Below are 141,812 nucleotides of genomic sequence, written 5' to 3'. Positions count from 1 at the left end.
ACACGGAGGTAGGCATGGCGCCAATGCCAAAGAGAGTGGCACTCTGGCGTTACAAGCCATGGCCCCAGCTAGGATGCGTGGAGAGGCCCGTGGGTTCGAAGGATACTTTGGCACATTCCAATCCTTTGATCATCAAGACTCAAAATCCGTCTCATGAGAATCTTCCGGGTTATGGTTATCGTTGGGGGACGCCTCAACGTCAAAACCTATTCCTGAGAATATAGAGCTCTATGAAACTTACACTAGTGTACATGAGACGTGGGATAGAAACTCCATCAGAATTGATGATGTAGTTGCGTATTTTGTTGCGCATGAGTTTTTGAGTTAGATGATATCGAATCATGCTCTGTTGATGAATGAATGCCAACATAGAGAGTTTTTGGCCTAAATGGAAAGATGCGATCCAGGTTAAGATGGATTCTGTAACGAAGAGGAAGGTTTTCGAGCTAGAGATGCCAACACCTCCTAACATAGAACCTGTTGACTAATGGGTCTTCGTTAGAAAGCGTAGTGAGAAAAAGAGATGGTAATCTAGCCTTATGGCGCAAGGCTTCTCACAAAACGCCCTGGAATCGACTACGATGAGACATATTCTCTCGTAATGGATGTCATTGCACTCCACTACCCTGTCAGTTTGGTAGTTTCCGAATAACTGAACATGCAGCTTACAAATATGGTCACTACGTATCTCTATAGGGATCTAGATACGGAATATACATGAAGGTTCATGGCGAACTTCATTTATCCAAGTCAAGTGGCTCTAGACCATGGAGCGCGTTTACAAAGAGGTTGAAACGCTCACTAAAGTGACTACGTACTTGATTGGGAAGGGATATGCCCACGCGTTTCTATGACAAGTTTCAGATTCTATCGTGGTTCATGTTGGACATGATCTTCATTAGAAGCCCTTAAAGAGTTAAGGGAAACCGCTGAACAGTTGAAATCCGAGTTTGAGATGAAGGATTTTGGGAGAACACGATTATGTCTATGTTTGGAACTTGAGCATCGTGTCGATAGATGCTTAGGCATTTTTGACAAGGTCAAGCCTTCAAGCACCCCCATGATCGTCCGTAGTCTTGATCCTGAAAAGGATCCTCTTCGTCAAAAGGATGATGACGAAGATGTGCTAGAGGCAAAAGTGCCTTACTTAGTACAATAGGCGCATTATTGTACTTATCTCAATGCACAAGACCGGACATCTCATATGTTGTGAACTTGTTAGCTAGATATAGCTCTGCGCCAACGCGACGCCATTGGATTGGTGTAAAAGATATCTTTCGATACTTGAGATGTATGTATGATATGGGCTTGTTCTATCCCTATAGAGAGATGATGGATTCGGACCCATCACACACCAGAAACGCCGCCAACGCTGGCCTGCGTTCTCTATCCCCATCCCAAAATGACATGTATTTTGGAAGGTTTTGCTGATGTTGGGTATCTCTCTGACCCACACAATGGTCATTCCCAATCCGGTTAAGTGTTCACCATGGGAAAAGACCGTGACACCTTGGAGGTCTACATAATAGACCCTAGTCGCTATATCTTCGAACAATGCAGAGATCATTGCTCTTCACGAAGTGGTTCATGAATGTATATGGATTGGATCCATAATTACGCATGTTCGAACAATTGTGGTTTGAAGTCTACCACAGATGAGCCTACGAGCATTTAGGATAATGCTACTTGTTTTGAACAAATGAGGCAAGGCTACATCAAAAGCGACAACACCAAGCATAATCAGCAACAACAGAATCTCCTCAGGATCAATTTGAACTAGATTCAATCTGAGGACAGTATGGCAGACTTGCTCACTAAGTCATTGCCTAGATTCCACTTTCGAGAAACGTGTTGGTAGCATCATTTACGGAAGTTATCCGATCTCCCATGACCGTTGTCATCAGGGGGAGATGCAGACATCAGGGGGAGATGTCTACACGTATGGTCTCGAATCGTGAAGGGTGTGTTGTGCTCTTTTTCCCCTTCGACCAAGGTTATTTTTGTCCCACTGGGTTTTTGTTACTCGGCAAGGTTTTTAACGAGGCAACGAGAGAAGCACCGCGTTTGGGCAACACAAGGGGGAGTGTTCAAGGAAAACCTAATTTGTGTTTAGCCCAAACTCTAGGTTACTTGACCTAGTGGTAATAGGATTTAATTAGAAGGATCTAGAATCCTATTCAATGTAGAATTACTTTCCTTGTATGATTGAGATTCTATGCATTGTAATCCTCTACATAAAGAGGCCCCTATTATCAATGAGAATACACAGCAAATTCCTCTCAATTTCTGATTCCCTAAAACACATTTATATTTATATGTCTCCTGTTTAAGTAAATGCAGAATATGTGTCTGGCCCAAACTCGAGGTTACTTGCTCTAGTTGAAATAGGGTTTATATTAGAGATATTCTTGGAGAATCTTAGGAGATATCCAATCAATGTACGATTATGTTTCCATGTACAACTCTATCCCTAAACACGTTATCAACACGAAGCACTAACCCTGAAACCCTAAAATCGTAGCATTCAAATCCTAGCAACGACCGCTGCATATATTGAAGCCCTCAATACCAGGAGTCCAAAACCGGCGGTGCCACCCCAAGAACCGGCCGGAAACCTATTGAACCGGCCACTGGAAGTTCCCAACCACCCACAGCAAATAATCCACCGGTTCACCACCTTCCAGACCTCCAATTACTACCAAATTTTTCGAGAAGCAGCGTCTCAATCCCATAATCCGGGAACCGGAAAAACTTTTCCCGGAATCGGCGATTTAATCTCCGAACCAGTCAAAAGTTCATGCTGCACTTTGAACCGGCAGAAAAGAAGAAAAGAAGAAGAAAGAGAGAAGAAAGGAAGGCCCAACACAGAAGAAGAAAGGAACAAGGCCAGAAGCCCAAAGTCAACTCGACCCACCGCCGCTGCCACGTCAGCAACGCCACGTCAGCACAGGGACCCACTGCCACTTCAACAGCGGACCCCAGCGCCACGTCAGCACCGGTCACTTTCAAGTGACTTTTTCCGGTCAAATTTTCCGACGACCTATTTCGAGGTATTTTTTTTCTAAAAGTTCCCTTTTTTTTAGAGTTTTTTAATTCAATTTCTCTTCTTTTTCTCGGGGATTTGCAAACTCCCTTCTTCTACCCCCATTTCTTCATCATAGGAGAGACCTAATTAAGCCGAAATGTGGGGGTTCGTGCTCATTCCAAGCTTGGAGCTTGTTGAGATCTCCGAACTTAGAATTTGTAGAGAATTTATGGATCGACCACTTACGTCATTGTTTCGATCTAATCCAATACCTCTTGGAATTGAATTTCTTGGAAGCAATTACGTTCAGAAATTCCTAATTTCTTGGAAGCGATTATGCTCAGAAATTCCTAAAAACTCTTATTCTCCTTTTGTTTTATATTCGTCATCTTATCTTTCTTCTTTTTATCTTCTTCTTTCTTCATCTTATCTTGTTCATCTTTTCGTAATGGTTTGTTTAGTGTTTTGTGTGTCTTGCGTGAATTGTTTAGAGTACCTTCAATCCCCGGCCTTTAACGATACCCTACTTACTCTATTCTATAATCTTCTGCATGGTTATAAGTTTTACGCTCAATGTCGGCGTATCATAAACCCTAGTTACAATCCAACCATCTCTCTAAGCCAATTAACGTCGTCAGCAAAATCACTACCTCCGTCATTAACCCTAGAAGCATAAACCAAGAGTGCCACCAGCAGAGACATCGCACTGTGAAGACCAGCTATACCCAAATCACCATATGGAAAGCTGATGTGCTCATATTATCCTATATTTCTATGCCTCTTAATCTTGATTTTTATGTTTAGTTCTCCTTATTTATGATTCATTTACATCTTTTAGTGTTTTTGTAGGTTTGTTCCATAGAAAGAAGAAAAGAAGCCAAAATGAGCTAAGTAGGATTGAAATGTAATGTACAATCTGAGACTGGGAATCTGTCTGTGCAGAACATCCAACTTCGCCGAATTACAGGGTGTTACCTAGATCAAATTAGACAATAAGCCTTATATTCATGGAAAGCTACAGATGTCTACTTTCTGTAGAACTTTGCGGATCTTGATTTCGATTCAATGACGACTCATCTATCTTTTCCTTCTTTTGCCTTCCATTCTTTCCTATGTTTTATTTAAATATATTTTGCTAAACTTTTTTCTAGGGTTAGGATGATGCTATATCATGATTGCTTATGTATTTTGATGATTTATTGATGGATTTATAGTTTCTTTATGATGAATTCTTAGTCACTGTTTGAATTCATGCTTTATGTTTAAGTTCTTTGATTGATCACCTTAGGGCTTTGCATCTAGTAATTAGAAGATGAATTTGAGGCGTACCTGCAATATAATTCAAATTAGCTTCTTGTGATTAAGAGTTGTGAATTACATTATTGTCGTACCTGAAGTAATGGTTTGCATGATTCTCTTGTTTTCTAGAACGTAATGAGTCCTATGTGTTAAATTTATGCCGTACCTGGATAGACTGCATGTTAGGATGTACGACATCTGCCGTATCTGGAGAGAATCATACACTTAAGGAAAACTATGGTCTAAGTGACGTACCTAGACTTAGATACGAGAATTGTCATCAAAAGGAACAAAAGAATCTATTAATTGCATTGAAACATAAATAGGATTGTTAGTGGTTGATTTTGAAACCTTAGGTTCCATCATCTTTGCTTTTTAACTTTTATTTTGTTTGTTTGTTTCTTTTTTTCTTTAATTTTCACATTATTTCTTTATTCAAAAATAATAATAAAAAATATCTTCTTTATCTTGATTGTTTATGTGGTGTTTGGATTAATTGAGTTAGGATTTAAATTGATTATCAATCCTTAGTTGGAACGACCTCGTACTTGCACACTATACTAACGATGATTCGTGCACTTGCGAGTTTTAATTAAAATTTCACAACAAAAGCCGTCATTAAACACATCAAAATATAAGCCATGATAGCTTCCGCCACCAACCATCAAATCTAGAGTTCGAAGCTGAAAGTCATTGTTAGCCCAAACAGCAAGAACCTCAAGCAGGGGCAGATCCATGTCCCTACCACCAGCATCTTGCTCCAGATAGAGGGCAGACCCCAACTCACAATGGAATTCCACCCAACAATGGGTACTCCCGCAAGAGCAGTTCTCTAGAGCGAGGCTGGAGAGAACCTATCGGAGTCGACATCATTGGCTAGAGAACCAACTATGAGAGGAGCATGGTGATTAGGCCAACAACGAGAGAAATATCGATTGTCTAAATGAGAGCAGCAAAGGCCGTTGTCTCCATGCTCGATGGCTACTCAAGAAGACAGCGCCGCTAAGGTTCCCAAAAAGAGAGAGTTGGAAGCGAGAGCCATTTTTAGACATGCAAGATTAACTTGATTTAAATAAGTTTAATACATTGGATCTTAATGGTAATTATAATTCAATTTGCTCTTAATTGGTACTATATAAATGTATTTTTGAGTTTTACTTGGTCACTTGATGTGATAAAACCGAATTTATCGAACCTTGATAAGTGAATATATAATATGTGTTAGTATTAAGAAAACTAAAATATATCTATGTAAATTAATAGAATTTAAGTGGTCTTCAAAGATGTCATACTGTATTTGTAATTTTCGCCTCTAATAAAATAAAATTGTGCTAAAAAAATAATTCAAGTTTTGAATTTTCTGTTCTCTACCCTCTCCTTCTTTTAAATTCTTTTCTGTTTTGAACCTCTATTTTTGACTTGTTTTGAACCTCATAATTTTATTACTTGCTTTTTCTAAGAAATGAAGGGAAAACTTGTAGAGGTGCTTGGAAACGAAAGAGTTTACCAAACTAAGGCGAAAGGCAAGGAAAGGAGTAGGGGGGGCCTAAGTGCCTAACAGTCAGTCCCACTTCGATATAACCAAAGCTTTGAAGGCCCAACAAATCCCAACAAACACCGAGAAACAACAAACCATCTCCATTTTATATAAACCCTCTTTAAACACACTCTTTTTCTCCCGTGGAAGCTCTCACTCTCTCCCCAACTCACACACTCTCTTCGTGTTCTCCGTCCCCTCTCTCTCTCTCTCTCTCTCAGATCCAATGGCTTCTCTTTCTCAATCTTCTACTGCCTTCTCAGCTTCCTTCAAACCCACCCTGGTAATTCATGCTCTCTCTCTCTCTCAATCTTCTCTTTAGATTCAATCTTTTGTTCCATTTATTTTTACTTGTTTTTACGATTTGAGGATAGATTTGGGTGTTGAATTGGTGTTGTTTGTGAGTGAATCAGGGTAAAGTTTTGATCTTTTTCAGGTTCTTGTTTGTGGGTTACTGTCAATTTTGCAGATTTTTGTGATCCATTGGAATTGATTTGGATTGAGTTTGGGTTTTGAGTAAAGACTTTATCTTTTTTTATTGGGTGATCTGATATTGTCAAGTTTGGTAGCTGAACAACATTCCATGTTATGGTTGTGGACTCTACACTCTGCATTGACCAGAGATTTGATGTGGACCCTTTTAGGATTTGTTGCTTGGAGTCTGCTTGATTTGATGGGGTGGGAAGTTGACCTATATAATTTGGGCTCCAATTGTTAAATCATTTTGGGGTTTTGTTCATGCGTGCCACTTAAATAAATGATGCATCAGATTGTAAATTGAAGTATTCTTCTGGATTTTATAGGGCTACTTCTACTACTGATATCTAAGTTAACTAAAGTCAGCAGTAGACTAAAATAATAGAGCTCAGAATAACTAAATAAACTGCGTGACTACTCTTTATGAGCTTAAAGTCTGGCTTGACTCCTATAAAAGGAGGCTGGGGCTTTCCTGCCATATAAAATGTAAAAGTTGTCCTGTTATTGATGTTGGAAATTTAGTTTCATTCGGTACATTTTTTTTCACTTCTTTTGTTGTACTTGACATTCATTTCTTGTGGTTCAATGTTGACAGGCATGCAGCAGCAGGGTCTCTAGTTTGAAATCAGTTTCTTTTTCCATTACTGGGAAGCGCTTCCCATCTCTGACTTCAAGACCTGGACGCTTTCAAGTTTCCTGTTCGGTAAGTTATTTCTTTGTAATACTACTGTGACTCTTCTTCTTTGGTTGTTTGCCTCAATGATCTCATAGATAAGTCTTGGATTTTAAGCAATATGCACTTATTTGATAAACCTTCACAATGAAGCTCAACAGTGTCCAGTTTAATTGTTGTGGCATTGGATGAGAAACTTTCTGTGTTAGTTTCTTTTAAGTGCAAACTTTGATTAGAGACTTGGAACATCAATTTTGTGCAGCCTTATGTTTACTGTTTATTCCTCTTTTCAGAGAGGTTTTGTAGTGAAATAAAGTATCCTTTGTATACCAGAACCATATGATAGGTTTCTTTTTTATTTAGGCAAAGGTCCCAGCTCTATTGGATGTAGACTAGGTACATTAGTTTAACGGTTCATGATGATTGAAACCCCTATCTTAGCATTGTTGTATGTGGAACTTTGCATTCTTTTAAGGTACCAGTTCTATTGAATTTAGGTATATAACATTACATTATCTTGCATTATACATGAATAAGTCCTCTGATGAAGTAATTAATCCCAACATGCTGTTAATACTTCTGTGCAGGCCAAACCAGAGACTCTTAACAAGGTCTGCGATATAGTGAAGAAGCAGCTGGCTTTGCCTGATGACACAGCTGTGACCGCAGGCTCCAAGTTCACTGAACTTGGAGCTGATTCTCTTGACACAGTAAGTCCTACCTATCTTCTGTTACTCTTATTTTCTACGACTCCCTATTATTGTGACAGCTTTCTTAGATGATTTTTTTTGGGTAGTAAGTTATTGGAGTTTTAAAATGTATGCATTCCATGTTTTCCATGAAATCATGACTGTTTCAGCTTTCTTTTTCTTCCTCAAGTGAGAAGAAAATGTGGAGAAACATTTTCGATAAGAGAAAACAATAGGCATTTCCCATTGAGTGTACAGCTAACTGTTTTTAGGGGCCCCACTTTGTTTAACGTTTGAAACTTCTCTCTAGCTTGCCCACTTTGTTTTAACAGTTCAAACTTCTTTGAGCTTTGCCTTTCCTTTACATATTTGATATTTCAGAGTGCACATTGATTGCAACTTGTTTTGTAATATTTTGCTTGATCATCTTCATTTGATTAGATATGCTCTTTTCATAATACAGGTTGAGATTGTGATGGGACTTGAGGAGGAGTTTGGTATCAGCGTGGAAGAAGAAAGTGCTCAGACCATCGCCACTGTTCAAGATGCCGCAGATCTGATTGAGAAGCTCGTCGAGAAGAAAGCTTAATAGTAGTCTAGAGAGAGAACCAACACAGACCTTTGGACCTTTTTTCTTTCTTCCTTCCCTTCTGTTGGCTTTTCTGTCGTTTTTTTTCTTTCTTTTTTTCTTTTTGTGAGTTATGTTAGCATTTTGGTACTTAAATTGCCCCTATCTATGGATATTGTAGCGTTCCTAATCTGAAGATCCCTCATTGTGTTAATGTTCTCTATTTGGTTGGTTCTGAAGATAATTACATGTTTTGACATCAACTTTGAGAATGGTTGCAATGCTGTTGCTGGGGTTCATTCAGTTTGGAATAAAGCTATCTCTAATTAAAGCTCTAGTGTATCAGATTTTTATACCAAAACTAGTGTCAAAAGTTAGAAGTTTTTCCTAAAGGCCCTTATCAAATGTTTTGAAACTGTTCTTCCCCATTGGTACTGTCCTAATTTAGATGTGCCAAACAATGCTATTAGGTTGAAAAATGCATTGATCTCAGTCTCTCTGGCTTAGAACCCTAGCCATGGTGCCTGCTCTTTGGGCCACCGGGCATGCTGACAGCCTTGGCTGCTGCTTTTGTAAGGATGGGATCATGGGAAATATCGTCTGCTCATCAGGTGAGATCTTCTCACAACACTCCTTGCTTGTTTGATTCTCTTACTTGCTGTGAGAGGATTAAAATCCAAGAGGGAAGAAAACAATCTTTTTGTTTCTTAAGGGATGAGCCGTGTGGCTTTGGTGTTTTGGTCTGGTCTTGTCCCAAGGGATGAGCCGTGTGGCTTCGGTGTTTTTGGTCTGGTCTTGTTCTTATGACCAGGTTGCTGCTATTATAGCTGATGGCGGCAAGCTGGCATATGATGACGGCAGTTGCGTTTCTGATATCTCTTTGTTTGTTGCAATTTGGAACCCTCACACCGGCCTCTGACAAACTGCATGGAGTGCATTCATATTTAAGTCCAGCCCTCACTATGGATCTGGGAATCTTATATGATACTGCCGGACTAGTATTAAAAGATTACAGAGCAGAAAGAGACAAAGTCAGAACAGCCAGCTCTTTCTCTCTTTTAGTTTGATTGGAAAACTTGTGACAGGCTGCAGTGCTGGGTGTGTCACATGCAACTTCAAACAGAACCCACCTTCAATGATATCCAGAAAAAACAATTGAAAATAATAACTTGTTGCTCCGATGATTCCCAGTATTTATCTCGATGTTCAAAATTTCAAGTTCGAGTCTTCTCTTCTTCTGTATCGCTAGCTATCTACGTAATGTACTTGGAAGAAAAATTTTGCAGTTGATGTTCTACCAAAAAGTTGGTCATCAACTACCTAATATGCAAATCTGGCTGATGAACTATCATAATTCTAAATGAATGACAAGTTTTTGTTTGGCAACTTAGAATTGGGTGTTTGAGAATTTCCCAAATTACAGTAGAAATGAAAACCATGTGCCTCTTCATGAATTACTGCTTGGTGTTGTTTTATTCTCATGTGACATGGAACTAGAATCAAATTATTCAATGAGTTTCTAGCTAAGAAGTACAAGAACCATGTGCACCAAATAAAAGTAGCAAATATACTCCAGATCAATTACAAATTCTACAATCTATAATAGTAGTACTATACATATATTGGGAAAGTTATTCACTCCAATCGATTATAGAGGCACTAACTAACTACAAACAATGATTAGAATGGTAATGTGAATCTTGTAGCTCACAAAAGACTTACACCCTAAGAAGCTGCAGAGACCAATATATAAGCTGCCGCACCTGCAAAAGCTGCCAAGTTTAAAGTCCAAAATAAGTCTGTAGATGTGGCTGAGGACGCCGGCAAAGGCGAAAATGCAGAAGAAGGTCCGAGTGAAGCCGATTCATCCGGATTCGGAGGGCTTGGATTGGAAGGAATGGTAGGTATGGAGTTATCAGCTGGAGTATTAGGCACCATAGGACCAGGAGATGGCAAAAGTGGAGCTATATCTGGAGGCAAACCTTGGACAGAAGATGGATGAGAAATAGTGAACAATGCAGGTGAGGCTGTGATAGTAGATGCTTTTGAAGTAAAGGAAAGCAGAGGTGAGACCATGAAGACCATAATGAGCACTATATGGAACCAAAAAGAGGCCATTCTAATGATGAACATAATCAATCCCACACACTGAGTGGAGAGTGCTCTATATACTTGTGTAATCAGAGTGTTTAGTAAAAGAGAAGAGTGAGTAAGCTTTTGGTACAAGCTATGATTTGGGTGTTAAAAAAGGATGACTAGAAGCTCTAAGTGGGGTTCAATGCCACATGGGTTAGTGAATAATTGGATGGAGATTGAGAAAAATACAGGTTGGCATGTTTGGGGTTAGAGACAAAGAGACAAAGATCAAAGCGGGCTAAGCATATTTTAAATTGGGATGAAACCTTTTAGTCCGTGACCTTAGCTTATAATCCGGAACCCTAAGTCCTAATCTACTTGATTACTCCACTAGTTCACTGTGATAATCATTAATCCCCTTGTAGTATATGGTCATCAAAATAATCAATCCTTTACTTTGATCGACTAAGTTGTGATTTTTGTGCAATGACGACTCTGAATCGTTGATTGATGTCGGTCCTCAAAATAATTTTTAAAATTTCTTTCAACAAATTACTAATCATTAATCCCCTTGTAGTATATGCACATCAAAATAATCAATCCGTTACTTTGATTGACTAGGTTGTGATTTTTGTGCAATGACGACTCTGAATCGTTGATTGATGTCGGTCCTCCAAATAATTCTTAAAATTTCTTTCAAAAAATTACTAATCATGAGCATCCTAAGAAAGTAGTAGGAAAAGCTTGTATGAAAAATTGGTTGATATTATAATATAAGAAATGAATTGAATCTCTCACCACATTCAATTTCCCATATAAACCACCAACTCAATTTTTAATTTTCTCACATTGCTAAAAACCCTTTACATTAGGTCAACAAACAAGTTTTAACAATAACAAAAAATGAATAGATGTGATGCAAATTCGGACATTATTGACCCATCATGCAAAGATTTGCAGTCATATGATGGATTGTCGCCTAACATGAGCTTCACATTAGAATAAAGAAACTAAGAGGTCAAGAACAACACACCCACCCCCCCAGAATCACGTATCCGATAGAAGAAATCTAACAGTAGGAGACAAGGTAGATGTCCTAAGCAAAGCCCAACTTTTCAAGCTGTAACTATCACTGTTGAACTTATGTTCTTTCTGTTTTGTTTTCTGGGCAGGTAGAGGGAATCAAAGTCTTTGCTGTCGATCCAAATCTGTGATTTTACATGCTAGTATCTAACTAGGGTAAAATAGTTCATAGAGAGTGCCGATAATATGGCACAGTATTACCAGTTTTACTGGATCGTCAACGGATTGATTAAAATTTTACCGGTTTTACTGTCACCACCTGGCCTTATTGCGCATTGCGCAGCCTAATAAGCTCAGGCAAATGTATATGCTGAAAGTGAAGTTCATATTGAACTAGCATTGGCACTGTTATGGTAAATGTAAATTGATATTGCTACTTCAGTAAGAGAACTTATCCTAAATCACAATAAGTTGGTGCCTGTTGGTCATCTGGTCATCCCTTTTTGTTTTGAATAGGTTTTAGTTTGAGCATCCAAAATCTTAAACCAATCCATTAAGGCATTTATGAAACTACAAACATTAACATAGCCTTTGTCAATCAGCAGGTTCTTCATGAAGTTTCTTAGAATGATTATGAGTTGCATTACCTCCTCTAGCTATGAAGTGATTGTCAATGGGGAGTTGTCTGAGTTATCTAGTAATTTTCCTATATATTTATTTGTTTTGTGTATGGAAAAACTTTCCCATTTCATCAGTTCTTCTGTTGAAGTTAAGCAATGGAAACGTATTCCATCTTCGCAATCTGGTCCTTGCTTGCCACACCTATTTTTTGCTAATGATTTGATCCTCTTTGCTGAAGCAAGCACTGCTCAAGCTAGCTAGAGTGTTGAAAAAATGCATTGATATGTTCTGTGGGCTATCTGTAAATTTTGGTAAGTCTCTGGTGTATTGCTCGCCAAATATATTTAGATACTGAGTTGGCCTCTGAGATCAGCAATGTTTGTGGCTCTCCTATAACCAAGGATCTTAATTGGAAACGTTTGAGCAAGAGTACCGAGATTGTTGATAAAGTTCAAGCAATGTTAGCAAAGAGCAAAACCCTAAACATGGCAGGGAGATTAACTTTAATTCAAGAGTTTACTCGTTTATACCTATCTATTCTATGCAAACTGTTAAACTTCCTTTACAGATTTGCAATAGTCTAAAATAGGATTAACAGGGACTTGCTTTGAGGAGACAGTGAGCAGAAGAAAAAAGTTCATTCAACCTTTTGGAGAATGTTTGTAGACCCAAAAGCAAGGGTGACTTAGGTATCAAGAAACCAGAAGACATGAACAAGGCCATGTTAGCTAAAATTAGCTGGAGGCTTACTCGAAATATATGATCACAGCTTGTGGAGTAACTTTGTATATAAGGCCAAATAAATGGTTCCCTTTTGCAAAAGGATTATCAAAAACTTGCAAATTGTTCTATTACTCATTCACTCGGAACAGTGTTGTGTATGGTGCTAAGTTACTGTGATAGCTTCTGACTCACATTGCATAAACTCTAATGATGTTGTTAGGACTTTTGGCAAGGAAGAAATTGGCCGGAGCTTTCCAAAACTCTAGTCCTGTCTTCCTACCGACTTGGTGAAGATTATTATTAATATCCCTATGTCAATTATTCCTATCAGAACTTCGTGTGGATTAGGATCTTCCTGGTTATAGATGGAAAGAGATCCAGTCCTTGCCTATGCCTCCCAAGCTTAAGATTTTTACTTGGTTGCTTGTGCAGGGAAGACTTCCTACTAATAAACAGAGATTTAAAAAGAAGCTCACTACTACACCAACTTGTCATTTTTGTCCTGACCAGGTAGAAACCGTGATTCATCCGCTTCGTGACTGTTCAAGAGCTCAGCAGGCTTGGCAAAACACTGATATCCCTGCTAGAATGGTCAACTGTTTATTTCTAAATGGCGAATAACAAGCAGAAGATTGAAAGTTAAAACATATGCAGTGGAATTTGATCTTCATCCTGTGTTGCTGGTTCATTTGGAAATGGAGATGCAAAGGCATTTTTGATTGAAATTTCTGCTTTCTTTTTAATGTCTCCAAACGTATTATCAGCTATGCTTTCGAGGGTTTACTGCCACTAGCAAATCTGCTACTGAAAAGAGTTGAAGTTGAAAGTTTGGCCTGGTGTAAACCTCGTTTCGGTCATTTTAAGTTGAATGTTGATAGGTCGAGGTCTGCAAGTGTTGTAATTGGTACTGGGGCCTGGGGGAGTAATGAGGGAAGATACTGGACAGTGGATTGGTGGTTTCATGATGAACACCGGTGGTGGGGAGGTTCTTCAAGCTGAAGCCCGGGGCTTGTATCAGGGTTTGTTCTTGGCTGCTTAATTGAAGATTATCGAACTTGAAGTACAATGAATCTGATTTTGAGGTGTTGGTGAACCTCATTAATACTGAGAACTCCAGCCCCTTGGAACTCTGATGGAAAATTGTGTTCTAATGGGCATTTTAGCAAGCTGCATTTGAGGCATATTCATAGAGAAGGGAATGTGGTTGCAGTCTGCGATATCCTTGCAAAGGATATCACTGAATGAGCAAGGTGCGTGCCCCTTCAGAAACCCACTGTGTTTGTTGAGTTTGGTGGTATCGCCGGGCCAAGCCAATTTGTCTTCCCTGTATTTTTTGTTTTTTCTGGGGTTTTAGCTCCCATTGTACCGGGAAAAAAAATAATCATATAACCTCTGTCAATTATGATGCCATTTCTTGTCACCTATAAACACAAACAATTGAAGAATTATTACACCTTCAAATCCTATGTAAATTTGAATGTATCGCTTCAGCTTTCATGGAACTAAACAATTTCATAATGCATATACTCAGCATTTCAAGATGACTGGTGCACATGATTGTGCTAAAATTGCAGTCAAGCTGATTCCAGAAGAAAAAGAACAAGTGTAATGGAAGAGAAAACTCCATGGAAAAATCCAACAGAGAAGAGTACATGGATTATACAAAGATATGTCAATCAGAGTTGGATTGACACAAGTACAATGCAGAAAGATTGCCCTCGCCTGCATAAGTTGTTGATCCCTTATCACGAACAGCCCGAGAACGTCTTCATCTGATACCCATCTAAAACCCAGTTGATTTGCTTATTACCACTGCATGCCAAAAGAACACTTCCAGTAAAATTGAGGGACTAAATGTTATGACACAAAACAATAGGGAAAAGAAATCAGCATACAACCTCTGGGGCTTCACATGCAGCGAGGAAGCCGCTGCAACTCCACAGCCACATGAAAAGCAGCAGTGGCTAAAGCAGGTACACCTGAACTTTTAAGCTCAGAAACTATGCCCTCAATTCTTGGAATTTCAGGTATCGATATGGACATTATCATTGCATGTAACAAATACTGCCTACAAGCATAACCAAGTGCATGTAGCACTCGCTGCACCAACAAATGAGATGTGCCTCTACGCCAAGACTCAAGCATTGCAGTAACTTTTGGAAGATTAGTTAGTAGACCAGCAGTACCTTCCCTTGGAGCTGCCTTGAGCAACAAAACAACACATTCTGAAGCTATATCTGCCACATTTCCTACATGAGACCTACTTAACTCTAGCAATACACCAACATTGCTGGCAAAGTCCATGATATCTCTTATACCTTGCTGCTGATCACCACTTGGCTCAGAAGACACATCACCCAAAAGAGCAGGTTCTGTTGAATAGGTGAAGCCTTTTCTACCACTCACTGAACGTAAAAGGAAAGCTCTACACAGACCAAGAGTTGGTTCCAAAAAATCTTCCATATCTTTTGCATAGACAAGCTCTAGAAGATTTCCTATTTTCCTAACTACCCTCAGCTGAGAAAGTAACTTGGTTTCCATTTCAGGAGCAGATGTCAGAGCCAGGCATAGCATAACATTGTTCACATTTGCACTTGAGAGATCGCCCAGCAAAAACTCAAAGCATTGCGAGACTATCTTCAGATGTAGAATGTCTGCAATTTTGATGTAATTATAATCAATCAGCATCACAAGCAGCTTTTGTGCGTACAAGGGGATTGGATCTTCGTCTTCAATCAAGGAAGGGTAGAGAGGAAGAAAGTTTGTGTTGGATATGGATTGCAATTCTTTGGACCTTTGCTCATCTTCAGATTGTTCATTAAGAAAAATTACCATCACATCAAACAAGATTTTCAAACACAGAAACCTGGCGTCACCATCTTTGTTGCCCTTATACAGAACAGCCAAACTGGGGAGAACCTCACGGGTAAAAATATCAGGGCTTTTGAGAATTACAAGGGACTCCTCGGCAACAGATTCAAGAATTCGAAGAAGAGTGATTTGAAAGTCATCCCTGCCCTGGAAATCAATAGTAAGTAATCAGTATCAATGTCAGCATAAAGCATTATCTCTTCAATAATCCTGTCACGAATTTTCACTAAACCAATTCATCACTCCACACAAGTTGGAAATTTACCGTAAGGCCAAAATAATAGTAAAGCTGTAATTAAACTAGTATAAGGTGCCCACTCAAAGAAAACTCAGTTATATGGTTTAGTAGTGATTCATTTCAAAGAAAACTCAGTTATATGGTTTAGTAGTGATTCTTTTAGCAAATATCTACAGTATAATGGGCAAGTATCAAGTTGTCACTTGCTCAGGCATTTTACGATTTTTACCAACCTATCACAACTGGGATCGCTTGCCAAGACACAGTAACGTGTGCATCAGACAAGCTACATATCATCCCAAGCTTCCAATTAATGACAGTTAGCTAATAAAATCAACTAAAGATTTGGACATTATTAATTTTCAGTCTAATTAATGGTGAAGCTTGGATTAACCAGATAAGTATCTTGATTTCACCCAAAAAACTAGAATTGGCTAAACTACAGAGAATGGTTCAACTGCAGTCACCTACCTGAAATGGTGTTTCCACGATTTTTATTAAATTTGCCAACTGCTGCAGGACCTGATCACTCACCACCTTATGCTTAAAAGACGAGCTTCGAAGAAGATGGAGAACTACAGGGAGCATATGAATGTTGGTCTTAGGAGTAGCTCTACTGTTCAGGGGAGATAGATGTACATGGCGCCTTCCCATTGATTGCTGAATGTCACCAGTTATAGTATCCAGTAAACCAGGTATAACAGATGCCACAACACACACAAATGCATCTAAACACTGCCTCACATACTGATCTTTCTCTTTTGCCAGCCTGTCCACCATAGACAGTAACCTGGCATTGCAAAAAAAATGTGGCAGCCACCTCCTACTGCTCTTGGAACTGCTGTTTTTACAAAGAAGAGCAACAAAAACAAGCGCTTTCCCTTTCAAAACTTCACTTCCCTGCTCAATAAGAGACACAAGACTTGGAACAATATTCTTATCCTCCATCAGTGGCAGGAGGTGCCTGCCAAAGTTTGTGAACATGTGACTTCCAAGCATGGCCATGTTCAAGAGGTTTAAGCTGATTTGCTGCTCCCTCAGACTGCCCTTGATAATTGCAGATGCTATTTCCTTTAAAGAAAGAATATCAATTACTTGCTGAATGCTAGGTGGATTGAAACGAACAAGACGGACCAAACATGATCCTGCTGTAAGTCTCATGCTCTCCTGTTTCCCAGCAGCCCTATATATGTAGCACAGGTTATTAATCATGCCCTGGCTGTTCAAACGAGCTGCCCAGTGCCCTGCTTGGCTACAGACATTTTCAATCGTCCTCAATGCATAAAGCTGAGTTAAATCATCCTCTCCTTTTCGTAAAATTGATGCCACTTTGGAAAGCAATAAATTGGAGACCTGCACCACATAGACTAAATTTTCAATAACAAAAATCCAAGTTCAAAAGCAGGTCAGAACACTTACTAAAGGGCATCCAGAAAGTGGCATTTATCTTGATGCATTTACACAACATATTTGAGACTTCAATTTATGAGGCCAAAATGGAGAAACATTCTAATAAAGAATGCAACCATATATGTATTGGATATACAGATACTTTCACTCAATTAAAGAACAAAAATTCATGAAAATATATGGCATAACAGTGGGTCCTTTTGCAATCAATTGCAGAAGCAACAAGTTTACTGCAATAAGATAGGATCCTAACCTGCCAACCAGACGTGGACCGGCTTTCCTTGGATGGAGACTCAGTAGGATTGTTATCTCCAGATTGCTCACTTTGAGTTGAAATATAGAATAGCAGCTCACCTAAAGCAGCCATAGAAAATCTCCTCACTTTTTCCTGCCTGTCTCCAAGGCCATCACTCAGTGAACCCAAAATTCCAGAATTTGCCAAATCATCATGAATAAAAGTAGAATGTCGAATCAACAAACCAATCAGTGAAGCAACTTGGACACGCAAGGCCAAAGCCTTGGTCTGTCGAAGCATTTTAACAAGGATAAGCATGATGGGTCCATTGGTCAAGATATTAGCAGCATCCGCATTGTTGGTTAACATCTCAAGGTATCTAAGTGCATTCTGCTTCTCCCCAATGCTAATGTTCCCATTAAAAATGGCTATAATCTTATTGGTAAGTGCATCCAATTGCTCTTTAGACATTTTCACAAAATCAGAAGCTTGCAGTGCCTCAAAGGGAAGTGAAGGAATTACCTCCGAAGTTTTATCAGCTTTTCTGTTAGGCATTACAGGTCTGACTGAAAGATCAGACAGATGCCAAAGAACCTCTGAAAGGTTATTTGAAGATTTTGCAGAATCATAGTCAACTGCATATCCAGAACCTTCCTTAAATCTCTGATTTTTTATCTGAGGACTGGCACTGCATGGAATTGCAGCCACTTCAATATTCTGTGGTGATTCCTGATCACATGCTGTTGATTCATTTGATGCAGAAGCATTTACCACAGGCGAGGTATCTGATTGGTTTATGTTATTTTCCATCTCTTCCACTTTAACCTGCTCCTGATTTTGACTTGAAGATTTGTCATCCAGTGAAGCTTGGTTATCTGGCCCATCAGATTCATCCTGTGCATCATCTTCAGTGTTTTCATTAAAATCAAGTTCCATATCAGTGTTCTCAATTTTGACTTCTGAATCATTCTCAGAATTAGTAGGCACTAGCCTCCGGTAATTCTCTTTCTCATTTTCCCTCTGCAAGTTCTTCTTTGCTATTCTTGAGAGTCTCAAAAGGTTCACACCCCTGGTAGTACCAGAAGGATCCTTTTGCTTTTCATCAACTGCTCTGCCAGATACCTTTGCTTGAGTTCTCCGACTTCCAGGTGTGCCCTTGACTGGAGTTCCATGGCCTTTTGATCCCACTACAGAATTCTCATCCTGCTTTGAAGCTCCTTTAACCTCGTTTTGGCGAGATTTAGGAGTCCTGTTCTCACCATTACGTATTGACAATGGCTTAGCATAGTGCTCTAGCATATTTGCAAAAGCAGGCTGAGGAGGTAGAGGCACTAGATTTAACTTGGTTCTCCAGAAAGCATGACCACAAAGTTCAGTCCACTGTATTCGTTCAGCTGGATCCTTGATGAGTAAAGAATTTATTAGATTGACAAAAGGACGACTAGGAGTGCCAGGTAGAGGAGGTATTGGATCTGAGAGGATGGACTTCACTAGCTGAGTAAATTCTCTCCCCACAAAGGGAGGCTTCCCAGCATAGCACTCATATAGTACACAACCAAGGGCCCAGAAATCAGATGCATATGAATGGACACCCCCGTCTTCAAAAAGCTCAGGAGCCATATAACAAGGTGTTCCACGTTTTGCTTGTGGCAACTAGACATGTGCAACAAGGTAAAGCTGGGTTAGTCTTTTTGTATATGCTAGCATAAGATTAAAAATAAGGAAGTTCCTGATCAAATTGATTTGAATTTTTCCGACAATGTCTAACGTTGGGGCAGATGAGATAACATACCGAGGAAGAAGAGGTTTGTGATATTTCGCTCAGCTTTCTAGCCAATCCAAAATCACAGAGCTGAATTGCACAAAGAAACCATTCCATATGAGGAGCAAAAATATTAAATGACCTAGAAGATAAACATACATACAAAGAATGTAGTATACCTTTGTACGGCCATTTTCATCCAACAGGATATTCGATGGTTTCAAATCACAGTATATGATTCCCTTCGAATGTAAAAACCTAAAAGGAATTGACCATTTCCAGAACATAAATCAAACTCAAGTAAACATGCTTAGACTAACAAAGAGGCAGATACGAAGCAAGTGTGTATTTCTTACAGCAAAGCTCTAACAAGGTCCCACCCAAGGTCATGAATCGACTCTTCAGGTAGCTGACGATCCTGCAATCATTCCATACCTTATTAGTAACACAATTCTAGTAACACCTCAGACATCAACAACAGCATTTCAAACATACAAATTCTACAATATATCATAACAAATGGAATCATCTTTCACAAAAACCTTATACAGAAGCTCATACACATTAAGGTAATACAAAGTGCACATTCAATGATCCATACCTGGTCTAACAATGTCATCAAATTCCCACCAACGCAATACTCCAGAACTAACCACAAGTGAGCAGAAGTTTCGTACCTAAGCGGTGCCAAAACAAAGAGGAAATCCGTGTTTACACAGTTAAGAGTTTTAGATTTAAATCACATAAACACAAGTAATTGAATTCCACAAGCAATTATCTGATTAAAACCACTCACCACCAATAAAACTTGAGAATATTCTGATGATCTAGGGTATGAAGAATCTTAACCTGCATTTAATGCAAAAAAAAAAAAAAAAAATGTTACATGACCTAATAATTGAAGTTAAATTTTCCAAAATCAACAAAACATGCAAGCATTGAGAATCTCGGAATCGCGAATTGAAGTAGCGAACTTATATACTCACTTCCTGAAGAAGCTTGCTCTTCTGAGATTTCTCGACGCTCTTAATGGCGAAGTACTCAATCGTCTTCTTCTTCCTCCCTTTGTACACAGTCTGCAAATCAAACACGAATCGGATCAATCAAGTAACTAAATCGAAGTAAAATCCGAAGAATTTCAAATCACGAAAAGCGAAAAAGAGGTGGAGAAAATGTTTACCGAGCACTTTCCACGGCCGATGGCCTCGTATATGTGGTACTGGTTCATCTCGGAGCTTCTTCTAGGGTTTCGGATTTGAAATCGGAGAAGGATGAGAGTGAGGGAAGCAGAGAGAGAAAGGAGGGAAAGAGATGATGATTGGAAATGAGGGTTTTGGAAGAAATGAAGAGAGATTGGGGGCGAGGGAGCGGGAATATGAAAACTCAAAACAACGAAAATAGACAAAAAGCGCAATCGGGTCCTTCTTTTGGGTTCGAGCTGTGTCCAATAAGTAAACCGATCCGTTACGATTTTAAATTTTGAAATGTGCGATGCCACCTGCTTTGGCTGCCACGTGGCGCTGTAAACCCTATTCCTCTTTTTTTTTCCTTTTTTTTTTGAGAAATTGTAAAACCCTATTCCTGAATTTTGTCGTGAATAAAAAAACTATATCTATTCAAAATTTGAAATAATTAAATTTATAAACTTCCGATTATGCGCATAGTTTATTAATATGTAAAAGAAAAAACATTTTATCAAGAAAGTGTGAAACTTAAGAACAATCATTGGGGAGAGTAGATAAAAGAGTTCATTTAAGCTGTTGGGAGAATGTTTGTAGATCTGAAAACAAGAGTGACTTAAGTATCAAGAAAATGTTCATGTTAGCTGTTAGCATTAAAGCCACCCTCAAGTGCAAGAGGTACAAGTTATAGAATAGGGGGATTAAGTAAGGATGTCGAACCCACGAGGATTGGTAAATCTTTTCCTAGCTAGGGAAAACCTAAGGAAAAACTAGAAGAATATGCAAATATACAATCACAAACAAAGGCTCACAAGTGAACCAAAGTTCATGGTGAGTATGTGCAAGATGGTGTGTAGAGATTTGATTTTGATTTTGAGATTGGTTTCTATTCAAATTGAAACAATGAAAGCAAGTAATATAAACTAAGTTAAACAAAACAAGTTGTTATCAAATGGATGGGAGTTAGGGCATCGGGTTTCACCTTTTGCCTCCCTTGCAAGCATTAAAGCAATTGAATATGAATGATGCAAAGCTAATTGTCCAACTACCCTCTTAGCATCCGGATAGGACTACTAAGGCTTAAACCCCTTTCATTTTATTAACTCTAACCGGATAAGTGTAGAGCTAACTACCTAGAGACAAATTCAATTACCGGATAGGTCTCAATCCTTTGCCCCTAAATGCATAAAGCTTAGAGTTTAGGTAACCAAGCAAGCAAACCAATCCTATCTCTAGGTGATTTTAGCTCACTACCCTCACATGCACACATGGTGTGCTTTCATGCTCCCTTTTTGCCTAAAGGTAATCAATCTCTAGGGAAAACTTCATGTCATGGCCGGCAAACACATAACTCAAATTGATTAGGTCTAACTAATGCATTCAACTATTGACTTAGCATGTGAGAATGACAACATGAATTTGCATCAATTTATAAACAAAAGCATCAATCCAAGCAAGTTTGGCTAGGGCTTTCAACCCTAGCCCCAACTAGCTCACTACTCACACATAGCTAGATACACAAGATTCAACACTCTATTAAACATCAAATACATAAAGAGATAGGGAGTAAAGGGTGACTATTGATGATGCCGGAAGAGGTGGTGGAGATGGGTCTCCAAGAACATGATGTGGTGGTAGTCACCTCCTTCTCCTTGCTCCAAGCTCTTGATATTGGTGAGAATAGTGAAATTTGGGATCAATAAGATGAGTTGTGGTGTTGAGTGGTGAAGGAAATGGAGGATGTAGTGGTGGAAATGGAGGTTTTAGAGGTGGAGATGGTGGTCTCTTCTCTAGAGAGAAAAATGGATCTTGGATAGGATGATGATGATTCAATGGAGTCCAGAATTCTGAATAATTCACTTTGGCCTCCCCTTGATCAGCTATGTGTGTCCTCCTTGGTCCCAAAGTGTGCAAGAGATGCTCTTACACATTGTCCCCCAAATGGTCCCAAATAGGCAAGGTGACAAAAGGACAAGGTGTAGGGAGATATTTGAATTTCAAGTGATGGGATATTTTCACAACCATGGTCCTCCTTTGCTGGAGAAAAAACCCTCCATGAGTGGTGGCTCGCCGGAAAAGTTTGCCGGAAAAGTCGCCGGAAAGTTCGCCGGAAAAGTCGCCGGAAAAGTCAATTTGCAATTTTCTTCTAATCTCCGTGTCTTCTTCTCCTAGCTTCAAATCTCCGCATTTCAAGCCTCAAATGGTCATTTTATTCTCAATGCAAGGTTTCCTACAAATAAAAGGAAATGGATTAAAAAGGGTAAAATAGAGTGGAAGACAAATCAATTTTCATACTTATGGGGCACAATTGCGTAAGTAATTTGTGACTCAACATTAGCTAAAAGGCAAAAACATCACTTAACTATAAGTTATTCGACACTTTCGTCACTATATTTTCAAAAACATCATTTTGGTCGCTCAACTTGACCATCGTAATTCTTCCTCACCTATAAAAGGTCCACTCCTCTCTCCTCAATAACTACGCATTTTCTACTTACCTAACGTTATTCTGTCAATACAAATACATTGACTACCTTAGGCATCGGAGAAGAGAAGACCGCCAACCACGGTCTCCCTCTGACGCCCTGTATATTTCATTTGACAGATAGCAGTAGCGCTACAACCTCCTCAATAGTGGTCCAGGCTTGGACCAGCGTTAACAAGATTCCGCTACCGCGGAATCTCAGACATTAACAAAACCTAACTTCATTTGTTCAATACAAGCTACATTATCTTCATAAATGCATGTAGTTTCATCTATGGTAGACTTTAAACAACAAATCCTCGAATTTGTCTAATTATAGATTAAGCCATATCCATTCATGCATAGCTTCATGTAGAGCAATAATCTCTGCATGATTCAAGGAAGTAGCAACAAGAGTCTATTTTGTAGACCTCCAAGATATCACAGTGCTTCCCATGGTAAAAACATAACCTGTTTGAGAGCGACCTTTGTGAGGGTCAGATAGATACACTGCATCAACAAAACCCATCAAAATATCACCATCGTTTTGATGCAAGAGAGGTGGGTGAGGCCAACCACCCTTAGAGGCGGCAGAGCTGGTGGCGGCAATGTTGTTGGCCACGACGTCTTGGACGGTAGCACAGTGCCTAATGGGGTCCGATCCCATTCTTCTGTCATTCTTTTTCTCTCTATAGGGATAAAACAAACCCATATCAATCGTACCTTTCAAGTATCGAAAGATTGTCTTTACACCAATCCAATGGCGGCGTGTGGGCGCAGAGCTATGTCTAACTAACAAGTTCACTGTGAATGAGATGTCTGGTCTTGTGCATTGAGCTAAGTACAATAATGCGCCTATTGCACTTAGATAGGACACTTCGGCCTCTAATAATTCTTCATTCTCATCCTTTGGATGAAACGGATCTTTTTCGGGCTCAAGATTACTGCCAATCATGAGAGTACTCACAGACTTTGCTTTATCTTCATTAAAGCGCCTTAGTAATTTCTGAGTATATGCATACTGATGGATCAAAATTCCATCACTACGGTGCTTGAGTTCTAATCCGAGACAAAACCATGTTTTCCCAAGATCTTTCATCTCAAATTCAGATTCTTTTAACTCATCTAGAGTTCCAATTAGGCTCATGTCATCGACATAAACTTCTACAATTGTAAATCTGGAACTTGTTCTTTTAATGAACACAGAAGGGCATATTTCATGAAGAATCTGAATTTGAGATGAAAGATCTTGGGTTATACCACCCTTCCCAATCAAGTAGTCACTCAGACGGTTATACCACATCCGTCCGGATTGTTTTAATCCATCTAGTGAGCGTTTTAATCTTATAGAAAACGCGCTCTGTGGTTTAGAGCCACTTGATTTGAGTAATTGAAGTCCATCTGAAACGTTCATATATATATATGAATCTAGATCCCCATAGAGATATGCTGTAACCACATTCATAAGCTCCATGTCAATTCTTTCAGAAACTACCAAACTGATAAGGTAACATAACATTATTACGTCCATTACAGGAGAGTATGTCTCCTCATAGTTGATTCTAGGGTGTTGTGAGAAACCTTGCGTCATAAGGCGAGCTTTATATCTAACAACCTCATTTTTCTCATTACATTTTCTAACAAAAACCCATTTATGGCTAACAAGCTTTACACTTGGAGGTGTCTACGTTATAGGCCTAAATACTTGTCTCTTTGCTAGTGAATCTAATTCAGCCTGGACCGCATCTTTCTACGTTATAGGCCAATCCACTCTTCGTTGACATTTTTCAACTGAGCGAGGTTCGATATCATCATACAGTATAATTCCTTTTGCAACAGAATATGCGAAGGCATCATCAAGAATAATAGAATCTATATTCAATGTCTCATATACACTAGTGTAATTCATGAAGATCTCTATATTCTCTGGAATCGGTTATGAGATTGGAGCGTCCCCCAATGATGTCTCTTGGACATAACCATAATTCGTAAAATTCTCATGAGACGGATTATTTTTATCAATGATTAATAGATCATTTTGTGCCAAACTAGCTTTCTTTCTTAGGCGAGAATCCATCGAACCTTTGGCCTCCCGCACTTCCTTGTAGGGAGCCCGGCCTGAGCCAAAATGCCATCACCATTGTGGGCGGCGGCGCCATACCCAATAACCCTAGGGACGGTGCCATGTCCTCTATTTATAGGAACATCAATCCTTGCAGTCACGTTTGCAGCAGGTATGTGTGATCTCGTCACTTTAGCGATATCAGAAAACGCATCAGGTATCGAATTTACTACGTTCTGATGATCGAGAATTCTCCTCACTTCAATTTCGGACTGTGCGATTCAGAGATCAGATGAGACAAAGTGGGAACAGACCACGACAGTTCCTGTCATTCCTGTTGAACATTAGTGTTCTTATCTCCCCCTAACGACTGGAAGATTGTCTCATCAAAGTGATAATCCGCAAATCTAGAGATAAAGAGATCGCCTGTCAAGTGTTCTAAATAGCGGATAATAGTTGGAGAATTATATCCAATATAAATGTCTAATCGTCGTTGATGACCCATTTTGGTACACTGTGGCGGCGCAATTGGCACACAAACTGCACACCCAAAGACATCAGGCTCATACCCAGTAACCATCTAGGATACAGAAAATGGCTGAGTGGCAGTGGGTCTCAGACGAATAAGTACAGCTCATGTAATATTGCATAGCCTCAAGCAGAAATAGAGAGATTGGTGCGCATAATCAAAACTCTAGCAACCATTTTTGTGACGACCTAAATTTTAAATAGGATTTGGTGTTTGTTTATTTTGTGTTGTGGACTACCAATTGTAGTTTAGATTGGAGTTTTGTTTTATGTCTCAGTCGGTTATTTAATTTATTTTGTTTTAGACTTCTGTTTGGGTATAGAAAGCTTAGTCACAATCTAATTAGACAACATGTGCTATTCACTAGGTATTCCTGTGTTTTTCTTTTTCCTCAGCCATAACATCATTCCTACTTCTTCCACCGCTTCTTTTGCCTTGCCTCAAAGATAGACACCCATTCACTCACCCAAAGATCAAAAACCTGCACTTTTCCAATAGCTTCACATAGATTGCTGTGAAACCCACTGATCTCGAATTGAAATTTCTTGGTTACTTGCAGCTATCTCCAGTTACTCAATTTCTTTTCCATCTTCTAAAACCTATTCATTCTGTTTCAGCCTTTCTTTGAATTTGGGTATAATTTTTGTCGAAAACTTGGTTTAGGTGGTTGGAATTGATGTTTATAGTGGGTGTTAGCATTTGATTTTGGGTTGCCGCTTGTAGCAGTGGATTGGGGTTTTGTTAGCCGCTGAACTAAGGCTTGAGGTAGGGAAGACAAAACTTTCTTATAGCTTAGTTTCTATTTTGGTGTGTACGTAGTGAGTGTGATTTCTTTGGACTGTTTTCTTTCCGAATTGTTATGAGATTATTGTTTTTGGTATTAATTGATTTGTAAGTGGAATCTTGTTTGATAGGGAATGCTTCCCCTTCGTGCAGCTTTGATTTCTTTGTTTTGGCATGAATTATTGATGCCTTGTTTCATATGATCATCACCCCTGTTCTTTTAGTTTATCTGAAATAGGATTTGAGCAAAAAGTTCTGACAATGATATTTGGAAATATCTCTCTCTCTCTCTCTCTCTCTCTCTCTCTCTCTCTCTCTCTCTCTCTCTCTCTCCCAATTTTCTCATGTTGGGTAGTCATTGATTTGAATAAAGGAGCAGTTGTGCTTTTCTCTTTTCTTTTCTTTTTATCTATATTCTTGGCTTTTGGACGTCCACATGGAACTAACTTTTGTGCTAAAATTGCTAGAATTCTTCAAAGTTCACACAAGAACTATGTTATGGTGTTGTTTTCTTCTTAACGCTATGCAGCTAAGGATTTATACAGATAGCTGCTGCAGGTCCAAGAGTACCTATTAAAAGCTGATTGTTAACAAATGTTTGTTTTTACCAAGGTTGTGAATCAACTCCTTCTTTACTTCCAATCTGTTTAACCCAAATAGCAATTTCCCATTAGAGTTTTGTCTATACTTTATGCTTAATCACCTTCTCTTTAACTGAAAGTATTGTCTGAAAAAGGGATTTGTTCTTTTCAATTATGTTTACAGTAAGTAAGGGATTTTATTCAAAGGATTGTTGTTTTGGATTGAATTTGAATTTGTTTTGTTTGGCAAAAGCTGTTAAGTTTTGTATAGGAACTGTATTTTAACATGCTTGCTATTAAGTTTTGAGACTATTTTTCATTTATGAGATTATTTGGAAACAAGTTCCATTCTTTGACTATTCTCTCATTTTATGTGAGAGTTCAATTTTAAACCTTATCTTGGCATTGAAAAGAAAAGAGATTTGAAGTTATTATCTGAACTCCTTTGACTATTCAGTTTGGTTGGAGAGACAAAAGGTTTTTGGAAAGTTTTGGATTTTAAATCATTTTAATTGGTTAGGCCCGGGAAAAGTGAAGTAGGGATTGTGCTTCCCTAGGGTGAAAGACCCAAAACCTAATCAGGATTCACTTGTACGGGATGTGCTCGGTGGCCTTAATACGAGCAATGGGCTCTAACTGGAAAAAGGTGGATTTTCAAGGATTTCGTTGGGATTTAAGACGAGTTTTACTTGTCCCAACATATTTGAAGGTTTACCAGGACAATTTTGGTTTTATGTTTACTTCTCTTCTGGTTTAGTTGTTTATCGAACTGTTTTAAGCTAGTTTGTGTCATTGTTTTCATTCCAAAGATTTTCATCAACAACTTTTAAGGTTTAATTCCATTTGCTTCTCATTTTCTAAGTGCATTCTAAATTAGAATATTTGCTATACTAATCTTTTGTTGCACCTACTAAGCTTGTGAAGCTCATTCCCTATGTTCTTGTTGTGATTTTCAGGAAAGACGTCCATAAGTGGACATGTTAGCGAGATACCAGAACTGTCTTGAGCAGAAAATGTTGGAACTTTGTTTTGCTTGTGAAGTGTGTGCTGGACTTTGCTCTCCTTGTTTAATGATTGCTCCTTGGTGCTGGATGTTCATCATTCCAGAATTTTGTTCTTTTTGCTTTTGCACTGTACATATGTACGTTGTAACCGAAGTGTTAACCTGGAGCATTCTTTTGTAGTGGAAAACTTTGTAAGCAAGTTGCTCTTTTGAGCTTGTAAGATGTATCACTTTTCTCTCAGATTTTAGAAAAGCTTTTTGAGAAGTGTTCCTTTGGAATTTTTTTTCTTGGTAAAAAGTCTTGTTCAGTGAAGGATTAGAAACTTGCTTTTAAGCTAGAGTTGAAAACTTCCAGTTTCCTCTTGTTCTGTTGTGATCACAGATGTGTTCATACTTCAAAAAAAAAAAATGCTTACTCTGATTTTAGTTTTTAACCTCCACTTTAGTCATGACTCAAGGTTGGGTTGTGACAATTTTGAAGTCTTTTAATGGCAACTTCTGGTAGACCATTTTGGGTGTGAACATGAGGAACTGGATGTTCAACTTCAATCCTAATGGACATGCAATAATCATCAAAGGTTTTTTATGCAAACTTTCCAGCATTATTAAGACTCATTGACTTAATAGGATGATTAGGGTGATGAGCCCTTAAATTAATAATTTGTGCTAGGAGTTTAGCAAATGCAGTGTTCCTGGTGGACAACAGCATGACATGTCACCAGCGTGTTAATGCATCAACCAACACCATAAAATATCTAAATGGCCTGCAAGGTGGTTGAATAGGTCCACAAATACCACCTTGGAATTTTTGCAAGAATAGAATATATTTTCTTTAGTGTCCTTTGCATAGGATGGTCTCGATCCTAATTTTGCTAAAGAGCAGGCTTTGGAAAACGAAAGGTGGGCTTTAGAAGCAACCAATGAGGATTGTAGTTGAGCCATGAAGTCACAATTGATGTTAGAAGTAACAAGAGAGTCAAGGAGACATATGTGGCGTTAAAGCCACTTTGGGCCACAAGGGGAAGGCGACACTGGCCTTTGATGGCCAGACTTGCATAGGGTCGATGTCGTGAGGCGCAGATGCCTCTCCTTGAACCAAATTTCAATTTTTACTTCTCTTCATTTTGAAGAATGGATGTCCGTGTGAAGTCTTTAATATACGGATTATCATATCACGACATGGGTGTCCCAAACGGTCATGCCAAAGCCTATATGTATTGGAATCCCATAAGTCATCTCTCATGACATGGTTTGATTCAATGACTTGAATAGTGGTTGCATACAGCCCACTAGAACGACACATAAGTTTCTCTAAAACTCTTTTAATTCTGTAGTCATTAGAGGTAATGCAAAGAAACTCATGTCCATTCTCACAATGTGTTTCCACATGAAAACCATTGGCTCTTATATCTTTAAAACTTAATATGGTTCTTCTAGCCCTAGGAGCATATAGAGCTTCGGTGACATTTATAATTGTGCCATTTGGCAACAGAAATTGGGCTGGTCCTCTACCATAAATCAATCTTGAAGATCCAGCCATTGTAGTTATAGAAGATCGAGTAGGCGACATCCAAAGAAATAATTGCCTATTTCGAAGTATGGTGTGTGTAGTAGCACTATCCACGAGGCACTCTAGCTCTCCGGGAAACATACTGAAAAATAATAAAGTTTAAAATTAAAATATGTCCAAGACGTTCTAAAATAAATCGATACTTTATTAATGAATATAGTCAATGATTACATCAAAATTTCTTGACCGAAAATCTAATCCAAAATAAAAATCAAACCTAGACAAATTGTAGTCACTCAATCCTTTTGGTAACTCCAATTTGGTTGTGACCAAGTAAGGTAAGTCGAGATTTTCGTGGAGCTATGCTCACTTGTAAAACTGTTCTCTCAGTTCAAACATTTCCTAGACATCATAATTAATTGGATGAGCCTAGTGAAAAAGAGTTAAAACAAAATGTCATTTATTGACTAAGGCATAATTGCCATTACATAATTCTTGGAAAATAAAATGATTGTTCTAATCAAAATCTGCAGCATCTTTGTGCACTTCTTCTCCAAATTTGAAGTTCGCTATGGTGAGGTTGACGCCATTGTCATCACCAACATCTCCTTCTGTGGCAAGATAGGCTTCTTGCTCCCTCAGGTCCCTATATGCCCTGTATTGTGCAGCTAACTTGTTAATTGCATTACATTGTTTGAACTAATGTTCAAAAAATCCACATCTATGGCATGCATTGTTGTGATTGCCTCCCTTGAATTGAGGTGCACCTTGTGCACGTGGGCCTTTTTGGCGTCCATTTTGGACGGTGACCCCACCCTTATGGCCTGTAGCGTTGCCACCATGGCCGGTGGCACCATGCCCCCTTCTCCCACGTTGGCCTTTGTTTCCACGTGATCCCGCTCCAGTTTGGTGGTTACCTTCCTTTGTAGGGCGGTTATATGGACCCATACGTCCATTTTGTCCCTTAACTTTAGGGTTCTACTCCTTGCGCTAGGTGCATTATAATTCACGTCGTGAACGCTCTTAGTTCCAATGGGCCTTGAATTATAATTTTTCACGAGGATGTTATCATGATTCTCAGCGACAGACATAACAGTCATGAGCTTATGAAACCTCATGATCCGTCCAACATTATACTCACCTTTGGATTGCTTTGATACCAAAAGCGTTGAGACGAGGAAGGTGGAGAGAGTTTTCTCAATTAATTAGCTCTTGATCTGTGATGACTTGTCCACAGAACCCCAACATGGATTTGAGGCGTAGAGCTTCTGAATTATATTCAGAGAAGGACTTGAAGTTGGGGAAGCGCAGATTGTCCCATTGGACCTTCATGTCAGGGAGGAGGGAATCTTGAATGTTTCCAAAATGCTCTTCAATCGCAACCCACAAATCTATCAGGTTCTTGATAGACATGTAATCCATTCAGAGTGATTTATCCATGTGACGTCGCATCAAGATGAGAGCTTGAGCACTTTTGGTTGTAGAATGCACAAATTGTGCATCAAAACCAGCTTCTTTGATTGTGGGCAAGATCCCTTTGGCAGTGAGATTATTCTTAACATCAGTTACCCAACTATGGTAATCTGTGCCTGATGCATCCAACTCAGGAAAGTCGAGCTTGTGAGTATTGTCATCTGACATCCTAAAAAAGGAAGAAGGAGAAAATAGATTAGTTTCGGAGTCAAAGCTACCACGACAACTAATATAAGATTTCCGAGCCTTAATGCTACCAAGAAATCAATTTCCATGAATATTTGGATTAGACCGAAACAATGATGTTTGTGTGGTTAAAATTGATGCTTACGAATGCTCTTAGTCCGAAGATCATGAACGCTCTTAGTTTGTATAGCGTGAATTCCCACGATTCCGTTTTTTAAAGATTCAAACCACATTACAGAAAGGTGCATGGGATGAAGAAGAAGGGAGGTTGCAAGTCCTTGATGAAAAAGAAAAGAAATTAAAAACAGAAAACAAGAACTTGAATTAAAGACTTGTTTAATTTGGAACTTGAAACCTTGGGAATTTGGAAGCTTACATTTTGGGGTCGATGAGGGGCCTTGGATGGCTCGGTGATGCACAGCAGCTTGCATGTGGGTGCTGTCGGAAAGTGGGGGGTCGAGGTCAGCTCCTAGGTGCACAGCGAAGGGCTTAGTGAGAATAGCAAGGTGCTAGTAGGCGCGGGGCAAAATGCTAGCGAGGCTAGCTGGTGCTGTCGAGCTGGGCAAGGCTCGGGGGAGCGCTGGCAGATGCTAGTGAGGCTAGCAGGGTTGCGGAGACGCTGCAGGGGCAGCAAGGCCCTGTAGCAAGGAGCACAGGCACGCAAACGTGCAGGCGCTAGTGAGGCTAGCGGATAGGAGCGCAAGGGGGCACTCGGGGTAGGGCTGCAGCAGTGGTAGCGAGGCTAATTAGTGAAGAATTTTTTTCAGTTTTTGAGTTTTGGTTTTTAGGGCTAGAGCTCGTGCTGATAACGTGTTTAAGGATATTAGTATGCAAAGAGAGATTGATGAGAGAAATTGTTGTCTGTTCATTGATAATAGGAACCCTATATATAGGGATTACAAAGTACAATTTCTTGGAGTACAAGGATTCCTATTCTAACTTGAATTGGAATTCTCTACTATTACAACTATAGAACTAATCCTCGTTTGACAAGACACACTAAAGTCGACATTCTTCAACATTAAACTATTTTTGGTGTAGTCGATGTTTCAGAAATATCTTTGATCGATCCCCTCAAAGATGAGAACAGTTGAACTTTCCTGATGCATTAGTTTTGACTCCTCTATAATGGTCAATTATGTGATTAGAATCATGCGATATTAGCTCCTTTGTAACAGACCATTTAAGACATCAAGCGTTACCCACGATCTTAAAATAGATAGAGAGGTTAAGAGGATTTATTACAATTGGAAGCTCACCACCATTTCTCCATTTAAACTAATTGATCATAAAAGGGGGGAAAAAAGTACAAGAAGGAAGGGGTAAAACCAAACCTTTCCCAAGTAAAAAGAAAGAAGTAATGAAAATAAAAAATGAACAAGCAAGAAAGCTCCATAACAACAATAAACAGAGGTACAACCGTATGTATTGTTTATCTTATATACAGAGATTGAGATTCGTTTATATTCCCGTTTTCATCTACTGAGGTTTCATGTTTGATCCTTTATTTTAAATGATCGAGCTACATATTACGGTTAGCAATTCAGCCCTTGGAAGGCAACGGAACCCGATTGCGATATTCTGCAAGAGCCCACAGTGGGTATATATTTCTATATGCTGCATAATGTAGCATGCAGTTCTTCTTGAAGACTCCAGTGATTTCCTGCCATATTAATTCAGTGTTTAATAATTACAAAACATTGCAAGTACTACATAAAATTAACATATATGTGTACATAAAATTAACATGTATGTGTATATATATACTATATAATTTGTGTATATCGCTTCTTCACTATGATGAAAGTGTTGTTATGCAAAAAATTAAGATACCTGCTGAGGAAAATCACCATTTTCCAGTTGAGAATTGATTATAAACTTTGCTGCACGATGAAGAGGTGTTGGGTTTCTTTCTGCTTGTCCCGCATGAATGAGACCCATCATAGCCCAAGCAGTCTGTACCAGATTGGATCGGTTTCCTTCAAGAGGAATGTATGTCTGTATCACCCAAGTCAGAGAGACATTGAGTCATCTTAGTTTAAGACAGATTAAGAAACTCAAAGCTTGAATTATTTAGTTACCTTTTGTGGACAAGAAAGATAGCTTTCTCCCCAACCACCATTCTCTCTCTGCGTCATAAGTAGAAAGCTAACCCCATTGCGCATGGCTGCAGAAGTGCTAAAAGTCTTGCCAGCAGCTGCCAATCCTCCTAGTGCAAACCAGGTACCATATGTGAAGCAAACTCCCCAATCTCCATACCTGTTCAAATGTTTATAAGAGTCTACTTATTAGTCAAGTTCTCCATTTTTTTTCTGTACTAGGTGACAGTAACATATATATTTTCATAATCATAGATTGATTGCCTAGAATAAAATCATACCATGAACCATCCGGCATTTGTACATTTTCAATGTAGTGTACAGCATTGGTAATGGAATATTCAACCTCTTTCTTCCTGTGCCCAGGATGTAGCTTCTTAAACAGAACTAAAGCCTGGATTACAGATGAAGTGCACTCAACATGTTCATGCTCAATCACAATGTCCTCGAAGAATTCTGTCGGATTTAACAGCTGAGGAAATAAAACAAGTAAGAATATGTCAACTCATTGGACAGATTTCCCCAATCAACATGTTTGCATGATATCAATTTGACAAAATTCTTACTTCTAACCATTCTGCTGCCCCTGCTGGTTGCCAGGCTGATAAACCACCATTCTTGCTCTGCAATGATACGTAAAGTACAACATTTTTTTTGAGTACAGAGACATAAGATACCAATGAGCCAGAATGGAGCAGTTAAAACAGCTGAAAGTTGATTAAAATCTTCGGAGTAAAGCAGCTCTTGTAGAGTTGTAGGGTGAAAGAATCATTAATTATTAACTTTCTCCAGATTTGATTACTTCAGGCAAGTTATATGACCTGTAGGGAAAGTAGAACATTTACAGAATCGTACAAGCGCTCAGGCTCCATTTTTTCACCAATTATCTCCGATGGCATCATCGACAACAGAAGGCAACACTGTGGAGGTGACTATGGTGAGAGACATGGAATAATAACCAACAAGCCATGTTGGATAAGAAAAATTGACGTGAAGTGTTGGAGTAAAGTTTGTTACCTTTAAACCTTCTGCAGTGCAATCAGAAACTTGCCATCCATGATCTTGATCGGAGAAAGTCCACGATCCTTTAGAAATGTGGCGGTACATGCTTTTGAAGTCACCAGATGGGTTGTCCTTGACCTTCAAAATTTGAGTGCAGAGTCATTATCTAGTCGATCTGAACTATGAACAAATAACTGGACTAACATTTCTCACAAAAAATGACAAGTAACTTAATTAGAACTAGTGATAAAGTAATCTAGGGTTCACATCCAAAACCAATTGGCAATAGATGGAGTGGCCCAAACCCTTATAAACCCATAGACAAGGTCTCATTTTTCCCATATGGGATGTATATATTCTCAACAACTAGATATAGACCTGAGATTTCTTTATGAAGTCGTGTCCTCTAGCAAGCGTTGGTTCAATTTCATCCATGAGATTACTGGCAAGCAAAGCTTGAATGGCAAGACTAGTATCCCACTCCTGACTGCCAGAAGCCTGGCGCACCACAATAAATGATATATAGTAAATTTTCAATGTTGAAAAAGATGAAAAAAAATTAAAAAGAAATCATATATATTGTATCTTGTTGTGTACTAACTTGCATCTTCATCCCATCTTCAGCAACCCATAAATAATCCGGGATCCTAGCAAGATGCTTCTTGAAATAGTCTCCATTTGGATCTTCAGCCCAACAGGCAAGCATGCATAACACCTATTTATCGAGTTGTGCAAGTACCAGTAGAATAGGAAATGAGTTAGGACTAGGATAATATATGATATCCAACATAACAGTGAAAAAAATTTCTCCATACACATTACCTTTTCCACACACCCAAGGGTAATGTATCGGCTGTTCTCATCTTCGTAATGAATAAGCCTCATCGTCACTTGAAGAGCCTTTTCTCTGATCAACTTGTTCAAGGGCCAACGGGTAAGAAGAGGCTCTGTGGATATGTAGAGGCTATCCCAAAGGAGATCCTGTATCCAAGGATGAGGGTAGTATATATCCTCCTGCAATTAGATTAGTGTAATCAGGCGATACAGGTCCTGAATATAGACTAATTTATGGCTTGAAATTTGAAGTAAACCAAGTTGAAATACTCACTTTGGCACATAGATGGCGTACTTCCCTCCAATTGATTTCATTGTAAGGTTGAATAAAAAGTTCTTCCCTCAATTGAAGAATGAGAGGTGTAATTGGGCCAACAAACCTTTTGCCATATAGGTATGACATTGGCATGTAAATCATCCTACTATAGCACCACATTTTTGCTGCATTTGTATGATAAAGTGATTAAAATCCAAGTATAAAACTAAATCACCATGCTAATTAATACATATAAATGAGTACTGCTTAAAGCATTTCAAAATGGAAAATGGAATAAAATTAATGGCTTAAACGAGAGCAGGCAAGTGTGCTAATTACCTGGATGCATAGGAAGAAATGAAGGAATAATCCAAAATTCTGGGGGCATAGGGTTGCTTCCAGACCAATGAAACAAACCAAGTATCTACAAGAAATTAAATTCATACAACTAAAATCATTTTTGTGGATCTCACTACAGGCACAGCATTTGATCCTATTGCAAGTACTGTCCTCCTCAGTACAGAAACATAACTTGTAAGTTTAAGAATACTGGCAGTCACAAAATAGTCCAATCTGGTATAAATTAGCATCATTTATTTGAAACACAGTACTGATAGGTCAACATCATTTGATGAACAGATTTGGCGGCCCTAGCATTAATTACTGGTCCTTACCGAAAGCCAAGTCTTTCCCCAAGAGGGTATGTGTGTGACACCACCATGATCAAGAATCCACTTTCTTGCTCTTGGACAAGCATTGTCTTGGCCACCATCATCAGGTCCTTCTCCGAGAATACGCATACAAATGTAGCTGAGAGCTGTGCTGAACATGGTGCTATGACCTTCGACATGTAGTCCCCAACCACCATCTTTATTCTGATATACCTCAAAGTATACATGAATAATTCACATTCCTTATACAGTGGCGGATCGAAGTATGCAGAAAGACCATAAGTACCTGATGATAGTATATGTAACGCAGAATTTCTTTGCAATGTTCCTTAGAGAATACACTGTTAAGATGCCCCGTAATGTGCATAACTATGACCTGAAAATGTAGGGTAGAAAGTAATTAAACATCCAGTTAATAGTTGTAAACTTATAATATAGTACTAAAACTCTAAATAAAAGTAAAGGTAAAAAGTAATAGAAATGAAATACTTTACATTAAGCAAGATGAAACCCCTCCAATTTGTTACACACACATATAAAGAAATTAGCAAAACATCTATCAATTAATGTAAGTTTTATATAAATCGATCATCAATCATTTATGTTTTACGGTTGTAGTGATTGGTTAACAACTTAACATGATACTAATGAGAACTTTGGTTTTTGGAGATCCTTGTATTTCATTGGATTGCCAATATTCCCCAGTTTGTTCTGGGATTACAAGGTTGAGAAGATGGGTTGCATTCACATGCATACGCATACGTATATTGATGCAGAGGCATCTACCCAGAAGCCGAAGAGAAAGGCCCAAGCTGCACCTTACCTCAAAGACTTTGTGCCCAAGTAGGCAAGTCAAGGAGGAATAGATCGATCATTTGGTATTGCTGAGTTTGCTGCTATTGATGTGTGATTGATTTGCAAATTACCTTGCTGATTATGAGTTTGCCTTAATTATTTTCCTTCATTAAAGGTTCGTAGGTTGAAAGGCTATTTAAGCCTAGCTTTGTAATCTTTTCATCATCTTACTTTTGAAGAATATAATCAGAAAAGGTAGCAACTTTGCTGCAAAAGTGAGTGTTGAGTTCTTTGATTGTGTTGTTAGTGTGTTTAGACCTGTGTTCAATATGATTCCCCAATCCCCATCATATATATGTTTCTCCATATATATCCACAAAAGTTCACAATGGTACCTCTAGTATTGATCGATGACTGTAAATTATAGCTATCGAGAAGCAAAGTACTGACCAAAGGAGGAAGCAAAAACAAAGGGCCTGCATTTTCCGCAGGCCAATGGCCATCGCTTGCCTGCAACGCTGAGAAGAAGTGGACAGACCTTCTCAATGCATCTGTGGTTTTTTCATGTGTGATAACCTCGCCATCTTCAACTTTTACTGGAGGAATTGTCTGTTTGAACTTATTCTCCCTTAGGAACTGCAGTTTACAATACTTGAGAAAATCAATAATATGATTTTTAATTCAAACCAAAAATACAAAATTAAACATAATTTTAGTTAGACCTAATATATCAATGAGGATTATTAATTAACTTCCAAGCAAATGTTAGATTGAGCTTCGAAGCAAACGATGAAGCTTTTTTGATTAGGCGGGAATATTTATTAAGGAAACATTCATTAATTAATTAGTCAGAAGTGAAATGAAGACGTTTTGATATTTTTTGGGTGGTTACTGGTTACTAGCTCATGGCTCATATTTACTTATGTAGGCGGACTTCACTTGGCCTATATAGATACTCTCATGGAAATATAAGAGTTTATGATCTGCTGGTCATTCGGCGACCAAAAAATTGATATCACTAATTTAACATATTAAATCAAATAATGAGGGCAATTTTAGTGACTAGATAGCTAAAAGAACATTTCGGTGCAAGCTAGGGTGTTAAATAATTTCAGCGACTTGGTTTCTACCCAGCCATATATAGCGTAACCGATACCAATGATTCTTAATGGAGATGACATAAAGCAAGAGTAGCCATCCCATTGTATCAAGTACCTGCATTCTCCAAAGAAGGTCACCACTGGGCTTAACCTGATGGCGGTTGTTGTAGAAATGAAGACGAGTCGCTTCAACCTCAGCTCGCTCTTCAGCAGTTCCTGCGTCGGGATCAAACTCCCATGTCTGCCTTCCCACAAAGTTGTTCGTGCTGTAAATGTAAGCCGAGGAATCTTCCCCACCTTCTGCAACCTTAAGCTTCCACATTTCATGGAATGCTGCAATATATTGACGAGTACGTACGTATAGCTAGCTTAACGGCCTTCCTTTATATAGATAACCTCGCTAGATACGCTTGTAGATAAAACTCCCTTGTAGTGTGAACGAAGTATATGCGGAGTGTGGAATAACCGACCAAGTTGTGTGCGCAGTTTAATTAGCTAGCTCACAATTGTTGTAATGTTTTAATGAAGAGTAGACTTAGCTAGCTCACAATTGTTCTTAAGTTTGAATAAAGATTGATTATTGTGTGAAGACGTATGCATGCTAGCTAGCTATAGGTTTTAGAGGAGAGACTGACGTAATAGCTACTTGAAGTGTATCATTGGGATTACTTTGTTTTGTCCGGAAAATATGAAGCTAGGTTTTTAATGTTCATCCAGTTTCTTCCGTCTATTGATAATTAACCAAATTTCAAGTATCAGGATATGATCTCTGTAAGCTTTTATTTGGACTTGCATATTGTAATACCCAGTATTGAGAAGCTAACTAAAACAAATGAAATATACATTAGTTACTGGTAGTAAATCAGGAAATTGAGCACTCAGTGTGTATTCAAAGAAAGTGAAAGGAATTATATCTTTATAACTATATGTGTGTAGGTCTCTAAGCCTACACGTGGTAGTATATTTCTTGCTGCCACATGCAAATCTGGAGGAAAGGGGAAGGGTCGAGAGACTTCGAGGAGGCAAAAAGAGAAAGATAGAGAAGAAAAGAGGATAGGGCAGGAAGGACGGGGGATCGAGTTACCGACTCTCTCTCTCTCTCTCTCTCTCTCTCTCTCTCATATATTACGGGGGTGATCAAAGGGATCTTTGTCCACAGGGGGGAGAAGGAAAAAAAAGAAAAGAAAGAAACCCATCCATCTTGGTCCTGATGGCTACCCAACTCCGTACCAACCATCTATAGAGGATAGATGTAGAAAGAGAGAGACGAGGCTTTGGGGTCTATGTGTTACACATATAACACAGAATTCATCAAGCACATGCATTTAAAGTTTTGGATCATATTACAATTAGGAAAGTGAATAAATATTGTAATATGTGGAAATCTAATTAAGATGTGAAGTAATATTTACATGAGCTTGCAGATTAGAGACTAACCATATGAATTAGGATTCCTCAATGGGTAAGGATCCTTAAGCATTGTCTCCTATAAATAACATGGTCCCTACCTTCACAATACACACAAGCAATATATTATCCCCATTATAGAGAGTATTGGAGAAAGGCAGAAGATCAAGTTATCGGCTTCGACACAATGGCATCTTCTTCATCAAGTAAGTATTCCAGAATCATTGGCCTCTGTTTGATATATCTGTGTTTGTGTTCTTATGGTGATATGATATTTCTAAGGATTATTTTACAATCTCGCCCCACGGACCAACCACGCACTCTCCACCCATCCTAGCTGCCACCCGCCCAAACTACACCATTAGTGTCTCGGTACTATTCTTTCAGCTAGTTAATTGGTACTAGCATATGGTTAAAGCGTGCCATGAAAAACATGCATGATCGATCTTAGTGAACAATCAAAGACAACCATACTGGTGTAGTGACTCATGTATTATTGGTGATGGTGCATCGTCACTATTTCGGATAGGAATCCTACATCACTTTCCATACTTTCCATATATGTTCCGTGTTTTCTCTGAATTTCATCAGTTCCAGGCTCATCCATGCTACAATTATGAGAGTTTGGATAACTTTCTCAATCTGATGCTCTTCACATATTTCTCGAAGGTGGATTTAGGTAACGACTTAGTACATAAGTCTGCTACATTATCCTCTGATTGGATTTGATTCACTTCAATCTTTAGGAATGATTGTTGTTACTGATTATAAAAGAACTTAGGCGCTATATGTTTGGTGTTGTCGCCCTTGATGAAACCTAACTTCATTTGTTTCAATACAAGCTGCATTATCCTCATAAATGCATGTAGGTTCATCTGTGGTAGACTTCAAACCACAAGTTCCTCGACTATGTCTAATTACAGACCTTAGCCATATGCATTCAAGCACAACTTCATGTAGAGCAATAATCTCTGCATGATTCGAGGAAGTAGCAACAAGGGTCTGTTTTTTAGACCTCCAGGATATCACGGTGATTCCCATGGTAAAGACATAACCCGTTTGGGAGCGACCTTTGTGAGGGTCAGAGAGGTATCATGCATCAGCAAAACCCATCAAAATATCACCGTCATTTTGATGGAGGGGAAGAGGAGGATGTCGGCCACTATGGTGGCGGCGGCGGCACCGTGCTCCCAAGTCTTTAGCTGGCGGCGCACGATGTTGACAACGACCTTTGGGCCAATGGAGTCTGATTCCATTCTTTCGTCCTTTGTTTTCTCTCTATAGGGATAAAATAGGCCCATATCAATCGTACATTTCAAGTAACGAAAGATTGTCTTTACACCAATTCAATGGCATCACGTTGGCGCAGAGCTACATCTAGCCAACAAGTTCATAACAAATGAGGTGTCCGGTCTTGTATTGTGTTAAGTACAATAATGTGCCTATTGCACTTAGGTAAGGCACTTCTGTCAATTAACACGTCTTCGTCATCATCCCTGAGAAAAAACGTATCCCTCTTAGGGTCAAGACTACGGACGGCCATGGGAGTGCATTTTGACTTTATCAAAATGGCAAAACATTCATTGACACGGTATACAAGTTCTAAATCTAGACAAAACCGTGTTCTCCCTAGGTCCTTCATCTTACACTCGGATTTCAAGTGTTTAGCGGTTTTCCTTAACTCTCAAGGGTTCCAATTATGTTTATCAACATAAACCGCAACAATTGCAAATCCGGAACTTGTCATGGAAACGGGCATAGTTCCTCATATCCCTAAGTAGTTACTTTAATGAGCGTTTCAACCTCATTGGAAACACGCTCCGTGGTCTAGAGCCACTTGATTTGGGTAAATGAAGTCCACAAGAACCTTCATGTATATTCCGTATCTAGATCCCTATAAAGATACGTAGTGACCACATTTGTAAGCTACATGTTCAGTTATTCGGAAACTATCAAACTAACAAGGTAGTGGAGTGCAATGACATCCATTACGGGAGAATATGCCTTCTCGTAGTCGATTCCAGGGCGTTTTGTGAGAAGGCTTGCGCCGTAAGGCGAGATTACCATATCTTTTTCTCATCACGCTATCTAACTAAGACCTATTATTGTCAACAAATTTTATGTTAGGAGGTGTTGACATCTCAGGCCCGAAATCCTTCATTTTCGTTAGTGAATCATTGTTGTTATTATTCTATTACAAGCTGTCAACTTTAAGGACAATGTTATCCAATTACTAAAATATAATTTATTGTATAAACTAAAACATAGTTTTTACATGTATTAGATATAATTTTTTTTTTTTAAATTGCGAATAATTCATAATTTGATCAAAATACCCTCAAATTATTGTAGAAAATTTTGACAATAAAGTTGACTAAGTGACTAAGACAAAAGACGATGGTTAAGTTGAGTGACCAAACTTATATTTTTGAAAGTATAGTGATCAAAGTGTCGAATCAGTTATAGTTGAGTGACCAAAATAATATTTTTCCCTAGCTAAAATTAGCTGGAGGCTTACTCAAGCTGATCATGGCTTGTGGAGTAGTAATATTTACTACGCCGGGCCATATACTTGCGGGACGGTTCCCTTATGCAAAAGATTGTCAAAAACCTACAAACTGTTCTAGTACTCAGAACAGTGTTGTGCATGGTGCTAAGTTACTGCTACATTGCATAAACTCTACTGCTGTTGTTCAGGATTTTTGGTTAGGACGAAATTGGAACCTTTCAAAACTCCAGTCTTGTCTTCACATTGACTTGGTGAAGATTATTAGTAATATTTTCCTGTATCTCTTTTGTGGTGATAACTGATACGAAGGTACATCGAATGGCATGTTATAAGTCAAATATTCCTATCAGAACTTCTGTGTGAATTAGGATCTTCCTGGTTGTAGATGGAAAGAGATCCGGTCCTTGCCTAGGCCACCCAAGCTTAAGATTTTCACCTGGTTGCTTGTTCAGGGAAGACTTGGTGAATGCAGAGAGTTTTAAAAGGAAGCTCACTACTACACCAAGTTATCATTTTTGTCCTGACCAGGTAGAAACCATGATTCACCTGCCTCGTGACTGTTCAAGAGCTCCGCAGGTTTGGCAAAACATTGATATCCTTGCTAGAGTGGTCAACCGTTTTTTTGTAAATGGCGAATATAAGCAGAAGGATTGTAAGTTAAAAACTATGAAGTGGAATGTGATCTTCATCATGTGTTGCTGGTTCATCTGGAAATGGAGATGCAAAGGCCAAAGGCTATGCTTCTGAAGGGTTTACCGCACTAGCAAATCTGCTACTGAAAAGAGTTTTAAAGTTTAGATGTTGTCCTGGTGTAAACCTCCTTTGGGTCATTTTAAGTTGAATGTTGATTAGTCGAGGTCTGCAAGTGGTGCAATTGGTGCTGGGGGAGTAATATGGGAAGATACTGGATGGTGGATTAGATGTTTCATGATGAACACTGGTGGTGGGGAGGTTCTTCAAGCTGAAGCTGGGGCTTGTATCAGGGTTTGCTCTTGGCTACTCAATTGAAGATTATCAAGCTTCAAATACATTATATCTGATTCTGCGGTGTTGGTTAACCTCATTAATACTGAGAACTCCACCCTTGGAACTCTGTTTGAGAATTGTAGTGTTCTAATGGGATGTTTTAGCCATCTGCTTTGAAGCATATTCTTAGAAAAAGGAATACGGTTGCAGTCTCTGATATGCTTGCAAAGGATAGCACTGAAAATGTGCAAGATGTTTGCAACTTCAGAAACCCGCTGTGTTTGGTGAGTTCGGTGGTATTGCCAGAATGCCAGGCCAAGCCAATTCCAGAAGAAAAAAGATCAAAGTGTAATGGAAGAGAAAACTCAGATGGTAAAATCCAACGGAGATACAGAGTACATGGATCACACATGTACGACGCAAAAGATTTGCCCTCGCCTAAATGTTATGACACAAGACAATAGGGAAAAGAAATCAGCTTACAACCTGCGGGGATTCACATGCAGCGAGGAAGCCACTGAAACTCCACAGCCACATGAAAAGCAGCAGTGACTAAAGTAGGTACACCTGAACCTTTAAGCTCAGAAACTATGCCCTCAATTCTTGGAATCTCAGGAATCGACATCGACAATATCATTACATGTAACAAATACTGCCTACAAGCATAACCAAGCGCATGTAGCACTCGCTGCACCAACAAATGAGATATGCCTCTATGCCAAGACTCGAGCATTGCAGTAACTTTTGGAACATTAGTTAGTAGACCAGCTGTGCCTTCCCTTGGAGCTGCCTTGAGCAACAAAACAACACATTCTGAAGCTATATCTGCCACACTACCTCCGTGAGACCTACTTAACACTAGCAATACAGCAACATTGCTGTCAAAGTCCGTGATATATCTTATACCTTGCTGCTGATCACCATGGCTCAGAAAGTAACTTGCATGGTTTCCATTTCAGGAGCAGATGTCAGAGCCAAGCATAGCAGAACATGTTTACATTTGCACTTGAGAGATCGCCCAGCAAAAACTCAAAGCATTGCAAACTATCTTCAGATGTAGAATGTCTGCACTTTTGATGTAACTATAATCAATCAGCATCACAAGCAGCTTTTGCGCGTACAAGGGGATTGGATCTTCGTCTTCAATCAAGGAAGGGTAGAGAGGAAGAAAGTTTGTATTGGATATGGATTGCAATTCTTTGGACCCTGGCTCATCTTCAGATTGTTCATTAAGAAAAATTACCATCACATCAAACAAGATTTTGAAGCACAGAAACCTGGTGTCACCATCCTTGTTGCCCTTATACAGAACAGCCAAACTGGGGAGAACCTCACGGGTAAAAATATCAGGGCTTTTGAGAATTACAAGCGACTCGTCGGCGACAGATTCAAGAATTCGAAGAAGAGTGATTTGAAAGTCATCCCTGGCCTGGAAATCAATAGTAAGTTAGTAATCAGTATCAATGTCAGCATATAGCATTCTGTCTTCAATAATCCCTATCTTAACACCAGCTCAACAAATTATATAAAGATGACAATGATGAGAATTAAGTTGAGACATACCAAATCCATGTGCCTGATGCTGACTGAAAATTGCTTTATACTAGATACATCATACAAATCAAACAGTTGCTCTACAAATATATAACAGGAGGACAAGAATCATTAACAAGTTATCTTATATCAATTGTTCATCGAGATGAGATTTTTGTATGCCAACCAAGGGAAGTGCATGAACTTCATGGTTAGTACCTCCATTTGTAAACAAAGGAGTGCAGCCGCGCACTTGACTGTTGAGGTAGCCATGGCTGCTCAGTAACAAACTTGAGAGCTCCAGAAGAGATTATTATCAGAGACTCTTGCCATCTGCAATTCTTGATAGGGTAGAGCAAAACCTCTTAAAAAATGATCATGTTTCCACCATGCTATCATACCCTTTGCGAGTCATTATTGGCTTCACCTTCATTATGTGCTTATATCTCCTCTGCATACCATCTTCTATTCTTTTTCGCAGGCCATCATCAAGTAAATTGACCTCTCCAGCTGAACTCATTGCATTGCAAACTAATTTGTAAGTATATTCTCTAGGTATTGACCCTCCATCAACCAACTCAACAAGAAAACCCCAAGCCTCTGTAACCCTTCCTGCTTCACACAGGGCATGAATGATTGGAGTATACGAACTTGAAGTGGCCAATCCATGATTCATATTCTGCATCCTTCTTAACATATCCACAGCCTTGTCAATCTCATTAACAGCAGCATAGCATCTAATAAACGAATCATAAGTAACCCGGTTGGGGGTACAATCCCTCTTCTTCATATCCCCAAACAACTCCAACGCCCTCTCTATCCTGTAAGTCTTGCAACAACCATTGATCAAAGCATTGTAAGTCACAACATCAGGAACAAAACCTCTAAAGAGCATATTCCGAAACATGTGGTTTGCTTCCCACAACCTCCTCCTAGTGGCCTTCCTGCACCCAGTCTCCAACCCATATCTACAATACGAGCTTATCAAAATCGTGTAAGTGAATGTATCCGGCGGGCATCGAAAACCCGGCAGCTCCATCTGCTCCAGCAAAAACCGAGCCTTCTTGAAATCCCCAACTCTGCAAAGCGCGTAAATAATAGTGTTGTAAGCATACGCATCCGGTTTGCAATGAAACTGCTTCATCCTATAGAAAGCCGCCAATGCTTCGTTGACCAATCCCTCTTCTCCTAGGCATTTCATCAAACAGGTGATCGACTGTGTCGTTACAAGAGGGCTTTCACTACCCCCTCTCTTCGACATGTCTTTCAGAAAATCCCAGAGGGCCTTCAACCGATTCCCTTTAGCCAAAACGACAGCCATGTCTCTGCAAGTTCGCTCATTGTGGTTGAACCCGAAATGGGTTTCGACCCAGTAGTAAAAATCGAGGGCTCTGTCCACTCCCAGATTGACCTTGCTGAGGTCTCTGTGGGCAGCTGCTGGGCCAAGAATGAGCACGTCGTTGTGGAATTCATATGTTTCTCGCCTGAGATGGCGTTGCTTTAACGGAGCGCGGTGCCGGAAGCCGGCTTGGCGACCTATGGAGCGAGGGGACTGGAAGAAGAATCTGGGGATGGAGGTTAGGACTTGGGAGACTGAGTCGGAGGTCCATGGTTGAGTTGTGGTGGCTGAAACTGAGGGGTTTGGGTCAAAAGGTTGGTTTTTGAGCATGGCCGTCAGGACTTGGTTCACTAGTGGTGTGTAATTGCGGTTCAGAGGTTTTGAGTGCTTCATAGTTTTTTGCACCTGCAATCTTGTTCAAATGAGTCCGGAGCATTTAACTATGGCATAATTCCTACAAACATTGAAAGCTAAACTTGTCTAATTACCTAGGATGAACCCTATCAACACCTATATTAATCACCATTTCATCGATTTTACATAGACATCAATAATAGTAGAACTTAAATCAAATTCATACAGGTCTACAAACACAGTTATCAGAAGTAGAACTCAATGAAATTGAAACAGGTGAATGATATAAGCAACAACCATTTCATCCGACATGCGTATTTTTGATTTTCCAATGAATTTACATCTTTCATTAATGGAAATTTTTTGCGCCGGCAAATAATAGGAAGACATATAAAGTAACAAATAAATGATTAACTTCATTATTATAAACCAAGTTATTGAATATTTCAAATAAATCCCGAATACCCATTCGAAAGGCAGATAGCTCCACCTCATTGTACTGCTGCCTCTGCGAACAGTTGAATCACATAAACATGTTTAATGAAACAATCGACCAGAGATAGGATATTGCAAAATGTCACCAAAGAAAGTGGTGTAACGAACCAGACCTCCTCTATGCTACCATTAGGGGTGTGCAAAACACGGTACAAACCGGTCAAAACCGACCGGTAAATATGGTTTGGTTTAGGTTTTTTAACTTTAAAAATTGAAAGCCGGTTCAATACCGAACCAAACTATTTATGAATTGGGTTGGTTTGGTTTCTCTTTTGCTTAAACCGCGGAACCCGAACCGACCGGTATGTTTGAAATATAATAAGAAAAAGTGTTAAATATATATATATATATATATATTCATTTGTCCAGTCATTGTAAGTAAGTTCTAAATATCTAATTATAATTTTATTCTCAAATGATATACTACCATATCAAATCTAATGCCCAAAGGCCTAGAAGTCTAATAAATAATCGCCACAATTAATTTGATCCTCTCATATCACATATCTCAATCTCTCATTCTCTAACCTTTAATACCACCCTATTAAGCTAGTATTTATAGCTAAGCCATCAAATAATTCAATCACTTTGAATCTATTCTAGATTTTAGTTTTTGAATATTAGTTTTGGATTCGATTATTGTATTTTAAATTTAGATTATGCTTATTTAATATAACTTTATTATTTAGATTGAATTTTACTAGATTTTTTTTTTCATAAATAGTATGTTAATATAATATAGGTTAAAACCGCCTAACCGACCGAACCAAACCATCTTGAATTGGATTGGATTGGATCGGATTAAGCTTATTTTTTTTAATGATCGGTTGTCCAAAATGCTTAAACCGCTCACTTTAGTATAGAGACGGTTTAGAGTCAAAACCGAACCAATCCAATCCGTGTGCAGCCCTAGCTACCATCTTCTAAAAGCCCCTCCCTATTAGGGAGCATCATCACAAATAAATACAATCTAAATAAGCAAAAACAGTAAACAGGCAATTGCTGGCTCCAATTAAAAAGTATTTTTCAATGAATCTTACCCACTTCACATGAGATGAAGCAAGCACAACATTATCAAATGCATAACCAATGACCATAGGTAATACACTAAATTATTTCATGATTTGCATATAACCAAACAATCTGACTGAGAGTAACAAATACGGAATCCAAGAATCCCTTTTAGGATCAAAATTTTTAAAATCCAAACCCCAAACCCCAAGCCTTTTTTTTTATTAGTTCAAAACCTTACGTTTACAATATTATTATTTTTAAATAAAGAATAATCAATTGACACACACGGCTTCACTGCAAATTAAAACCACCAACCAGGCATAGAGGATATCTCCTCTGCATATCGTCTTCTATTCTTTTTCGTAGGCCATCATCAAGTTAATTGACCTCTCCATCAACCAACTGAACAAGAAAATTGCAAGCCTTTGCAACCCTTCTTGCTTCACACAAGGCATGAATGATTGGAGTATATGAACTTGAAGTGGCCAATCTATACTGATTGTTGGATTATTGGATTGATAATTTGGGGGCTTAACATCCGTAAATTGTGCATTTACTATTGTGGAAAAATTTGGCCTTCGATAGAACCATAACAAATTTTAAATCACACAAATCATCCATGCGTCCTTGATTAAAGTTGTTGCTGGTCTGAATTTTGCATTTCATGTGATTTATCCTCTTATTCAACTTTTTTTATATTGTATCGTTACTGTATGTAAGGCTCTTGGAAAAACTCGCATCGGGGGATAAATCCTAGCGTGACTGAAAGATGAGATATAAACCTTCTTCTTCTTTTTTGGGACAAAAAAGAACAGACATAATCAATTGTCTTATAGAAATTTGTATTTTGTGAGATTTCAATTAGCTTAATTAATAGTATAATCGAGTTTGCTTTCTCCCCATTCACGCTAGGATCAATTTATTATTAAGAAAATGACTAACCCTAATTGCTTCCTAACCATATGTAGTGACTTTTTGAATGACCTCAGTGGGATTACAAAGTTCAACCCATTTTACTTTGATCAAAGATATGAAATTGTCTACTTAGTTACAAGCAATGGAGGTTCCTCCTGCATTTTTCGAAGGATGCGAAAAGAGGCTTGAAGTCTCCTTTTTTGGGTCAGAAGTTGGGTTAGATCTGCGTGCCCTCAACTGGGGAGATACATGCTAACTATGGGTAGGAAGCAGGAACCATATGATGAGGTGTTGACAAAGATGATGGATGCGGTCAAGTGTAGCATAGTTGAGATTGCTGACAAGCTCTCCAATGACTTTCTTAATGCTTATATGCTTTTAGAATCAATCATGTTCATTTTCCCAATTAAACTCATTGTGAAGACTTGTGGGGTAACCACTCCATTGTCCTTGCTCAAGCCTTTGTTGGATGAAGCTAAAGATCTCAAGTTATTTCCAAACGATGTTGTTTACACAAGAGGAAGCTTTATCTTTCCCCACTTACAAGATAAGTAACACAACAATTTGGGAAAAATTCACCAACGGTGTCTGGACAATTTGGTGACTTTCACAACGATACCTGAACTCTGAATGTTATCAATGTGATACCTAGACTTTACTTTTCGTATTATCGTCATACCTCTGGCAAATTTCCGTCACGTCTCCGTCAACTATGAGCACGTGTGACTCACGTGAGCCCAAAAATGAGGGCAAAATTTTTGCCCTCAATTTGTTTTAGGGAAAAATTCACCAACGGTGTTTGGACACTTAGGGGACTTTCAGAATGATACCTGAACTTACAAAGTTATCAATGTGATACCTGGACTCATTTTTTCGTATCAACGTCTTACATACGACCAATTTCCGTCACGAAACTGTTAAATTTTGCACGTGAGCAACTTAATGAAGACAAAAAGAACCGATATACCCTCAAATTTTTTTTTTCTTTTTCTTTTCTTTCTTTCTTTCTTTCTTTCTTTATTCTTCTTCTTTCTTTCTTTCTTTCTTCTTCTTCTTTTTTGGTTTCTTCTTCCCCTGATTTGAATCATCAAAATTCAAATCATCTTGCTTGTCTGATTCCCACCGCCGATTGCCGATCAAACACCGCCGCTGCGTCTCAATCCACCTTCATACACCGCAGATGTTTTTGGTTCCCCCCACTTCAAATCCTACAGCAAATTGAAATTGTGCACTGAGGCTTCGCCGCTCACTCCGAATTCATCCCCGCTGCCGCCGCCAATGACTTGGCCACCACCACTCTCATTCTCTCATTCGACCCCCTTTTATACATCATTGATCAGAAACTCAGACCCCACCAGCCCTCCATTCTCAAATCACAGCTCCAATCCTACCCCGCCATCCTCTTTGTCGTTCCCGACATGCAACACCATCTCCACACCATCCTCACCTGCAACTTCATCGGTCTAACCGACAACTTCGGCCTCTAGCCCAACTTCGATAAAAGGCAATTGTAGGCAGACAAAGATTAACAACTTCGGCCTCCACACCATCCTCACCTGCAGAAAATTCGAGTTGTTCTGATTCACCAGCTCCGCCACTCCGTTGCTACCCACCATTGCGCCTTGTTGATTAGCAGACAAAGAACTCGGAGCCTCCACCATCGAGAAATGGAGGCTCGCGTTCTGCGTGTCCTGCGCGGCAGATATCGGCACTGTCGGAGAAGATATTATTTGAACAGAAATTGAGTTCGGGTTCCACGGCGACAGCTCATCGAGCTCGTCGATTGCTGCCTTGGCTTTCTTGATGAGCCAATCGACGGCCTTGCTAGGCCGGTAGTATCCGAGCTGGTCTTGCGCGTCATAGGATTGAATGGCGATGTGGGCGGCGAGCCGGACGCGATGGTCCCTGGGGCCTTTGGCGGTGCAGACCTTGCTGTGGCGGTCCTTCCTGCCGGTGGACCTTAGAATGTGGCCTCGAGCCTCCACGATTTCGCTGGCGGTGGAGGAAGAAGCAGTCCTTATCCCCAAATCCAATCGAGAAGCAGCGGAGGATGACGTCATTGTGCGGTGGTGGAGGTTGTTGTGGCTCTCCCCCATTTTTCTTCCTGCATATTCGATGGTGGTTCTCCGAAAGCGGTGGTGTTGGCAAGGAGAGAAGGAGAGAAAAAAGAAACCTAAAAAGAAGAAGAAGAAGAATAAAGAAAGAAAGAAAGAAAAGAAAAGAAAAGGAAAAAAAAAAGAATAAAGAAAGAAAGAAAGAAAAGAAAATGAAAAAAAAACTTTTGAGGGTAAATCGGTCTTTTTGTCTTCATTAAGTGACTCACGTGCATCACACATGCAAAATTTAATGACTCTGTGACTGAAATTGGTCGTAGGTACGACGTTGATATGAAAAAATGAGTCCAGGTATCACATTGATAACTTTGTAAGTTCAAGTATCATTCTGAATGTTCCCTAAGTGTCCCGACATCATTGGTGAATTTTTTCAGAGGGTAAATCGGTCTTTTTGTCTTCATTAAGTAACTCACGTGCATTGCACGTGCAAAATTTAATAGCTCCGTGACGGAAATTAGTCGTAGGTACGACGTTGATATCAAAAAATGAGTCCAGGTATCACATTGATAACATTCAGAGTTCAGGTATCATTGTGAAAGTCACCAAAGTGTCCAGACATTGTTGGTGAATTTTATAACTTTTTTTTTTACAAAATTGGTGTTGAGAGTGCTGTGCTGGGTAACCAAACTGGAAAGCAGTGGCATGTTTATTTTTCTGGTGAGAGCGACCATCAATTAACTCTTGTGTATGACGGGTTTGGATGATGAAAAAGCTGCTGTGTTTAACATAAAAAACACCAAGATTGACATCCGAGGAAATGACAGATATATCTGGCATACGTAAAATTCTTCCCGACTCTAAGGTAACTGCTATTGCCTTTGATCCATCTGGCTACAGTATGAATGCAGTGATACTAGTAAAGTATGAATGATTCATGTTACTCCACAATCTAAGTTTAGTTTTGCTTCTTATGAGTACTATGGCTATGATTTCAACACTCTGAAATTTCAAGAGCTACTAGCAAGGGTTGTCACATGTTTCAGGAACCATATGATAAGTTGTTGACAAAGATGATGGATGCGGCCAAGTGTCACATAGTTGAGACTGCTGACAAGCTCTCCAATGACTTTCTTCCTATATTTTAAAAAGAGAATCAAAGGATTTCACTCCTACTCCCATGGTGACTCGAACCCATGACCTCGATCTTAGGTAGTGGGTGCTCTAACAACTGGGCTAACACCACAAGCTCTCCAATGACTTTCTTAATGCCTGTCTGCTTTCAGAATCAAGCATGTTCATTTTTCCAAGTAAACTCATTGTGAAGACTTGCGGGGTAACCACTCCACTATCCTTGCTCAAGCTTTGTTGGATGAAGCTAAAGATCTCAAGTTATTTTCAAAGGCCGTTGTTTACACAAGAGGAAGCTTATCTTTCCCCACTTACAAGACAAGCAGCACACCAATTTTGCTGAGGAAACCAATGTTTTGAATCACTTTTTTTGACAAACTTGGTAATGACACTACTAGACACCTGGCCAAAAGATTCAAAGACGTTTTTTTCTTTGATTGTCCTTATAACTCATAAGCGATGTAGGATTTTTTAAACCTTCGTGTTTTTCTGTTTTTAGCGGCTTCTTTCTCCCACCAAAAAGAAGAAACAAATCTCCAATTGCTTTCGTGTTCTCTAACTGAGCTTTCTCTCTCTTTAGACCAAAAAATAAAAAGACTAAGCTTTCTCCAAATTGAACCTTCTCTCATCACCACAACCCCTCCATGATTCACATCACTACAAACCCATCATCCACAAGCACTCAAAATCGACCTTGGACTCACTGTGGCTTCATTGATGGCGTCTGCTCTATCATTCACCAAAGTGTCCCGAGAACAAATTCTTCCGCTTCATCACCACGCACAACCGCTAAGCGGACCTTTGCCATATGAACAACTGCAACCTAGTGAAGGGCAAGATCTCATACTCGATTCGGCAGGAGTAGGTCATACTCTCATTTTGCACAAATCTACCTCGCAGATCTATAGTATCTCTTTGATATAGGTTTTGTAATCCATGTTCTAGATCTGTTCTTTATAGTTATGTCTTGATTTGAGGATCTGAGGTTTAAAAGAACTTTACATATATGAGAATAGCTAGCACTCTGCTAGGGTTGGGAGAGCGTCGTTCTTGGCTTCTCTGTACGTTACTCCATCATCGATGGAGTACCTTTCCGGCACCATGTTCGGTGTCGAAACCTTTGCGCACGGCTTCTACCCTGCTTCTTTATCAATCGCAGCAAGCCTGCTTCCTGGTGATGACTCTTTGCTCTCGATCTGATTGTGGTTGGTGGGGAGAAGAGCGGGCTGCGCTGCCGCGTGGGATTGGAAGGGTGCAGGCTGGTCACTGACTTCAACTGAGCCGGGCACATATGAAATGGGATCTGGTGGTTAGATTTGGTCCACTGGCGGGGTTGATGGGCTGTTGCTTGACCATGTTCTCAGGTGCAGGGACGAGGCCAGATTGGCGGCCGGCGAGGATTGGCTTTGGCGTTAGGGTCCCTGCGGTTTTGACCAGAGAGGGTTGAGACTGAGTAGAATCTCTTCGGATCTACATCGGAACTGCCCCAATACTGATGGGGAAGGAGGCGACGCCTTGATTCAAGAGGACGTGTCCGGGATGGGTTTTCTCCAGCGAGGATTGGCAGAGCAGTGGCTAGGGTCGAAGGCCAAGCAGGACTGGGTGCCCAGAGTGTTTTTGGGTGTCCAATGGGCCTGGGCTTGTTTGGGTTACTCAAGACGGGTCTTTGCTTGGGCCTTGTCTTCTGTTTGGATTCGTATCTGGGATCCTGGAGATTTTTTATGGATTCTTCTTTCTGCTACATTTTGGAATTGGAATTTCGGTTACTTAGGTAGAAGATTGCTCTCTACTCAACGTATTACTTTGCGTGGAGTGGGCAAGGTCGGTCACACTACCGCCGGTTACCTTGATAGAAGGTTACCCTCTATTCGACGCATATTTTTGCGTGGGAGTATGGTTGGCCATACAATTGGTACCGTTTTACATAGCCCGGACTCTGTCTGGTGCCTCATCAAATGCTTAATTGCATCCTTCATATCCTTGCTAGGTTTTATTTTCGATGCTTTGTTGCATCTAGTACTTCTCTTGTTATTTTATATTTTGATGTAGCTTCTACATCTATAAGTTGTAATTTTTCTTATGTTTATTATTAATAAAATGGTTGACTATTACTCTAAAAAAAAATGCCTTGATTTGAGGTTTGATAAAAATTTAGGAGCTGAGATTTGAAATTCTGAGTTTGATTTAAGACTTTTCCTCAGGTTCTTTGATTTCTTTATTTTATTTTATTTTATTTTATTTATTTTATTCTTTTCCATCTACAGTTCTGCTCAGGGGCCAAAAAGGAGTGGGGAAATTTTTTTTCATGACCAACAGATTGATACTCTTGGGTCCGTGAATTAAGAATGAATGTTAGTCATCTGAGTTCTTTGTGTGATTGTCCTATGATTTTATGTTTCATTTATTAAACTTTACACAATACATGTCTAAAATCTTCACACCTATATTCAATTCATGGGCATAATTAAGTGAGTCGTTAAACAATTTGAATGTTATACCAACTGTGTAAGAATGCTTATTGTTGGTGTTATTGGCTTGGTCATCTTGGCTGCAGTGACCCTACTTGGTATTCTTGCAAGGGGCTCTTGTTTTTAACACAAGTGTTTTAGTATTGTAGATTAAATACTTCCAATGAATATGCAAACTATGTATTAGCTTTTGAATTTGGTGATTCACTTGGACAGGGACAAAGGGATAAGGTGAAGCTTTTGGATGCAAAACAGTCCACTATAAGTGTTTATTTGGACTACTACTGAGGTTGTTTGCTTTCTTAAACAGGTCAAGGAATTTCCTAGTTTGCTACAAATGATTCGTTAATTGTTTTTTGAATTGTTAGATTGTTTTTTCTCGCTCTAGTAGTGGAAACTCTTGGTATATGTGTGTATTTTTAAGTTTGACTATATTATTTTAATTTCTTTGATTGATAGCAGGTTGGGTTAAAAGAGCAATTAAGTTGATAGTGCTATCTGCTTTCAGGTACTTGTTTCTTCACTAATTTGTCTATTTTCTATTTAGTTCTTTGATAACTTTTTCAATTTTGGTTAGAATATTTTAATGTACTAAACTTCTAAATGCTACTTTAAAGAACATAGATCATCCTTGTAGGAGATGCCACTTCAGGGGGTGGTTTATGCTCTTAGTCACACTTTTATGAACAGATTCATATAAATCTACACTCTTATTTCTTAGTTTGATCAATTGTGTCATCATTAGTTAACTAACCAACTCTCTTTTTTGTTCTGATTTCATAAAGCTTAGTTAGTTGACCAATGTAATTGTAGAGCTATCAATTTAGTACCCTGAATTTTTTGAGTATTATGAACTAAAAATACATTATGGATATTTCAGGTGATAATTGGAGATCCAACTAGCTCTAATGTGGTCCAAGATTTTTAGAGAAAGTAAGGTAAGATCCTATAAACCGAAAATTACGAAAATTTCATATCTGAACTCATTGAATTCATGAGTCTATTGCTGGGACTTAGTTGTTAGCGATAATAGACATACTTATGACATTGTTGGCTTGCATCTCTCACATAGACCTTATTATATAATATTCTAGCTTTCCTGTAGTTTAGCTCACATATGCTAGTTTCCATTAATATGCTGATTTAAATCTTTGGAATACATGTACTTCAGTTCTATTTGAGAGTAAGAATATTGGTTTTGATTGAGAAGGCTTATGTTCGCATTGGTTATCATTCTTTAATATACTTTTATTGATATTGCAGTTCAAGACAAACTCATGATGCTCATGATGAATGTGATGTGGATTGAGCGAAGTTGTAGTCATATTAGATTGTAAATTTTAGTTTAGTGAACTTGGGAAAATAAATCTATGCTCATTAATATTGTACTTTGGATGTAGATATATAATTTTGGTTAGTAATCATGTGTAAATTTGCATATTTGAATATTTTTTTTATATGTCATGGAAAAGGTACAAGGACGTTTTTTCTTCGTCCTCATATATGTTTAAGGATGTTTTTATGAAATACTATGACGTTTTTCTCGTGTACTTATATATATTAGTTGACGCTCTTTTCAGTTATAAAGACGTATTTCTAGTGTCCTTGTAGACATTAGATGACGTTTATTAATAAAAACAAGGACGCTTTTTTAGTGTCCTTGTACACATTTAAGGACGTTTTTTTCAACGTCCTAAAAGATGACTTACTATGACTCCTTAATAGATGACCTTTTTTTAATGTGTCATCTAAAATTTTTTAGGACATTTTTTGAACGTCCTTAAATCTATTTTCTGTAGTAGTGTGAGAGTGTTGTGCTGGGTAATCAAACTGGACAGTAGTGGCATGTTTATTCTTCTGGTGAGAGCAACCATCAATTAACTCTTGAGGTGTGTATGACTGGTTTTGATGATGAAAAAGTTGTTGTACGTGTTTAACATAAAAAATACCAAGATCGACATATGAGGAAATGACAGATATATCTGGCATACGTAGAATTTTTCCTGACTTTAAGATAACTGCTATTGCCTTTGATCCATCTAGCTACAGTATGAATGTAGTGATACTAGTAAAGTATGAACGATTCATGTTACTCCACAATCCGAGTTTAATTTTGCTTCTTATGAGTACTATGGCTATTATTTCAACACTTTGAACTTTCAAGAGCTACTAGCAAGGGTTGTCGCATGTTTCAAGCCTAAATGGTTCACTATTGCAATCCATGGATCTACTAACATGGTGTATGAGGGAGAATTCATCAGTAAAGATTGAGCATTATAGGGAGGAGAATTGCAGCACTAGTACTCTTGGAAAAGGAGGTTCAGTGGTCTTCTATACTTTCAGTGAGGAGCTAGCTGGTAAGCTAATTGTGGACAATGGTGAGAGGGTTGAGGCTTGAGTTGCTTGGATTCTAGTTAGAGCTACCATTGCCAACTATGTTTTGTTTGGAACTTACATTTTCTTTTTTGCTATTGAACATGAGAATATGCAATTTCATTTTGGTATTTGACTGTTTAAATTTCTATAAAAAAAAAAGAAAAAAGAAAAGAATATGTAGTGACTTTTTTATTTATATAAAAGAACTATTCACTCGATCTAGAATTATTGTCTTGTATCATCCCAACCTACCATTCTTCTTTGTAAAGCATATTTGTCACATGTAGTCATGTATCATCAAGGGCACGAGTAAAACACCTTTAAGCAATTAAAAAAAAAAACTCCTTAGACCCTGATTTTGTTATCAGAATGATAGATTTTGTCAAAAAACTTTTCATTTTGAGTTTATTTAATTTTTTTTAATGTTTGTAGGTTATTTCCGTGATATTTTCATCATATGTTAATGTTTAAATAACTAATTGCATTGAATTGCAACATGTATTTCTCTACTTTGATTGTGATCTTATCAATTGCTATGGAAGTAGCCAACAACAATTGAATATGTCATTGCATCCTTGTTTTGTTGTTCATAGAGAGTGCTAACAATATGGCATAGTACTACCAGTGTTACTGTCACTAGGCCTGGGCTCGGGTCGGGCCGGGCCCGAAATTTGGTAAAACCGAGACCGAACCCGAAACAATCGGTTCGGGCCGGTTCTGGCTTTTTCAAAATTGAAAACCGACTGAAACCGATCCCAAACTGGTCGGTTCGGTCTTCGGGCTTTTCAGGCTTTTCGGGCCCAAAATCCAATTTCCCAACTCTGACAAAATATACATAAAATTCAGTAAGGAGCGAGGTTTGAACCCCTGACTTCCTACACAAAAACCTTACTCCCAACCACTGAAGCACAAGAGGCTCTCAACAATATTAGTGGAAAATATATATTTATTTCATCCTTGACAACTTTTCTTGGTGGTGGAAACAAGTCAGACAACTACTTTTTTTTTTTTTTTTTGGGAAGAGTGGAGACAAGTCACAACTTTTCTTTACTTTTCTTTTCTTCTCCTCCCTTCCACGTTCCACCCCGTCCTTTCTTTTCTTGTCTTGGTAGGTGCATCAACTTTTCTTTTCTTTAATGCTTGGGAAGTAAGGCAGCAACTGAGCAACGTGGAGAGCTGTACCAGCAGCAGCTTTTCTTTTCTTTAATCCCAGATATAAGATTATAAACTAGCACGTCTATTTGAAACGCAAAATCTGACCCCTCCACTCCTCTTCTTCTTTTTCTTCTTCTTCTTCTTCTTCTTCTTCTTCTTCTTCTTCTTGCATATGGGATTTCGATGTGGGCAAAACAGAGAGCCCTCTCCTTTTCAACTTCAATATTGCTTGTCGTGGCGGCGAGCTAGGGAGCTGCCTTAGGCCGATTTGGAACGAGGTGGTGATTTGCCGTCGACGGGTTGCTGAAGATGGGGGTCCAGTCGACGATCCGAGCTAGCTTCTTTGAGCGGGAGAAGGAGGATTAGGAGGAGGTCAGGTCCGGTCTATGGAGGTTTAGGAGGAGGAGGAGGAGAAGCTGGCTTGGGAGGAGAGTGAGAGAAGCTGAGATGGTTTCGAAAGGCCAAGACAGACACTGGGAACTGAAACTAAATACGGGTCGGTTCGGGCTTTCGGTCTCTGCATATTTGAGACCCGAGACCGAACTGATAAAATATATTCGGGTCGGGCCCTAGACCGAACCGATATTTTCAAAGTCAAAACCGAACCGAATCTGGCTTTTTGGATCTGTTCGGGTAGGGTTTTCGGGTTTTCGGGTCCTGATACCCACCCCTAACTGTCACCGCCCGGCCTTAATGCCCATTGCGAAGTCTAATAAGTTCTGGCAAATTTATATGTTCAGTGTGAAGTTCATGTTCTCAAAGTTCATATTGAACTAGCATTGGCACTGTTATGGTAGCTGTACAAAGTTCAGACCCATTCATTTCTCCCCATCTTGGCCTGTACAAAATCACTTAATAGATTACTTTTTTATCATACAAATTAGACAAGACTAAAAGGAGATAGATTTTACCTAATTCGTTGTGCTCTAAACCACTAGTTGAACACTGTATAAGCCTCTGAACAACTACTTCAACCAAGCAACTGATCTAGGGTTTTCGAAAGATTTGGGGATTTTGAAAATCAAAGGATATTTGGGTTGAAATTTATGTTGATGAGCTTTGCATCTTGCTTAGATTGTGTTTTTGGGACTGGATTTGTAAAAATCTTTGTATAATTGGGGGTGGAATCAAAAAATTGGGGCTGGATTCTGAGAGAGAGTATGGTGTCGAGAGAGAGAGAGAGAACGGCTGTTTCTTTCGGGAATGAGGTTACCTGACCCCCTTAGGTTTTCCCAACCTCCACTCAGATCCAACGATTGTGATTAATAGCTGCTAGAGATGAACGACCCATATCACCCTATTAATAAGAATTATTAAAAAAATTATAAAAACTCATCATATCCGATCGGTTCAGTAATACCGAACCTCTCTAATTTGCAGTACCACTACCGAGCCGTGAACATATTTTCGATACGGCAGTACTGCACCGTAGCTTCAATAACCAAATCTGTCTGCAACGGTTTGGCCAGTTTCGGTAGGTCTAGTATTTCAAGCCAGCCCTATTTTTGCAAATGATTTGATCCTTTTTGCTGAAGCAAGCTCTGCTCAAGCTAAAGTGTTGAAAAAATGCATGGATATCTTGTGTAGGCTTAGATGTAAATTTTGAAAAATCTCTCGTGTATTGCTTCCCAAATATATATAAATACTGAGTTGGACTCTGAGATCAGTAATATATGTGGCTCTCCTTTAAGCTTTAACCATGGATCTTGAAAAAGTTCAAGCAAGAGTACAAAGACTGTGGATAAAGTTCAAGCAAGGTTAGCAAGCTGGAAGTGCAAAACCTTTAATTGGCAGGGTGAATGACTTTAATTCAAGTTGTCAACTTTGGGGAGAACAGATAAAAGAGTTCATTTAAGCTATTGGGAGAATGTTTGTAGACCTGAAAGTAAGGGTGGTCTAAGTATCAAGAAAACAAAGACATGAACAAGGCCATGTTAGCTAAAATTAGCTGGAGGCTTACTCAAGATGATCAAGATGATCACGCCAAATACTTGTGGGAAGGTTCCCTTTTGCAAAAAGATTATCAAAAACCTATAAATTGTTCTAGTATCGGAATAGTGTTGTGCATGGTGCTAAGTTATTGATGCATTGCATAAACTCTATTGATGTTATTAAGGATTTTTGGTATGGATGAAATTGGAATCTTCCAAGACTCCAGTCTTGTCTTCCTACTGATTTGGCCTGTGAAGATTATTAGTAGTATCCCTATATCTCTTTGTATATTGAATGACATATTATAAGTCAAATATTCCTATATCTCTTTGTCGAAAGACAAGAGAAATGTTATCAAAAATAAAATAAAAAATATTTTAAAAAAAGACATAGATTATAGAGGTTGTAAGCAGCTGCTAACCAAGACATAGATTGCTAACTTCACACAGCCTATAGATTGTAGTGGCCCAATAGGCCCAATATTTATATGAACATATTGACATTTTACCCAAACGATCAATCTCACTTTTCCTTTCCTTTCAATAATCTACCACTTTTCTTCTTCATCCTTCCTCAACACTTTTCTCTTTACCTTATCCACATATCAATCTCTATCACCAGTGATTCGGAGAGTTCTAAAGGTTAGCAGTTCTGTAGTAAAGATTTAACTTGAATTTTATTTCCTTTCCTTTTAACTGATGTGTTCTCAAACCAAAAAGGCCTTAGAATCACCAAAAACGTTTAATCACCATAAGTAGAAGTTATGGTGAGGAAACGTTAGATTTGGTGAAAAAAAAAATAGAGTTGCGTAGGTAATACATAGTGCCTTAGAATTGTCCATGTGCTAGAGAGAAACCTTACCCTGTATGTAGGAACATTTAGATATAAATCAAATTGCAGTATGAAGATAAGTCTACGGTTGATGTTATTCTCTACTTGTTCAAAGAAATTTCTGGCCAAGATATAGTCATGTGGTTTGAAATTCAATTTTTACTTCAACAATTTATATAAGGTCTCATTTTCAAAAATTAGGAAGTCACATTCATCCATCTCATCCACTTAAGAGGTTATGCTAAGGAAAAGATGTAATACAGCAATGGGAGGTTGTTTGGGATGATGGTGTTAATGACGACTTCTCTGTGCAGCTGAAGAAAGAATTAGAGAGCAACACTGGGAAGTAGTCTCATAAATTTCTTTGGATTTTCAGATGTGACATGTAGTAAAAAGATTGTAGTGCACTAAAAAACCATGTTGTAGCTGATTTGCCATTTAACATTTACAACTTGCTACATTTTTTTTTGTAAAGAACTTGCTACAATTGTTGCACTCTAGTATATTAATAATTTTCTTGTATATCCTCGTGTATTATTTCTTGCATATCTATTCAGTGTGCGCATTTCTAACATTGTCAAGAAAGTTCAGTTTGCATTGTTAAGAAGTTAGAATGGATATTCATAAAAAGTTTTTTAGGTCTTGAATTGATCTAACTCTATATATTGGATAAGCTACGGCCAAATAGGGACACCTGCAAAACTAATAATCAATGGCCATGACTAATCAATAAAAACAAAGATCAAAATAAGGAAAAGGAAATAAGAGAAATAGAGCCAAGATTGTTGTCGAAAGCTCACCCTGAAGAAGAGGGTTTACGTCGTCTTTGCTCTCATCAGCCATAGAGGAGTTACATGAGAAACAGGAAAATGGTACGACGAACGTGGTCATTCCTTTAGATGAAAGAACACTTATTAGGACTTGTTCAAGATTGACTGTTGAAAGGGTTATATAGTTATAGATACGGCGACAAAGTTCAAGCTTTTTATATTTACTGTAGGAGTAGTAATATTAAGTTTTATCGGTAGAGCTAACAATGCTTGGGAGCATTTAATAAATTGGGTCAAAGGTGGGGCAACGTCTCACCATATATAGGGTAGCAGGAGCTACTCATCAGTATATGGATATGTTTGTGACTCATATATGAAAAAATTTGAAGAGTACCATAAGTCTAATCAGAGTGTTATTTTCATAATGTGTTGTGATATTGAATATGCTACTCCTCATTTGGCCTACACATTCAGGAATTATGGTAATATTCAGTGTAACCAATGCCTTTTTGAGGTTGACATGGTTAGTTTTCACATAATAGAGTTCCAAAATGTACAATCTGTTGATTCGGCAATCAAAGATTCTTAAACTGTCCAGTCAATAGAAGAGCTCTGCCACTTTCGGAGTATTGAGTTTATAGCATAAGATGGCTTTATTGGTGAGATTTTTATCAGTATGGCTTCACAGTTGATATTAGAGAAAGTTAAGGAACACTGGAATTATGCTGATAGTTTGGAGTGAACGTTGGTATGAAACCCAAACCTTCAAATATATAGTTACTAATTGATTATTCTTTTCTTCACTAGCCCGATACAATTCAAGCATTTTCAATTTAATATTCACTGTTTGTTCAAAGATCTTTACCACTTTATTGTTGAATATATATTTAATGAATTAGAGAAGTGGGTATAAATATTTGTTGTTGATTAAAAAATAAAAATAAAAATCTCTATCTGTGATGTAGAAATTCTCTTTGATGAGCGTTGCTGGAGATGGACAATATTCGTACTTTTTCCTTTAATTCTCCTCTTATTCAAATCGAGCTTCTGTTCTCCTTGAAAATCCACCTCTCAAGTATCAATTATTTTCCTTGCTATTCCCATTTATTAAGTTGTGCTTGATGTTCCTTTTTATCTTCTCGTTCCTTTTTATCTTCTTGTTCCTTTTCATTAAGTTATGCATACTTTCTTTGTTATATAAACCTTTTATTTTTTTGAAAGGATATAAACCCTTTTTATATGTTGAAATTTGATGAACAAGTAAAGATTGACATATTTGTTTGTAAAGTATGGATGATTCTGCATATGAGAAGGAGATAGACCAAATTATATGTGTATGTGGTCGCCTTATTCAAGTGTATCTATAAAAGTACATTCTAAAAACTCTATGTATGACAAGCTCTTAAACATATTAAATTTAGTTAATAGAAATGTTAGAAACATGAAATTAGGTGTCATAACGCATTTATGATGGATAAGTATGTCTTCTTCATGCTTGTGAATGCTCTGAAAAAGATAATGAAGAGTTTAATAAACATGAGTATTGTTGAAATGTTGGGTATGTTTCTTCATATTTTGGAATAAGGTGAGACAAATAGGAATACACAAGAACGTTTTTAACGTTTTGGTGAAACAGTTAGCAGGTGTTTTGATATTTTCTATAATCTGGCAAAAATGCTCATCTTCTTGCGTCCTTGAAGATCAAAAAGTGTAACCATGATCAACACAACTCTTTGTTTTCGGTTTTGTATAAGAAAACTAATTCGGGTTTCTATGAAATTTTGATTTTATTTTCTGTTTTTGGATGATGATTTGCGATTTCTATGGTGGATGAAGTGTTGATTTTAGATATATAATTTTCGAATACTATGAAGCATGTATGTTTTAGGTTTTCAAACTGAAAAATTGCAATTTCATATATGTCTTGTATGATTGTTAATTTCGAGCTTCAACCCCATCTTTTATGTGTTAGTTGATCTTTGGATGCATACATAGGTTGATGAATATGTAATTGAATCCATATTAAGGTGCTAGCGTTCTAGGCTTTGATAATTTCGGTGGAAAACCTAAAATTGCTTAGGTAAATTAACAATAAGTCTTGCATGCTTGATTAGCATTCTAACTTGTGTTATTGACTTGAATTGATTAAACTTCCATGATTCCTAATGTGTTGAGAGTGTTTTTGTTAGTAATTAGCTACCACTAGTGATTGCATGATTAATAGGGTTAACAATGGTGCGTTCATCTAGTTAATTTAATTAAGAGAAATAAAAAAAACTTTGTATGCGTTCATCTTTGTTCTTGATTGATTCTATGCTTGGATATATTTTGATTCGTGATTTGATGTTTGAAAACTTACCAACGTGTTAATAGTAGTTAATTACATCTAAATTCGATCAATTCATTTAATTCTACTTGATTATGTGTTTTGATGTGTCACATGTGTATATTTACTTAGATGTTAAATTAAATAAATCCTAAATCCCCTTTACTTGTATTTTTCGTAAATAATATGTATATATATTCCTTAATTTGTTTTGCTAACGTTTTATTTTTCAGGAATTAATTAGGCTCTAATCTCCGGTTGAGAACGATCCCTACTTATTCTTACTACATTAATTGATAGAGTTTTAAATTGATCAGCACTAATTTTGTGTAGGTCAAATATCTAATTCATTTTCACTTAAATTCAAGACAATTAAAAGTTTCCGTTGTTGTTTTTAGATGATGCACAAAGGAACAACCAATTTTGTTTTTATATATGAGGGAGGTGTAGTATTAGGAGGGGATTCCAGAATCAGCATTTATCACACAGATAACAACCACTACTAGAAATCGGGCCTATAGGCACACCCAAAAATTCGTCCCCATTGACTCTATTTGGGACGGTTAGCAGTGGGCATTGAGCAATAGAGTCAGATTTGTGTCCGTGACCATTTGTACAGACTCCATTGATAGAAAAATCTGTCCGTCCCATATTTGGACCACCTTTTCCTATTTGCTTCACGCTCTCTCTTCTCTCTCCTGACATTTTGCTTAATATTATATGATTTGTGTCCGTGGCAATTTGTGGTTTTCTGACAAAAAAAAAAACTTTTCTGTTCAGATCATGGGACCCATGTATGACAATTTCTTGTATTAAAAAATAAATACATTATTCATTTATATCACAGATGAATACATTATTTTTTATACAACAGTCAAAAGTATTCAAAATGAATACACAATTGTCTTATACCACAAACATATACATTTTCTTTTACAGCACAGCATCACCTGAACTAAGTACGAGTTTCTTCTTGATATAACCCATGCTGCTCTAAATTTCACCATCTCTTCTTTTCCCAGATAACACCTAATCAACCCAAGAAACACATTCAGATCATTGATAAACAAGTGCTATAAACAACTGACTATCATTTAACATCCTGTTGGGAGTTAACATAATAGCTCTGGTTACTAACCTCAAGCTCAAATGGTATACTCCATTCATTCTGAGGTTGAGTCAAGGCAGCAATGCTTCTGTGAAAGCTTTTTCTTTTATTCAGACTACAGAGAATCTAAATTATATACTAGCTATATCAGCACAATCAAACATTTAAAAGAAATTAGTTGTCCACAGATTTTGAGGAAGTACCTTGCTTTAATCAATCCACAATTGGCCAAAACCTAAAAGAGAATCAAGATAGAAAAATTAAGAAAAAACAACATCGAAGAAAAGTTAATAAAAAATTCATATAAAAAAGCTAAGTACAAAAAAAAAAAAAAAAAAAGAAGCTAGTCTCAACAAACCCAAATATTTACCAAGAACTAGAAGACGAAAAATTAAAGAATCGGAGAAACCAAGTTCCATCTAATCTCAGTAACCTCACTTACCTAAAATTGACGAGGTAGCCCTTGCTTCGGTTCTGAGAAGGAGGGAAGACCGTCGGACTCTCTTTTTGATTCATGGCTTCTATGTGACATCTAGATGAATCGATCGAGGGACCGAATACAGAAGCTTCGGTTACACATTGTTGGATTTTGATGAAATCAGTATATGGGCAAAGATGATAAGAGGAAGAAGAAGCTGAGAGAGCGGCCATGGGTAAAGAGGTAGAAAGAAGATCTAGAGGAAAAAACAGAGAGAGATAACTGTGTGCGGCTGGGAAAATGGGAGACGTTAGTAAGGTTTTTTATTTATTTATTTTTAATGTCTAAAGCTGATAAGGGTTTAGTTTAAAAAAAAAAAAATTAGTTTCTTGAAAAAAGAAAGAAGAAGGTTCATGAATGCTCTGGGCGACGGATAGAAGAGATATTTTAATAATTAATAGAGAGAGAAGATGGCTTTGTGCAGCTGGCAAAGGAAGAGAGTGAAAAAACAGAAAGAGGAGAGAGTCTCAGTTGGTAACTCTTTGGCGACGGACGGATTTAATTTTAATGAATAAATCTCAAATGTAACTGTCATGATGTACTTTCATTGCGACGGTCAGATTATTTCGTCACTTAGCATTTCAAATTTGTGACGGATAGCTTATTTGGTCACTGTTACTGGTCATAATTTCACTAGAGCGACAGCTTTGTTCTAACTGTGGCAAAATTGTGATCATTGGTGCTTAATTGGCCACCAACTCCCTAACTGTACCCATTGTGCTGTGCCCATAGGCCGTTTTTCTAGTAGTGAACGTTGTATACGATCATATCGGTAAGAGAATTATCATGAGTTTATGATTTGTTTGTTTGTTTAATTCGAGTGAGTTTATGATCTTATATGTTATTAATTGTATATACAAATCGAGACGACTTCAACAAAATCAGAAGGATTAGAGGTAACTTTCAAGGAATGATTTACTGCACGCTTTTCGATTTGGATGACCCATGGCTTGACTTGTACTACCACTTGAATGATATGGTAAAAAGCAAACTATATGTATATTGTGTATATATGTTGATTAAATTAGTTTCAAATATAAATCTAATTAAAATTTTGTTTAGACAACATATGTGACCTCAATTAAAGATGCGCTAGACAAAAGTTTCGCTTTTCTACACAAATACATGAGGATAAATAGAGGGAGACTAGATAACTCCCCCGCGCGATGCTGCGAGTTTATTAATGAGGTTTTGAGGTTTTTGTGGCAAGTATAAAATATGTTGTTGCTCTGAAAGTGAGTGTGGTATTAATGAAAACTATAACTTGAATTAAAGTTTTGGGATTAAATTCGACACTCTAAAAACCTTCGCCCTCCTCACATGGCAAGCCTTAGCCTTACCACCAAAATGGCTATGGCTAGCACCATCTTTCTCTTGGGGTTGGTTCTGTTGCTTCAAAGCAGGCCCATGGCCGGTCTTGCTTACGAGATTCGTTTGGCCAGGAGTTTTGGGTTTTTCGAGGGATTGCCACTTCAGTCTCCATCTGGCTCCGGGAGAGTCCTTGCTGTAGTGCCCTCGAAGATCGCCGCTCTCACGGCCGCTGCCGACGGGAAGATGAACGCAACTTTATCAGTCCCAACTTCTGGTTTCTTGGTGCCACCGCATGCCTCTATGCTACTGACAGTAAGTTTCCAATGCCCTTCTTTTGAGCTGTTCAAGTTTGCTTACTGTAATTTCAAGGGCTTTTTCTAAAAGTCGTTTCTGGATTTAAAAAAAAAAAAAACCCTCTTTCTTTCACCTTCTTCCTCTTTCGGAGAATGGATTACATTTTACATGCTCGATTTTCTTCACTTTTAGGACTTTGCTTGATTGCAAAGGGCAGGGGCAAAAAAAATGTTTTGTGAGAATTCACACCATCAATCAAGAAAACAAACGCACAAAGCTTCACCTATCTATCTGCCTTATACTACTTCAACTTATAGTGTTTTGAACACATTGAAAACCTAATAATCAAAAGCAACACATATGGATATGCGAAAGGTAATTGACTTCATCAAAATGCAGTTAGAAACACACCCACTCAGAGGGAGCTTTATGTCAAAAGATGTCATTTGCCAATATAATTTCTTCTCTGTTTCTTATTAATTGTTTGAGAATTGGAGTATCTTAATTATTATTGTTTCGTTCATCTAGTGACAAAATAGTAAACCAATATGTGTGGTATTATTTAGGGCTGGCCTCAAGTCGGTTCTGCAGTTTCTAGTACTAAACCCGAAACTGAAACCGACCGACTATTGTTTATCGGTTCGGGTTTGCTGTTTTTGGGATCAAGAACCTAGGTAGAACCAAACCGACTATGTTCGGGTCGGTTTTCGGTTCCTAGTTCGGTTCTTCAGTTCTTCGGTTCCTCGGTTCCTATGTTAACCAAATTGTTAGTTTGGCATGAAATGCTACTTTCCAGCCATTTTTAGTTTCTTGTTTCCTGTTTTCCAGACATACACTCAACAATGCACAATGCCACAATCTATTCACTCATTCATACTCAACATTATCTACATATTCAACAATTAACAATTCAACATCATAATTGCAATCAGCAATTTCCAACAATTCTCACACTATCAAAGCATGAAACTCATGAAAGCAACTAACTGTCAAACAACAGTTCAATAGAACCAAGTAACAAACTGCAAAAGTGTAGAGCAATACAAAGCTGCAAGTATGCAACAATATACAATTATACATATTCCATCAAACTGCAGCAAATAAAAATAAGCAATAGATTGTCCATAGTCCATCCTGAACAATGCAGCTGCATCAATTTGCAGTAAACTAAAATGAATTGAAAGTCTCAAACGGAAACAAATAACTTAAAATTAAAACAGTTCATCAACATTTCATCAAAGTGCACAACTTCAAACAAATTTCCAGCATGGCTTCCTCAATGCAACAAGGCTTCCATTAATATTAAATCTGCATACAGAATTTGAAGCTACAATCAATGATATTAGGACAGTTAAAAAAAAATTGAACTTCAAATGAAGCAAAAATGTTCAGACCTTTGAAGCCTTGATTGTTATGTTCACATACGCCACCAGTATCTGAGATCATGTCAAAGAAAAATGAAAAATGATAGTCTTATAAATCAAATATAATCACAACAACACACATAAAGTTCTGATTGGTGAGCTATAATGTATTTGATGTACCCTTGAAGCAGCAAAGCTTACCTTAGTCAACAACAGATCCAATCGACGGAATAACAGTGTATTATTTAACAACAATCCAAGCAGTTCTAAATGCAGAAATGGAATACTAAAGACATGCAGATTGATCGATCAACAATATTCATGGACTTTGGAGCTTACCAGTTTCAATCAAAGTGGTCACGGGAAGAAATTGCAGACTGAAGTCGCTAAACTACACTCAATTACTCACTTCAGGACAAGATTCAAGTGAAGAGGAAAAAGTGGTAAGATTTTACGGGCAAAATGAAATTGCAGAACGATGAGAGTAGAGCAAGAAAAATTAAAGCTTACAGCCTTATATTGAGCCATGGCCCATGGCCAACACAAATCGAAGACGGATCATTAGCCAAATTCCAGACAGGTCTGCATCAACCAAATCGCATATGGCCAACACAAATCGAAGACGTGATGTTTCTGGGTTCCAGACTTTGAGGGAGGTCGTCTCCCTTGTCTGGGTTTTGATCATAGGATTGCTGAATTAGGGCTTCTCCATTTCCGTTTCTAGGATGGAGACTGAGAGAGTGAGAGTTTGAGGGAAGAGTCGAAGAGATAACATTTTAAGGTTTTGATCGAATGGATAGGAGATTGTGAGATAAGATGGAAGGCTCTGATCGCATTTGGAAGGCTAACTGAGCGCCTGATCACATGAGAAAGGGTGTATTTTACAAAAATAAGCTCAACACTATTGTCCACTTATACACTGACATTTGTACTTCGGTCCAAGGAGGTTTTAAAAACAAGGACCGAAATTGAACCGAGAAGATGTCGCCAAGAACCGAACCGAAAAAAATGTTTATACATATGTCGTAGAACCGAACCGAACCTAGACTTTCGGTTCTAAATCCCAGCCCTAGTATTATTCATTGGGCGCTGGTGCTTTAGAAAAGATGATGATAATGATGATAATAATAATAATAATAATAATAATAATAATAATAATAATAATAATAATAATAATAATAATAATAATAATAATAATAATATGTATTTTCAGTTAACTTTATCTTGCAGAAAGCGAATGATAGAAAAACATATTTTTATCTTGAATAAAATAACCAAACGCAGGGTACGTAGTCCTTTCTTTTATTTCTTTTGATGCATTGGCTTTTTTCTCTGCTTCCAAACAATTATTCTGTGAATCAAATAGACGTCCCTTAAGGCATTGAGTCTCTTTTTTTTTATGCACAAAATTGTCTGCTCCTCATCAATTTTCTTCTCTCATTTGCCTCATCTAAAGCTAATCCCAACACTTTGTGGAGTCTCTAGTATTTGGGCCAAAAGCTGGATTTTAAAACAAACCTACATTGAAAGCTATGCAATGACAAAAAAGTAAAGTAGGCATTTCAAATCAATGTAGCAAAAGAAAAATCTGGCAACTGGTTTTCAGATTATCTCTATAGATAATTTTCTAGCATGGGATGATTTAAACCTGACACTAACTTACCCATGACAAACCTCCACCTCACCGCCTGCCACCTTAAGTCCCAAGGCATCTACATACTTACATATGAACAAGTATGTGAACAGATGCAATGAAAACATATATGCACATGACTATGGAAACACAAGCACAAATCATGATTTGTTATGTAATCCTCTAGCTATAAGAAGGCCCATGTGTTGTACTATAATCGGATAATACTTGAATGTAACATTTTCATTTCTATTAAGCATTATAAAGTTGAAATTTTCATTTCTAACGTAAAAACTACATACTAAAGGAAAAAATTAATAAGTCATTCAATCATGTGACAAACAACAAAAGAAGATATATTTCTCACTTAATAGTCAAATTCCAACCCTAAACTTGAATATTAATATGATATAAGATGGTAAAGACCTGCTTATGAATACGCTCTCTTCCAAAAGCATGCAAGTTGCACAATCAAGTTTGTAATAACCATTGACTGGAGAGCAATATCAGTTGCAGTAGCTATTTTTGCTTCCTCAGATTGATGCAAAGCTGCCTCCATGCATTTCAATTTACCCTTCAGGAAGCTTACTTTATCATTTAATGCTGCATTAGATTTTGATATTATTATACACTTTTCCTCTACACTATCAGTTCGACTTTCAGCGTTTGAAACCTCTTTCCATATCCCTGATAGTCGAATTCAACATGTTTTATTTCTCCTTGCTAGCTTTAGTAGTTGACAGGGCATGTTGCAACTATATATCAGATTATGTTAACTAAGTCTTAAGAAGTTCGAGCTCTTCATTAAGTTCATTGCTAATCTATGTTAATAATTTGCATTTGGCTTCTGCATTCCGAGCCCTACCTTAAACTTTTGATTCTTTCTCTTTCAGATCATATATGTGGGCTGTGCAATTGCTTAAAACACATGCAGTACCAAATCTCAAATCAAACACACATGCAATACCAAATCTCAATAGCCTAAATCAAATTCTAAGTATAAATATCTCACATATGGTGTTGATGTCGTTGACGTCAGCGGCGGCGCCGGGAGTTCTGACGATGTTATAGAGGGCGAGGTGGGAGACGAGAGGGTTGGGCTTCATGAGAAAAGTGAAGGGCTAGCCATGGAAGAGTGCTCCAAGTTGGGATTAGCCAAGTCTATTGGCGTCAGCAACTTTGGTACCATAAAGCTCTCTTTATCTATCCATGATTCTATATGATAATTGATGATAATGATGGATCAAGTAGAAATGAACCCATCTTAGCAGCAAGGAAAATATGGTGGGCAATGAGGTGGACATGACTTTTGTTGTAGAAGACGGTGAGAGAGAATAAGAGTACGTTGGGGATTTTTGGATTTAAATGAAGGGATTGAGATTATGTGTGGTAAGGTTCACGTTAAATAAATCTTACCTATTAAGAAACTGACAACTCATTAAAAAAAAAAAACATATATTTATCCTTCGGTTCGGTTTATTTGCGGTAAGTTTGAAGCATTGAACCGGATCTGAACCAGAAAAAACCGATTCGGGTAGGTAAATGCAGTTTTTAATGTTTTTTTTAAAGCGGTTCGGTTACCGAATCCTTTTTTCAGCCTGGTTCAATCAATATTCAACTTCCAATTCGGTTTGTGCCCACTCCTAGTGAGGAATATAGTTCATAGCTGCCAACACTTTAGCTCGCTTTTTCTCAAGCAAAGACGGATGGAGGTAGGGGCCAACTGGTCTTGTGCCCCCGTTGTTTTTCATATATATATATATATATATAGTCAAACAAGATTCGTCACTATAAAAAGAATAATGGTAACCCCACCATTAATTACTTCATTTATGATTTATGAATTTTATGGTAATAGAAATGCATGTCCTACTCAGACGGAATTTGGAACTTGCTATCCATCCCCTCGCTTAGCAGGCAAAGATTTACCTTCGCAAACTTGACCGAAGACATGATGATGTATTAATTATGTAAGCCTTCTGGTTAGATTATAGTCAATTTTTTTCATCAATATCTCCTTGTGCATGGCATGACCAAGTTTCCCATGCAATTTTTTTTTTGGTTACATCATTTGTAAATCTTTTGCTTTGTCAAAAAAAAAAAAAAAAAAAGAAAAGAAAAGAAAAGAAAAGTTTCGCACGCAAAATCGCCTGTGCACGTGCGAGACAAAGCACCTCGCTTTTGCCTCATTATTGAGGCTTTGTGAGTCACTGACAGCAGAAGACCCAAAGCAAATTTCATTTCTTCCGTTCTTTCTTTATTTGCGAGCGAGGGTTTACACCATCAATACAATCTCTCTCGCTCTCTCAATGAATCGCTCGTCGTGATCGCGTTCCCGTCTGATTCCGGCTCCGATTTCCGATCAGGTATTCCGCTCAGCCTTCTCCGTCTGATTCTCTTATTGCTTCTATTATCAATAATAAATCCCAAACCTAGAAAAAGTTCAGACAGAACTCGATTGTTTTGCCCTAATTACAATATCACATATGCCTTTCTGTGAACTTGAGAGCTAGAATTTGATTGTTTTCTTTGATTTGATTTCAATAATTTTGCATGGTACAAGTTCAAATGAGATGGCAGCTCCGTCACATAATGTTGAGTTGGAAGCAGCCAAGTTTCTGCACAAGCTCATTCAGGATTCTACCGATGAGCCCGCCAAACTTGCCACCAAGCTCTATGTGGTTCGTATTTCTCCTCTATTTCCTTTGTATGACTGCTGTGTACCTGGTTTTGTCTTTTCGAAGCTTTCGTGCATTAATTCGGGGTTATTTTCGAGCAATGCAGATACTGCAACACATGAAGTCGAGTGGCAAGGAACATTCCATGCCCTATCAAGTGATATCAAGGTAAGGATTTGTTTACTCCATTTGACTCTTTTTTCTTCTTTTCAATACTGGACTTTTTACTGGGTGGATTAGATACTTGATGCTTTAGTTGTTTAGACCCCTGATAGAACCTTGAAACAATGCTAGAATTGATGTTTAGTTTACTTGCGGTTGGTGAGTTTAGTAAGGTCCCGTTTGGTATTGAGGTTTTGAACCAATGTCAGCTTTATTTTTTTAACCATTTTCAGCTCTTGATGTGTTTGGTAAATATTTTAAATCCACGCTTCAGCTCTAAATGCGGTCTGAAACTGCAAAAATAAAATGCAGCTCATTACTGCTTTTTTTTTTTTAATCAGCGGTCGCGTATCGCACAGCGGACATTGGTAGAATTGGTTAATTTTTTTTCATTCCCGAAACACCCATGTTATATTTCACAATTGACATCATCATATCCCATTATCTTCTTGTTATACTCGTTCTCTTCATCTTTTTTGCCCTGTGTTCTCTTCTATTGACTCCTCTCTCTTCTCCGGCTCTGCATTTGTTCTTGGCTCTGCATTTGTTCTTTGATATATGTCTTATCTATTATTTATTGCCACACAATATGCTCTTTTTGTTCTCGTCATCTCTCTTCAAGATCTAATGTTCTTGTGATCTTCTTTATGGTTCATTTCTCTTCAATCTATTGAATGTTTCTCATTCTTTTTTCATCTCAGTATGGGTTGACAAACAAATGCAATCATCACCTTTTTCTTAATTGTACCTTGCTGTCTCAATACTTTTTTCCCCCTTTTCTTTTATAATCTTGTATTTTCAGTTTTACTTTCATGTTTATGTGGGTTTTGATGTTACCTGCAACTCTTTCTTAAAGAATAGGAGCTAAGAATTGAATTATCTTTCTGTTAGCAAAAAGGTTTAATTGATTTTAAACGGTTGGGTGTGGGCATTTTGATGGAATATTTTACAATCATGGAAATAATGTTACACATAGAAGCTGTGCGGTGGTTGATTGTTCCAGCCGTTTTCAGAGCTATAGTTCTGTAATTTCAAAATTTGTACATCCTTTTGCGGCATTTGGTTTTTCAGCTTTTGCTAGTTAATGTTCTTACCTCAATTTCGCCTAAGATTTCCGTGGTTGGAACTTGGAAGTATAAGTAGATGCAGGTGTTGTATTCGATGCCTAATTTCACAGAGAATTTGGACTAGAGTTATATTGGGGGTTTGGATGATATTAATGCGTTGAGACTTTGAAGGTAAATCTTTTAGGTCTCTGCAACGAGTTAATAAACTTGTGGCTCATTGCATCATAAAACGTGCTCTCTCACTGCATAATTTTGAGGTCTGGAGTGAAACTGGACAGTCTTGGGTGGTGTCTGCAAATATTAATTATGTATCCTAAAGATTAACAAGCTTTTGGTTTGAAGATTCTTTTACATGAACTATTTTTCTGGTTTAGTTGTTCTTACTGCTATGTATTTCGTTAATGCTCATCTGATGTGCCTCATTTGTCTCATTTTTTCCTTTTGATATATCAATAGTTTCTTTGCTTTATTTTCCCTTAATTAACTAGTCTATTGGGTCTTCTGCCCATTATCTTCATTTTTTTCCCCGTGAGAGGGGTGTTTCCTACCATCTTGTCTAACTGTCTTCTTTGATCTACCAAGGGCCATGGAGACTGTTATTAATCAACATGGCCTTGATATTGAGGCTTTGAAGTCATCACGCATTCCTTTGTCTGGTGGAGCTCAAACAGGTAATCTAAGAAGTGTATCTTGAAGTGCATTTTATTCTCTAAGCGGCTAGGCTCTATAAATTTCGCTTCGTCATCTTGAGGTGATTGGGCCAACATATTTCTGCAGGGTCTTCTCATACTGCTGGAGTTGCAAAAGATTCCAATACGGGCTTGGCCGAAACTGAGGTGTCAAAGATGGACCCATTTTCTTCAAGCAGACCACCTGTTGGACCTATCAGTACAGGGCATGACTATTATCAAGGATCTGCAACTCATCGAAGTAGTCAGTCTTTTGATCATGAAAGTCCATCTAGTTTAGACTCGAGGTCTGCCAATTCCCAGTCCCAAGAAAGGCGTGATACAGCAAACCGGGACAACCAGGTGAATCGAAAGGATGGTAAAAAAGCCACCACTAAGAGGAAGAGGGGAGAGACTTCTGTACCCACAGAATCACAACTTGACAGCCCTCAAAATCTTGATACTATAGACAGTGTGGTTAATACGAGGAAGGGAAAGATGAGCAAAGGTGAACTGCCACCTGGTTTTTCAATTAAAGGTGGTGAAAATGCTAATTTTAATATCGTTCCCAGTAGTGGTCAAATGGAGCACTTTACTTCACCATCTGGAAGCATGAGACCAATGGTTAGAGTCAAGCAAGAAGGGCAACATTTAATAGAAAGGCAGGACTTGACCAACAGTAGCAATATGGAAGTTTCCTCTATTCAAAACGCTTCAGCTCAGCAGCATGCTGCTTCCCTACCTCCTACAAATGACATTATGGGTGTGTGGAGTCAAAACAAACCCGGGTTTCCTTATGAAAAGTCTCAAGTGCCCAGGTTTTCTTCCAATGTTGTCCCAGGAAATGTGACAGCAGAAAGTCCAATGCAGCAGTCAACAGCTCCATCTCCTGGATCAGGTAAGAATCTGAAAGTAATTAAACATTATTATTATAGTTGTGGGTTTACTTGCTTAAAAGCAACACATTTGAGCTGGAAAAGATGGAGATGTTTCAAACTTAATCAGGATGAAATTTCTAATAGAATAATTTGGACCCAGAGCCATGCCTTTAAAGAATCCCTTAGTACGAGATTATTGGTTTTGATATTAACTGTAGTGTTGTCCTGGTGAATTATAATCAAGCATGAATTATCTATATTTTGAAATGATATCTTCCCCCTTTCTTGTCCAACTTGAATAAATAGAAAATAATTTTGGAACTGAGGGTGATCTTATCAAGGAGGCTGAACCTCCTCGGTTATTGAGTAACTAATAATGGCTTGATATTGGTGGAAATTCAGGTTCTTTTGGCAAGATTCAAGGAGGTGTGCCTGGTTCTTCAAGTTCATATCAAGTAGCAGAACCACCAGCATTCTCAAGTCCAATGCACTATGGTGGCACATTGCCCTCAACTGGAAAGGCCATGGAGCTTGATGGAGGAAATACTAATCTGCTATCTGATGCAAATAAAACAGTGCAGGTACTTAATTTTTCATTCGTTATGTTTTCTACCTTTGAGCAAAACAAGGGCATCGTGCTCAATGGTGATTATCATGCTAAACAGCACCTGGTCTTTTTGTCGTCCATAACATATGACAAGTGAAACCAACCAAACTATCGGAATATACATACCATTTGCTTGTTGCAAATGTTAGGGCAATCATTCTGTTTAATGATATGTTTGCATTGCATTTGGTGTTTGACTTAAGCGTGTTCTCATTGTGGTGTCCTTTTAAAGGATGTCAACTTCGGTTGTTTTAAGATGTCTAGATTAATTTTAGATTTCTTTTGCATATGTAATAATTTTCAATACTGCTGTTTGAAAGCTCATATATATATATATATGTGTGTGTGTGTGTGTTGATTTGCTTCTGCTGCACGATGTTTTGGTCAGGCTGGCAGGCAAAATAATGCAGCAGAAATGAGTGTGGTGAGAAGTGCAGCTTCTAGAGATACTGGTAAATCTCCAGTTCATGTGGCCTCTGCATCTTCTGGCATGCCTTTCAAGGAACAGCAGTTGAAACAGCTCAGAGCACAGTGCCTTGTCTTTTTAGCCTTCAGGTAGTTGATTTCAGTTTTGGATCTCTGATGTTATCAAGTTCAAATATTTTTTTTAGTTGGTTTAAGTTGTGATTTCCGACTGCAGAAATGGTTTGCTGCCAAAGAAACTTCATCTTGAAATTGCACTCGGAAATACTTCACCTAAAGAAGGTATATATATATATATATCTCTCTCTCTTTTTTTTTTTTTGCCAATAAAACTCTCATTACTAATTTTCCAAATGACTAGAATGCAGTACCTTTATATTATCAGCCTTGATGTATTAACTTAGAAAATTCAGGTGGCAATACAGATGGGCCTCGAAAAGATTTTGTTGACCATAAAGGAAAAGCACAATCTTCAAATGAGCCAAATAACAATTCTGATGCTAGTATGCCATTTGGAAGACTTAACCATGAAACTGATAAAAGTGCAGTCTCCAGTGGGAAACTCTTGGAGACTGACACCTTGGCAAAAGAATCCGAGAGCCTAAATATGGAGGTAAGTAATGGCCCACCTCGAGATCAGTTTTTGCAGAAAGCAGAAGCTGAAACACAACCTCAAGAGACTACAGCTTCACTGGCATGTTTAACTGTGGCATCACAGCAGCCTGACTCAGGTGCAAGACGTGGTTTAACTGTTAACCCTGTGGAAAATATAGAAACTGGACATTTGCAAGTTGTACGGGCTAACACAGCCTCTGCTCTAATGGGTATGAACAAGCAGAACTCTGATATAAGCAGCTGGACTGGGTTTGGGAGTCAAAGTGAAGTTTCCAGAGGACTGTTACCTCCTTCTGCCGGTCAGTCTGAGATTGTTCCTGAAAGAAAAGATACCGCTCCCAGTCAGTTCCAAACTCATGGTAACAATATTTTGGGGAATCAACATACTGCCAATCACCCAGCTTCTTTTGCATCTAGAGATCGTTGGAAACCAGTATCCGCAATTGGCAATGATCATCACCCAGTAGTTGCATCAAAGGATGCTCACATGTTGCAAAAACATGTTTCCAAAGGTGAGAACAATATCTTTATTTCATTATGTCTGGATTTATTGTCTTTTTCACTGATGGTGCTGCTTCTGGTAATTGTGGTGTAGATCATTCATAGCAATCGGATACATTCCCTCTAGGCTAACAAAAAATATTCTCTTGTTGACATAATAGAAGAATCACACTTTTTTTTTTTTTAATTGCTGCAGAACAAGTAAAGGAGAATAACCCAGCTTCTGTTGATTTTCCACCTTCACCAAAGTACACAATGTCAGAGAAGTGGATTATGGATAAGCAGAAAAAGAAGCTCCTAGATGAACAAACTTGGACTCTTAAGCATCAAAAAGCAAGGGCAAAAATTGTGACATCTTTTCACAAGTTAAAGGTCTGTTAGAAAATTTTATATGGTGCTTTACCAGTTAGTTCCCTTTTCGTTACCTAAGCATGTTTTTCAAATAAATTATGTCTGACATTTGCTAGGCGGTTATTATATGGTGACTGATCATTGTATTTCTTCCCGGGGAGGTTGGAATGCTAAAAGTTTTGGGGAAACTGAAAGTTAGCTTTGATATTAGTAGAGGTGTGGGTTATGTAACACCAAACTCCTGTCCTTGAAACTGATTTTAGTCTATTGAAAATGGAAATGGATGTTTTTCTACGAATTTCTTAACATATATCCTCTGATTACCTTGCATTTTGAACCATTGAGACTTAATTTATGTCGAACTTTCATCAAATTCAAAGGAAAACTTTTTTGTGGCTGATTTAAGAAATATGTACACTGTTTGTTTGTGAGAGTGGCATTAAGAAGGAATCAGTGAGTCTGGCTTGATGGCATTTCTAGAAGCAATGGTTGCCCCAAATCTACTTCATTATTGGTGTTTGGGTTAATTTGTAAAATTATTCTACTGGAAAATTGGACCAACTTGGTGTCAGCTTACTTTAGTAGGATTTGCATTCTCATAACTTGAACGAAATAGGGATCATCAATTAAGCAGATGAGTTTTAAGTTACTTTAAATTAAATATGCACTGCCATGATATTTGTGTTTAATAGGACGAACAGAAATACACAGGAAAAGTTGTTTGGCACAGCATACGGTGCATCTCACTAAAGGGGAATACTTATGCTATTTGCTTGATAATTCTCATATAGTTTTAGTGTTTGACTATTTTATAGCATATATCTGACTCTACAAACTAAAACTATACATCAGCCTGAAAAGGAAACTATTTGGTACCTACTTAGTTTGCCTTCTAAGTTACGATGTTCGATAAGTTATGTCCAAATTGCAAGTTGGTAATTCAGTTTTGAAAAGAAAAGTATTATGTCAAATTCATTTATAACTCTCTGGAATGTTGTTTGTTGGAATCAGCAATCAACATCTGTCTTACACTGAGACTTTGACATCTTTCTGCTCAGCTTGTTTTTTGTTTTTGTTTTTTTGGTTACTTTTTCCCTTGATGCAAAAAGTTTGTTAAGAAAGCGGCTACATGCCCTAGCCCACCCTATTCTGAAATACTAGTCTCCTTAGACTCCAAATTATAGATTGTTACTAGATTCAATAAATCCTGTGCACATGAATTTGCATGTTTATATATTAGCAAACAGGTACTTGTAATGCATTGTTTGGCTGGTCCTCTTTTTTTATTTTATTTTATTTTTTTTTAAAATTTGAATTTGATATTGAATGTGCCTCTGTACTACATCTTATTACTTTTGCTACAGGAAAATGTGAGCTCCTCTGAAGATATATCTGCGAAAACCAAAAGTGTTATAGAGCTCAAAAAACTACAACTCTTGGAATTGCAACGCCGTCTCCGGAGGTAATTGTTATTATGAGTTTCCAAGCGGAGGTAATTGTTATTATGAGTTTCCAAGTGGAGACATTTACTCTGTCGATTTTATATCCTTGCCCACTTTCAAGACATAAGTTTTAAGAACCTTATAATGCTTTCCTACCTGCATCTTACTTGGTTACCTTCAAATTTAAATTTAAAAATGTGAAGTATGTTGTGTCAAATGTCGTTAAGGAGCTGACTAGATACAACTACCAAACCACTTTAATGCTCTCTTACCTACTGTTTTTGTTACATTCAATTTTACTCTACTTTTGAATTTAGAAGTCTGATTTTGTGTCAAAATCTTATTAAAGAGCTGACTAATCTAATGGTGGAAAAAGTGGAATGACCTTATTTAAAGTTTTGGCTGTGGGAATTTTTTTATGAAATGTGACTTTATTTGGGACAAACGGAATATATTTATTGTCATTTTGACAATCTAACAATTACATTTTTTTTCTGTATAGTTTTGATTATTTCCTAGACACTTAAATGGTGTTCTATTCCATTTGGCAGTGAATTTTTGAATGATTTCTTCAAACCAATCAATACGGAGATGGATCGCTTGAAATCTTTTAAGAAACATAGACATGGCAGGAGGATAAAACAACTTGAAAAGTTTGAGCAAAAGATGAAGGAAGAAAGACAAAAGAGAATTCAGCAAAGACAAAAGGAATTCTTTGGGGAGTTAGAGATTCACAAGTAAGTATCCTGCTCTTTTAGTATTTCCTATTATTTTAATCTTATATGTTTCAAGGAGCAAAACAATCATTACTTTCCCAAGTCATTTGCTTTCTGGATTGGTGTGAATGCTTTTGACTGGCTTTTAATCTGGACTTAGGGAAAGACTGGATGATGCCTTCAAAATTAAGAGAGAGCGCTGGAAAGGTTTCAATAAATATGTAAAGGAGTTCCACAAAAGGAAGGAACGTATCCATCGTGAGAAGATTGATAGGATCCAACGTGAAAAGATAAACCTGTTGAAGATTAATGATGTGGAGGGTTATTTACGAATGGTGCAGGTATGTGCTACATTTTACTGCTGTTAGGATTGCATCTGGCATTTTAATCTATTTTGTTTGACACTTTTGGAACTTATGATAGGATGCCAAATCAGACCGTGTTAAGCAGCTTCTCAAAGAGACAGAAAAATATCTTCAAAAGCTTGGATCCAAGCTACAAGATGCTAAGGCTTTGGCAAGTAGGTTTGAGCATGATATGGACGAAAGTGGAAATGCAAGTGTTGTAGACAAGAGTGAACCTAGTTTGGAAAATGAAGATGAAAGTGACCAGGCGAAGGCAAGTTCTTCTTTGTGCGTTTCAGTTTTCATTGAAGTTTGTGCTCATTGAGTTATATTATATCTGTTTTGCAGCATTACTTGGAGAGCAATGAGAAATACTATTTGATGGCTCATAGGTATGGATATTTTCTTTATTTTGGTTTTACTGTAATTTCATATCTCTTGCTGCATTCTAATTTAGAGGTCTCACTTGGTAACAGTTTTTAGTGGTGGACAAACTTAGTAACCTTTGGTTCCCTTTATCTTGCTCTTGAATTTTTTTCCTCGTCTTGGAGCATCAGTTGCTTTGTAAAAATAGAACTGTGGGCGTTTTTAGGCCTTCTGTTTTACATTTTTTTTTCCAATGCTTGCCAAGTATCTTACAGTCAACCTTGTTTTCGCAGTATAAAGGAGAACATTGCAGAGCAGCCGTCTTATGTTCAGGGTGGGAAATTGAGAGAGTGAGTAAAATGTGCTCTATAACATTATTAGCTTTCTTTTCTGGTTTGGGGAAGGATAAAGGAGGAAGATCCTTATTCTCAATTTAAAGCGATATTCTTTCACCCCTTTCAGGTACCAAATGAATGGCTTAAGGTGGTTGGTGTCACTGTACAACAATCATTTGAATGGTATTCTTGCTGATGAAATGGGCCTAGGTAAAACTGTTCAGGTAGGGATTGATTCTGTGTCTGCCCCTAAGCTATTCAGTCCTTTTCCAGTTTGCATGCCTACAATCTGAAATATTTGTGTCTCCAGGTTATATCTTTAATCTGTTACCTGATGGAAGCAAAAAATGATCGAGGACCTTTTCTAGTGGTTGTGCCTTCTTCGGTTTTACCAGGATGGGAAACAGAAATTAACTTTTGGGCCCCTACTATTAATAGGATTGTTTATTCCGGGCCCCCAGAGGAGAGGCGTAGGCTATTTAAGTAATCCCATCAAAACTGAACAGCTTTCCTTCTTGTTTTTGGTTTTTAGTTGTAAATAAACTCAGCAGTTGCGTTATCTTGCAGGGAAAGAATAGTTCAACAGAAATTTAATGTCCTCCTTACTACGTATGAGTATCTGATGAATAAGCATGACAGACCTAAGCTGAGCAAAATCCACTGGCATTATATAATAATTGATGAAGGCCATCGCATAAAGAATGCTTCCTGCAAGTTAAATGCTGACTTGAAGCATTATCAGAGTTCTCACAGATTGCTGTTAACTGGAACTCCACTACAGGTTTCCAGCTCTCTTCTCTTCTGCCCTTATTTTGTTTATTGTTTTCACTCATTTTCTGCTACGGTTTATTAGGTCTTTCCCTGACTGGTTTAATAACATGGCATCCTGATTTATTTTTAATAATCTGTTTTGACTAGAATAATCTTGAGGAGTTGTGGGCGCTACTAAACTTCTTGTTGCCTAATATATTTAATTCATCTGAAGATTTTTCTCAGTGGTTCAACAAACCATTTGAAAGTAGTGGTGATAGCTCAGCTGATCAAGTAAGCTTTTATATGTTGTATTTCTGACATTATCTCCTATAACTTCAGTTGCATTAAAATTTAATGCTCATGTATTTATCGTTGTGTTATGTTGACAAGGCCTTATTATCTGAGGAGGAGAATCTATTGATCATAAACCGTCTCCACCAAGTACTTCGACCTTTTGTCCTTCGGAGGCTGAAGCATAAGGTTCTTAAATGTGTTTTGTGCTTATCAACAGTATTTATTTGGAAACTGCTTTTTATTACATGTTGGCATATTGGAGTTCATTTGTCCTTCTGTGGATTTTAAAAATCTGGGTTTCTATGTCTTGTTGTGTGATGCTCGTATACTTGTACGTGGATGCATCTCTATAGTACTCTAGACTTGTTTTATTTGCATCCTTTTAAAAGGTCTTGAGCCACCAATCTGGCAGAACAACTCAAAGATAAAGTCTTGTTAATTTGTTCTTGCTCGTTCCAAGTTCGAATTGCCATTTGGTGGTGTTCTGGTCAAGGAAGTGTTTTGTCAGTATATGATATTTTGGCACTGATTTTGGATGTTCACAATTGTGTTTATTCTACAAAAGTGCCATTTGTGCCAGTCATCTTTGGAGTTTAATGATTTAGCTTGTTCTGTACATTGATTGTGGAGATGGACACTGAAGCAACGAAACAATTTCCTTCTTATGGAAGGCATGTGTAGAGTGCTTAATGATAGTACAAATCTATGACATTTTCAGTATGTATTTATGGTGAACTTGATGCTTCCTGATTGATGGTTTCTGAATCCAGCATTGGAATTGAGCTATGCTCTTTTTTTTTTTTTCCTTCAAGAGCCATAGAAACACATTTTTTTTTACGCTCATCTACCAGACTATTTAATTTAATACATTATTTTTACAAAATTCCCTAAGAATTCGTTATAGACATGTTGGACATTCTGAGCTGCTCATATGTCTGGCTTTATATCTGATTATCTTGTGTTGAGAAATTTGATATATAATGTCTCGCTGCTGGTCCCTAGGCAATGTGATTGAGATTTCATCCCAGCAATCAGAAACTCTTGGATTTTATGGTTTATCTTTCGAACTTTAGTCAATATATGAATATTGAACTTTGGAAATTTAGTCAATATATAAATATTGAACTTTGGAAATCACCATGCTAATGGTCTTGCATTTTAAATTCTTTATGGCAGGTTGAGAATGAACTACCCGAAAAGATTGAGAGACTTGTAAGATGCGAGGCTTCTGGTTACCAGAAGCTTTTGATGAAGAGGGTAGAGGAAAATCTGGGTTCAATTACTAATTCAAAGGTAGTTTAGTTCTTGCTTGTATATAGCCAAGGGAACTCCAAGTTGTTTCTTACCATGCACATATCATTTTCAGGCCCGGTCAGTGCACAACTCTGTTATGGAGCTTCGAAATATATGCAATCATCCATATCTCAGCCAGCTTCATGTAGAGGAGGCATGTTCATTCCCTGTTCATTTTAAGTTATTAACTCTTATGAAAGATAATGGAAGTGAGGAGTATATAAATTTTAATCATCACCTTGTAAACGGTAGATTGTTTCTTTGTTTTTCACAAGTGCCCTTTTAAGATTTGAAGACCTTTCTTTTTCTTTCTTTTGTGTGCTGAGTAAGCTTTCTTCTAAATAAACTTGTTATCTGATTGCATCTTGCAGATTGATAACTTAATACCAAAGCACTATCTGCCACCAATTATAAGGCTTTGTGGGAAGCTTGAGATGTTAGACCGATTACTTCCCAAGCTAAAAGCAACAGATCATAGGGTATGGAATGCTTTTACATGTTTCTTGCCACATGGTTTGTTTGTTTTTATTCTGCAGATTATTCTTTTTTTTTTTTTTCCCTTTTTTCTGTATCTGATGTAAGATGTAAATGACTGAAATTTATCACTCTGCAGGTTCTTTTCTTTTCCACAATGACTAGGCTACTTGATGTCATGGAGGAATATCTCAGCTTTAAGCAGTATCGGTACCTTAGGTTGGATGGACATACATCTGGTAGTGATCGTGGTTCCCTTATTGATAATTTCAATAAACCAGATTCTCCCTTTTTCATATTTCTTCTCAGGTAATCCTTGTTGCTCTATTCACATGTGTTGATGCGTGTCTGCATGTGTACTTCTGTTTTCTACTGACATTTGTAATATTTGTTAGCATTCGGGCTGGTGGTGTTGGTGTAAATCTTCAAGCTGCAGATACGGTGATAATATTTGACACGGACTGGAATCCACAGGCAATTTACGGAATTACTGTACACTGATTTTATTTTGTATTTAGACTAAAAAATTTGAAATACGAAAGCTGTTCTGTTGGTGAATTGTCAGGTTGATTTGCAAGCACAGGCAAGGGCTCATAGACTTGGCCAGAAGAGGGATGTTCTTGTTCTTCGATTTGAAACGGTAGGTAATTTGCCACCCCCTGGGTTATTGTGCCGATGGAGTCATTTATAAACTCTCCTTTTTATTATGTTTTGTGTTTTCAGTAGAGAATTTACTTGAGAGTGTATATCTGTCTGCTTCAATTAGTTCTTTTTGTTTTAAGGTCCAAACTGTTGAAGAACAAGTCAGAGCTGCAGCTGAGCACAAACTGGGAGTTGCTAATCAGAGCATTACTGCTGGTTTCTTTGACAACAATACAAGGTTGGTTGGATATTTGCTGTGCTGAACTCTGTTATACTGATCTAAAGTAGTTCGTAATTGCTCATGAAAATTGGTTTATCACAGTGCGGAAGATCGAAGAGAATATTTGGAGTCACTTTTGCGTGAGAATAAGAAAGAGGAAGCTGCACCTGTATTGGATGATGATGCTTTAAATGATCTCTTAGCTCGCAGGTATATAAAGTTTGATCATTTCTGATGTTTCTGTCTGCACTCGTCTTTGATGTGCTTGATCATCTAAAAGAACCCGACCATTGAGAATTCATCTTTCCTGTTTCAGCATAAACACGTCCATCATAATTTGTCCGAACAAATTCCAGTGGTTTCTGGAATAATTTTTTTTTTCCATTATTATTATTATTATTTTTTCCATCATTTTATAAGAAACAACTGTGTTCCCAAGAAAGGAACAGAAACGCAAGCAGTGGACAAGAAGTTGAAAGTAGCAACTAACAAAAGAATGACAAAAAGTACTCCAACAGGAAAGATCCTTAACCCCCATTCATTGTGGTCTTCAGTATCCTTCTACTCATGTCCATCCAATTACAACCAAAACTCTGCAACCGCAAAGAGCTTTAGCTAAAACACTGAATAAATGAAAACATGCTTCTTATTAAGTTACCTCTTAGGAAGACACCTTACACTGCAGACAATTAGTGTAATCGTACCTCACCATTTTGTTTGACTTGCTTGAACTTACTGCTTGTCGAGTTTGCTACCCTTTTTTTAGGTAGGTAAAACTATCTATAAATTCATAGGGGCTTGGAATTTCACAATCGGAAGGCATAATATGTTGGATTTGATTACTGATGTTATTTTGCACAGCCTTTCTGTCTTGCCTGATTTTGTCATTATTACTGCTATTTGCCAAATTTCAAAAAAGCTACTTAATCTCCTCATGTGGGAATTTTCTTTTTTAATTGATTTTATTTGAATTGGATCATGAAATGAACGTCTCTCTTGCAGTGAGTCAGAAATTGATGTCTTTGAATCAGTGGACAAAAGAAGGCGAGAGGAAGAAATGGTATTGACTTAATTAGTATTAACATCACTGCAGATGTCACATGCTACCTACATGTCTTATGGGATGACTATAAAATTATTTCATTTGGCAGGCATCATGGAGGAAGTTAGCATGTGTACAAGGGAAGGATGGTTTTGAATCTCTGCCTCCCTTGCCTTCTCGGCTTGTGACAGAGGATGACTTGAAGGAGTTCTATGAAGCGATGAAGATATATGAGGTGCCAAAGACAGGTGTAGTTTCTAATGTTGGGATAAAGCGGAAGGGTCAGTCTCTGGGGGGACTTGATACTCAACGATATGGAAGGGGAAAGCGGGCTAGAGAGGTTTGTTTTTCAAATCTTATTTTGATTGTTGAAATGTATTCTTTCTGACATTGGCTTGTTTACCATAATGCTGTCTAAAAATTGAATTTTTTTTTTTCCTAATCATTTTTAGGTTCGCTCATATGAAGAGCAATGGACGGAAGAGGAATTTGAAAAGTTGTGTCAGGCTGAGTCCCCTGATTCCCCTGAAAAAGCAAAGGAAGAAATTACAGAGTTAAACTTACCGAAAGATGAAAGTGGCTCCGTGGTGGCTGTTAGTAGAACTGAACTTCCTGCTCCACCTCCACCAGACTTACCACTACCATCTGTTGAGCTGCCACAACAAAGTAAAGAGGTAACCCCACCAGCTAAACGAGGCCGTGGCAGGCCAAAAAGAGCAACAGTAGATCAATCACCAACTGCAGTTGTTCATACAGCGCCTGTTGGAACAGTCAAAGTGGATACAGGGTTAGAGATAGGACCGGTGACTAGCTGTGTAACAAACTCAGCCCCAGATTCAGTACCTGATTCTGGTGAAATTGAGGGTATTGGTGGAGTTGCAGGAAGTACCGATCTCGTGGCCTCACCTAGATCTCATCCAACAGCTCCTAAGCCTTCCGTTTCTGTTACTCCTCCCTCCCAATTGACTACTATTAGCCCTTCTGCACCCACACAAGTAAGAGGAAAGGGTCGGAAAACTAAGAGTGGACAGGAAGCACCCCGGCGTAGGGGAAAGAAACAGGTGGAAATATCTCCTGGTTCTGATTCAAAACAAATTGAGCTTTCACAGAAGACATCTGTTGATCCGTTGGAAAATGAAACCATTGGCATGAGTGAAACTGTTTCTACTGTTTCTGCAGCCCAGAGTCCTGCTTCTGGTGCTTTAAAAGGTGCAGAAGGGGCCGATCATCAATCTGGCATTGTAATGGTTTTGAGTTCTCAGTCCACCCGCCTTGTCCCTGCTGTTGCTCCTTTATCTGAACCTTCCCCTTCCCCTACTGTACCAGTGAAAATGAAACCACAAAACCGGATGGCTCAAAGTGGTGTTGGAGCTCCCCGCCGGAGGGGGAAGAAACAGGTGCCAGCATCACCTGCTGTTACTGATACGCTGGTTGGCCCTGATTCGACACCAAATATGCTTCCACTGGATAAATCAGGGGATTCACGTGGGAGCAAAGACATAGACATGAGAAGTAAGCAAGAGGCTGATGTTTTAGCAGGTGAGGATATAAATTCAACTCCAAATTCAGTTAACTTGGCCCAAGTTAAGCAGACTACAAACTCATCCATGGGTAAATACGGTTCATCTTTGCTAGTCTATGAAATTCTTTCAATCATTGAAATCAAAATGAAATTATCTTTGCATAAATTGAAATTTTAAAATTTGCAGGCCCTGCATCAGGAGAAAGTCCAAACCTAAAAGAGGCTTTGCCTGAAAATTGCTCATCCAAACCTAAGAATGACAAGATTTCAGGAGATGAAGGTTCTACCACACCAGCTGCTGTATCAAATGAGACCATTTCAGAGGTGAATAAGAGTCATACTCTGGAGGAGAAAGCTCTTCCAGCAATTCCAACTTTGATCGCTGCATCTCCTGTTTTTAATCCTTCAACTGGTTCCCTTCCCAGTTCTACTCCCATGGAAAGCACTGGTGAGGCAAAACATCATGGTGCTGAGATTTCTCCTAGCTCTCAGTCAAAGCTGTCCTCTTCTGTTTCTCCTGCTTCTCAGTCTATCACTCCTAGCCCTTCCAAACCTGTGGAAGTCAAAAAACAGGGTCGAAAGGCTTCAAGCAGAGCTGAAGCACCCCGTCGCAGGGGAAAGAAGCAGGCTCCTGTGTTCCCAGCTGTTTCTGGTGGTCCAGCTAGTCAGGATCCAGAATTAAGTTTTCAGGTACAGGATATGTCTGGTGGTACATTGGGGAGTAAGACTGCTGAACTGGGAAGAAAGCAAGGTACTGATGGGCAGGAACTGTCACATGTTATTCAATCCCAGACAAGTCAAGTGCATTTAGTTAGCAGTTTAGCTGATTCTGATCCAAAAAGAAAAGAGCACCCAAGCTATCTTACCCAAAATAAGCAGCCTACAAACTCATCATCAACAATTGACAGTGCTGCTGGATCCTCTGATAAGAGTTCTGCTCTGGGACGTATCCAGACTGCTAACGTAAACGATGTTGCTCGTGTGATGAAAGAGGTCTTTTCTGGCACACGTCTATCAAAAGCTAAAATTTCAGAGTCTTTTGGGAGAGAAGGTCGTGGTTCCCCCCGTGTACCTGTATCCAGTAAGACTCTGGTGGACATGGCCGAAAAGCAAAATCTGGAGGATAAAGCATGTTCTGGTGTGGAATTGAAGGTTTCTGAACCTGAGATGGGTGATCTTTCGAATGCGTCCAAGGTTAGTTATATTTACTGGGAATAAAGATATACCGTCGGAGATACTTTTTAAATTGCTCCAGATATTGTACATGGGTTACATATCTTATACATGTATACATGTGCACTTAAATGCCCTGAGACAGTGACAAGAGTTGAATTATTTTTAAATAATCTTTAACTATTATTTGGTGTCATGTTTATATCTCAGGTTGGTGCAGTGGTTGTTCCAGAAAACATTACCTCTTTAGCAACTGAAGGAAAAAAGGTAGACTGCTTACCTGTTGGCAGCTTAGTAACACTGGAGAGTTCAAAAGGATCTCCAGCTGAAAAGGATTCTTTGATGGCTTCCTACAATGCTTCTGGGAGAGTGGCAGAAATTGATCAGCCTGTGGTTACATTGACCATGGGCAGTGATAGTGTTGAATGCTCATCTGAGGCAGGGCCTGTGGGCAGTCTTAAATCACAGGAGTCAGAACATGAAGCTAGAGTTAGTGATGCTTTTCAGGTTTCCGGAACACTGCCAGAAAATGTGTCTGGAAACATGGATCAGCCCTTGGTAACCTTGAGCAAGGAGTGTGCTAGTGTTGCAGCCTTGTCTGAGCCAGGGACTCTAGGATGCTCCAAGTTACCAGAGGAGTCGGGCTGTGAAGCTAAAGTTGGTGATACTTCTCAGATTTGTGGAATGCTGCCAGAAAATGTTTCTGGAAAAATGAATCAGTCTCTGGTTACTTCGACCATGGGAGGTGATAGTGTTGTAGGCTTATCTGAGGCACAACCTATAGACAGCTCCAAGCCACCAGAGGAGTTAGAATGTGCAGCTAAAGTTGTTGAAACTTCTCAGGTTTGTGTGACAAGCATAGATCACCCTCCAATTACCTTGACTATGGGGGGTGATAGTGTTGAAGGCTCTGAGGCAGGTCCTGTAGGTAGCTCCAAACCTCCAGAGGAGGTGGAATGTGAGGCTAAAGTTGGTAGTACTTCTCAAGTTAACGAGCCAATGCCGGAAAATGCATCTGAAAACCTGGATTTCCAGCCCTCTTATGAAGCTAAAGTTGGTGATGTTTCTGAGGTTTGTGAGATATCGACAGAAGTTGTGCCTGAAAACATGGATTTGCAGCCATCTTCAACAGGACAGGAGTCGGAATCTGAAGCTACATTTGGTGTTGCTTCTCAGGTTTGCGAGACGGTGTTGGACATTGTATCTGAAAACATGGAGTTGCAGCCATCTTCAACAGTGCAACAGTTGAAATCTGAAGACAAAGTTGATGCCTCTCAGGTTTGTGAGACAGTGTTGGAATTCGTACCTGAGAAAATGGATTTGCAGCCATCTTCAACAGTGCAGGAGTCGGAATCTGAAGCTAGAGGTGGTGAGGCTTCTCAGGTTAGCAAAACATTGCTGGAGTCTGGAAACATGGATTTGCAGACATCGGCAACAGCACACGACTCAATATCTGAAGCTAAAGCTGGTGAGGCGTTTCAGTTTAGTGAAACATTGCTAGAGTCTGAAAACATGGATTTGCAAACATGTTCAACAGCACAGGAATCAGAATCTGAAGCAAAAGTAAGTGATGCGTCTGAGGTTTGTGAGACATTGCTGGTGTCCGAAAACATGCATTTGCAACCATCTTTAACAGTTCAGGATACACAATCTGAAGCTAAAGTTGGTGATGATTCTCAGGTTTGTGAGACATTGCCGGAGTCTGAAAACATGGATTTGCAGCCATCTTCAGGAGCACAAGTGTCTGAAGCTGATGTTGAAGTGGGTGATGTTTCTCAGGTTTGTGAGACATTGTCGGAGTCTGAAAACATGGATTTGCAACCATCTTCAACTGTACAGGAGTCTGAAGCTGAAGCTAACATTTCTGAATCTTTTGGGAGGGAATGTAGTGTTTCCCCTGGTGTACCTGTATCCAGTGAGACTCCAGTGGACATGGCCAAAAACCAAAATTTGGAGGATAAAGCATGTTCTGGTGTGGAATTGAAGGTTTCTGAAACTGAGATGGGAGATCTTTTGAATGCATCAGAGGTTAGTTATATTTACTGAGAATGAATACAGTATGAAATCTCTATTGATGGTTTCAAACATTGTACGTTACCTTTCAATGCCGAATTACGGAGATATTAAGTGTATTGTCTTTTAGGATATTATGATGATGGTTACTTATCACATGCATGTGCACTTGAATGCCCTTAGACAGTCAAAAGTTGAATAATTTTTAGGAATTCAGTGAACTATTGTTTGATTTCATATGTTTTTATATCTCAGGCTGACAAGGTGGTTGTTCCAGAAAATGCATCTTCAGAAAACATTGATTTTTCTGCATCCTCCTTAGCAAACAAAGGAAAGAAGGTTGATTGCTTTCCCAGAGGTTCTGTTGGCAGCTCAGGAACACTGCAGAGATCAAATGAATCTCCAGCTGAAAAGGATTTGATGAATTCTTATGATGCTTTTGGGAGAGTGGCAGAAATTGAATCTGAAAACATTGATCAGCCTCCCGTTACATTGACCATGGGCAGTGATAGTGTTGAAGGCTTATCTGAGGCAGGGCCTTTAGGCAGTCTCAAATCACAGGAGTCAGAGCATGAATGTAAAGTTAGTGATGCTTTTCAGGTTTCTGTGACATTGCCAGAAAATGTGTCTGGAAACATGGATAAGCCTTTGATTACTTTGAGCAACGGGTGTGATACTGTTAAAGCCTTATCTGTGCCCAAGTCTTCTGAGGAGTCGGACTGTAAAGCTAAAGTTGGTGACGCTTCTCAGATTTGTGCAACGCTGCCAGAAATTTTTTCTTGTAACACGGATCAGCCTGCGGTTACTTTGACCATTGGAGGTAATAGTGTTGCAGACTTACCTGAGGCACAACCTATCGGCAGCTCCAAGCCACCAGAGGAGTTAGAATGTGAAGTTAAAGTCGTTGAAGCTTCTCAGGTTTGTGGGACATGGCCAGAAAATACTTCTGAAAGCATGGATCAGCGTCCAGCTACATTGACCGTGACATGTGATAGTGTTGAAGCCTCATTTGACGCGGGTCCTGTAAGAAGCCCCAAACCTCTAGAGGAGATGGAGTGTGAGGCCAAAGTTGGTGATGCTTCTCAAGTTTGTGAGTCATTGCCGACAAATGTGTCTGAAAACATGAATTTCCAGCCCTCTTCTGATGCTAAAATTGGTGATAATCCTGAGGTTTTTGAGACATTGACAGAAGTTGAAAACATGGATTTGCAGCCATCTTCAACGGTGCAGGAGTCGGAATCTGAAGCTAAAGTTGGTGATGCTTCTGAGGTTGGTGAGACATTGACGGAAGTTGTGCCTGAAAACCTGGAGTTGCAGCCATCTTCAACAGTGCAGGAGTCGAAATCTGAAGCTAAATTTGGTGATGCTTCTAACGTTTGTGAGACATTTTTGGGATTTGTGCCTGAAAACATGGATTCACAGCCATCTTCAAGAGTGCAGGAGTTGGAGTCTGACACTAAAGTTGGTGAGACATCGACAGAAATTGTGCGCGAAAAAATGGATATGCAGCCATCTTCAACAGTGCAGGAGTTGGAATCTGAAGCTAAAGTTGGTGATGCTTCTCATGTTTGTGAGACAGTGTTGGAATTTGTTCCTGAAAACATGGATTTGCAGCCATCTTCAACAGCGCTGGAGTTGCAATGTGAAGCTAAATTTGGTGTTACTTCTGAGGTTTGTGAGAGCATAACAGAAATTGTATCTGAAAACATGGATTTGCAGCCATCTTCAATGTCACCTAAGTCGGAATCTAAAGCTAAAGTTGGTGAGGCTCAGGTTTGTGAGACATTGCCCGAGTCTGAAAATATGGATTTGCAGCCATCTTCAACTGCACTGGAATCTGAAGCTAAAGTTAGTGATACGTCTCCGGTTTGTGAGACATTGCCGGAGTCCAAAAACATGGATTTGCAGCCATCTTCAGGAGCACAGGATTCTGAAGCTGATGCTAAAGTGGGTGATATTTCTCAGGTTTGTGAGACATTGCTGGAGTCTGATAACGTGGATTTGCAGCCATCTTCAACTGCACATGAATCTGAAGCGAAAGTTAGTGATGCGTCTCAGGTTTGTGAGACATCGCCGGAGCCCAAAAACATGGATTTGCAGCCATCTCCGACAGCAGAGGAGTCAGAATCTGTAGATAAAGTTGGTGATGTGTCTCAGGTTTGTGAGACATTGCCGGAGTCCGTTAACATGGATGTGCAGCCATGTTCGACAGCACATGAGTCGGAATCTGAAGCTAAAGTTGGTGAGGCGTCTCAGGTTTGTGAGACATTGCCAGAGTCTGTAAACATGGATTTGCAGCCATGTTCGACAGCACATGAGTCGGAATCTGAAGTGAAAGTTGGTGAGGCGTCTCAGGTTTGTGAGACATTGCCGGAGTCAGAAAACATGGATTTGACATTGCGAGAGTCTGGGAACATGGATTTGCAGTCACCTTCAGCAGCACATGAGTCTGAATCTGAAGCTAAAATTGGTGATGATTCCAAGGTTCGTGAGACATTGCCGGAGTCCGACAACATGGATTTGCAGCCATCTTCAACAGCACTTGAGTCAGAATCTGAAGCTAAAGGTGGTGAGGCTTCTCGGGTTTGTGAGACACTGCCAGAGTCTCAGAACATGGATTTGCAACCATCTTCAAGAGCTCAGGAATCTGAAACTGAAGCCAAAGTAGGTGATGTTTCTCAGGTTTGTGAGACGTTGCTAGGAAATGTGCCCAAAAACATGGATATGCCACCATTGGCAACAGCGCAGGAGGTTGAAGACATGAAGTTATCATCTGAGGAACCCGTCGGTAGCTCAGGGGCACCGCCTAAAGCTGAGTGAGTGTGTAACCTCAGAACTTTGTACAGCTTGTTAGAGCAGAAATATGTACTATAAGCTATTCAGTATTTAAGGATTGATTTGCCCTTAATCATAAAAGGGTATCATACGCTATTCAGTTATCAAGTAGATAGAGCGCAAGTAATATAATGTATCTAGTGCCCAACAGTGTAAACCTGTTATGCCCTCCTGGGTGTGCTAGCTTCACTACCCGTCAATTAGTTTTTTCGCTAGAAGCTAATTTTATTTATAATTTCCGGCGATTTCCTTACCTATTTCTCTTTTTTTTTTAAGCATTTTGGATGCAAATATCGTTCTCTGCATTGCGTTTTATTTCCCCTCAGACTATTCGGTGGATGAAATGTCTAATTGATTTTTGTGGCAGAAGCGTTTATTCTTGTAATATTAGATCCTTCAAAGAAAATCCTCCTCCACTCATATGACACCGAAGGAACAAATCTTTTGTTGTTCAAGTTGTCTCACACAAAGTAACATTTAATACATTATGAAATTTATTCTTCAAAAAATTTAGATCTAAGTATTCATTTATCAGACTATATCATGGGGCAATCATTCACGAATATGCTTGAATTTGTTTCCATTGTGTCCATAATACATATGACCATTTCCTATGGGTAAAAAAAAGTGTATTATTGACCAAGATTGCCAAAAATGCAAACCAAAGAGGCGATGTTATTAGCTTTTGTTATTTGTTTTGTACTTATAATAGCCATAGGAATAATCATATGCAAAATAAATTTGTGAAATCCAGTAAAAGACACACTCTCTATGCAACTGTTATTTGCATATCTGCTCGAATGAAGGGCCTTAACGAGAAAAGTTCCTTGCAATGAATACGTTCTCTCCTTAAACATGTACAAGGTAGTACACAAAGCAACTTTGGGGATAAAAGTTTCAGAAAACCTTACTGTCAATTCTCAAACGCTGCAATAGCAAGCTCTCTTTCTGTCGCAAGGATCAATCAGCCTACAAGCAGCATATGTGGTCATGACAAAACCAGGGTGATCAGTGCCTTCAAATTTATTTTTAGTATAAGACAAGCAATCTACACTTAGGAAAAGGATACATTAATAAAACCAACCTTTCAGCAAACATGCAAACAACAAACCCCACCAAGATAAACTAAACACTCCAGCTTCTACATACCTGTCTACCTCTCTTTTGATCCACATTGATTCCACATTACGGATTGGTGGCGACGCTGTAGGAGATTATGGGGGTCTGAGTCTCTGTGAACGTTGAGTTTCGGAAGCTTTCTGAGTTCGGCTTTCGTAGTTCTGGGGTATGTACAGCCCGGACCGACTCTTTTCTTTTTCTTTTTAATAAATTAAATAATTAGATTTTTTTTTTTTTTTAAAACGTGACAACTAAGCCAATGAGCCCACGTTAAAACTTGGATTGTGCTTCCGACTTGAAAGTTGGGATGGTGAGACTTGGGGCTATGAAAATAATGAAACTGGGGAGTTAATTGGAGGTACGGCTATATACACTTCATGCCATCAAGTATTGGAACAAGTTACAGCTTAATAAAATTGAAGTTAAAGGTGATGCATTAAATGTTTTGGCTTCGCTCGATTTAGAAGGAATTGAGACGAGTGAATCTGGTGCTGTTATGGAGAAAGTAGGATCTGTGATGAAGGAATTTGAACTTGTGTCGTGCAAGCATGTTCGAAAGAAAGGAAACCAAGTTGCACGTGGTTTCGCCCGTTCAGCCTTGAAAATGGTGAACTTGATATACTACAAACCTTAGGTCTATTTTTACTCCCCTTTGGTCGTCCCATCGTCTTCTTCTCTGGTGATACAATGATCTTCCCATTCTTGTGCTGCACAACGAGGGTCACATTCTCCTCCACCGGCTTTGCAGGTGTAGGGACAGGCAGATACCTCTTCCTTGGACGTTCTAGATCAACAAAAGCCTTACGTTTAAGCCCCTTCACTGCAATATACTGTCGAGGTAGCTAGCCTCAAAGACCATATAGCATCCGCCGTTGCAGCCACTGATGGTGACGGCACCAGGATTTTCTATTAATGACAGGAGATGTTCTATTAATGATGTCTGGAAAGTGTTTATACAAGTATACACACCTTACAAGATAATCTTCTTTCTGAATTCATATTTATCTTACTTGTTTGTGATTAGGAGTATGCCTGGCTGATCATCATCTCTCTGCATGTCTATTTTTAACTCATTATTAGGAAAGAGGGAAAAAAAAATCTGCCTTCTTTTTGGTATTAATTCTATCTTTCTATATATCTATAGTGATATGCTTACTTATTACAATTTACTTAACTGAACTTTGTAGTGTCCTACTTAAGCTGGAAAAGTGGAATGTGGATATTACATAATGAGATTCATGAAAGCAATCATTGAAGATCCAACCATATTAACAAGAAGCAAGGTTAGCTCTTAAATGATCAGACTAGCTAGCATAATTACTATTGCAATTAAAAATTGTTTCTATATTGGCTTTGGTAAAAATAACAAGACTATTGTACATGCTTGCTGGTATTACTTGTGGAAACAAAGAATAAAAGGAAATTTATTGCTTTATATTGATTGCTGTTGCAGTTCAATAACCAAAATTACAATCAACAAGATCAGATAGATGATGTTCAAGTAGAGTGGGCTGATCTTGTTGAAACATTACTCCAAGATGATGTAGAATAGTTTGGTTAGTATACTGCAAACACTCTTCTACAAATATTGCACATGGTAGAGCAATAAACCCTCCATTTAGAGAGAGAGAGAGAGAGAGAGAGAGAGGGTTTAGTTAGAGATCACTTGTTTTAAAAGTGTTAAGAATATTGGTGCCTATCTCGCCCTAGTAGATTTACTTAATTGCATGTGATAATGCATAATATTAATGGTTTGGTTCATTCATGGTGACACAACTTATGCATGTAAAAATGATATTCTAGTCAAGTGTATCCATTGAAAATAACTGCATGGTCAAGTTCATGTATTGACTTTTAGTCTTCCTATATATTTTATTTTTAGTGAAGAGGGAGATGGTGGTTGATTCATGAATGTGCATCAAAAATGATTTAGAAACTTCTATTAATGAGTATGAATTGAAGAAAACTTGTGTGGAACTTAGTAGAATGAAAGGACAACACTAACGTCTACACGGCTTTCAAAGTCAGGTTGTGTCCAAGGGTGTATATAACTCTTGGGATAGAGTGATCTTTTAGGTTCTCAAATGGTGTATAAGCCCATTGGACATAAGAGTTCAAGTTGTGTATAAACTTGAGTTGTATAATCTTATACTTGTATATTACTTTCATAGTTTAGATGTATACTTTCCAAGGTCGTAGGTATGCAATTTGCTTATAGGAGCATTTCAATGTGACGTTTTAACTGTTATTTCCTCATATTTACTTAGTTGTTTCCTTAAATAAATCATTTTAGTTTAGGAAAGTTTCTATTTCCTATTTTTAGAAAGTTTCCATTCTAGTTTAGGAAAGTTTCCATTTCTTATTTTTAGAAAGTTTCTATTTTTAGTAATAGTTTCTATTTTCAGGTCCTTGGAATAAATGAGCTGAAATGAGCTCAAAAGTGGAAAGAGGAGCTAGTCAACGTTGAAGGGAGTTAAGACATGACACAAAGGGCTGCATAAATGAGCTGAAATTACGAAATGAAGTTTTCCTATTTCAACCAGGAAATCCTGTTCAGAAGAGGAAACTTTGACAAAGTAAGACTCCTAAGTCAACCAAGAAGCATGATCGAAATAATGAAGGAAAATGACGTTAGGAGGCATAAAGGCTTGAAGATGACGCAAGGAGGCCCAAGATCCTTCTAGACTGTTGTGGATTTGGCAAAATGGATAAAAGCCCATTGGAATTCGGGTTTGTGACACACAAAAGAGATATTTTTGGGAGGAGTTATGTGTTTGCTGTGAAATACCAAGAGGAATAGAAGGAGGCAACGTGAAATCAAGAAGAAAATCAAAAGATTGCGTTGGAGATTTTCTAGGGAGAGTTTTAAGGAAAGAAGAAGTGTGTGCAACAAGAAAAGGTTCAAAACAAGTCTAGATTAGTTCCCTACTTTCTCTAAGGATATTATCGCCGAAATTGGTGAAGAAAATCAGAAATAAATCCTATATATTTCGGCAATAATATATTTTAAGGGATATGGACTTAATTTTGAAGACTTTTGATTGGTTGGACAACACAATAGGGCTTACATGGCAATTTGTGATTGGTTGGAGTTATGTGGCATTTTCAGATAATTCCTTGGAAAATAATAGAACATTCATGAAGCTTGGAGACCAAGTTCACGTCCCCTATATATACTCCCCCTTCTTTGACGTTTTCTACACTTCCTTTCATTCAGAAAATTCCACACAAAAACGTCAAAGCTCTTTTTCCATTCTAGTTCATCTTCTGTGATTTCAAGCAAGGGAGGAAGAAGGAAGAAGAAGCCGTGAGCATCCCTCCATAATCCACCTTGAAGCCGTGAGTTTTGAAGCTTGCTTCCAAGATTCAAGAGTTCAACGTTCAAGTTCTTCATCACCATCATTTAACCACTTCACCCACGGTGTAATTCAACATTTTTGCTTGTAACCTCTTTTGGTTTTCCTTGTTTGAATTCGTATGATTTTGTTCTAGTTAACATATAACGTTTAGGGCAAAATTTAAGCCCAATTTCTATGATTAAATAAAGTTTTTGATTCCTATACTTGTGATTCTAAGTTGCTTTTGTGAGATTGTTTAATTGAATTTACTTGATTGATATCTTTTATATGTTTATTCTAATTGGTTCGAAACTTTTAGGGTTTATGTATAATTGGTGCTAGATTTAAGTTAATGATTCACCTAATAGTTTTGTGAACTTAAATCAAAAGTAATAAAGGTTTTGGACAAAAATCGAATTCAATTGAAAAGGATTGCAAATAGATGAACTTATTCATACTAGGTTGTTTACTTAAGTTGATAACCTTTCTCTATGTGTTTTGCGTTGAACATGTCTTGATTAGCTAGCTTTCTAGACTTTGATTGCATGTTTGATAGTATTGATCTAGGTGCTTTCACTTAGGTTAATTAGTAAAGTAAAGTAAAATATGGAAAATCATTTGCTTCAAATGTTTTACATGATCAACTTCTTTCTCATGACTTAGATGATCAATTATAGGGTTCTAATCGAATTTGATTATGGAATTGGTTTTGATCTTTGTTTCTTACGTTTCATTCTTGTATATGTGTTTTTATATTTCTTTTGTTTTGTTTATTTTAATTTTCGAAAACCTAAGTCTAAACCCCCCTTAATTTCGTTACTTGTTTATATTTTTGTAAATATTATACGTTGTTTTTATTTTAATTCATTAATTGTTTTATAATGACAGGTGTACCCTCAATTTTCGGAATAGAATGATCCCTATTTACTATATACTAATGATGACATTTTTAGGGTTAAATTATATGCTTGCTTTTAGCATATCATTTGCCTGAATCTCATAAATCTTATGGTCTTCTCAATTTTTTTTTGTTTTTTTTTTATCTCTATAACATTACTTGTGTGACAAGGAGATTAAACACCATGTGAGATGGTTTTAGGTTCGGACTACAAAATACTATATTTGAGCTCTTAGGTTCAATAAAAGATACACTGGTGTATGTTGAAGAAATCTTTAAACTTAGTTATTCAATTTTCATCATCGTGAGCCAAGGAAAATAAGTTTCACATGAGAGAATAGGACGGATTGAGCATGGGTTTTATCGCGATTGAGCATGGCATGAACATTTGACCCCAAATCAAAAAAGCATGGAACAAACATGGGTATACATTTGATAATGATAGTTTGATCTGTCTAAGAAAAACATTAAAATACCTTGCTCATCGGTTTATAATTCACCATCTACTTACTAGTTACTACATATGAGAGCATCACTTTCTCAACTTCTTTACAACATAGCGAATATAATATCTCTGGAGTAAAATATTTCCAAATATGTTGTCTTAGATGATGTTTGGAGTAGCCAAGATTTGCATTGCATTGTAAAAGCATTACCAAATTGTATGAATTGAGTTGAATTGAAAGTCCATTGGCAATTGAGACAGTGATTTTTCTAACAATGTTTCTTGAGCATTCCCTTTCTAAGCTAATCCTCTACATCTTTCAATTTTTCTCTTGCTTTTGGCATAAATTGAGATAGTTCATCACCTGTGAGTCCAACTAAATCAGAGTAGAAAGTCAAAATATTGAAATCATTATCTGAGTAGCACAATGAAATTGAGATGCCAAAATCTTTACATAAGAGATGATTCCCTTAAATTCATTAATCAATCAACATCAAACAAATTGTTCGATCGCGATACTCGATATTTCGTTGTGAAAGACACTGGTAGAATGCATAAACCCCGAGACTCTACAAAACAAGTTTATAGCCGTGTTTTAGACACTGTTGAATTTTTGTGCAAGTCTAACAGATCACGCACCCTCCGCAATGTCTATTACTCAAGGATCAACATTTTTCGGAACCAACAGAAGTCTAACTGAGCCATTCATGCCCTTTGTACCAAAATTGGTTGTAGTTGCACTGCCCTAAATTTCATTCCAGGTGACAGAGGCAGTGTTATTAGGCCTTTAACTTTCAAGATAGACACAATGGAGGTTGATGTAATACTGAAACGGATGCAGATAATAGACTGAGGTTGGAGAAGTAGTACCAGCCTATCTCAGTTCGGTTACTAATATGAAAAATGTGGGTGTAGACTTCGTGGAGAGTTATTCTATTTATCAAGAGTTGTGTGGTGAGAACTTCTACAATGATTATAGGTGCATAATAATGACAGGGAAAAGAATGTCTGATTAGTTATTTAGAGTATTTACAAAATATATGATGGATACGTTTAATATTCCAGAATTTTTCCTCTTAATGTGATCCTTGGGGTATCGAAATCTTTTCTGTTTACAAATTTGGATCAGAAATTTTAGCTTTCGACAGTGAGAATTTAGCTATCCCACAAATGTATTGGTTGAGCAGCATACTTAACTGCACTGAAGATTTCATCCAAATGATTATGGGTGCATAATTATGATAGGGAAATAAATGTCTGATCAGTCATTTAGAGTATTTACAAAACACATAATGGACACGTTTAATATTCCAACATTTTTCCTCTTTGAATGTGATCCTTGGTGTATCGAAATATTTTTTGTTTACAAATTTGGATATGAATTTTTGGCTTTCGACAGTGAGAATTTAACTATCCCACGAATGTATTGGTTGAGCGTTTTTCCCACATACTTAATCGCATTGAAGATTTCATCCAGATGATTATGGGTATTTAAGTATTACAAGGAAAGAAATGTCTGATCAGTCATTTAGGGTATTTACAAAATACATAATAGACACGTTTAATATTCCAATATTTTTTCTCTCTTAATGTGATCCTTGGGGTATCGAAATATTTTTTGTTTACAAATCTGGATCATAAAATTTGGCTTTTGACAGTGAGAATTTAGCTATCCCACGAATGTATTAGTTCGGCGTTTTTCGCACATACTTAACCACACTAAAGATTTCATCCAATAGCGGAGCCAAAAATATATTAATAAGTGTGAGATTTCATAAAAAAATTAGTATAGCTACAAGCTTGCAATCCCATTTGAACTAGGGACCTACAATATAGAAGAAGGGTTGTTGGACCACTATTCCAAATTGGCAATAGGTAATATTAACAAACTAAGTTATATTTGTATGACTATTACTGGGTTACGGGACCCACTAGGTACCAATATGGCTCCACCACTGATTCCATCTGAGGAGATGACTTTTGATATGATATGAGAAAAACATGGTAGCTGTTGGACAAAGAATTCATAATTTGTGATAAAGTGTCAGCTAAATAGTTGGATTACGTGGTGGAGCATAACAGGAAAGTAAGTAATCTAGCTCTGAGTGAATTTGGGCTATTGTATGGATTGTCTATTACCTGTTATACAAGTTGTACCACAAGATGGGTGCCATTATGATGGGGGAACTTTAAGCTGGACTGATCTTATGATGTAATTGTTAGGTCATATGCCAGATTTTAGTAGAGTTTTATCTATTCAAAAAACTTTTAGTAAAACTTTTGGTGTAATGAGCTAAAAAGTTTTACGGCAAAACCTCGGCCAAGCTGGCCACACCATCACAACACACTCCGATCCATATATCTAAGCACCATAGGAACCTAGAAAGTTCCCACCACCACCAACCGACAACGGCTTCCCCCAAAACACAAATCCAACCCATGTCACAAAACCTGCCATCCGCCGCCAAGACTTGTTGAGAAAGCCACCCCAAATTGAAAAAGAAGTTCATTGTCTGCTCATGTTGTGTAGACTAACAAACAAGCTCATCTACATTCTGGAACCGCAGGTGGCAGCGCTGCGCAAGGAGAAAGATTCCCTAGCCTTAAAGGAATCAATTTAGCTGGAGAAAGAGCCGAGCCCCTCATAATAAGGAGATGGAGCAATAATTAAAAAGCCTTTTTACCAAAATATTTCTAGTGAAATTGTTGATAGCAAATTTGAATACATAAAACGGATGAATATGATTTTTCTATTGATGCGTAAACAGAATATTAAAATGGATTTTCACATTATGTTATTAAATCAGTATTAGAAATTCTGCATTTGCATCTTTGTAAATAAATTTATTTACTTTATATCTTAATAACTCCATTCAATGCACCAAATGAGATCTTAGTGATAATCACCAACTTCTGACCTAAGTATTGACGTGGCGAGTGGTTATTCTATAGTCCTGGACTAACACACGGGCATTGTCATGTTGTGGTTCGAGTCAATTATACGACTCGAATTTATTAAGGAAATCTATTAGGAATAGGAACATGTCATATGGACTAGTAACGTTAACCCGGATTACCACATGTACAAAGGTCCGAGACCTTAGAATAATTTTTCCTAATGTAACAAATTTCGTTAATAATTCATAACAAGAATTTTGATCGTTGTAGTTTGACCGTGTTCTTATGTCGTACAACACATTTAAACAAAAATGAACCAATAATATGACTTAAATATATTAATGAAACCAATAAAAAATAAGTACATGTCATATGAACCAATCCACTACGTGTATCACGTCTTCGTGACAGAATTGGGTAATAATTCATAATAAGAATTTTGGTCATTGTGGTTTGACCGTGCTACGATCCACAACATTCGTTTAAGAAGGGTCTCACCGTGGGAATTAACAAAATTTGCTGGGCAAAAGTAACAAACAAAAGCCCCAAAAGTTGCAAGAAATTACAACACAGTTTACAATAAACCCAAACTGAGGGAGGAATTTCCTATTTGCATTTCTTTTCTGCCCTAAAAACACCAAATTTGCAATTGCCCCAGTTCGTAGTCGCAATTGCCCCAAGTTCGTAGAAGCGACTGCCCCAACTACTCGCAATTGCCCAATTGCTGTAAGCGCTCCCTTTTCTGAACCCATATCGATTTTGTGCTTCCCCAAGTTTGTGTTTTTTTGTATTTTTGCCCCCAAATTTTTCAAAGTTTTCATCTTTAATTCGAACAACCCCAGATGAATTTAGGGTTTATTATATTTTTTCTTATGGTGTTATGGGTCTGCTTTATTGATCTGTATTATTTTCATGAATTACATTGGTTTTTTCAGTTTCTTTTGTATTTTTCTTGTGTTGGGGAAGTTAGGGTTTGCTTGGATATGGTTGAATGTTAAGGGCTTTGGTTGTATTGTGTTTGGTTCACAAACTGACAATGATGGCCATGCCCAGTTCATACTGTCTGGAACTGAATGGAGAAAGTAGTTGACTTTATTTTCAAACCGATTCATTGGTCCAGCTATAGGCTTTAATGTTCCGGCCGCGTCTCACTTTGCAGTCTTGCAGTGTTTTTCGGGGTTAAGATCACCAGTTTTAGTAGAGTCTAGGTTATTTTGGTAGTTTTGAGGAAGGTCAATGTGGTATAGTTGATGAGGTTTTCATTGAGTTGGCATATGGCGAGTAGAATTGTTGTTTTTGTTGTAGGTGAGATCAGTTTTTGGTTCTGTCGGGTTGACAGGGTTTTTGAAAAGCATCACTTTGTATGAAGTGTGCATGCTTTAAGATACAAAACTTTCGCAGCTTTTAGGTGTGTAAGTCTGTCTTCCACATTGTGGGATAGGCAGGCAGGATTTAGCTGTTTTTTCTTTTCTTTTTTCTTTTAGTTTTGTTAAGTTTTTACTTACGATGTGGGGTTTTGGTCGTCTTGTCCACAGTATGTATGTTAGATCTAATGAGTTTTCTGTCCTCTAAAACAAAATTCAAAATATGAGAAATAGGTCAAAATCTCCAAAAATTGAGGACTTAAAATTGGTTCCAAAGATACTGTTGTATTATAGATGGTTTCTTTGTTTTGATGTATACGTGTATATTTTAGATAATCAATTGATTGTATTCTGGAGATTTAACTTGTATTTATTGTTCTAATTTTACTTTGGACGGTTTCTGATTCTTTTTATCAATATATGTGGATTGTGTTGCTGGGTTCATAAGTTTCTGGAAATAGTTGATTTGTTTTCTGATATGTAGTAACGGTTAGTCGGTCATTAGTGAGATTATTATTTTATGATTCTAATTCTTCCCTTCCTCTGACTAAGTTTTCACTACATAAGTAAGCGTATAATTGTTCTATTAAATTGCAAAATGCAGTTGACAGTGTCATTCTTTTATTGTAATACCAATTAAATATGTGCGATGTGGAGCTTGACACGTCGTGAAACCTGATTTCTTTCTTGTCTTTGTAGATAATAGGCCTCTGTGGAATCAATACTCAGCCAGGGTTACTTGGGAGTATGAAAAACGTTGACAGTTGAGCCTTTCTTGTCGGTTCTTACTGGTTTTGGTTCTAAGTTTGGCTAATGCTTATCTGGAAGCATACTTTTGGGGTTTCAATGTTTACTTTCATTTTATGCACTAGTAGAGGAATTTGAGTCAGCTCAGGTTCTCCAGATTACTGATGGATTGCAACAAAGAAGAGGCCATTAGGGCCAAGGGGATTGCTGAGAAGAAGATGGAAAGCAAGGATTTTGCAGGGGCTCGTAAGATTGGTGTGAAGGCACAACAACTCTATCCTGATCTGGAGAACATATCTCAGATGCTTATGGTGTGTGAAGTGCATTGCTCTGCTGAACAGAAATTGTTTGGGAATGAGATGGACTGGTATGGCATTCTTCAGATTGATCAGAAAGCAGATGAACTGACAATTAAGAAGCAGTACAGAAAGTTTGCTCTCCAACTTCACCCTGACAAAAACAAATTTTCCGGTGCAGAAGCTGCTTTTAAGCTGATAGGAGAAGCACAAAGAATACTTTTGGACCGTGACAAACGTAACATGCATGACATGAAACGCAGGGCTTCTGTTAGTAAAACAAATGTGCAGTATCGACCCCCAATGAAGGCGAGTTGGAATTCAAATATTCACAACTTCAGAAGCAATCTGTCAGGCATGAATCCTCAGAACCAGCAGCAACAGCAGCCCACTTTTTGGACTATGTGCCCATTTTGTGAGGTTAAGTACCAGTATTATAGAGCAACTGCCCTGCACAAATCTCTTACTTGTCAAAGCTGCAAGAAGCCCTTCATTGCATATGAGACAAATGTGCAAGCACCACCAACTACCATCAATCAGCAGGCATACCCCCAGCAAAAATGTGGTTTCAGCAAAGTTGAAATGAAATCTCAGGGGAACTTTACTGCTGAAAAACCCAAATCTGAATCTTTTCAAAAGAGTGGTCCGAAGGTAGGTGGTTCTTCTGGTATTGGTTCAGAAAAGGTGAACCGGAAGAGAGACAGAAAGGGAGACAGAAAGCGTGTGGTAGAAGCCAGTGAAAGCAGTGACTCTGAAAGCAGCGCCGACTCTGAAGAAGATGTGGTCGTTGATACGGATGGTGTTCATCAGGGATATTACGGGGAGCAACCTAGGAGATCTGCACGGAGTAAGCAGCAGGTATCTTATAAGGAAAATCTAAGTGATGATGATGACATTCCTATATCAAAAAGGGGGAAGAGGAGTGGATCCTCATGTGCCACTGAAGAACAGAATGAAGATGCTTCTAAAGAGGAGGAATCTAAAATGAATGGCCAATCTGAGGCTAACACCAAAGGAGATGAGAAAAAGGTGCAACAGAAAGATAGTGCTTGTCTTGAAGAGTCATCGAAGGTTCAGGCCAAAAAGATGGTGAACGGTGAGAAAAGTTCAGAAAGTAAAGAGAAAGTTCATGAGAATTCTGCATCAGATACAAGCTCCCATGAGAAAATTGCAGAGCCACTGTATTCTGTTCCCCAAAATGACTTCAATGACTTTGACAAGATCCGGACGGAAGAATGTTTTAAAGTTGGGCAGCTCTGGGCTGTTTATGATAATCAAAATGGGATGCCAAGATTTTACGCTAGGATTAAGAAACTTAACGCTCCCGAGTTCAAGGTGCATATAACCTGGCTGGAGGCGGACCCTGATGATGATAATGGGAAAAAATGGGCAAATGCAAACTTGCCAATTTCTTGTGGTAAATTCACACAAGGCCAGTCTGACACCACAGAAGATATTGGGATATTCTCTCATTTGATATCTTGGGAGAAGATTAAAAATACTTACAAGATATATCCAAGAAAGGGAGAGACTTGGGCCATTTTTAAGGACTGGAATGTGAACTGGTGCTCTGATCTGGACTCCAATTGTAAGCGTGAGTTTGAATATGAGTATGTTGAAATTTTGTCAGAGTATGCTGAGGGTGTTGGAATACGTGTTGCACTCTTGGAGAAGGTGAATGGCTTTGTGAGTGTTTTTTGTCAAATGGTGGAAGAAGGAAAAGGCACGTTTCAAGTTCCACCAGGTGAATTATTGAGGTTCTCTCACAGGCTTCCATCCTTTAAATTGACTGGTGATGAAGGAGTAGGAGTGCCATCAGGATCTGTTGAGCTTGATCCCGCCTCTATGCTCTTTAGTGCTGAGGAAATTGAAGCAAGAGACAAGAAAAGTAGTACCAGTGAGTTATTTTCTAGATGGTCAGATATAAGGAAACCTATGATGGGGAATGTAGCTACACACCAGGGCGATCCGAAGATCATAAATTTGGGGCCTGAACATAATAAACCTAATCAAGATCATGATGCTCATGAAGAAGTGTCAATTGAAGTTCCAGACCCTGAATTTTACAACTTCGATGCTGATAAATCCCTGCAAAAATTTGAGATTGGTCAGATCTGGGCATTGTACAGTGATGAAGATGGCTTGCCCAAATACTATGGACAGATCAAAAGGATTGATTCTAGGAAATCTAAATTGAAGATTTTGGTTGCATGGCTTGAATGCAGCTCACTACCAGAAAATTCGATGGAGTGGCGTGATGAAGAGATGCCTATTTCTTGTGGGAAATTTGAGGTTAAAAGGAATCAAGTCCAAGATTATGATTCTACCATGTCCTTTTCACATCTAGTCAAAGCAGTTCCTGTTAGTAGAACTGAATTTGATATCTTGCCCAAGAGTGGGGAGGTTTGGGCATTATATAAGAACTGGACTCCTGATATCTCGACTTCTGGCTTGGCAACCTGTGACTATGATATAGTCGAAGTGTGCGAGGACAATGGTTTGCAAAGAAAGGTACTGATTTTAAGGCGTGTGGATGGCTTCAACTCAGTTTTTAAAGTTGAAGTTAAAGGAGGATCAGCTGAAACTATGACCATCCCCAAGGTTGAGCTTCTCAGGTTTTCTCATAGCATTCCTTCTTTCCGGCTAACAGAAGAGAAAGGTGGCAGCCTTAGAGGCTGCTGGGAACTTGATCCTGCTGCTTTACCGGTCCGATACTTTAGTCAGAAGTGAATTGGCGAATTGGCCCTCATGCCATATAGTGCACATGCAGCATTTATCCGATAGCTCTCAAGCCAGGGGGTCTCTTTTCCAGGTGCTGGTTTGGAAGATGGAATGATTTTGGGAGAAGATTCTAATATATAAAGCGGAATGAAGCCTACCCGGTCACTTGTGAAGAATGGTCAGTCTTTTGATCAGTGTACTCCGAGGGAGGTGAACGTTCCCAGCTAACTTCTTTGCAGCCCATGAATTTTGCTCATTTTCTCTTGGTGGAGAGCAGTTGGCTCTGTGCTGGTTTTATGTTACTTTTGGAACTCCTTGTTTATCAATCCTCTAAACTTCTTCAGTAACTGATGATGTTGGTGCTGAAGTTACGGGTGATGTTGGAATGCCAACCATCAATGGATGATCTGAACTTTTTCATCTCAAGAATGTTGTTTTCCTAGAAATTTGTATCAGCAAACATTATTTCGGCTGTTGAAAAAGTGGTCGCATGCCGCCAATGCTTTTCTTTTCTTGTAGTCTTTCTTCTTCCAACAACTTTGTGGGTGGAGGCTGTTATCAGTCATCCTCATCGGTTCTCGGTTTTAGGATTGGGTTGCCGTAGGAACCCTTTACTGGGTGCTCTGATTATGCGATGAGCAGTGAACACATGCAGGTTACTTACTCTCTGACCTCTATTCCATAATAGGCATCAAACCCTAGCTTAGGTATGCATGGGCGCACAAAAATGTGAAGAGAACAACGGACAGATGCAAATTAAACTCTTAGATCACTTTTGTTTGTACCCAATTTTGGTAAATCGGCCCGTAACTCTTAGGACAATTTCTGTGTCCTAATTCTGTCAAAAATATTATTACGACACCTGTCCTTATTACTAACACCAACTTAACTCTGTTAACTAAAACTATTATTTATTTACTAACACCAAGTTAATGCCTGACGCCTCCCATCTACAACAAATTTATAAAACACCCAAATTCACAGGGTTGATTCTGAAACTTGCCAGAGCCTGAAATTCAGGGACTTGATGGCTAGATCTGAAACTCAAACCAGTGTTAGTCACAGAAGGAAATCAATGAGCTTGGACCTAGATAACGATCAAATCTCGGAAATCAAACTCCTAATGCACCCAGATAAATGATCCAAGCTCAATGCTATGCTTCTGTAAACAAAACCAAACTAACCCAGAACTTAAATTCCCTAAATTTTTCACTTCCAATGAAAGTTTTCAATTAAGTGTTGATATAGTAGAACTGTAGAATTGTACAAGGGTGCAGAGGTTTACAGATAATAGAAGAGAAGAAGAATATCGATAGACAAGAAAGAGGACCATGTAGGATGCTGGGTTTGTTGCAGAGTTGTAGAGAGAGAGAGAGAGAGAGAGAGGAGGAGGAGGAGGAGGAGAAGAAGAACGATAGAAAAAGAGGAAGAGGTATAGTTGAATAGATTATCTGTTCATACGTTTATTTTTTTTTATTAAAATATAAAATTGATAAATATTAAACTTAACAATGTTAATCTCAGTTAACCCTAAACCCTATATCAAAAAATCAAAAAGAGAAGCAAAATCGGTGAGGACGCCAAAAGTCCTTGCAACAAAGGCAAGAGAACCCAGCAGTCGAGATGGTTCATTTCTCGACCTACAGTCACTTGAAAGAAGTCAGATCACACACAAATCATATCAAAACCTCACTCGGTCAATAGGCTGTGAGTTGGCACACCAACACAATCCAGAAGAACAACTAGACCACAAGTCCCTCGGCCCTCATTTTGGACGAGACGATTTTGAGGCAAACAACTTTGGAATTAAGAAAATTTGGACCTGCATTTCACCCAACTCAGTGCTGTAAAAGGCGTTTCTCAACCTTGTGCTAGTTAGATGATAACATGAGTTTCGAAAGTTGAGCACCTGAGCAGAGTCATACAATATCACATTTTGTTGGGTGCTCTTAATTTTCACGGTCAATATAGATAGACTGATACATATAGAGAGAGATGTTTGTACAACAACCAATGCTATAAGGCTGTTGATTGATGTGATGAGATTTAGTAACTAGAGTAGCAAATGACTTTACTAGCAACAAGTTTGTAAGAATTGTGAGAATCTAATTACTCAATTCAAAGGACTACAAAGTTGATCGATCTTGAATATCTTGTCTTGGAATTTAGAAGTTTAAACAAACCGAAAGAACACAATTCCTTCCATCGATCGAAAGTCTGTGCCTATTTGTTTGGCTTCATAGCTAAACAATATTGCCATAAGAGGATTCACGGGACAACAAAATGAGATTACAGTGGCAAGGTATTTGTTAATGTACGGTGAAGTTATGAAATAGAAATAGTAAGAGGCATCGGACTCTTGGCTGCACATACAAGGACTTGGTTTTAATTTCCAGGTAATCGACAACTTTAACATGTTTAATTCTTCCTAAGAGACTTCAATCTTGTATAGCACTAATTAACACAACCTCACTTGAGCTACAACTACTATATTGTTGATTGTCGTAGGGTGTTAAGGATTGAAAGATGGTCATTGATAAAACCTTTCCAATTTGCTTTAGCAGATCGATTAGAGAGCCAGACACAACACTTGAAAGCTTTGACGCTTTGTACGTAATGGCACGGTGATGTAATTAACCATTTTTCTTCGTATTTACTTATTAATAGAATTTAGCAAGGCATGATCTTCATCCAGGGCATTTGGTCTAGTGGTATGATTCTCGCTTTGGGTGCGAGAGGTCCCGAGTTCGATTCTCGGAATGCCCCCGTTTCGTAATTTTTATTTTTTTTCAAATTTTAAATCACACTGTAAAAACGCAGCGTTTCGGCTTTCACTACTGATAGAGTAAAAACGCAGCGTTTCAGATAGCAGAAGCAGACAGTGTGAACAAGAAGAAACCTAGAAAGCTTTTTTTGCTCAAAACCAACTGCTATTATTCCCCAAAACTTTTCCCTCCAAATTTTCCCTCCACTTACCAAAAACCCTACTCTCTCTCTCTTTTTGATGAAAAGGCCTTACTTGTCTCTCTAGGATATTTGATCCCCCATCTCCTTCTCCTTCTTCTTCGTTTTCCCCCTTTGCAATTTTCACTGCTTTGATTTAGGGTTTCAAGCGATTTTGTGCTGCCGATGAGTTGCAATGGGTTCTCTTTGGGACGCCGATTATGAAATTGGGCCGATGAAGACCGATCCTGGCCACACCCAGCCCCTTGATACTAAGATTTCAACCCCTCCCCTTTCTGGTAATTTTCTTCAACCTTCCTTCCTTTTTTTAGTTAATTACTGTAATACACCAACAAGAAGCTATCTTTTGGTCTAATTAATCCTCCCCATAATCTAAGTACCACTGAAATCGATGGACGTAGTTAAAGTTTTTCATGTGGATCTGCTTTAGTATGATTTACAGTTTTGTTTTATAATTGACCCTCTTCTCTAGTTTGTCTTGGCAATAAGACTTTTTATTTTTAATGATAATTAGATGAAAAGGCCAAAGGAGGGGATGCTGATGAGTGTATGCAAGACACTGAGCCTTTTGATGATACCGTTCCGGTTGAAGATGCATTTGATACCCAAGTGGTGTGTCTTGCCGGCGAAACCCAAGTGATGGATCTTGGCGGTGAGACCCAGCTACTGGATGATTTCGACTGCATTGGGGACATGGAGACGCAATTACTGGATTTGGATGATCGGGTTGTCAGTGACAGTGAAGGGGAAGACTCGGATGCAACTCAGGTTTTAGATGTCAATGAGGATGTCTTGGAGGAGGTGGCAGTAACAAGAGGTGACGGTCAGTTAGTGGACGAGGAGAAAACTCACTGCGCTGGTATTTGCCAAGATAGCGAGAAGAGGCTGATGCAGCAAGCTAGTCATTTGGTCAATGAACAAAGTAATGCAGGTGTGTCGTCTTTATACTAGTTAAGAGTATGCATCACTGTTTTTCTTTATCCACTATTTGAATAATCTGTTACTGCGAGAGAAATTAAAATACATTGTGGGCACATGGGATGGAAATTCCTTTTCATAATTCATAATGGGATATCATCCTTTCGTTTTGGCATGTTTGTTCATGTGTAAGAGTTTAGAATTGAAATAAAGCATTCATTCTTCACCTTTAAAATGTGCATTAAAATACTATGGGATAAACTTTGAAAGTAAAGTTGGGATTTTGTGTCTTGGGGCTCCATGTTTCTACTTCAACACCTGTGGTTGAAGAGTCCCCAGAACTGAAACCTGGTATTTACTGGCTTGCTTCTTCATGGAAATGCATTTTCTCTGATCAGAAGTTGTATTGTAGTTTGTTGATTCAATGATTTTAGTGATGTATAAATTAAGTCCTTGAAAAAGCTTGGATATAAAAGATTAGAACTATTATGTCAATGTGGGTATTTAAAATTTTGTCTCTGCCTCTTTTGCTCAGGATATGTGCGTCTGCATTTCACTTCAGTTCGTGCAGCATCCTTGCGGGCCTCTGGTCTAGCGGCTCGGAACAACAGTGGGTCTCGTTCCGTTCCATGCTGTAATCATTCTTTGGAGCAACTTGGAACCATAGGTGGAACGGAAGTCGATCAGGAAAATGATATGGGGAGAAATGATGATACAATTAAGAGTTCAAGGGTTGGTAGTTCAACAGTGAGAAAACTTTTTACTGACGATCCAGATGGTGAAAATGAGGGATTTCCTCATGACAGTAATAGTTTTGAAGAAGGAGAAGACTTGCTTCAGTTGCCTTCTTGTGATTTGGCAGGGTTAAGCTATGCTGATTCTCAAGAACCTGGAGAGTTATCACAGGCTAATGCTCTGAATTTTGTGGATAAGTTTCTCCAAGATAATGCTGAGGAGTTTGATAAAGAAGGTGATCGCAGAAAGAGTTCTAAGAAAAATTCAAAAGTTGTCTCAAGTGCAAAAGGGCCACAAACATTGGCGAAGAAAGTCAATGATATAAGCTTAGTTACAGATGCAGGCATTTATGAGTGGGATGATAATCGTGAGGATGAAGGAGGTGGTGAATTGTTTCGCCGAAAAAGGACAGACTTCTTTAGCGGTGGAAGTCATGGGTCAAAATCTGTTCCCCAACCTCGGAAGCCGAAAAGGAACAGAACGGATGAGCTGAATGATAACAAACGGAAATTGCAGGGAAAGAACAAGAAAATTGGTGTAGTTCATTCTGATTCCAAATTGTTGGTGCTGGATTCAAAATCCCATGAGAAGATGGAAAGTGAAGATGAAATGAGACACAAACGGAACCTCACCAGTGAGTTTGACGAACAGTTTAATATCTGCTCCACTAGAGGAAAGTTGGATGTTCATGATAAGACCCAGGTGCCTGAAATGCTAAATGTAGGTTTTGATACTCAAATAGCTGCTGAAGCTATGGAAGCCTTATTCAACGGTGAAGGAATTTCCAATTGTGAGGCCAATGATGCTACTCACAGAAACTCACCTGAAGGTTCAATGGGAGAAAAGACGAAGAATATAAGTGTGAAGAAACCCCATTCTCGAAAAAGAGCACGCCTTTCTGATGCAGGGGTTGATTCTCGAGAATTCCAACGAGCCAAGAAAACAAGGAGGGTTGATCCCTACTCAAGTAAAGATTCCTTGACAGCACCTCCGGAAAATTCTATGAATGCCAGGAAGCCGCATGAAACTGCATTGGTGATAACAAAATCAAAGAAGCCCAAGTCACATGCTGCAAAACACGATAGTATCAGTCAGAGGAGAATCTTGGAGAGAGTACCTTCTGTTTCCATTGACCAAAGAACAGAAAGATCCAAGAAACAGAATTTACAACATGGTGGTACCTCTACACCCATTGCACGTCGAACTAGGCAATCTATGCTGGTGAATCAGTTCAATATAGCTGATAATGCATCCACTGATTGTGGAGAGGAGTCTAACCATGTGACGGAGGATGCTGCTGGTGTTCATATGGCTGAAGAGTTGAGTGCAAAATCTTCAAAACAGGGTCCCAATGAAGCTAGCAGGGTTGGAAAGACGAAGCAAAACCAATACGAGCATGCAGATGTTAATTTCAGAGCTGTTGGTAATGGGGTCAAATTGGATGGATTAAGCTTTCCTAGAGGACGAAGATCTCAGCGAAATCTGTCCAGCAAGGTTTATGGGCCTGATGACTTAGATGATCCATCTGAGCCATCTATTCAGCCAGAGAAATTTGGAAAATGTGGCACTAGGCACAAAAGGCCACAGGATGCTAGAGGCACTACTGTTGATAAAACGTTTAAAAGGGAAACACGATCTTCCACATGTGGATCTCTTGGAAATAAGAATTTGGAAGGAAATTTTGCACAGAAAAATTTAGACAAAGGAGGTTCTGGTGGTGCTCCCCTTCATTGTAATTCTTCTCATAAAACTGTGGAGAAGACTGTTAGGGCCCCTGACAGGTTGAGTGATGCAAGTGCCTCTTCTGTTAGAATGAGGGATAAATCCCCACGTCAGAAAGCTGTCTGTCAACAATCTGATGCAGCATGTACTACTCCGGTTAACCACAATAAGGTGGCTGTCAATGATGTATCTCCTGTTTGTATGGGTAATGAATATTTCAGACAGTCATGCAAGAGGAGCCTATCAAGGCCGAGCCTTTTGAAAGAACTCCGTGACTTGAGTCCACTTGAGCCTGAACCAACTTCAACCTCAAAGGATTTAAGGAGGAGGAGAGACATGACTGATGTTCGAGTGCTATATAGTCACCACTTAGATGAGGACATAATTAAGCAGCAGAAGAAGGTACTTTCTGAATTCATTTAGCTATTCAGTAATTATACAAGCTGGTGTGAAGTAATTTGATTTTATGTTGTTTGTCTCATAGGTTTTGGGCCGACTAGGAGTTTCTGTTGCATCCTCGATGACAGATGCCACACACTTCATAGCAGATCACTTTGTGCGAACAAGGAATATGTTAGAAGCTATAGCTTCTGGAAAACCAGTGGTGACACATTTATGGCTAGAGAGCTGTGGACAAGCTAATTGTTTCATTGATGAGAAAAATTACATACTAAGGGATACTAAAAAGGAGAAGCAATTTGGCTTTAGCATGCCAGCTTCGTTGGCATGTGCCTGCCAACATCCACTTTTAAAGGTAGATGTTATATTTGTGTTGGTGTCGCCGGATAGATTGGTTACTTGTTCTGTATTTTCAATTAACACATGGATTTTGCAGGATCGGAAAGTCTTTATCACCCCAAATACAAAGCCTGGTAAAGAAATAATTTCGAGTCTGGTCAAAGCAGTCAATGGCCAGGTACAGTCTTATTTCATTTTCAAAGACAGGTCAATCTAATTTTGGATGTTGTAAGAGTCTGTTTTGCTGTGTTTACAAATTCGTGTTTATTGAAAAAATAGATACTATCTGTGTGTTTGTGTGTGTAAATATATGTAATATATATTTACACATGTAATTTTATCCTTGTCTTACTTGATCTCTCTTCCCACTAGTTTCAGCAAACTTAGTTGATCTTGTTTGAACTGTTCATTAGGCAGTGGAGAGAATTGGCAGATCTGCTTTGAAGGCTGATCAGATTCCAGATGATCTGTTGGTTCTATCTTGCGAAGAAGATTATGAAATTTGTGTGCCTTTACTTGAAAAAGGTTAAGAGCAGTCTCATTTGTCAACTCAAGTATTGTAAGAATAGGAAAACAGATTTTTGTGACACTTTTTTATTCTTGCAGGAGCTGCAGTTTACAGCTCAGAGCTGGTTTTGAATGGGATTGTTACTCAGAAGCTGGAATTTGAAAGGTTAGTTGCATGTAACTGAAAAAACAAGTATTTGTGCCAAATTGGTTTCGATTCAGTGTTCATTTTTAGCCCAAGTTTTTTCCCCTTTTGCCTAAAGCTGATCAGTGTCAGGATATTGATTATTGATGGCAAAAATTGTCTAACAAACTTGCAATGTTTTTCTTTTGACAGACATCGCATTTTCACTGATCAAGTTAAGAAAACCCGGTCTACCATATGGTTGAGGAAAGACGGCAATAAGTTCCAGCCTGTGTCCAAAAATAAATAAGGTTTTCCTCTATTTATTCATCTCCTCATACTTTCCAGTTTCTCCTTAGTCAGTCATTTTTGTCAGGTATGAGGTTGGGTCTGCATGATTTGTCTTTGTATTTCCATGTAAAAAATTATTTATGCTGTATATAACTGAAAATGTGTAATTTCTCTTTTCCTTGTACTCCCATATTGGGGCTATGTAGCTAGCGTATGATGGATGTGAACATATACTGGAGTGTACATTAGTTATTAGTTGTTCTATCCGTCAATAAGAGTTCCGAAAGAGATGACCAAGTTATGGGATTGATGTGTGACTTCACCTTTGTAATTTATACTATGAGCCTTGGAGTCATAGTTCTCGCATCATCAGATGGCATCTTAAATTTATCATGATATGTATTTTCCAGTTATGCGATGGAGCTCCACAAAAGCAAGGATTTGTTTTATCAAGCAAACCACCAGTGCTACTAATAATAAAATATAAACGAGGGATGCCCGCTTCATTGATTCAGTGCAACATCTTTCATTATTCAAAAAGTTGTACACTTGATTAAAATCTACTAGTAAGATGATGTACATTATTGTATTGATAATTGACCAACACATGCTAAATGCTAGCCTTGTTACTACCAGGTTTCAGTCATACTGGGCTAGAGTTGTTTTGAGCAACTTGAACTCTCCAAGTGAAGTATTGCATATACAATGAGTTGAGGCTCATTGATATCCCGAAACCCACTACTGATGGAAGCAATATTGAATAAATTGCCCTCAGATGGAACTGGGGAAAAGAATATGAAAAGCATTGGTTAAATATGTCCACTTTCTCAATACCCAAAGGAGTACTTTGATGTACCAAATGGAGTAGGTTGATAATCAGGTCTTGACGTACCATATTGTGCTAATTAATACCAGTATCACGAAGTCCTGCCATGCACTGACAAGATATAATTTAATTAGCTATAAAGGGTATCATATGCTTGAAAAAACTGAATGCAGCCATTCAATTAGAGGATGACTTGCATGATAATAAAGTAATAAACCCTACAGAAGACATTATCTGCTTACTGATAAATTATTGTTGGTGGCTATTTTTTTCTGGAAGATTAGAAATCATATTCATGAAGTCTAGTATGTCTGAACTCTTTGTTCTCATGCCAGGGTGCTCTCTCACTTGTGAAAATCATAGAAAGATCTCCTACATGGACAGGCCTATGCAAGAAAAAGACGACCCAAACCTCTGCATTGACGTTAAGGTTATAGAATTGAACACATAGCAAGATATTTATGACAGGTAGGAACTCAAGATAGTACTTTCACACAAAGATCTCCGATAATAAAAGTTAAACTTGAACATTAAAATTTTCAATCAGAGTTGGATTTGGATCCTCTTTTTAGGGTCTAGGGTGACAGATACTTCAGAATAGGTTTCTATTTCTTCCAAATCTTTATTATGTAAACCTTTATAAGGTCACGACAACATGAATCTCTAAATGTATCTCTCTATCATATTCACAAACAGAGAGGATTTCAATCCCACATTGTGTCACCTTATCGTTTCTGGATTCAAACTCTGTTGGTTCTGGTTCTGTCTGCTGGACCTTTGAACAGAGCTCTGCACCTGAAGCAAGGTTACCGGTAAATTCTGAACCTCCTGCCCACGTACCTGGTGTTTTGAGGCATAAAAGGAAACCCAGAAGCCAAATCAAGAAGAAAGCACAAGTTGCATCCACCCAGTTCTTACAAATAGCAAGTCTAAAACCACATACAAATTATCCAAATTTAGAAAGAAACCCACCAACCTGAGCAGGATGAGCTTCTGTAACCCCATTACTCACTGCTTCAATTGCTTGCATTGCCAAGAAAAACAAAACTAACTCCCCACCAATTAAAAACAAAAATAACAAAAAAAAAAAAAAAAAAAACAGCAGAAGAGAGTGCAGGATTGAAGTAGTTGAACTTGAAGAACATGAAAATGATCTTGAGGTATTTATTTGACTATTATAATAATAATGGAGAAAGAATAATGTTACCCTATCATTTTTTTAAGGAGAAAAAATTTTTTTAAGGAGAAAAAAAGAAGAATAGAATTTCTAAGAAGAAGGGAGACACTGGTCTCTCAGGTCGCGTGGAAGAAGAAGACGAGGACTTTGTTTTCATAGTCATCTCCTCAGACTTTCCAGTTTCTCCTTAGTCAGTCATTTTTGTTAGGTATGACTGTATGAGTTCGGGTCTGCATGAGTTGTCTCTGTATGTCCATGTAAAAAATTACTTATGCTGTGTATAACTGAAAATGTGTAATTTCTCTTTTCCTTGTACCATATTGGGCCTATGTATCTAGCGTATGATGCATGTGAACATATCCCGGAGTGTACATTAGTTATTAGTTGTGTTCTATCCTTCGATAAGAGTTCCGTAATTTTATACTATATGCCTTGGAGTCATAGTTCTTGCATCATCAGAACATGGCATCTATTTCATCACAAAAATAGATGAAATTATCATGATATGAATTATCCAGTTATGCGATGGAGCTCCACAAAAGCAATGACTGGTTCTATCAAGCAAACCACCAGAGCTGCTAATGATAAAATATAAACGAGGGATACATGCTTCATTGATTCAGTGCAACATCTTTCATCATACAAACAGTTATACACTTGATTAAATCTACTAGTAAGATAATGTACATTATTGTATTGATAACTGACCAAAACATGCTGAATGTTAGGCTTCTTACTACCAGGATTCAGTCATGCAGGGCTAGAGTTGTTTTGAGAAACTTGAACTCTCCAAGTGAAGTATTGCATATACAAGGTGTTGAGGGTCATTGATATCCCAAAACCCACTACTGATGCAAGCAATATTGAATAAACAGCCGGCATATGAAACTGGGGAAAAGAAATTGAAAAGCATTAGTTAATATCTGCATTTTCTAGATACCCAAAGGAGTAGTTTGATGTACCGAATAACTTGGCAATTTGACTAAAGATAGGCTATAAGGAAATTATTTATACTCATTGGAAGAGAAACACTCACTGTAGAATAGAAGAGGTGTACGGTGAGCGCTACAAGTCCAAACTCGAGAGCCGCATATGTCCATATATACTCCTTGATTGCTGAAAATTAAACAAGAAGATAGTTTGACTGTTATAAACTTACAGGGTAGAGCATTAATAATTTCTGAGGCTCAATTATACCAAGGACAATGGCAAATATGGATGCCAAGAGACCCAATGTAAATGCAAATGGTGCTGCAACTACAATCGCTTGAGTTTTCAAGTCACGAATCTGCATAATGAGAAAGAATGGGATTAGCATTGCTATATTTGCTACTGATAAACCAATTCATCTGGCGACACAAACAAGTTCTGGTTTAGTTGGAGACAAATTGTTTGTTCTTAAAGTATCTTCATAGAAGAATGGACATACCAGTAGTTGCTCAAGGAAGAAGAAGTAGCATATTGTGCTAATTAATACCAGTATCACGAAGTCCTGCCATGCACTGCACAATATATAATTTAATTAGCTATAAAGGGTTAAAAAAATCACGACTATCATATGCTTGACAAAACTGAATTCAGCCATTCAATTAAAGGATGACTTGCATGATAATAAACCCTACAAAAGACATTATCTGCTCACTGACAAATCATTGATGGTGGCTGAATTTTTTATTTTTTTCTAGAAGATTAGAAATCATATTCATGAACTCTAGTATGTCTGAACTCTGTTCTCATGCCAGGGTTCTCTCTCACTTGTGAAAATCATAGACAGATCTCCTACATGGACAGGCCTATGCAAGAAAAAGACGACCCAAACCTCGGCATTGATGTTAAGGTTATAGAAAATTTATTTCTGTTAGAACACAGAGCAAGATATTTATGACAGGTAGGTAACTCAAGATAGTACTTTCACAAAGATCTCCGATAATAAAAGTTAAACTTGAACATTAAAATTTTCAATCAGAGCAGGATTTGGATCCTCTTTTTTTTTTTTTTCCTGATAGTTGATTTGGATTTATCTTCTAGCACTTAAAGTGGATATATCTATTTGGAGATTAATGACCGTTCAATTATGACTGAACAGTGACAGATACTCATAATAGGTTTCTATGTCTTCCAAATCTTCATTATGTAAAACCTAGTAAGGTCATGACAACATGAATCTCTACATGTATCTCTCTATCATATTCATAAACAGAAAGGATTTCAATCCCACATTGTGTCACCTTATCGTTTCTGGATTCAAACTCTGTTGGTTCTGGTTCTGTCTGCTGGCCCTTTGAACAGAGCTCTGCACCCGAAGCAAGGTTACAGGTAAATTCTGAACCTCCTGCCCGCATACCTCGCATGTCCTGTTTCCTCTTGTGCTAAACCACTTAATTGCACAATGTTCATGTACAAGTCTGAGAGCACCTTTGCAACTACATTCCATTTTGAGTGTATTTTGTTCTTCACATTCATCAAGACAAATCCTGCATACTGCTTCTTCTTCAGGAATTTCTTCATCATCAGGCTCAACTGGAACCGGAGTTATTTGATCTGATATGCCAAAAACAAAGTTAGGGGGTTATTGACAGTGAAACCCTCTTTTACAACAATTCTGTCCTCATGAGTCAACCTTAAAAATATAGAACGTTTACCGATAGGAATAGATAAGTCACACATGCAGCATATATAAGGAACTACAATGATAAATTTACTACGTACCATCACTAGGATCTGTCTGGATGTTCTCATTTCGAGCAGCAAAAGATACGGATCTAACAATAACTATATTTCGTCCAGGCACAGACAGGGACCTTGAAACTGTAGCCTTAACAGTTTCTTTCTGCACAAAATTAACCACAACAGTCTCAGATACTTTTTCCTTCTTTTTTGGCAATTACTTCTTTTTCCTAATCTGATGACTTCCGGATTCACAAGCCATTTTTATTGAAATACAAAGACAAAAAGAAATCTAAAAGAAGCGCAATAAATCAGATGTATTGACCTGAATTATCATATAGCACAATTAAGAGGTACCTTGTAAACCTTGAATCTTGTTCAGATATAAAAAATTGAAAAAAGAGCATAAACTAGGTTAATTTTGTGTAACATACATGCTTAGGTACATTCTCGGAAGAACTTGAAAAAAAAAATGCCATGTAAAATCTTCAATCTTGAAATATCCTCTACCGAGATTGTAAGAGTGGAATTCTTTCAAATGATAGAATATTACTGTCATATTTTAATATAGCTTCAAGTGCAAATAAGCATGTGAAATCTACAAACCTAGGGAAGTGGAAAATTCTAGATTGCATCTTCTTACATGTGGCTTGTGCCGTTCATTATACATCCTTGCAGAAACTGGTGTAGAAATGGATGGTGACAAATTCGATGCTGGTGTAACAGGAAGAGAGGCACACTTTGTCCAAGAAAATGCTGGTGCATTATTGGCCACTACTGGACTTCCGGGAGCTGTACTGGAGTCTGAATTAAGGAGGGAACTTTTCTCACCATCCGGCAGTATACCTTTCTTCTTGAAGCTTAAAGCCCGGAATAACCCTCCTGAAAGTGGACTACCCTTAGAGGAACCTTGAGACTGGAGTAAACCCTTGCCGCTCCGGCTACTGCCAAACGCCGCATGTCTTGGGGGTATTTGAAGTGATATATCGGGCCGTCTTCCACTATGCCCTGGTTCTATAGGTTCTTCCTGTATGGACTTGAGATTTTGAGCACCAGCCTGCATAAAAAACAAGTATCTTAGCAGTTATTGGTCTTAAGATTTGTGATCATCAAACTATCAAAGTGAATTGAAATGTGATCATCAAGTATCTTAGAAGGGCGTGCCAATTGCAGAATTGAGCTCAAATGACTATAAATATATAGAACAATCCATCCAGTAAAGCAATCTACACGGTACATAAGAGTATGAATGAATCAAGATCTAGAAAGACTAATAAATCAAGGCATCAAAGAGTGTAAATCAAGGTTCCATGCAGTTGAAATGAACATTGGGTCTCATCACACATCTGAAATCCTAGCTAGCACCAAATCCAGCTCAAATCAATAAAGCAGAACCCAAAAAGACAGTAATCGGTAAAGTGAAAAGGCAAGAACTGGAGTACCCAGTTGGGGTTTTGAGGTATAAAAGGAAACCCAGAAGCCAAATCAAGTAAGAAATTAAGCACAAGACCCAGCTCCCACAAATAGCAAAGTCCAAAACCAGATAGAAAGTATCCAAATTTAGAAAGAAACCCACAAACCTGAGCAGGAGGAGCTTCTGTAACCCCATTACTCACTGCTTCAGTTGCTTGCATTGCCAAGAAAACCAAAAACTAACTCCCCACAAATTAAAAAACCAAAAAAGACTGAAACTTTTTAACAGCAGAAGAGAGTGCAGGAATTGAAGAACATGAATATGATCTTGAGGTTTTTGTTTATCTATCTATTTGATTATTTTATAATAATAATAATAGTAATGGAGAAGGAATAATGTTAGTATTATCATATGGAGGAGAAAAGAAAATGAGAATTTCTTAGAAGACAAGGGAGACACTAGTCTTCTCTCAGGTCGCGTGGACGAAGAAGAAGAAGAAGCAGACGCGGACTTTCTTTTGTTAGTCATCAAATATTCACTTCCATGTTCGCGCGAGTACGATAAACCTGCTTACTCGCTTTTAGGAGCCGACCCTTTGCCTAGAAATCCAAAATCACCAAAACAGAGGGCGAGTGGAGTTTCTGTGCGGCGGAGGAGCGAGTGACATAGGAGTCGGTCCAACGCATTAAATTTATCACCGCAAACCGAAATAGGGGTTGGGATCTTTTTTAACTGCCAAAAGTTTACTTTTGTTACTTGAAAGATTAATTTTGAGCGTAATTTACGTCCAAACATAGTCTTGATCCAAGTGAGACCACGTTGAATTTCACATCAACTGAAAATGAAGCAATTATACTTGGAACTAACTAACTGAGATTGATTGAGTTGGATTTAGTATTTACATTTTGTTATGCGTATGTATGATTGGATAACACAATTAGAATCAATTTATCTTTTTTGTTGTTACTTGCGACATTATATGTTTTCTTTCAGTTAAAAATTAACATATTTTAGATCTTAATCTCAACTTAAGTCTATTTGAAATAGTCGGAATAAGGTCAAAGTCAACCCAAATCTACAATTTTCACTTTATGAGTATAAACTATTTTAATCCAATTTGAGTCACTAATCAAATGTAATATTTCAAATTTTCAATTTAAATTTCGAGTGTTTTGAGTAAATTTTTCTTTATAAAAATCATTACAATTTGACTTATTAGATGTAAGTCATGTAACGTACCAACCCGCCAAGAAAAAGTCTCATAGATGATCAATTGATTAAAAATTATAAGATTTTGCTTCCATAAATAAAGAAAAGGAAAATTCCCCATAAGTATCATTTTTCCCATAAATTTAATTCTTATTATCAATTTTCCCCATAATTCTAATACAAGCCAATTGTTTTCCCATAAGGATGAAATTATTGTCACATGTCTTTTTTTTAGACCATTGACCCTTTAGTTAGATACTTAGATTAAAAGAACATGTTTTCCACAATGACAAAAATTTTGTTTGAGGGTCAGGAAAAAATTGAGGGTCAAAATTGTTTCGTTTGGTATTGTTGTACTATGTCACCAAACTAACATGATGACTTTCATTTTTACATATAAGCTCTTAATGCCGCTTGATCGATTGTGAAGACCGAGATAGGGTCTGGAAGGAGAAACTCAATTTGGATGAGTGTGTATAATTGTTTTGGGGTAGTTGATGGATAGTATTGTAATTTTGAGTTCAGTGTCTTTTTTTGTTTTTGAGTAAATGGTTTGGAACCCAGCCTAGCTGGGAGGCTCAACCCTACGCCCGGTTCCATTTATTTTATTAAAAGTAGAATTTTGCATCGGGGGGGACATACAACCTCAACCCCGAGCTACAGAAAAACAGTGACAATAATCCTCGTAGAGAACATCCTGAATAATAGCAGGAGTCTCATCTAACCAAACATCATCAATAGCAACAACACTAGCAAGGTGTGCAAGTCTATCTGCAACACCATTTGCTTCCCGGTAGGTATGTAGAATTCTAACTGATTGAAAAGAAGAAAAGTACTTTTTACAATCATCTAAAATTCTACTTACCTCCGACAGATTCTCCTCCTCACTTTTAAGTGCAGCAATCAGAGTGGCCGAATCGCTCTCAATATCTATGTCCGCCCAACCTTGGTGAATACCAAGAAGAAGACCAGCTCTACACGCCTCTGCCTCCATACCAAGGGCTGAGTGTGCATGTAAAAAAGGTCTAGCCATGGCCGCGATCCCCCACCCTCATGATCTTTGACAACTACACCAATACCTCCACAACCATCGTTCCCACAGAAAGCCTCATTAATGTTGATTTTCAGTCTGCCGCTAGGTGAGTTCAGTGTCTTTATGGGGAAATATTTTTTAGGTCATCAATTTATAGGGAAAATTTTAAGGACTTTTGTCCTTAGTGGGTCAAGGACCCAAAAAGAAAATTCCCAAAACATTAAAGGGGGCATAAGTGTAATTAATCTACTTGCATGTGGCTCCCAAAACCTGAAACCCACTTTCGTAGTTACAAAGTACTTTTTTTTTATTTTTTATTTTTTTTATTTTTTAAATTTTGAATAAGGGATTAGGCGATATTAGCTCCTCGGAGGCAAACGATGTATGGAACAAGTCCCACCCTCAATCCCGAAGGAGAGGGGTTTGCCACACTATGGGAACCCACCGCCCGTCCCCCTATTATTATTTTATTAATAACATAAAAAGAAAATACAACCTAAAAAGGGGGGGACATAAACCTTACCCCAAAAGCTAGAAAGAAAGTCAAAAGGAAGTGAAAAGATTGAAGCAGAACCTCAAATTTACCCAACTTCCAACAGTTAAAACAAGCCCAACACCAACCCATGCAAGAAAGAGAGTTAAACATGTCGAAGGTAAGGGAATCCCAGATCATCCATACGGAGATAAGGAGATATATTAGGCGGAGGAGAAACATGCCATACCAGGGATGGAGAAAATAAGCCCATGTTTGTCATTCTATCAGCCACCGTATTTCCTTCCCGAAGAATATGGGAACAATGAAAGGTCATTGCTCTAATACGTGCTAAGCAAATAAGCCATGCAATTTGTAGCTGCCAAGGTGGAACAAAAGATGGGGATTTGATGCATGCAATTACACTAGTCGAATCACATTCAAGCCAGAGGCATCGCCAACCATACTGGAAGGCATATTCAATCCCAATGATCACACCCATAAGCTCTGCGTAGAAGGCAGATTTGTGTCCCAATCCTTGACAGTAACCGCCAATGTAATGACCATGGATGTCACGAAACACACCACCACAAGCTGCAGGTCCTGGATTACCCTTTGCAAGACCATCAGTATTCAACTTAATCCAAGGAAAAATTGGAGGGTGCCAGAGAACTAACCGCAGCGCTACTCGATTTTTAGGAACAGGCTGAATACCCAACCCAACCAACAACTGAGTGTCAACCAAACCATTGGAATAACCTGGCATGTAAGGAGCAGCAAAACGAAGCCAAGCCTTGAGAGAGCTGAAAATTCGCATGAGGGAAGGGCGCTTGTCCTCAAATCTAAGCTTATTGCGAGCTTTCCATATAGCCATAAGAGCATAGAGACAACTAGCAAGCCAAATATTTTTCAGTTGGGGAGAGAAAGACTTGCCAATAATGGAGGTAAATAACCCACCAATAGTGCCACTAGTCGGTAAGAAAGTCCCAAAAACAGCATGCTAGCCATTGCCAAACATGTTGCGCAAACGAGCAAGTGACAAATAAGTGAGTAGAATCCTCAATATAGCCAAAAGTACAAAGCTGGCAAACAGACACTGTTGGGATACCTCGTTTTTGAAGCTGCACATCAGTAGGTAGTTTATCATAGGAAAGGCGCCATGCCAATAAAGATAACCGTGATGGAATGAAAGAATGACAAACCTTAGAAACCCACTCATCTTCTGAAAATGATTGTCGAACTAGATGGTATCCATTAGAAAAAGAGAAAGAACCTGAGGTTGAAGGCTCCCAAATTAATACATCATTTTCTGGTTCAATTGGTAGTGGGATTTGAAGAATTTCAGCAGCCAAAACCGGAAACGAAATTGAAAATTCATTGGGCAAGGTCCATTGCTGATTAGTAACAAAATTTTCCACTGTACTCATCAAACGTTTGGGAAAATTCAGAGCCTGTAATTTTACAATTAAGGGGGCATTCAACCACTTGTCCATCCATAAATTCACCAACTTTCCATCACCAATAAGCCACTTGGAGTTATGGAAAATGAAAGGAAGAGCTGCCTTTAAACCATGCCAAACCGAGGACCTAAAATACCGATATTTCATATTGCAGCAAATAGAAAACCGTTGAGATGCATAGCTGCTCCATATTGAACCCGATGTGAGAGTAGACCAACTAAGAGATATCAGAGCTGCCAAGTTAAGAGACTTGAGATCACGTAGCCCAAGGCCCCCCTCCTTCTTTGGCACACAAACATGCCGCCAAGAAACGATGACAAGTTTTCTTTTTGATAAATCTCTAGACCAAATAAAGTTTCGAGCACATGTAGACAAGTGTTTCAATAGTGAAGAAGGCCACAAGTACACAGAGAAACTATGAATTAGCAAACTTTGAAATACATCATGAACCAACTGAACACACCCCACCATGGACAACAACTTGCCTTGCCAGCCAACAAGACGAGATTTAGCCTTATCAGCAGTTGCTTGAAGGTGTATACGTCGAGGCTTCCCCTTGAATATAGGAACACCCAGATAAGTAAGTGGAGTAGTACCTAACTTGAAGCCCAATAAACGTTTGATAACCCTACGCCGATGAGAATAGTTGTCACCAGTATAAAAAGTACTCTTCTCTTTATTTACTATCTGACCTGAAGCAGCACTATACTCTTCCAGAAAGAGTTGCAAACGGTTAAGAGAAAATATATCCTCTCGACAGAAAATAAAAAGATCATCAGCATAGAGCACATGAGTAATTAGACAACTCCTCGGCATAGAAATAGGTTTGATCTTTCGAGCATCAAAAAGAGAGGACAGTCCTCGACTTAGTGCTTCTTCCGCAATGCAGAACAATAAAGGAGATAGAGGATCCCCTTGTCTTACCCCTCGAGCACAAGAAAAAAAACCTTGTGGCGTCCCATTAATCAAGACTGGCAGCTTAGCAGAATTTAAAATAGTCTGAATTAAATTTCTGAATCTTGAGGAGAACCCAAACCTCTCTAAGACCTGAAAAAGGAACTGCCAGTGAAGAGTATCAAATGCTTTGGCAATATTAACTTTAATGCCCACATTACCTCTATAGATTTTCCTATCCAATAGATTGAAGCCCTCAGAAACAAGGCCAATGCAATCTGCAATACGACGGCCTTTAAGAAAGGCAGTCTGATGGAAATAATACGTGAAGCTATAGGACCCAAACGATCTACCATAATTTTTGGAATGATCTTAAATAAAAAATTGGCCAGAACTGAGAGATCATATTCGCCCCTTCCATCTTTGGAATTAACACAATGAAGTTAGAATTCGCATTTGGATATAACCAATTTTGTTGGAAAAAGAATTGCACAAAGCCAATAACATCATTACCAACAATATCCCAGCAACTTTGGTAAAAGGAGCCGGGAAAACCATCTGGACCAGGAGAACTAGAAGGGTCCATAGAGAAAATAACACGTCGAATCTCTTCTGCAGTGGGAATAGAAACCAAAACTGAATTATCATCCTCAGAAACCAAGGAAGGAATGACCTTGCAGAAATCAACTACACCACTTGGAGCAACATCTGAAGCATATAACCATTTATAAAACTCAACAACATGATTAGCAATATCTTGTGGATCAGTAAGAAGATTTCCCCCAACCTGTAAGCAATGCATTGAAGAGCGCCTTGCCTTATTGCGGGCATAAGCATGGAAAAAATTTGAGCATTTATCCCCCTCGGTATACCATTTTACACGAGCTTTATCCCTCCAAAAAGCCTCCTGATGCTTAACCGCATTAAGAACATCGACCTTTGCAAGAACTTCAGCCTCAAAGTTAATATCAGTAGAACCATTAGAAGCAATATCTTGTTGAATAGCAGTCAACTTAGCACGGGCCAACTCTAAGTTTCTATGAACATTCCCAAATACCGTGTTGTTCCATTGCTTAAGGCATGACTTCAAGGCCTTTAATTTTTGTAGCGTCACATACATGGGACAACCAGCTGGCCTGGTGGTCAACCAACAATTCGCCACCAACTCCTTGAAAGAAGAGTGGAGAAGCCACATAGATTGGAAACAAAAAGGTTTAGGACCCCCTGGTACAGACTTACCGGCTGAAAAAAGTAAACCATTATGATCAGAAACCACTCGGGGAAGAGCTATACAGTTGGTAAAAGGCCAAGCCTCAAACCAGCCATCATCACATAAGGAGCGATCAAGCCGTCGTTCCAAGTGCTTTCGACCTCGCCCTTTAGACCATGTAAAGAAAGCCCCTGAAGTATCAAGATGAGTGAAATGACATCATTCTGTGGCATTGCGAAAATCCTCACAAGATGAACGCGCATGGATACTACCATTCATGGCCTCATGAGCCCCCAATACTGCATTAAAGTCTCCTATTGCCATCCAAGGAATGGTGGTCTGTTGACGAAGAAGTAATAAATCCGACCATAATTTGCGACGTTTGAGTGCAGTTGTAGCTGCGTAGGCGCAAGATAGTTGAGTAAGAGTGCCTTCCAAAGTAATCTGAATTGTAATGTGTTGATCTGCAGAGAACACTAGTGTAGGTGAAGAGATATGTAAAGAACCAAGAAGCCAGATATTTGGAAGAAGAGTACCTCTATCATTTACCGAAATTAGTTGTAGATTCAAGGAAGCCCAGTAAGCAGCAGGAACAGAGTCAAAAGGAATCATTGGCTCTGAAATGCAAACCAAATCTGGGTGATATTTAGAACAAAAATTTGATAATTCTGCACGCGTATTAGAGTTGCCAATACCACGAATATTCCAATAAAGGAGCTTCATCTAAGACGGAGGGGCTTGTTTTGAACCCTTGATGGGTATGGAGTTATACGATCTGGAGAAGCGTTAGCGGTTTTTTGTTTTTTTTTTTTCTCCAACTTCTTTTGTGATTTAGTGAGAACCGGAATAAACCCATCAATATCATCACCATTAACAAATCTTGCAACCGCAACAATTTCTGAAGCCACATGAGATTTGACAAAACCAGGAGGTGGACCAAGGCTTGGTGGAGCACTAGAAGGAGCCTCTCTGATCAAACCTTCAACCCTCTCCTCCTCAAAAATATCCCCCCAAGTACGGGTAGGTGAATCACTAATATCTGTGTCCGAAGCATCAGATGCATCATTAGAGGCTAGGTTAGAATTATTCTCCTCCATTACCCTTTGAGCTTGTTCCTCCATAACCTCTGCCGCTGCTTCCTCCAAAACAGTATTTACAAGAGCCACAACAACATCACTTTGGATGGGAGCCTGAATTGAAGTCTCATTAGGTGAAGCCACTTGATCATTACCGGAATGGAGAGCTTGATCACCTGCCAAAGGTTGCTCTATGGCATTCAAAGTAACAACATTACCGTCAATATCATTAATGGCATGTGCGTTAGAGAAGGTAGCCTCTTGAACATGGGTTTCCTGCAATTTATTCTTTATACGATATTCTTGACGAACCTCTTTATGTTTCGCAGGAACGTCCTTGGACTTTAGTTGCCTGCAATTATTCCTTTCATGCCCTATCAAACCACAGTGAGAGCACTGAGGAGGTAGGTTTTCATACTCAATACCTACTGGAAAACAAAGGTGTTCTCTTTCAACCATAATGGACGTAGGAAGAGCACCCAACAGATCAACATCCACCAACACTCTAGCATAATATCCATATCGTTGTTCTTTAGTTGCTGCCTCCAATTGCAACGGGGTGCCCACTCCCCAAGCAATTTCTAGAATGTGTTGTTGGTGCCAATACTCTTGACTAAGGCCTGAAATACGTACCCAGATTTGTGCATGCGTTTGGGGAAGCACATTACTAGGCCTGAAATCAGGTTTCCATTGAGACAGACGAAAAATTCCTCTGTGCAAGTCTCACCGCCCCAAACTTTGCGCATATCTGCTTCAGAGTTGAAGTGAATGTCAAAATACCCTTTGCCAATGGGGACCAGACGCCACGGACCCAACGGACACCAAAGAGTATGCAGAGAAGCCTTGAGAGTTTCAGTTTTCAATGGAATAGTGCCCTTACGGAGTAGCAATCGACCGATCAAATTATTTCGGCAGGCTGCTAATTGTTCTTGATAGATCCTCTCATTGATCTTCACATAAACCGTGTCTCCACGAATTGTTGGCACTGGTAGTTGGCTGATAGGAACTTGGGTTTCCTCTCTGAACCTGCAACAATGGATGCAAAGGTCTTTGCCTTGTGAATTTTCTGTTCAGACGTAGAAGAAGGAGATCTCGTGTCGGAGAATGGCTGAAGAAAACTCCACGGGCATGCTGGAGGAGGCTCGCCCATGGCGGTGGCCTGGTAAGAGACGGCCCCAATCCCTAGGTCGTACTTTGGTAAGCGCGTGTCAAAGCGCGTTCTGATTTTTATTAGTACTTAGCTTATTCTTGAGCTCTGTAAATCTGTTAGCTTGCTTATTTAAACCCGTCCCTTTCAAATTTTTGAGTTGTTATTTGGGTTATGTATGTGCAGTGAATATGAAGTTTCTAGATTGGTATTTGAAGATCGCATTTGGGTCGGTTCTCATTGGAGCTTCCATGGAGTTTTTCATGATTAAAACTGGCTTCTGTGTGAGAACTCTCCTTTTCATCTCTACCCTTTTTCTTATTGTTTTCTTCTCAATTTTGGGTAGCAAGTCTCCATCTTTGACATTTATATTCCTTATTTTACTGTTTTGTAGGGAATGATAGAGTTGAGGTTATGATGAATAAAATATAGAAACTGTTGCTTCAGTTTATGACCAAGGATGAGTAATAGTATATGTTAGCATGTGAAATTAATGTTGTAGATTTTTCATAAAAATTTTGTTCATTTCTAATAAGCATGGATTAGATTGTGCCTTTAAAGGTTGTTCATGCCTGCTAGCTATAGTTTCAGACAGTGTAGTAAGATATTTTTGAAAATGGCTCAGATGGCATTGTATAAGAATTGGGTATAAATGGCGCATTATTGCTGAACTTAACCTAGATAAGGTTTCACATTTATATGGATTTTAGTGAATTTTGAAGCGGCACTTGTGTCTAAAGGCAATTAATTACCAACGGTAGAGGTTACTGTCAAGTGATTTTGAGAACTGATAAACTTGGATACTGAACATTGACAACGGTCTCTGCTCAATATTTTCTTCAACATGTTTTGCTCCCATTTTGTTCCCTTTGATTTCTTGCTCTCCCCTCCCTATCAACTCGGGTCTTCCTTATGATACTCATGTTATTTTCGATCAAATGCATCTCTATGTTGTTTGTTATCATTTAGTTGAACTTTCTCTAACACATTTTGTGAAAGAGCGGCTTTGCAGTCTCTCATATGATATTCTATTTTGTTTCTTGCTGACTCTGATTATTAGTTCCCTCTTTCATACATGAAGATGATAAAGTAACAGTTCTGGAGTCTGAAAAAAGGTTCTTGGGATAGTTTACCAGAGGCTCAGGCAGTCAGGGAAGCTCTCAATCCTTGGAGAAATCGTGATGTAGAATTAAAGAAAGAATCCTGAGTTGGATGGCCTCGTTCTTATAAGGTAGCTAGGGGATCTGTAGTACTTTGTAGAGGGAAATCCATTTGCTTGGTATAGCTAAAATATTGAAAATAATAATTATTTTTAGTTACAAGCGTATTCAGGATTCATGCATGGTGGGTTGTAGGCTCTAACTGTGCGGATGAATCGACACCCTAAACCTTTGTTTGGGGTTCAAAAAGAAAAAAAAGAAAAGAGATAAAACCATTTTGTTTGGGGCGTCATCTGCACTGTTTTGCACTTGCTTCAACCAATCACAATAATATACATCACATATTTTTTTCTTTTTGGTTGGCCTATTTTTCATGGTCGATCTGAGAGCATTATAATCTGTCTATATGAGCTCAGCTTGAATTTGCCTGGCAGGAATTAAGTATACCATAACTCAAATCTTATTTTGTGAGAGTGGCTTTGTTTAGCTCAACCTATATTTGTGGTTTAGTTTTGCTCATTATATATATTAGGGTACTCCACAACATTGTGTGCACATAACTTTACTACATTAACAATTGAATTTTTTTTTTCTTGTGACTCTGCAGGAACCAGGAAAGTCTTTGTAAGACTTGAGTGTAAGACTTCATGAAAAAGTCCTAATCAGGAATCAATCATACAATCACATGCATTTAGCGCATTTGGTTACACAACATTGATTTCATATTGTATCATGAGTACATTCTACATAAGGTCAGAAGTTGATGTTATATAAAGTGTGTGCATTGAATCACTGTTAAGAGCTTCATAAATCTTTAAGTTTACAGGCATATTCGTTTAGAAAATTCTTACATTACCATTTCAAAAAGTTCATGTGATGTAAGGCAACACAATGTGGGTGCTGCCAATGATTTGTGACCTCATCAGACCATTGAATTTTAGCAGATATTATAGGATTTTGCAAGATTTAACAGCTATAGTTCTTGGACAATTAGTGACATCGAGAAGAACTGGGATTGCTTTTGAACAACACTTGAAACTTTCATGCATCCAAAATTTTCTCCATTAGACAGGTGATTACCAAGCTATTGCAAATGCATTTAGGTGTGTGCATATTAGTTCACACACAAGTTTGATACAGAATCATGGTTACCAGTGTCAGAAGAGGTCTGACTTTTTTGACGTATTTCATGTAAATCATACTTTGAGGTTATATGTTACAATCTATCATTCTTGTATTCCAGCTTGCAATCATACTGGGAAGGTTAATTTGCTTCACAAATTGTATTGCTTGCTTGGACAATTGTCCATGCATGTTACATTTAACACTTGCAGTTTGGGTCAAAGAAGGGAACCTAGTGCTGGCATATCTCCACATTGATGTGTTATGCTGAATCAAGGGACAAATATGTTCTTCATTGCCGTATTGCTCATTGTTACATATCTCCACACTTGTGCTCTCTCTCTGTTTTTTTTTTTTTTGGTGACAAAAAGAATAGGGCTTCTGATAAGGGATTTATAATTTTCTTTGCAGTGTGCTACCTTTGCTTGTTTTAGTTATTTTAATTTTTTATTCTGCAGTGTAGTAAAGGAATGGAAGTAGCTTTGAGACTATGTTGGGGATGGGTGGAGGTCTTGACATCTTGTTGGACAAAGTTTATGCTTTGGTCCTGGTTTCATCTATTTTCTGGGACCTTCATTCCTTTGTTAAAATTAAGTTTAGATTGTTGGGGTTTGGTTTGGTTTTTGGTTGGTCCTCGCTAGGGATTCTCGGTGTAATTGATTTGAGCGCTTTGATCTGTGACGATGCATAGAAATGCTCACTACCTTAGCCATAAATCTCAGTAGAACTTCATTCCTCAATCCTTAAGGACTTCACTGTTATACAGTCACTGCACCAATGACCCCATTACTGATTAAAGCATCTGCATATTGTTCGGACCCACAGCTAACCACATCTAATCTCTCAACAAGATTTTCATCCTCAGACTATGGTGATTGATCTTCTAGAGAAGTCCCTGAAAAAGGAAAATACATTGTGGCTTTTGTTAGTAGGCACTCCCCCACCCCCCACCACCCACCCAAGCTATGCGAGTGGTCTCCAACACTTGCAGGCTCTCCAGAGTTTTCAAACCTCCAATTTTGTTCTTCTCCTATTGATTCTTCTCCAATGGCGCCTGTGTTCTCTGGTAATCTCAGTATTGCTCATACTTTAGTTCTTCATTTGCAAGTCACTCTTTCTTCCTCTAGTTTCTCTATTATTCAATTTATAAGTCTGAAAGTTGCAATCTGTGTGGTTGCCGAGAAATTTCTGGACAATCAAAGGTGACATGGAGTAGTAGAATAGTTATTTTCCAGAAATTATGTTACAGTGAGGAAATGATAGACATATTCAACACTAGGGCAAAGAAATCAAGTATGATGCTTCCAGTGATGCATGGAATTAGAGTTTGCTCTTTATGTTCTTAGTTTCTGGAAATTGAGAAGCTCTTCTTAGTGTGTGCATATTAATGTGCAATTAATGCAGGAAAAGTATGAGAGAAAATGAATCCCATGGGGTGTTGGAGGCTAGGATCCATTTTCCCTTCATGTAGGAAAGTTGTCCCTTTCCCAATATTTCCATTCTGTGAACCAAACGAGGTCTTAGATCAATGAACATATGATATAGTTTTGGCGATATTTTCATTAATGGTGGCATTTTTTTTTTTTGGTGTGTATATGCTATAATCCCTCATATGCCTTGGGGTACATTTTCATAAATGATGTAACGATATAATTTCTTACTGATATAGCTTAACGTTTAGGGAGAATGCTGCCAATGGTGTTTTGGGCACAAAAGCGAAAACATGTAGCTGCTATGGTTTTACAGATTTTGTCTTTTGACTTGCTTTCTATATTTAGAATCTGAATTGATATTATTTCGGTTAAATAGTTTACTTTCTCAAAATTTCTTAATGATGTGATTATCGATTGGCTTGTTCAAAACCAAATAGATCTTGGTGATTTCATAGTTGAATAGACGATCAAACTGTTGAGAAGCTTTCTTTCCCAACTCGAACTCGAACCCTTTTACATGTTCCCTATGATTTCCTCTCATTCTCATATCTTTGAGACCCAAATCTCCCTCATTAATTCTATTGGAAGACTAAAAGGTCCATCATGAATTTAACTATGCATTTATTCCCAATGCATCAATTTGATCATGCATTTATACTCAATGCATGCACTTGACTATGTACCAATTTTCTATGCATAAATTGTCACATTGAATGCATAAACCTTTAATACCATGCAAAAATATCTCCACCAAGGAGGGATGGGTTGCCTTTCTAGGTGACCCAGTGGAAAAAGTTTGGAAACAGTCAGTAAAAAATTCCCACAGGGCTGCCCCGGTTGCATCTCAGAGATGAAGGCAAGTACAAGGGTTACAACTCACAAGTTTTCTGCCTCAATAGATTATTCTGGTGCATTCAAATGCAAGGAAGAGCTAGAGCTGCACCCCCAAAATGTTGGTGAGGAAAGTACATGTCATGATCAAGAAAAGACCAATATTGTGGCTGGCAAAAAGGAAAAGCTATATATCTTTTGAGGGCAAGATTAAGTAATGAAAAGCAACCAAAGTAATTTAACAAAGGAAAGCTCGGGAGCTGAAATGGGTGAAGTGCCAAAAGATGAAATGAATGGTGGTATCGGTGGCAACGCAGAAAAGTACAGAAGGATACAGTCAGCGATAACCGTAGAGACTCATCGGCGGGTGAAGTAAATGGATGTAGCAGAAAGGCATATTGATGATATTACTGATTAGTAATTACTAAGTTACTGTTACTACTGTTCATAAGGGACGGAGGAAAAGACGATTTAGTCCCTGTTCGTTGCCATTGGTGTCCGGCTCACCTTGTTTTTTCTTCTTTCGCCTTCCTCCACGGTACATTCTGCTATTTCCAATCAAACCCGTTTCAGAGAGAGTCGAGCAGAGACAAGGTAGCCTTCGAAAAACTGATCCTTTAGAGCTTTTACCTTCTTGGGCTTTTCTGAAAAATCTCATCACTCTGAACTTTTGTTCTGAGTCTCTTTAATTTGAGATATAAATACTGGGCTGAAAGCAAATAGGACAAAGCTTTTGAATTTTTGATTTGTTTGTAGCATTTTCCTTTGTGATTGTTAGGTTGCTGGGGTAGGAAAGAGAAGAGGAGAGATCCCAGGATTGTGGTCCACCTGTGGAGGAAGGTTTGGGTTTGTTTTCTGAATTTGGATTTGGTTTTTTATCACAATGATCGACAAGGGTGAAAGTTTGGGTTCTACTTTTGGTTTTTAAACTTGAAATGTTTTTTTTTATTGAATTGTCCATAGGTTCATTTTGGTTTCTTCACAATGATCGATAATTTATTGTTTGTTGCTGTAATGCTTATTTTGTGTTTTGGTTCCACAATCAACTTTCTCATTTATATAACTTACTCTAAGAGTTGTCATGGATCCTTAATGCTATCTGTGTAATGCTGAATGCCACAAATTAAGAGCCATCAAATTGCCATTATCCAGTAATTACCCCAGCAATGTCAAGCACTCCTCTTGTTGCAAGGGTAATAGTATTCAGGGAAATTAGCTAAGGTGACCACTGATGCATGTAGCTTTGATTGCAAGACACTACGTGTGTCAGAGACTAATAGCTCAGGAAAAGCATAGGTTTCAAGCCTAGACAAAACCCTCAGAAATCAAATGGCCAAAGAGATATGCAGTGAAAGTCCTTGCTATTTTAGCTTACAGATTCTGAGCTAGATAAATCCATCCCCAAGCCCACTTCCGCAGTCCTTTCCGGTGTTGAGCTTTGTAAATCTTTTTGCTCTGCTACTGCCTCTTACTTGTTTAAACCTGCCCCTTTCAATTTTTTTGACTTGTTATTTGGGTTTGTGTATGTGCAGTGAATATGAAGTTTCTAGATTGGTATTTGAAGATCGCATTCGGGTCGGCTCTCATTGGAGCTTCCATGGAGTTTTTCATGATCAAAACCGGCTTCTGTGTGAGAGCTCTCCTTTTCATCTTTACCCTTTTTCTTATTTTTCTTTTCTCAATTTTGACATTTGTATTCCCTATTTTATTGTTTGGTACGGAATGATAGAGTTGAGGTAATCATGAATAGTATAGAAATTGTTGCTTCAGTTTATGACCAAGGATGGGTAATAGTATATGTCAGCATGTGAAATGTCCTAAATTTGTCCTTAAAAGTTTGATCCTTTCTAACAAGGATGGATTAGATTGTGCCTGTAAAGGTTGTTCATGACTCTGCTATATTTACAGACATGTAGTAGGATAGGGTTCAGATGACATTGTATAAGAATTGGGTTTAAATGGCACATTTCTGGTTGAACTTGACCTTAGATATGTTTTCATTGACATGGATTTTAGTGAATTTTTGGACCCTTTGAATCAGCACTTGTGTTCAAAGCCAGTCAATTACCAATTGTAATGGTTACTCTCAAGTGGTTTTGAGGATTGATAAACCTGGATACTCAACATTGACAATGGTCTCCGGCACTCCGCTCAGTAATTTCTTCAACATATCTTGCTCCCCTTTTGTGCCCTTTTGATTTTTTGAGCTCCCCCACCCTATCAACTCGGGTCTTCCATATGATACTCATGTTAGTTCTGACCAAATGCATCTCTAAGTTATTCATTTAGTTGAACTTTCTCCAACACATTTTGTGAAAGAGCTGCTTTGCAGTCTCTCTGATATTCTATTTTGTTTCTTGCTTAATCTAAATCTTAGTTCCCTTTTTCATACATGAAGATGATAAAGTAACAGTTCTGGAGTCTGAAAAACGTGCTTGGGAGAATTCGCCAGAGGCTCAGGCAGTCAGAGAAGCTCTCAATCCTTGGACAAATCGTGATGTGGAAGCAAAGAAAGAATCCTAAGTTGGATGGCCTCGTTCTCATAAGGTTAGTTGGTAGTTAGGGGATCTGTGGTACTTTGTGGAGGGAAATCCATTTGCTTGGCACAGCTAAAATATTGAACATAATAATATATTTTAGTTACAAGTGTATTCAGGATTCATGGTCGGTTGTAGGCAATGGCTGTGTGGATGAATCGACATCCTAAACCTTTTTTTGGGGTTCAAAAAAAGAAAAAGAAAAGAGAGCACCATTTTGTTTGGGGTGTCATCTGCACTGTTTTGCTTCAATTAATCACAATAATATACATCCCAGATTTTGTTCTTTTTGGTTGGCCTATTTTGCATAATTGAGTGATTTGAACTACTATCATTTTGTACAAAAGTTAAATGATATCTGAGAGCATTATAATCTGTCAGCTCAGCTTGAATTTGCCTGGCAGGAATAAAGTATAACATGACTTCAAATCTTATTTTATGAGAATGTCTGTTTGTAGCTCAGCCTATATTTGTGATCTAGTTCTGTTTATTACACTAGGGTACTCCACAACCTTGTGTGGACATAAGTTTGCTACATTAACAGTTGAAACTGTTTTCTTGTGACTCTGCAGGAAGCAGATAATATATGCAGGGTAGTTTTTGAGAAATACTTCCAAGTAGGACACAAGTGAGAGGTGACCTTGATCATATTAAACAATTGTTTCATTCCATTTGAAGTTTTGTAGTTTCTATTATTCTTGTCATGGAAAAAACAGTCTTTTTCTTTCTGACAATTTCTAATTGAATACCCAAGGTCGACCCTCCATAGTGCGGTGTTCATTGAAGAAATAACATATCTTTAACTTGGCTTTAATGAACTTCCTTTTTTTTTTCTTTTTTTTTTTGCAGTGATGTAGATCATCGATCTATCTGAGAAAATAGTGTTCATTGAAGAACTAACATATCTGTAACTTGGCTTTAATGAACTTTTCTTTTTTCTTTTTGCATGACATAGCAGTGATTTAGATCATCGATCTATATGAGAAAATAGAAATTTTAATATTCTGGGAAAACTCAAAATTTTTGTAACATTCAATACGAGAATCAAACGTTACACATTCATTGTTGTTTTCAAAGATTTCAGTGTAGTTTTTAGAGCTCGTACCTTTTCGTGGCAACAACCACCTTATGATTTACAAGGAATTTGACCATCTTTCCTTCACTTGAATCATTTCCGAGGACTGCTGCAACATAAGAAGCAAAATGAAAGACAACAAAGGCATCGTGTGATTTCTTGGTGTACTTTTTTTCCGATGGAGGAAAATAAATAACATAGGCTACAAACAGCCTCCTCTAACACAACCTAGACCTAGTAGATCACGATAAAATGCATTCGTAGTAGATAGAGGTAAGGATCGATTCTAGTAGAATGTCCCAAATTTGCAATTGAATCAGCAAGGAAATTTGCTTATCTCCAGATGTGCTTGAAAGGTATGTGGTTGAACTTTGAAGCAAGATTGTTAGAATCATTCTGATACGCCAAGGGGGACCGATTTTCTTGTTGATACAGTTAATTAAAATATTTGAATCTCCTCCTATTTGGATGAAATTGAAACCATGTAGACAAGCTGCCTGAAGACCTGCCCCTAGTGCATGAAATTGAAACCATGTAGACAAGCTGCCTGAAGACCTGCCCCTAGTGCTAATGCTTCAGCAACAAGGACATCAGTACGACCAATATTTCAGAGCTGAAGCCAGACTAGGGTTACCATTAGCATCTCTAATAACAAAACCAGAAGCACCATTCTGATTAGAACTGAGCCATCAAAATTCAGCTTAATATGATTAGCCTGAGGAGGAATCCATCTGAAGTTTTCTAATATTGATTAGTCTTGTTGGCTGACAAATGATGAACTTAAGTATGATTTTTATCTCTGAACATTTCTGAAAATAAGTTAATTTCTGGAATGTCAGAGAATAACTTAAAACAAGGATATCAGAAAGGTTTTCTCTCCTAGTTTTTAGATATTCATGTACTAGACCCCATGCGTTGGTACCAGCAAAGAAATATTGTTGTCATCAAAATCATTTCACCAAGCGGAGCATTCAAATTTGAAACCTAAAGTATCAGTGTTTTGGATATTAATTCCAAGATAAGCCTAAACTGAATATAAAATTGAAATCATAATGCTTTTGTATAAATAGAAGTCAGTACAAACCTCCTAGCAGGTTACAACGCAGGCCTAATATGTCATATTGCTGGAGAGAAAACTTATGGCAACTTTGTTCCAATTTACATAGTTACAAAGAAACTAGAAGAATGTAATTTCAAAATCAAAGATATGGAAATGCAGAAACCACAACGGCACTGTAATATTAAGTGTTGAACTAACAAAAATCATAACTGCAATACGATAATGGCCATCTGAACATTCAAAATTTCAAGCCAGAAAGACTCAAATCGACAGCCATACTTGCTCAAATATATCAAATCCCACTTCCATGCCGAATCACTCTGCTGCATTCTTACTCCTCTTAGCTTTCTTCAGCTTTGCGTCTTCACTCTTCCTCTTCTCCTTGTCGACAATGACACCATCACTTAACTCATCCTCATCAAGCACCTCCCCAACATTTCTATCCATATACCTCACTTCACTAATCCTACCCTTCTTCTTACCCACTTTCTCATTCTTCACAACCTCTTTCTCGCTCCCCTTAACTCCCTCAATCTTCAACAATGTCTCATCCGGCACAGCCTGATACACCGGCAGCGCAAGTGACTCCAACAGCTTCAAATGAAACGACCTCACACCGCCCCAATTCCTCGGAACAATCTCCACAATCCCATCAACGGCGGCAACCACATTCTCAACAATCTGCTCAGCACTCATCGAAGTCCTGGCCACCCTCACAACACTACAAGTCCCAGTACTCAAGAACAACATCGCCGACTCGATAACCCTATCCACCTGCTCCTTCCAGTTCTTCTGTTGCAAGTCCACCGGCACCGGAATCATCCTCTTCTTCTTGAAGAACTGCTTCCCCAAAAGCCTGGGAAGCAACGGCACAATCTGCTTATCAGCCAGAAACGCATCATACGACTCCATCAGCTTCCGCTTGGCCTCAAAAGACTTGTAATCGGATTTGAGCTTGGAGAGCTTGAGTGTTTTGGTGATGGGTAAGTTGTGGGTTTTGATCCTCTTGTCGATTTGGTCCTTGGTGAGCTTGGACTTGGGGCCGTCGTCGTAGATCAGGCAGAACTGGGTGAATTCGGAGAGGAGGGGATTAGGGAGAGGGATTTTGAAGGCGTTGACGCGACCCTTTGGTGGGATTTTCTTGAGGGTGAGGACGAGGTAGGTGAATTCGTCGGAGGAGTCTAAGAGATCGTCGGGGTTCTGGGTCTGGGAATTTCTCCATTTGAGGAGGGCATTGACGGCTTTTCGTACGGTCTTGGGGTTGAGTTTGGTGGGTGTGGATTTGGAAGGTGGAGGAGCTGCGGTGGTCGCGGCCATGGAAAGCTGGGGGTTTAAGAGAGGGAGAAGAAAGTTGGAGTTCCAGGGTTTTAACTGCTTTGTATTTGTTTATGTGTTTGGGCCTCTATTTTGTTGTTGTTGGGCCTTTGGTGTCTGTAATATTTTCTCTTTAATAATAGTTCTTGTTGTTTTGATAATAAAAAAATTAAAAAAAAACATTTCCAAGATCTGAAATAGAAGGCATCAGAAATGCATCTACTTAATTTTGTATAGCTAAGCAGATGTTTGATCCTTTGCTGTATTTAATAACCATTAGAACTAGCTGCTATTGAAACATAGTATCAGCTAAAACTTTTCAAAGAAAAAAGAAGAAGCAATCCGATTCTAGTCGATCATATTGTTTTTTGTTACTTATTGTTTTAGTTTAGTTAATTTTTTTGTTTTTAGAATGCTTAAGGTATAATAGGCAAGATCTCAAGTAACGAGTTGAGCGAGCAATCAATGAGTCAAGGGGGTCTCCGAGCTTCTCGGAGCGACCTCGGTTTTTCGAAACCTAGGTTTCGACCTAGCGGCAGCGATCTTGCAAGGCGGTCTTCCCTCAAGCAAGGCGGCGATCGTGGAGCGGCGAGATACGGCGGCGGTGTGGGACGGGGTCTCAGCGTTGATCGTGAGTTGCGGCGAGAGGTTAGAGGCCTCTCTGATCTTGTCTTTTCTGGGTTAGATCCAGTCTTTGAGCGTTGTGCAGCGTCGACGGCGGGTGGTTGTTGGCTCTGGTTGCGGCGGTTGACTAGGCCGGTTGCTCGGGTGGGTAGATTGGTGCTTCGATCTGGGCGTTGTCGTTTTGAGACGTTGGTTTTTGAGTGCAGCGGCTCAAGGCGATCTCCAACCAGCTGTGTTAACCAGACGTCGGTGGACGGACCCATGTTGTGGGCAGGAAGGCCGCCAGAATTGATGGCAGTGGTGAAGGCGGAGTGGCAGAAGAGGATCCGGGCTCCGGCTTGTTTGGACTGGAATGTTTCTCCCTTGTTGGCTTGGGGTTGGGCCTGGGTCTTTAGGCCTGGGCTCCACTTTGGGCTGATGGGGCAAGAGACTATTCATGCTAGGCAAGGTTTAGCTTGGGTTTGGGCCTATGGGCAAGAAAATCTGGGCCCTAATATGTTAGGGTATGAGTCTATGTGAGGTTGGATTAACTTCTATGAGTCTTCTATGACGCTTCTAGTCACTTGCTTGTACCACAGTTACGTGATTGACAAGTGAGGGCTAGTTGAATGATTTCTTTTTCGTAGGAGGCGAGGTTTTTTCATTCTTGTATAGACTCGCTTAAATGTGAGCGTCCCAGTGATCTTTAAAGGTTTGCTTTAGCTTAGGTAGGTTACTCCGGATTTTCTTATATAAGTTTTGGTAGACTTCAGCCATATTGCTGTTGATCTAATGAATTCAACTTCTATTTCAAAAAAAAAAAAAGGTATAATAGGCAAGAAAAACTCGCCTTGGGCGTGGAACTAGCTAGGTCTTCTAAACTTGATAGTAATTGCAATTGTCACAGCCTGATCATTAGCTGTGTTTTGATTTCGATTGACATTATATATTTCAACCTTTGAATGCAAGCGATTTGGATGGCTATGATCTACAATATGTGCTTTGGTGGCATTTCTATCTTTGCCGGTAGCAAATGCGGCAATTTGGGAATCAAAAGATAGAGATCAAAGCGATCTTATTAACTGGTGGCTCATTAGATAATTGGTATTGAGATACGACCTACAAAGTCTCTAGATTATACACATGATTCTACAGATCTACTTGAGTATACATCTAAATACACCTTAAGCGCTTGACCTCAAGCATTTTCTTTTTATTATTATTATTTTCTGATGAACTTCCGCAGTATGAAGAATTTAAAGAAAAAGAAAAATACAACAACTATATTATTACAAGAGTCTCATCTCTACAACACCAACAGCAAACAATTATTTAAT

At 38.4% G+C, this 141,812-nt stretch overlaps 10 protein-coding genes, 2 long non-coding RNA genes and 1 other non-coding gene across 29 annotated transcripts; 7 read left to right on the top strand and 6 right to left on the bottom strand.

Moving 5' to 3' along the window:
* The first annotated feature begins 5,964 nt into the window (after positions 1-5,964).
* On the top strand, positions 5,965-8,571 carry LOC112195806 (acyl carrier protein 1, chloroplastic). The gene is made up of 4 exons (XM_024336003.2): positions 5,965-6,144; positions 6,934-7,041; positions 7,599-7,721; positions 8,164-8,571. Exons 1-4 carry the CDS (start codon positions 6,088-6,090, stop codon positions 8,287-8,289), a joined length of 414 nt encoding a protein of 137 aa, XP_024191771.1. The 5' UTR covers positions 5,965-6,087; the 3' UTR covers positions 8,290-8,571.
* A 5,564-nt stretch (positions 8,572-14,135) lies between these two features.
* LOC112197597 (serine/threonine-protein kinase RUNKEL) lies at positions 14,136-20,642 on the bottom strand. Its single transcript, XM_024338330.2, has 11 exons — positions 20,408-20,642; positions 20,214-20,303; positions 20,024-20,076; positions 19,829-19,904; positions 19,584-19,645; positions 19,407-19,485; positions 19,258-19,317; positions 17,484-19,118; positions 16,292-17,173; positions 14,610-15,729; positions 14,136-14,523 (listed from the first exon to the last, which is right to left on the bottom strand). The coding sequence occupies exons 1-10, from the start codon at positions 20,453-20,455 to the stop codon at positions 14,620-14,622; spliced, it is 4,095 nt and encodes a 1,364-aa protein (XP_024194098.1). The 5' UTR covers positions 20,456-20,642; the 3' UTR covers positions 14,136-14,523; positions 14,610-14,619.
* An 11,794-nt stretch (positions 20,643-32,436) lies between these two features.
* Positions 32,437-37,403, bottom strand: LOC112197596 (beta-amyrin synthase). 2 transcript variants are annotated; one of them, XM_024338328.2, is made up of 15 exons: positions 37,107-37,402; positions 36,148-36,237; positions 35,865-36,065; positions 35,530-35,614; positions 35,209-35,375; positions 34,923-35,114; positions 34,702-34,815; positions 34,479-34,598; positions 34,116-34,238; positions 33,920-34,018; positions 33,665-33,721; positions 33,380-33,570; positions 33,081-33,258; positions 32,833-32,997; positions 32,437-32,662 (listed from the first exon to the last, which is right to left on the bottom strand). In XM_024338328.2, the coding sequence occupies exons 2-15, from the start codon at positions 36,226-36,228 to the stop codon at positions 32,543-32,545; spliced, it is 1,893 nt and encodes a 630-aa protein (XP_024194096.2). In that variant the 5' UTR covers positions 36,229-36,237; positions 37,107-37,402; the 3' UTR covers positions 32,437-32,542. The 2 variants fall into 2 exon arrangements, with proteins under 2 accessions (XP_024194096.2, XP_040374044.1); XM_040518110.1 differs by lacking the exon at positions 33,920-34,018 and having other exon boundaries at positions 37,107-37,403.
* A 5,559-nt stretch (positions 37,404-42,962) lies between these two features.
* LOC112197595 (pentatricopeptide repeat-containing protein At1g77405) lies at positions 42,963-45,996 on the bottom strand. Of its 3 annotated transcripts, XM_040518109.1 has the most exons (3): positions 44,391-45,996; positions 44,202-44,272; positions 42,963-44,067 (listed from the first exon to the last, which is right to left on the bottom strand). In XM_040518109.1, exon 1 carries the CDS (start codon positions 45,901-45,903, stop codon positions 44,548-44,550), a length of 1,356 nt encoding a protein of 451 aa, XP_040374043.1. In that variant the 5' UTR covers positions 45,904-45,996; the 3' UTR covers positions 42,963-44,067; positions 44,202-44,272; positions 44,391-44,547. The 3 variants fall into 3 exon arrangements, with proteins under 3 accessions (XP_040374043.1, XP_040374041.1, XP_024194095.1); XM_040518107.1 differs by having other exon boundaries at positions 44,202-45,996; XM_024338327.2 differs by lacking the exon at positions 44,202-44,272.
* Positions 45,997-54,788: 8,792 nt separating this feature from the next.
* Positions 54,789-55,326, top strand: LOC112200623. The gene is made up of 2 exons (XR_002936396.2): positions 54,789-54,876; positions 55,202-55,326. It is a non-coding gene; the product is annotated as an uncharacterized LOC112200623 (long non-coding RNA).
* An 8,782-nt stretch (positions 55,327-64,108) lies between these two features.
* On the bottom strand, positions 64,109-65,271 carry LOC112196145. The gene is made up of 3 exons (XR_002935003.2): positions 64,879-65,271; positions 64,467-64,671; positions 64,109-64,357 (listed from the first exon to the last, which is right to left on the bottom strand). It is a non-coding gene; the product is annotated as an uncharacterized LOC112196145 (long non-coding RNA).
* Positions 65,272-71,736: 6,465 nt separating this feature from the next.
* On the top strand, positions 71,737-93,243 carry LOC112195810 (chromatin structure-remodeling complex protein SYD). Of its 7 annotated transcripts, none has more exons than XM_024336009.2 (36): positions 71,737-71,882; positions 72,080-72,197; positions 72,301-72,362; positions 74,006-74,094; positions 74,201-74,989; positions 75,372-75,550; positions 75,965-76,131; positions 76,217-76,281; positions 76,404-77,126; positions 77,312-77,487; positions 78,831-78,928; positions 79,460-79,645; positions 79,785-79,965; positions 80,048-80,242; positions 80,317-80,360; positions 80,628-80,684; positions 80,797-80,893; positions 80,980-81,152; positions 81,237-81,450; positions 81,588-81,713; positions 81,813-81,902; positions 82,893-83,009; positions 83,083-83,163; positions 83,381-83,488; positions 83,623-83,792; positions 83,879-83,957; positions 84,049-84,123; positions 84,266-84,363; positions 84,448-84,555; positions 85,348-85,405; positions 85,497-85,727; positions 85,840-86,998; positions 87,097-88,103; positions 88,293-89,645; positions 89,763-90,110; positions 90,351-93,243. In XM_024336009.2, exons 2-36 carry the CDS (start codon positions 72,090-72,092, stop codon positions 92,913-92,915), a joined length of 11,376 nt encoding a protein of 3,791 aa, XP_024191777.1. In that variant the 5' UTR covers positions 71,737-71,882; positions 72,080-72,089; the 3' UTR covers positions 92,916-93,243. The 7 variants fall into 7 exon arrangements, with proteins under 7 accessions (XP_024191777.1, XP_040374992.1, XP_024191775.1 ...); XM_040519058.1 differs by having other exon boundaries at positions 88,293-90,110; positions 90,351-91,697; positions 91,803-93,243; XM_024336007.2 differs by having other exon boundaries at positions 76,425-77,126; positions 88,293-90,110.
* An 8,964-nt stretch (positions 93,244-102,207) lies between these two features.
* On the top strand, positions 102,208-107,274 carry LOC112196366. Of its 2 annotated transcripts, none has more exons than XM_024336687.2 (2): positions 102,208-102,354; positions 103,692-107,274. In XM_024336687.2, the coding sequence occupies exon 2, from the start codon at positions 103,904-103,906 to the stop codon at positions 106,763-106,765; it is 2,862 nt and encodes a 953-aa protein (XP_024192455.1). In that variant the 5' UTR covers positions 102,208-102,354; positions 103,692-103,903; the 3' UTR covers positions 106,766-107,274. The 2 variants fall into 2 exon arrangements, with proteins under 2 accessions (XP_024192455.1, XP_024192456.1); XM_024336688.2 differs by having other exon boundaries at positions 102,236-102,354; positions 103,699-107,274.
* Positions 107,275-109,450: 2,176 nt separating this feature from the next.
* On the top strand, positions 109,451-109,522 carry TRNAP-UGG. Its single transcript has one exon. It is a non-coding gene; the product is annotated as a tRNA-Pro (tRNA).
* A 113-nt stretch (positions 109,523-109,635) lies between these two features.
* LOC112196811 lies at positions 109,636-115,288 on the top strand. 2 transcript variants are annotated; one of them, XM_040517774.1, is made up of 9 exons: positions 109,636-109,998; positions 110,235-110,651; positions 111,174-113,497; positions 113,580-113,849; positions 113,931-114,011; positions 114,247-114,358; positions 114,440-114,506; positions 114,678-114,775; positions 115,166-115,288. In XM_040517774.1, the coding sequence occupies exons 1-8, from the start codon at positions 109,896-109,898 to the stop codon at positions 114,772-114,774; spliced, it is 3,471 nt and encodes a 1,156-aa protein (XP_040373708.1). In that variant the 5' UTR covers positions 109,636-109,895; the 3' UTR covers position 114,775; positions 115,166-115,288. The 2 variants fall into 2 exon arrangements, with proteins under 2 accessions (XP_040373708.1, XP_024193034.1); XM_024337266.2 differs by lacking the exon at positions 115,166-115,288 and having other exon boundaries at positions 114,678-115,121.
* A 95-nt stretch (positions 115,289-115,383) lies between these two features.
* On the bottom strand, positions 115,384-121,369 carry LOC112196812. The gene is made up of 9 exons (XM_024337269.2): positions 121,006-121,369; positions 120,069-120,482; positions 119,468-119,588; positions 118,987-119,299; positions 118,188-118,260; positions 117,956-118,046; positions 117,795-117,874; positions 117,631-117,646; positions 115,384-115,520 (listed from the first exon to the last, which is right to left on the bottom strand). The coding sequence occupies exons 1-9, from the start codon at positions 121,057-121,059 to the stop codon at positions 115,399-115,401; spliced, it is 1,284 nt and encodes a 427-aa protein (XP_024193037.2). The 5' UTR covers positions 121,060-121,369; the 3' UTR covers positions 115,384-115,398.
* Positions 121,370-134,328: 12,959 nt separating this feature from the next.
* On the top strand, positions 134,329-137,250 carry LOC112198268. Of its 6 annotated transcripts, none has more exons than XM_024339359.2 (5): positions 134,382-134,480; positions 134,665-134,726; positions 135,419-135,514; positions 136,285-136,433; positions 136,996-137,250. In XM_024339359.2, exons 3-4 carry the CDS (start codon positions 135,424-135,426, stop codon positions 136,407-136,409), a joined length of 216 nt encoding a protein of 71 aa, XP_024195127.1. In that variant the 5' UTR covers positions 134,382-134,480; positions 134,665-134,726; positions 135,419-135,423; the 3' UTR covers positions 136,410-136,433; positions 136,996-137,250. The 6 variants fall into 6 exon arrangements, with proteins under 6 accessions (XP_024195125.1, XP_024195127.1, XP_040373463.1 ...); XM_040517529.1 differs by having other exon boundaries at positions 134,422-134,480; positions 134,665-134,732; XM_024339357.2 differs by lacking the exon at positions 134,665-134,726 and having other exon boundaries at positions 134,329-134,480.
* Positions 137,251-138,550: 1,300 nt separating this feature from the next.
* Positions 138,551-139,923, bottom strand: LOC112197946 (ribosomal L1 domain-containing protein 1). Its single transcript, XM_024338926.2, has one exon. It carries the CDS (start codon positions 139,873-139,875, stop codon positions 138,874-138,876), a length of 1,002 nt encoding a protein of 333 aa, XP_024194694.1. The 5' UTR covers positions 139,876-139,923; the 3' UTR covers positions 138,551-138,873.
* Between the last annotated feature and the right edge of the window lie 1,889 nt (positions 139,924-141,812).

The sequence above is a fragment of the Rosa chinensis genome, chromosome 4 (genome assembly GCF_002994745.2).
Source record: "Rosa chinensis cultivar Old Blush chromosome 4, RchiOBHm-V2, whole genome shotgun sequence".
In the NCBI taxonomy this organism is placed as follows: Eukaryota; Viridiplantae; Streptophyta; class Magnoliopsida; order Rosales; family Rosaceae; genus Rosa; species Rosa chinensis.
This window is presented reverse-complemented; position numbering and strand designations above follow the sequence as displayed.

Coding starts and splice junctions, on each gene's coding strand:
- LOC112195806 (XM_024336003.2), top strand. CDS start 6,088: ATGGCTTCTCTTTCTCAATCTTCTACTGCCTTCTCAGCTTCCTTCAAA. Junction 7,042..7,598: donor GCTTTCAAGTTTCCTGTTCG/GTAAGTTATTTC, acceptor ACTTCTGTGCAG/GCCAAACCAGAGACTCTTAA. Junction 7,722..8,163: donor GAGCTGATTCTCTTGACACA/GTAAGTCCTACC, acceptor TTCATAATACAG/GTTGAGATTGTGATGGGACT.
- LOC112197597 (XM_024338330.2), bottom strand. CDS start 20,455: ATGAACCAGTACCACATATACGAGGCCATCGGCCGTGGAAAGTGCTCG. Junction 19,905..20,023: donor ATTCTCAAGTTTTATTGGTG/GTGAGTGGTTTT, acceptor GGCACCGCTTAG/GTACGAAACTTCTGCTCACT. Junction 15,730..16,291: donor TCGTGGAAACACCATTTCAG/GTAGGTGACTGC, acceptor ATTGATTTCCAG/GGCAGGGATGACTTTCAAAT.
- LOC112197596 (XM_024338328.2), bottom strand. CDS start 36,228: ATGCACATTACGGGGCATCTTAACAGTGTATTCTCTAAGGAACATTGC. Junction 35,376..35,529: donor ATTTCTTCCTATGCATCCAG/GTAATTAGCACA, acceptor ATACAAATGCAG/CAAAAATGTGGTGCTATAGT. Junction 33,722..33,919: donor ATGTTCTACTTTCCCTACAG/GTCATATAACTT, acceptor GTATCATTGCAG/AGCAAGAATGGTGGTTTATC.
- LOC112197595 (XM_040518107.1), bottom strand. CDS start 45,903: ATGAAGCACTCAAAACCTCTGAACCGCAATTACACACCACTAGTGAAC.
- LOC112195810 (XM_024336005.2), top strand. CDS start 72,090: ATGGCAGCTCCGTCACATAATGTTGAGTTGGAAGCAGCCAAGTTTCTG. Junction 74,990..75,371: donor AGCTCCATCTCCTGGATCAG/GTAAGAATCTGA, acceptor GTGGAAATTCAG/GTTCTTTTGGCAAGATTCAA. Junction 84,556..85,347: donor AATGATCTCTTAGCTCGCAG/GTATATAAAGTT, acceptor TCTCTCTTGCAG/TGAGTCAGAAATTGATGTCT.
- LOC112196366 (XM_024336687.2), top strand. CDS start 103,904: ATGGATTGCAACAAAGAAGAGGCCATTAGGGCCAAGGGGATTGCTGAG.
- LOC112196811 (XM_040517774.1), top strand. CDS start 109,896: ATGGGTTCTCTTTGGGACGCCGATTATGAAATTGGGCCGATGAAGACC. Junction 110,652..111,173: donor CAATGAACAAAGTAATGCAG/GTGTGTCGTCTT, acceptor TCTTTTGCTCAG/GATATGTGCGTCTGCATTTC. Junction 113,850..113,930: donor GCCAACATCCACTTTTAAAG/GTAGATGTTATA, acceptor TGGATTTTGCAG/GATCGGAAAGTCTTTATCAC.
- LOC112196812 (XM_024337269.2), bottom strand. CDS start 121,059: ATGCAAGCAACTGAAGCAGTGAGTAATGGGGTTACAGAAGCTCCTCCT. Junction 120,483..121,005: donor CAGAAGCTCCTCCTGCTCAG/GTTTGTGGGTTT, acceptor TTTTTTATGCAG/GCTGGTGCTCAAAATCTCAA. Junction 118,261..118,986: donor TTGAATCCAGAAACGATAAG/GTGACACAATGT, acceptor TATATTGTGCAG/TGCATGGCAGGACTTCGTGA.
- LOC112198268 (XM_024339357.2), top strand. CDS start 135,424: ATGAAGTTTCTAGATTGGTATTTGAAGATCGCATTCGGGTCGGCTCTC. Junction 135,515..136,284: donor CATGATCAAAACCGGCTTCT/GTGTGAGAGCTC, acceptor TCATACATGAAG/ATGATAAAGTAACAGTTCTG.
- LOC112197946 (XM_024338926.2), bottom strand. CDS start 139,875: ATGGCCGCGACCACCGCAGCTCCTCCACCTTCCAAATCCACACCCACC.